Below are 140,720 nucleotides of genomic sequence, written 5' to 3'. Positions count from 1 at the left end.
TACTGGCCATTGGAGGAGCGCCCGGGTGGCTCAGTAGGTTAAACCTTTGACTCTTGATTTCGGCTCAGGTCACGATCTCACAGTTTGTGAGATTGAGCCCCGCGTCAGGGTCTGCACTGACAGCACAGAAACTGGGATTTTCTCTCTCCCTCTCTGTTTACTCCTCTCTCTCTCTCTCTCTCTCTCAAGAAATAAATAAATTTAAAAAATTTTATTCTTAAATTACTGACCACTGGAGATTGATTCAATCTGCAAGGCTCTGGTCACATGGCTGGTTCCCCAGGTAACCAGCCCCCATCCTTAAGTTCTCTCCTGAAGACACCTTGTTAATATAACCAAAGATACTGCTGTCACTCTCATTAGCTAGGAAATTCCAAGGGTTTTAGAAGCTCTGTGCCAGAAATGGGGACAAAGACAAAATATATATTATTACAAATCACAGTATCCCAGCTAACATTAAGTGGGTGATTGCTGTCTCATTTCCAGGATATTGGTGACATACAGTAGAACTGGTCTAAAGGACTCAGTTTGACCCAATAATCTTTATATCTATCTTCTCTTCCCCAGGGCCACCAAAAATCACTGGTGCCATGTAGAAAGGGACAAATAAGCATTCGCTTTTCTCTTCTCTGCTTTCGCTCTCACCCTCCTGCTGTCTCTCCTCTTTCCCTTTTTTTTTCTTAATGTTTATTTTTGAGAGAGAGACAGAGTGCAAGCAGGAGAGCGGCAGAGAGAGAGGAAGACACAGAATCTGAAGCTGTCAGCACAGAGCCTGATGTGGGGCTAGAACTCACAAACTGTGAGATCATGACCTGAGCCAAAGTCATGCACTTAACTGACTGAGCCACCCAGGTGCCTGGTGTTCTCTTTTCAACATAGCAGCTAGAGTGACCTGTCATGTAAAATATAAGTCAGATCATGATACTGCCCTTCTGAAAAGCCTCCTTCCAGTGGCTTCCCATGATTCTTAGAGACAATCCAAAGCCCCTTCTGTGTCCTCCAAGCCTTTACATGGTTTGACTCCAGGACACCTCCTAGACTTGGCTCCACTGTCTCCCTTGTTCACCTCCCTCCAACAACAGTGGCCTCCTAGCTGTTCCTAACACATGGAGCACATTCCTTCTTCAGGGCTTTTGCATTTCCTGTGCTGTTTTCCTGGAAAACTCTTTCCCCAGATGCTTGCATGCCTCGCTCCTTCATTCCATTCTGGCATCTGTTCAAGCGTCTTTCTCAGCCAAGTCTTCCCTCACTCTCCTCTGTCCTAAAACCTTCCCATTGCTCTTTCTATCTCTCTTTCTGGCACTTACTGCATTGTGACATTATATCACGTAATTGTTTGTTTACTTGTTTATTGTCTTCCTCCCGCCATCGCCAGAGGAAAGTGAGTTCCACGTGGCAGGCACTTTGTCTGTTTTGTTCCTTGTTCTGTGTCTAGCTCCTGGAACAAGGCCTGGTGTATAGTGGAAACTCAATATAGATTTGTTGGATAAATAAATGCATGCTCAGTTGTCTTTCTTTCTTTTTCTTTGTAAGGAATTATGGACTCTTGTCCTTACTTCACCGCTTGGGACGGGGGTGAATGATTTATTCTGAAAGGCATTGTTTTAACTCGAAGTATTAACCAGAAAAATATACTAGCCTCCATGCCCTTCCTTCCTACTTCTAAGTGCCTGTTCGCTTCAGCTACATTCAGGGCAGCAAGATCCCCTGTGTCAAATAGAAATATAAGGGCTTGGTCTCTAAAGCTTTTATGGTCAGTTCTGCCTGTCACTGCCAGGTCCAGTCATCTCTTGCTACAGGTTAGCTTGGGAGTTCTTAACATGGACTTGATGAACCTCAGTGAAGTTAGTGGATAGGATTCTGGAGGCTCAACAGTCTCCTGGAATTGAGCCAGAATTGGGTATACATTTTTCTGGATTTTGCAGGGGCCCCAACTTCTCCTCCAGAGGTTAAGAATTCCTCAGATAGTGGTGATTATTGCTCTTTACCAGGCCTTCATCTACTCTTTGTTGCTAATAGAGGGCTATCGATTGGGCAGAGATTGGAGGAGTAGCAGAGGCCTGAACTTCTCCTTTCTCTTTCTTAAGAGAGTGTAATAACTTGAAATATGTACAGTTACTGTGAAAGTTGAGTGTAAATACTAAAGGAGGAAAACCTAGGATCAATCTAGCAGACCATCTCTCCAGCCACCTCAGATTCTTTATGGGATGGTAGGTCATACATATTCACACATACTTAAGTCCATCTGTCCATCCATCCACCCACCCACCCATCCATCCACCCACCCAACCATCCATCCATCCACCCATCCATCCACTCATGTAGGCATACATGCATCCATCTATCCATCTCCTACCCATCTGTCCATCCATCTGTCCTTCCAACCATCCTTCCACCTATCCATACAAAAAATTTCCCACAAATGCTATTCTCAAATGAATGAGCTATACCCTGTTTTCTTTTTCAGATTCTTTTTTTTTTTAATGTTTATTTATTTATTTTGAGAGAGAGATGTGCAGAGCCATCGGCACAGGGCCCAATGCAGGCTCAGTCTCACTAACCACAAGATCATGACTTGAGCCGAAATCAAGAGTCAAACACCTAACCGACTGAGCCCCCTAGGCACCCTCTTTTCGGATTCTAACCCCAGTGACATAATTCCACTTTCAAACACACTGTTGGTATGGCTTTCTTCCCTGTATCTTTAGTGAAATTCTGATCTTGGGTATTATGAATAATGTCTCCAATAACAATTTCATAACATTGTTCCACACACTTTTGGCAGTGGTTAATATTCACTGGTAGAAGTGAGAATGAAAAGAAGATATTTGCTTCTTCTTGCAATAAAATAACTATTTTTCCTGTTTAATGAAGTAATAATTGATATAAAAATTCACAATTTTAGTCTTTCCTGGAGGCCATCCATCACTAGTGATATTTCAGTATATTTATTTTTCAGAGTTTTTCTACTTCCACACACACCTATATGCATTTATTTAAAAAGGGAAGGATTATAGGAGTGCCTTGGTGGCTCAGTCAGTTAAGCATCTGACTTCAGCTCAGGTCATGATCTCATGGCTCATGAGTTCAAGCCACATATCAGGCTCTCTGCTGTCAGCACAAAAGCTGGCTTGGGATCCTCTGTCCCTTTCTCTTTCTGTCCCTTCCCTGCTCTATCTCTAACTCTGTTTCTCAAATATAAATAAACATTAAAAAAAAAGGGAGCATTATACTATACAAGATATTTTAGAGTTTGCTTTGCCATTTCATATATGATGGGCATGTTTCATTAAATATACATTTGTGTTATTTAATGGGTACAGAGAATCTAATATATTGACAATTTTTAAAAACCTCTCATAATAAAAATTATTTTTATTTATTAATTAAAAAATATTTTTAAAGTAAGCTCCATGCCAACATGGGGCTTGAACCCATGACCCTGAGATCAAGAGTCACATGCCTGGGCCAGCTAGGTGCTGTTTTTTAAAGTAGAAAAAAAAATTAATTAAAAGAAAATTAACCCAAACTTAGAGAATCAGTAGAGATTCTCTTAGAGCTATGTTTTGATGGCAAATTAATACAGTCATGAGTTCTCTTTTTGCCTAGCTCAAACCTGATACTGTCATGTGAATTCATTCAACTAATTTCATTCACCAGCGAGACCTCTCTCAATCTTCTCTGAGAGATTAATGTTCTTTATATACACTTTCAAGGTTTAACCGTTCAATTTTTCTCTTCTCCTATCAATGTAATTCTAGTTCTTGAAGACAAGAGAGATTGAACTGGTAAAATCCTTGGAACTGTAGTTGAAGAATGTTATTAGCTTTTCTGCCTAAATTAAGGGAAATTATACACAACTGGACTGAGAGACAGAAAGGCTAACAGCCTGTTCCAGATTAAGAGGAGCTGAAGAGAGGCACCTACCAGATGCAATGCATGATGGTAGGTTTGGTCCTGAATTCTGGGTTGGGGTCAAATACCATAAAGGACATTGTTGGGCCAATTGGCAAAGTTTGAATAGGGACCATATATGTTAAAATTTCTGAATCTGATAGTAATTATGCTGTTATATATTTTAAAAAATCCCCATTCCCATGAGATTCACACTGAAGTATTTAGGGGTAAAAGGGAATGATGTCTGCCATTTATTTTCAAGTGGTTCAGAAAAAATACATATAACTGTATAGATAGAGAGTTAAGGAAACATGGCAAAGTGTTAACCATTGTTGAATCTGGGTGAAGGATACATAGGAGTTCTCATACCATTCTTGCAACTCCTGTAAGTTTGACATGATTTCCAAATGAAAACAAAAAGGAAGAAAAAAAAAGCATCCTTCAGAGCACCATTTTCTTTTCTGGGGAATTTTTTTCACTTTCTATGTATTGGATCCCATTTGTAATCTGCAGGGTGTGATCGAAGACAGTTATAGCTGTAAGATTGCAGTCAGATGAGGCCTTTTCCTCCATTTATGTTTGAGACCAAATTTTCCTAAAAAAAAAAAAAAAGTTTATTTATTTAAGTAATCTCTACCCCCAAAGTGGGGCTCATAACCCTGAGATCAAGGGTCACACACTCCTCCCACTGAGCCAGCCAGGCGCCCCACACACCAAATTTTCTATATGCTGAAAGGGAGTCAAGGGAAATGTCAAAATACAAAAAAACTTTAAAAAGACAAAGACGTTTAACTGTAAAAGGAAGAATGAGTCACTTTTTCTCAACAGTGTTTTTCAACTTATGAAAAATTTAAACCTCAAGAAAAATAGGATAGTAAACACCTGTATGTGTATCCATAACTTTGAGTTAACAATTGTCGATGTATTGTCACATATGCTCCATTATTATTTTTGGCTGACATGTTTTATTTATTATTGATTTATTTTTTTGTTAACATATTTTAAAGATGTCACAAAACCCTTCAGCGGAAAGCTCTAAAACAAGAACATTTTTTTTTAAATTAGGACAACAGCATCATCATACCTGCCAAGATCGGAAATGATTCTTAACGCTGCCTAATTCCCAGTCTGTATTCAAAATTTCCCATTTGATCCCAAACGTGGCTTTCACCCACTCATTCAAATCAGGGTCCGATCAGGGACCACACATTGCACTTAGTGTGTATTTTAGGTCTCTTTTCACCTTGAACCGTCTTCTTCCTTGCTCTGGGCTATAACATTTTCCCCCTGTGACCAGCATGTATAATGGGAGAGGGGAGAGTGTGATGATGAGCAAAGGATTTGAACAAAGATGAGTCTTTATATCTAATGGAGGCTAATCATACAAAAGTATTTAATTTAAAAAACAAGGATGTTTTAACTTTTCCAGGCAAAGCGAATACCGTCTGAGTACTGTTTGCCACCTTCTCAAACCTCACTGTTCTCATTTATATAATGGGGATGATAATCCTTGTCCGGTCTATTCCATAGGCATGTTAGGAGGACCCACCAAGACAGTGTGTGAATGCATTCTGTTCGCTAGTATGCACTTCTGTTTTATGATTTTCTCTAGCAGACTGAGCAGGAGACATCAAATCGCAATGCAGTTAAAGGCAGAGGGGAACAAAGGAAGAAAAGTTCTGTTATGACCGGTTAATCCTCTGTTCCCCTCTTCCCCTCAAAGTCCAAACCCCAAACCTAAATCCACGGTACTAACTTTGCAAAGCAAAGTTTGAACTGCGTGCTGTGGGTTTCCCGCGCACCGCACCCCCCTCCCGGAACAGCGCGAGCCTTGTCCGCGCAGCTGCGGGGCAAGTAAGCGAGGGGCGGCGGGCGGCGCGGGGCTGCGGGGCGCGGGCGCACACAGCCGGGCCCTCGCACCCACGCCCTTTCCGCCCTCCGTGCGTCAGCGGCCCGGCTCCGCGCTGCCTGCGCTGTTATTTCCTGTGCCGCCCGAGTGCCGGACGGACGGAAGGCTGGCTGTGCCGTCACGCTGGTGACACCTAGGGTCTGGCTGGCGGAAACGCCTTCCATTCTCGCCCGCCTGGTCCTGCCCGTGGTTCTGAGCAGTGATCTCGGCGTGGGGCTCTCCCCAGCGTGGGAGTTGCTGCGCCTCTGGCCGCCCCACGTGTGCACATCTATTGCTCCTCCTTTAAAAATGTTTTTCATGTTTATTTATTTTAAGAGATAGAGAAAGTGAACGGGGGAGGGGCAGAGAGAGAGAGGGAGACACAGAATCTGAAGCAGGGTGCAGGCTCTGAGCTGTCAGCAAGGAGCCCAATGCGGGGCTGGAACCCATGAACCGCCTGACCTGAGCAGAAATCAAGAGTCAGATGCTTAAGCACTGAGCCACCCAGGTGCCACTTGCTTCTCATTTTAAACTGACGTCTTCTGTCTGTTGTGGTCCAAGCCCTTTAGCTGTCCGCTCTAGACAGAGCTTGTGGACTTATGGGATCTCTGCGCTGGAAGGTCATGGACTCCATCCAGCACTCAGCCAGTAATAGCGAAAGGTCCTTCACACTGTTGCTTATATGCAGTTAGGGAAGTGGTTAAGAGCAAGACTTTGGGGTTCAAATTTCTGGCACCTGCTAGAGGTGTAAATCTCACTCACACTACTTAGCTCCCTCATCTGTAAAGTGTGCATAACAGTAGTGTCTTCCTCATAAGGTTGAGGGGATTCGCAGATTAATATATATCTATACCCGTGAAGCACACTCTGCAGTTCCTGTCACATAGGAAGCATTATGTAAGTGTTGCTATTTGCATGAAGCTGCGTAGCCCCTGTCTAAACGCCTCTAGAGATGGAGGTCTCCTTAGCTCATGAAGCAAGCCATTGAAACTCTGGTCAGTTTCAGCTATTGCAGGCCGTTCCTTATATTGTGCGGATTGGGGGGGGGGAGGGGTGGGTTAAGGCAGTGTCAAAATATATGGAGTCCTCTGTGAGATTTTTTTTTTTTTTTTTGCATACAGTGTGTTGTAACCTCGTGAACTGATTTATCCCCAATTTTGTTGATTTACATGTGACAAGACTGAAGACTAAAGGATTTGGGAAGCTTGCCCAGCGTCCAACAATGATTAAATATTCCAGTCCGAATTTGAACTTGGTCCTCTCAGGCTTCGATAGCTTCAAAAATTGGAAGATAACTCATTTTTCTGTTGAGACTTTGGTTTCTCATGGTTGTCGGCAAACTGTGAGTCCTCAAATGGTAGGAATTATTATTAATTTCTTTTTTCTTTTAAAGATTTTATGTTTGAGTCATCTCCACATCCGAGATGGGGTTCTACCTCCCAATCCTGAGATCAAGAGTCACATGCTCCATTTCCTGAGCCAGCCAGGTGCCCCGGAATTATTAATTTCTATTAATACTTTATATGTTGCCAATGCTCTTTTGAACCATCCCTTCTCCTTTTTTGTTTTTGTTTTTTTCTTGCCAAGGCAGGCTGCTTACAACCTTCTTCCTTTACTTGATTTTACTTGTATAAAATACCAGTAGATTGGTCTTGTCTCTGGACACCTGTGTCCCACAAAAAGAATGAGAAGAATTTGACAAGTGTTCCCTTTGAAGTTACTTTCACCTATAATACAGAAACTTTTTTTTTAACGTTTGTTCAATTTTTGAGAGACAGAGAGTGAGCGAGGCAGAGAGGGAGGGAGACACAGAGTCCGAAGCAGACGCAGGGCTCGAACTCACAAACCATGAGATCATGACCTGAGCCAAAGTCACATGCTTAACGGACTGAGCCACCCAGGCGCCTCTACTACAGACACTTTTAAAGCCAGAAATCAGTCAGTCCTTTAGTGGTTCTGGGAGGCACTTCTCTTACTGCATATCCTCTAGGATCATTTTTCTTCCTGAAGACTCAGATAGAAGAATTATATGTCAATAGCATTTATTCTGACCCTCCATCAGGGGCTTAGCTGTAGCCTCTCACACATGCCAGATGGAGTGCTCCTGAGGCAGCCTGTGCCATTTTGGAAAGCTCTTATTATTCATTCATTCAACAAGTATTTATTGAGAGCTGTTGCCAAGCACTGAGCTAGGAAGGAGAGATTCACTGGAAAGTAAAAACAGCAACTTCTTCATAAGCTGAATCAAATTCTACCTCCCTTGATTTTCTACCTATTGATAGCACTTCTGCCCCCTGCGGCAACAGAACAGCATTAATTTCTGGTCCTCACTATTTCAAGGTGTTTCCAGTTGCCTGGATAACTTAGATGTTTTTTCTCTTTAAGTTTTCCTTGTAAAGATCTCACTTTTTTTTTTTTTTTTTAATATTGGGAGATGACGTAAAGGGTATAAAAAACCGTGGATCTTATTTAGTTTCTTTGAGCCTCAGTTTCCTTGCTGTGAAATGAGGATAATTATACACAACAAGTGGTTGAGAATTTTGAGATATTGTATTACTTGTCTGAAACAGATGAAGTATGCGTGTGTATTTAGAACATTAACTGCATGCAGATATGTGCCAGGTTCTCTTCTAAATGCTTCACGTTTATTAACTCATTTACTGTCATAACAACTCTGTGGGGTGGCTACTATGATTAGTCCCACTTTAAAGATAAGGAAATGGAGGCACAGAGAACTGAAGGACCTCCCCCAAAGTCACAGAGCTAGTAGGTGGTATTGCTGAGATGTGATCTGAAAGAGTGTGGCTCCAGAACCCTTGCTTATGGGTCTCTGGCTGGTCACCATTTTTATATCAGAGAGACTGAGAGAGGGGACAAGACTCAAAAGGTTCAGTAGGCGAAGAGGAGCTTAAATGCTGAACTTGGAGCCTGATCCTTGACCTGTGGTGTCTACTGCTTTAAATAATTTCCTACAGTTTGAAATTCAGTCTCTCAGGTTCACAGTCTGGCCTCAGAGGGGGCTTCCTCTTCTCCGACAGCGGCTTCCCAGTCCATTCTGCCCCCAACTCACACGTGCTGCTTCTCTCTAGCCTTTACTGGGCGATTCTTGGCAACAGATATTAGTTTTCTTTCCTCAGCACATCACTTGTTAGTTTCTTACACTGATTCAACTTGTAGCTTACAAATATGTTGTTTTTTTACCACCCTAAGTCTGCTAAACTGGGAAGTCATACTTTCAACTCAAATAAAAAACAAAGGAGGTAATTTCCTTAACACGTACAGAGATGTTACAAATCAATAAGGAATAAGGACAAGAGCCTGGTGGAAAAACGAGCAAAGGATATAAATAGACAAATCACAGAAGAGGAACTACATAAACGGCTCCTGTGTATGTGAAAAGACACGCATCCTCGATTATGATTAGAGAAATACATGCTAAAGCGATGGTATTTTTTTTTCCCATGGCAAAGACAGGCGCATACCTGTATCTATGTCTATATTTTTATCTACGAATCTATGTAGATGGTGATATATGCTGCTGGTGAGACATATTCTCATATGTTGCTTTTGGGAAAATACATGGGCATAGCCTCCATGAAAGACTGTTTGACAATCACTTATCAAAATCGTAAAAACAGGGCGCCTGGGTGGCTCAGTTGGTTAAGCATCTGACTTCGGCTCAGTTTGTGATCTCACGGTTCATGAGTTCAAGCCCTGCGTCGGGCTCTGTGCTGACAGCTCAGAGCCTGGAGCCTGCTTTGGATTCTGTGTCTCCCTCTCTCTCTGCCCCTCCCCTACTCACACTCTGTCTCTCTCTCAACAATAAGTAAACATTAAAATAAAATTTTTAAAAAATCGTAAAAATTTACACCCTTTGTGCAGGTCAGAGTTTCTCACTGCCCCCGTCTAGAACCACTGGTTGAGGTGTTTTCTTGCTGCATAGCATCCACCCCAAACTTAGTGGCTTAAAATGAAAACTATTTCATTGGCTCATGATTCTGAAATCTGGTTTGGGCTCAGCTGGGCAGTTGCTCTGCTGTTCTTGCCAGGGGTCCCTCGTATGCCTGCATTTATTGGGTGGGGCAGGTGGGGCTGAACTCAGCTGGGATACTGAGATGGCTGCGTCTTCTTTCTCACTGCATCTTGGGTCCTCTTTCCCCACACACAGTCTCTCAGTTTAGAGAGAGTGAAGGCACAACTCTCTCTACATGTGGTTTCTCCAGCAGGGTAGCCAGATTTTAACATGGTAACTCAAGGCTTCCAAAGACATAAAAGTGAAAGTTGCCTGGCCTTCTTAAAACTGTTGCTTATTTTCAGCTATGCAACTTTTTAATATTTCTATGTAAAGCAAGGAATCTGCCCAGAAAGTTCTTGAACCTTAATGACTTCTTTTGATTTATTTAGTATCTGGATAAGACCAGTCCAAGCCAAAATTATGCACAAAGTTCACCATTGGCCTCTCCTGGGTCCACAGTATTCCCAGCCTGGATTCCCAGTCCTCGGCTTCACCTACCTTGGTCCTTCCTTTTTTACCATCATAATTTATTTTCCTTTTCAAACTTTTGTTCTTAGGATTAACATCCTTTAGATCTTAACTACCACTGTCTTTATATTCCCTGACCATATTATCTTAAATTCCCCATCTTCCACCTCAACCCAACAACTTGTGCAAGCACTTTTGAAGCCTCTGCTTACAACACCCCACCATTGTCGCATTGGGCAAAGCAAGTCACATGGCCATGTCCAGAGTCAGTGTGGGAGGGGACCTCACAGGAGCATGAATGCTGGGAATGTGGTTCATTGAGGGCCATCAATGCCTTCTGCCCTACTCATTATTCATAATTTTATGTCCTTTAAAGAGTTTATCACAATCTGTTTTTATTTTATTTTTGAGAGAGAGAGAGAGAGAGAGAGAGAGAGAGAGACAAAGTGCGAGTGGGGGAGGGGCAGAGAGCGAGGAAGACAGAATCTGAAGCAGGCTCCAGGCTCCAAGCTGTCAGTACAGAGCCCGACAGGGGACTCAAACTCACAGACTGTGAGATTGTGACCTATGACACGAGACAAAGTCAGATGCTTAACCAACTGAGCCACCCAGGTGCCCCCTATCATTTGCATACTGGTTAACTTGTCAATTTCCTTCTGTGAGAGAGAGGAACTCCTACCAAGTACATTGGCTGTGCTGTCTCACCTCCAATATCTGTCGGTGTTTGGCACACTGGCCAACAATTAATATTTGTTAAATAAATAACTGAGCTTTGAGTTTCCTTAGCTGTGTTCAGCTGATTTACAAAAGAAAATTTGCATTGATGGGAATGCAAGCTGGTGCAGCCACTCTGGAAAACAGTATGGAGGTTCCTCAAAAAACTAAAAATAGAACCACCCTATGACCCAGCAATTGATCCACAGGATACAGGTGTGCTGTTTCGAAGGGACACACGCACCCCCATGTTTATAGCAGCACTATTGACAATAGCCAAAGTATGGAAAGAGCCCAGATGTCCATCGACGGATGAATGGATAAAGAAGATGTGGTATTTATATAAAATGGAGTGTTATTTGGCAATCAAAAAGAATGAAATCTTGCCATTTGCAACTACGTGGATGGAACTGGAGGGTATTATGTTAAGTGAAATTAGTCAGAGAAAGACAAAAATCATATGACTTCACTCATATAAGGACTTTAAGAGACAGAACAGATGAACATAAGGGAAGGGAAACAAAATATAAAAACAGGGAGGGGGACAATACAGAAGAGACTCATAAATATGGAGAACAAACTGAGGGTTACTGGAGGGGTTGTGTGGGGGGTGGTGGCTAAATGGGTAAGAGGCACTAAGGAATCTACTCCTGAAATCATTGTTGCACTATATGCTAACTAATTTGGGTGTAAATTTTAAAAAATAGAAAACATAATTAAAAATAAATAAATAAATAAAATGCATGTTGAAGAAAATACAAAAGAAAGAAAGAAAGAAAGAAAGAGAACTTGCATTGAGGTGATCATGGAAAGGGTTGAAATTTCTCCCTCCATTTTTAAGCACCTTGTAGTACATTATTCATTCATTCATTCATTCATTCATTCATGTTTGAAATAATCTCTACACCCAGTGTGGGGCTCAAACTCATGACCCTGACTGAGATCAAGAGCCACAGGCACCACCCGTCCAGCCTGCCAGGCAGCCCCACCTTGTAGTGCATTTGAACAGTAGTTTTCTGAAAACAATGTTCAGTTTAAAGGTGCGATAAATTCTTACATCCAAATGGAACATAAAATCGGGTTTTTCTACTTTTGTCATTTTTCCATTATACTGTTGCAAACTTGGGAAATATTGATGATTTTGTTAGTCTACAATATTTCAAGTAATTTTTTTTTCCTGTGGCAACATAAAATTTACCATCTTAGTCATTTTAAAGTGTGTGGTTCAGTGGCTTTAAGTACATTTGCATTGTTGTACAACCACCACCACTGTCCGTCTTTACAACTTTTTCATCTTCCCAAACTGAAACTCTGCATCTGTTAAACAGCAACATGGTCCCTCTTCTCCCGCCCCTGGCAACCACCATTCTACTTTCTGTCTCTATGGATTTGATATTTGATTATTCTGGGCACTTCATATAAGTGGAATCATACAGTATTTGTCCTTTGTCTCAAGAACCTTTTTCTTTTCTTTTTTTTTTTTTCTTTTTTTAAGCGCTTTTGAAATGCCTGGAGTTTAGCAATGTGCATCTAGAGATTTTTTTTTCTTAACTTCATTTATTTTAAGAGAGGTGGGGGGAGTGAGACAGAATCTCAAGCAGGCTCCGCACTGTCAGCAGCATGGAGCCTGATGTGGGTCTTGAACCCACACACCGGGAGATCATGATCTGAGCCTAAGAGTCAGATGCTTAACTGAATGAGCCACCCAGGTGCCCCTGCCTCAAGTAATCTTGATTATCTTTCAAAATAGTTTCATGTTCATTTCTTTAGAAAGGAATGTGGAAATGTCACAAAAGAGATTTGTGGAATTGGGGTAGGCTGATAGTAACTTCTGACAAGTTGTTAACTGTGGATATTCAAATCACTGGTGACTTCAAGATTCCTGAAGAGCTGTTTTGTCACCCAAATGGCCCCCGAGACTGCAGGGATCTATTATTTTTTTTTCTCGTATGTTAGTTTTTATTTGTAACTATGGAAAATGCAGGGGAGCTTTTATACAGTATATTTTGGGGAATTTGACAGCTATGAATTTTTGCAAGTAAAGTGTTCCTAATCTTGCTTCTCCTTTCTAATTATGCTTCTTTGAAGAATACACAGGATTCTTAATCTTTCAGGGTGCAGTGGGCTTATATTTCTGACTGCCTGGAAGGGAAGAACAGGAAGGAAGGGATAAAACCCAGGAGATAATGCATGATTTCGGGATGCTGGTATTATTTATTTTGTTTTTTAAAGACAATTTTAAGTTTTTACTTTTAGTTTTTAGTAGGCTCTATGCCCAACATGGGGCTTCAATTCACAATTCCTAGATCAAGAGTCAGATGTTCTGACTGAGCCAGTCAGGTGCCCCTGGTTGTTGGTATTATTTTAAATAGCTTACTGTATACATAATCAGCTTTCTCAGTTCTTATACTAATTGGCTATTTAAATCCTTTCAGTACACATCCATTTGTGTATATGATAAAAAGGTGGTACATTTCTCGTGTGTATTTCTTCCATTTACATTTATCATGTAAATCTTCATACAGCAAATTTATAAGACAGTGATGGCAATACTTCATATATCTTAGACCTGGTAGAAGAAAATCTTGACACCAAATACATTACAGTAGCAACTTTATTCTAGCTGACTGATATCAGGTAACTCATTTCTCTTTTCAAGGATGGGGTCTTCACCTGTGAAGTGAGATGTCTCACAGCAAAGCAAAACCACTTACATAGAGATGGTATATAACTTAAAAGGATTTTGTGCACATTTTGAACATATGGCATGGGAATCAGGATGGAATATCACTTTTTTCAGAGGGGAAGATTGTGTTTTCAAATAACAAAAAGAAAAGAGGCGGTGCGCCTGGGTGGCTCAGTCGGTTGAGCGTCCGACTTCGGCTCAGGTCATGATCTCGCGGTCCGTGAGTTCGAGCCCCGCGTCAGGCTCTGTGCTGATAGCTCAGAGCCTGGAGCCTGCTTCACATTCTGTGTCTCCCTCTCTCTCTGCCCTTCCCTGCTCATGCTCTGTCTCTGTCTCAAAAATAAATAAACATTAAAAAATTTTTTTTAAAAAAATTTAAAAAAAGAAAACAGGTCTCATTCCTACTTACCTGATAGATTGCAGAGGCTGAAAATTAAGTAAATAAGTGTTTCTCCTCTCTCTGAAAAAACCGTGTCAGAGTTTTAGCTATATCAGAATTGCTTACATCATACTTTAAAGCAAGTATCCAGAGAGTTTAACTGGAAGCATACTGTCTTCATGACAAGCTGATGAAATGTGAGAATGAGCTTAGTTGGATGCAAGGACATAAAGAAAGAAAAGATGGTTTTGTAGACACTCAGCTGTAGCCCAGCGGAGAAAGGTCACACTAACATTCCGTAATGTTATTGCACTCGGTCAGCGGGGGAAAAATCTTCTAAGACTTTTAATTAAGGTGAGGATGGCAAACAGCGTATCAACACCTTTCTGGAGAAGCATTAGTCACCTGGAGAATAATTTCCAAGGCTGTACACTAAATGTAGCAGGGAACAAGTATGAACAGAAAAGTGAGATTTAAAGACGATCTGTTCAGACCCTCACAGAATGAAACACTGTTTGTGGGAATTAATTTCTAACAGCCTGGGGGGAAACAGAAAGGGGAAGAGTGGCTGGTAGTTAAGCGAGGTTCTGCCTTAAAAGGGTTTGGAGCTGAAAAATACAAACCACGCAGAGGCACTGAAATGCTGAACGCAGAGGTGTACAGGTTATTTCCAGATCGTGGTGTTTGATCCTCTCCCCTCTCCTGAAGGGCTCTGTGGACTCCTTTGTCATCCATACAGCAGGCAGCATCACTCTGCAAACACCGCTAGACTCTTAGGATTGAAAAACAAATGAGGTTTGGGGTGCCTGGCTGTCTCAGTCAGAATAACGTGTGGCTCTTGATCTCGGGGACGGTGAGTTAGAGCCCCATGTTGGGTGTAGAGATTACTAAAAAAGATAGATAGATAGATAGATAGATAGATAAATAAAGGTGAGCCTCCATCTTGAATTTCTGAACCTTCAGAGCAGAACGGAATGTTTGGAGCCAAGCGTAGACACGAGGCCCACGGAAGAGGGTAGGAAGGGCGGAGAGGTGGTGCGTGCTGAATCTTCAGGTGCCCAGTTTACCAGCTGCAGGGAAGGGGGCAGGATGGGGATGGCTGGGGGTAGGACATACTTAATAATCAGGATGCAGGGCTGCTAGAGTTGTAGCAGGTGTGGATAGAGCCCTCGGAGCTGAGTGGAGGTCCTGACTGATCCTAGAGTGGTTCAGGAAGAGGGTCACATTTGATCTAGTTTGCAAAATGAAAAGGACAGTGGTGCATGTGATAAGGATGGGCCAGCCAGGGTACAGAGTGGGAGAACTGGCATTTCAGAGAGATGGGGAAAGGAAAGTGCATACGGGGCCGGAGAGGTTGAAAGAATGAGGCATGTTTGAAGTGTGGTCGTTGTTTCTCGCCATTAAAACGAAAGCTCCAGCTTCCTTTAGGTAATGATCCAGGTATGTTTCTCATGATCTTCACCTCTGGCCTGGATCTTAGAGCACTCACTTTCCAATCCCCATGGAGGAAGTCGTAGTGAGTGTATGATAGAAGATTCTAATTTAGCCAGTCGTGGAAGGCTAAAGAAGAGATGGCCAGAGGCACCGATGGCACAGTGCACTGAGGACTTATGGGGTGTGCAGCTAAACCCCCTATAACATTATCATAATAAATTCTCATAACACCTGCATGGGCTCAGTAGTATTCATTCATCCATCCATCCATCCATCCATCCATTCATTCAAAGTAAGTTCTGCACCCAATATGGGTCTCAAACTTAACAACCCCAAGATCAAGAGTCACATGCTCTATTAACTGAGCCAGCCAGGTGCCCCTATTCCCATTTTTAAATGAAGACACAGGCACAGAGAGGCTTGGCTACTTGTCCGAAGTTATACTGCCACTGAGCCATGGACCATGGTTCTAACCCAGGCCGCCTGACTGAAGGCCCCTCACTCTTGGCCAATGCGCTATCCTGCCTCAACACAGTGAGCACCACCATCATGAAGAGCACAAATGAAAAGGCATCAAAGGAGCATCTCACTCATCCTGGGGCTTTCCCCCCGTCATATGGAAATGACAGAACAACAGTGAGGGTGTCACATCCTGAGGGAGTACGTGACATAGAGATATGACCACCCGATCTGCCTTCAAGGGAGGATGTGCTGCCCCGTAATGAGGGTTATTGGCAGTGATCCTTCTCCAGGACTGCCTCAGCTGCTGAGCTGCCTTGCCCAAGGTCTTGCAACTTCCCAGGATGCACCACATCCAGTGACTAATTCAGGAGGCTATATAAAGGTCCGGCCATCCGGGTGCAGTAATTCAGAAGGGCCATGCGGGCTCCAGGGCCCCCAGGGGAGGTTGGCCGAGCCTGTTGCTGGGTTCACATTGCAGCTCAACTTTTCCCTCTGTCCCATCCTGCTTCCTGTCCCTCCCTCCAAAGGTGTTGACCTCATGGACGTTTTTAAACGAACATCTTGCTCCTCTGTCTCAGAGCCTGCTTCCTTGGGAACCCGATCCAGGACAACATCAATTCCATTGACCAGAGAAGTCTGTGGCCTCTCACTTTGTTTGGTCTCCAGTGTGACTTCCTTTCACATTACAGATCTCCCTCAACTCACGATGGGGTTACGTCTGGACAAACCTCCCGTAGGTTGAAAATATCTCCAGTCAAAAGTGCATTTAGTACACCTCAACTACCCAAGAGCACGGCTTAGCCTAGCCCACCTTAAACGGGCTCAGAACACCCACATTAGTCTATAGTTGGGCAAAATCATCTCACACAAAGCCTACTTTATACTAAAGTGTTGAATATCTCATGTAACGTGTTGAGTAGCGTACTGAAAGTGAAAAGCAGAAAGGCTGTCTGGGTACAGGATGGTTTGAGTGTATCAGTTGTTGACCCTCATGATGGCCGGGCTGACACAGAGCTACAGCTTCCTGTCACTGCCTGGCATCTTGGAAGAGGCTCATACCGCTTATGGCTGGACCAGGAACAGATCCAAACTGGAAATCTGAAGCATATTTTCTGAGTGCGTTGCACATTCACATCATTGTCAAGTTAAACAATTAAGTCCAACCACTGTAAGCTGGGGACTATCTGTAGTTTCAAAACCATCTGCTTTATTTCAAGAACCTTTGATTTTTCATGTTCCTGATAAATATCCAAGAACAAAAGTTTGTAAAATTCTCAATGGTCAGCTACACAAAGATTCAGTGCCCTCTTTTTTTTTTTTTTTTTTTGGTCAGTAGACTTTATTTTTTAATTTTTATCATGAAAAAAATGTATTTTTAAGTAATCTCTACACCCAACATGGGGCTCGAACTTAGAACCTTGAGGTCAAGAGTCGTGTGCTCTACTGACTGCACCAGCCAGGTGCCCCCCAATAGGCTTTATTTAGAGCAGTTTTATTTATTTTTAATTTGTAAAAGTTTTAAATGTTTATTCAGTTTTTGAGAGAGAGTGTGTGAGCAGGGGAGGGGCAAAGGAAAGGGCAGAGAGAACGGTGGACAGAGGATGCAAAGCAGGTTCTGGGCTGCCATGACCACGAGATCATGACCTGAGCTGAAGTGTGGTGCTCAACCACTCAACAGATTGAGTCATCCAGGCTCCCGTAGAGCATTTTTAGGTTCGCAACAATATTGAGCAGAAGATACAGAATCCCCTACGATCACCGCCACCAGCCCGCCTCTTTCCCGCACAGCTTTCCTGGATATTGACGTCCATTTCCTTTGGTTTTGACAACAGGTATAGGTTATGGAAGTAAAACCTCTTTAAAACCAAACCTTCCATGAAAACAGTTTATGTGATTTTTTAATTGCTATTTTTAATGCTTGAGTGCTTGGCAGGCCTGATTCCAATGGGCTCTTGCTGTGCGGCAGGTTCCCTTAACTTTGAGTCCTAGTATCCTCGTGTCTAAAACTGGAATAACAATTTGGGAGAGGATTAAATTGAGTAACATATTCAGACTGCAAGCAAAGCGCCTGGCACTTAATAAACATTCAGAGAATGGGCATTAAAAAAAAATTTTTTTTAATGTTTATTTCTGAGACGGAGACAGAGTGAGAGCGGGGCAGGGGCAGGGAGAGAGGGAGACACAGAATCGGAAGCAGGCTCCAGGCTCTGAGCTGTCAGCACAGAGCCTAGTGTGGGGCTCAAACTCAGGAACTGTGAGATCACGACCTGAGCAGAGTCAGACACTTAACCGACTGAGCCACCCAGGCGCCCCAGAAAATGGGCATTATAATATAAAGTTGGCCCTGTGCAGGTCGTAGGATACATTTGTTTCCTGTGGCTCCTATAACACATTACCACACACTCGGTGGCCTAAAACAACAGAAATTTATTCTCTCATGCTCCTGGAGGCTGGAAGTCTGAAATCAAGGAGTGGGCAAGACTCCCTTCCCCGAGGAGGCTCCAGGGGAGAACGCTTCCTTGCCTCTTTCTGCTTCTGGTGGCTGCTGGTGCTCCTTGACTGTGGTTGCATCTGCTTACATGCTCACATCATCTCCTGTCTGCCTTCCTTTCATAAGGATACATGTGATTGCACTGAGGGCTCACCCTGAGAACCCAGGATAACCCCCCGACTCAAGATCTTTAATTTAATCCCATCTGCAGAGACCCTGTTTCCATATAAAGGAACACTTCCAGGTTCTGGTGATTAGGGTCTGAAATCTCTGAGTGGGGGGAGGGGGGTATTTTTCAGTTTACAGCACAGGGTGACACATTTCCTATCCTGTCTTCATAAGGCATAGTCCCAAACATTTCACCTTTGATCACGAAAACAGCCCTTCCTCCCTTCCAGTTTGTCACTCAAAATCATCTGCCTTATTTCAAGAACCTTCCTCCCTCTCCCAGAAGGAACAGTGGCATCCAAAGTTGGGTAGTTTCATTAAGATCTTAGCACTGGACCGTGTTGGATTGGACCGTGTTGCTGTTTTGGAGGCATCCTTCCAAAGTTTTAATTAATGTTTATTTATTTTAGAGACAGAGAGACAGAGCACAAGCGGGGGAGGGGCAGAGAGAGCCGGAGACAGAATCCGAAGCAGGCTCTAGGGTCTACACTGTCAGCACAGAGCCTGACGCGGGGGGGGGGGGGGGGGGGGGGGGGGGGGGGGGAGGGGGCGAACTCACGAACCGTGAGATGGTGACCTGAGCTGAAGTCGGACACTTAACCGACTGAGCCATCCAGGCGCCCCCGCGTCCCGCAAAGTCTGAAGTCATTCGCGGATGCTCTGTAGCGCTGTTTCTCAAACTCGAGTCTTCCAGGCACCTCTGATTCAGTAGGTGGCGGCAAGTTTGGCAATCCTGATTTTTCAAAGTGCCGCAGGAGAATGTTATCAGCCGAAATTTGGAAACTTTCATTTCTACAAATTCCTGAACCTAACTCATGGAAATGGGGAAATTCCCTTTCCCGCCCGCTGGGTGTATCACGGTTACATGACTGAGGTGTCATTAAAACGGCGGGGCGGGGGGTGGGGGGCGGCGGGGAAGGGCAACCCTGAAATCCGAACACCCCTATCTGTCCGGGACTCGCTGAAAGAGTTCCCCGTCGGGACAACCGCCAGTTCCGAATTAAACAGAGGATGACGACTGCCTGGATTGGGGAGGGCCACTGCTGTCACCAGCTGGGGACCTCGTGGGTCTGACTGACCAAGCCCCGGAGGCGCCCTCCCCCGGAGACCAGACTTGTGCTCGGTGGGAGCAGCTCCAGCGAGGGGCGGGGAGGTGGCAGCTGGAGCTCCTCCAGCTCCGGAGCAGGAGTCCATACATAGAGAGGTCCAGGGGCGTTGGGGTGGGCGGGGGAGTGGCTTGTAGAGCGCCACTCCCGCAAGCCGCAGCCACTCCAGAGTGGCGCGGGCAGGGGGCGTGGGGAGACGTCGTTCTATTTATTCTGGCTGGAGAGCCGGTGGCCCCGGCCGCTCCGAGCTGCCGGAGGAGCTGTCCTGAGGCAGAGAGCGGGCGGTGTCTTCGGAAAGGGCTAAGAACCCGGCGCGCGTGGCTGGCCAGGTGGGGGCGGCCGCGCTGCGCCGGCGGAACGCGCAGAAATTTTTCGGGAGTTCTGGAAGTCCCTTTGGGGATGATGAGGTTCCGAGTGTGGCTCAGCCGGGAGCGATGAGGGCGCTCGGAGTCCAGCTCAGCCGAGGGGTGTTGGGGCGCAGCCAGGGCTCAGCCGCGAGGCGATGGGGGTGCAGTGTCCAGCTTAGCCGCGGAGTGATGGGGGCGCAGTGTCAGGCTCGGCCAGGACCAGATGCTCGAGCAGGTTCCGCCAGGGGCGGGGGGGGGGTGGTGATGGGAGCCCATTGTCAGGTCCAGCCGCGGGTGAGAGGGGCTCGCGGTCGGGCTCAGCCGCGAGGTGGCGGGGGCGCCGGCTCAGGGTCCGCCGAGCCCAGCAGGAGCTTGCAGCCGCGTCCGGACGCGCTCAGCGCCGGGTCCCGAGCTCCCGCGGAGCCGGGCGGCGGGAGGAGCCCAGCGCGGCCACCGCCTCCTCCGGCCGCAGGCCCCTCCTCTGCCCCCGCCTCCTGCGTCCCGTCCGCCCGCCCGCCCAATCCGCAGCCCTCGGCCCAGCAGAGCCGGGCGGCTTGTCTGGCCGGCGGAGGCTGAGCGCGACCCTCGCGAGCCGCGGCGCCCGCCGACCAGGGACAAGCGCGACTCCCGGGACCCCGCTCTGCCCCGCGCTGCCGCCTCCTCCCGTCGTCGCGGGGACGCTCCGGCCCGCGCCGCCAGGGCCGAGCTTCTCTTCCTCCCCGCGGAGAAGGAGCGGAGAAAGCCGAGCGGCTGCTCCGGGAGCGAGCGAGCGAGCGAGCCGAGGCCCCTGCCCCCGAGTGTCGGGGCTGGAGGAGGAGGAGGCGGAGGCGGAGGGAAGTGCGCGTCATTCCCGGGAGGAGAGTGTTTCACCTCCAGGCTGAGGCTGCGGCTGCCAGTTGCATAAAAGCAGCGGTGGCGGCGGCGGCGGGCGCGGGCGCGGGGCTACCCGGGCTCTCTGGCCATGGAGAGAAGATCCGGACCCGGGGACGCTAGGAGCTCGGCTCCGTCTCTTTGGACCGCGGTGTAGGCACCTGAAGTAGCCGACGCTAAGCGGGGGAGGGGAAGGTAAGAAGCAAAGGGTCCCCCGCCCCCCGCCCCGCCTCCCCAGCTGCCTGCTGGGGCCACCGCGAGGTCGCCGATGGCGGCCCCGCGCACCACCGCGGCTCCCGGCGGCCTGGCATTTAGGCATCTGCTGCTGCCGAAATGGAAAACATCCTCCCGCCCCCCGAAGCACCCTCCCGCCCTCCCCCCTCGCACCGCCTCTCCCGGTCTCCCTCCTCTCGGGTTCGGGAGTAACCGGACTCCCCGGAGTAAATCCTCTCCGTAAGAAAGGGTCTGGGAACCACGTCTAGATTTTCTTTCTTTCCGTCTCTCTTTTCATTACGTTTACGGGGGAGGAAACAATGGACCTTTGAAAGTCGGTGTGAACAGCCGCAAACTTTCCGGAGAGGGTGGGAGTGGGGGTGGGGGTGGGGGATAAACCCCACAGGAAGCTGACCACTATGAAAGGTTGATAGAATGTGCATTGCAGAGTCTGGGCTTCAGCGCGCGCGCGGACGCGTTTGGGGTGAACTTTGTCTCTTTACTGTTCCCCTGGGTTGGTGCACCCCACACCCCTTACCCCGCTTTGTGTTGGTTCAAGTCAGGGGAGGCTTTAAAAATCGCTTGCAGCTTTCTTTACAGCTGGGGAATATAGCCTAAGCCCTGGACCCCACGCCCAGCTTTCCTCTGCAGAGTTGCGAGGTCTTGGCAAAGGAGGGGGGTCCCGCTCTGTGAGGATCCCAGAATTCAGTAGTTAGTGCCAGTTTCTACATCCTTTGCAATAAAACCGAGGTCCTGATGTCCCTGGATGCTCTCTGCTGAGGGTTGTCTCCAGACCTCGCTGTTGAGCAGAAACCACTCAACTTAAATTCTCTGGGTAAGGTTAGGAAAACAGACTTTGATATATGTCTCCTTTCATCAGGAGTTGGGGTTAAGGATGGAGTGCTTAATAATTTTAAGAACTTTCATTCCACACAGGAGCCACTCACCGGCTTATGTCCACTCTCCTGGTTTCATTTCAACGATGCGATGCCCTGTTGCATAATTGCAGGGTGTGCAGATGTTTTCAGGAGCAAAATAAGAATTTAGAGGAAATGGGATGGAAGGAAGTTTCACCTGAGCTGAGGGAGGCCTCAAGCCTCAGGGCAGCCAGACATACCTGTTGGAAACGGGTGTGTTAGAAGCGCATGTAGTTAGCCTTATGGTTCTTTGGTTTGGCAAAAATGGAGCTATTAATCTTTGACCCTTGAAGGAAGCTTGCTATTTTCAAAATTGGTCTGGGCATCATGCTCTAGTTGTGTGCCTTTGATTAGCTATTCAAAGGGCTCTTTGGGGTTTGCCTTTCTGGGCAAAGGAGAAGACAGTGGACTAGCCCTTCTGCTTAGTCAACACTGGGTAGTACCTTATGGTGTTGTATTCTCAACACTAAAGTTCCTCCCGTCAGCTTTGTGTGAACCTGCACTGCAGGGTCAGAGTCTGTGTGGGTGGAAGTCTGCTTTTGGCTTTCTATTCAATCTTCCTGAAACTGGTTTATCTGATGAATGTGTGTTTACAGACTCAGAAAATTAAGGTTAGAAGTGAATTTTGAATCATCACCTACCTGTTCTGCTTCAACAGCCAGTGACAGAAGCCACGGGCTGTGTGGACAGGGAGGTGGAATCAGTATATCCTTACCCCTTGCTTGTTTAGATTTCTTTTGTCACAGCGGAATTGTTTGAGTAAAGTCTCCTTTGTTGATGTAACCTGTAACCTGCAGATTTTCAGGAGTCTCAGATTTCATGTCAGGAAACCAGGGGACAGCACCTCATTCCTGTTCCAACAGACCTCATCTAGCTTGTTTCCAAGCTCTCTTGGGAATGGTGAGAAGACCAACTAGAAAGTAAAGTAGTTGTGGGCCGTTTCCGAAGTTGAAAGGCTACTGTTTACCAGCTCTGTCCCTCTGGGCAGGGTTCTGAAATTGCAAATGATGATACGATGAACCACAGTGCAGAAAGAGAGCATTTAGAGGATTATCATCAAATACACAGTCTTAGACTCACATGGGATACCGTATGTAAACGTGTACCTTGTAAAGTTTTAAACGTGTACCTTGTAAAGTGCTGTAAAAGAGGAGTATTGCATCACCCACCCACCATGCATTCAACTAACAATTCTCGTTCACCCATTGTGTGTCAGGCCCTCTGGAAACAGTCTGAGTGCCCACCTTGTCAGTAGGCAGGCAGAGGGAGGTGGATGGAGTGGTTAAAGCTTGGGAAGTCCAAGGGAGCCGAGATCACCTGTGTGTGGCTTCCATCTGTAAAGAAAGATGAGCCAGTCTCTGCGTTGGAAGGAAAGAGCCTAGGCTGAGAGGAAAGGAAACAGGTGCAGGAAGTGTGTAAGTGTGGGGACCGTTATGCATAGAATCCTTTAAGAATCCAGAGGAGGACCAGATTGGGAGCAGTGGGCGGAAGGAAGCAATTTGGTGAAAACTAAACTTTTCAAAATTCAGACAGAAATAGTAGGCACAGAACACTGGTGTCAGTGGTACCATTTTGAAATGTAAAGATGGGAGTACTTGAAGGCAGAGTTCAGTCTGAAGCGAAGCTCTGACATTTGCTAACCCTTTGGTGCTGCCCAAATCCCCCGATTCTTCACACTTTGTTCATCTGTAGAATGAGTTTAATCATATTTTATTGAATTCTTTCAGGTTTAACTTTGATTTAATTTGCTGTGCAGATACTAAAGTTCCATACAAGTTAGTGCTGTTTGCTCTCGCAAGGTACTTTCAAAGTACGTTCTTTTTAGGGTACGTTCTTTTAGCCTGGGTGGCTTGAAAAGCCAAAAGTTGGTTGAGCATTCAGCTCTTGAGTTCGGCTCAGGTCACGATACCACGTTCGTGGGACTGAGCTCCTCATCGGGCTCTACTGTGACGGCACAGAGCCTACTTGGGATTCTCTCTTCTGCTCTCTCTGCCCCTCCCTCTCTCTCTGTCTTTCTCAAAAACAAACAAACAAACAAAAACCCCAAAACAAAACAACCAAAAAACAAAAGACAAAAAGCTTTAAAACAAACAAACAAACAAAAATATTTTCTTTTTAGAGAAATGAAGAGATCCAAATCATAACTCAGTCCAGCTGGCTCCAGTGACAGATTTCTATTTTGTTGACCCTTTCCAGAGTGTTCCGAATCCCATCTTGAGTGCAATTCTTCAGACTTTATGCTGGTTATTGTCATATGGCATTCCTCAACTTGTCCAGGCAGCTTCCCATGCCAGCCACAGGAAATCTTCTCATTGCATTCGGGTGGTGAGCACTAATTAGAAGGATGGGCTGGTGCATACAGCACCTCGATTGAGAGGGGCTTGTCTGGGGCTGTTCTGTAACTGCCGTGTTCCTCCCCCGTCTCCCAAGGCAAGCTAACCCCTCTGCTTTCCTCTATCCTAACAAGATAAATATGGAAAAGGAAGGAAAAGCCATGCATCTGCATTTTCGAGATCCTGAAAATGACCCTTACTAGTTTTCTCCATGTATAAAGAGGTGTAATTTTCAACGATGCTGTTAAAGAAAAGGCTGTTCTCACAGTCAGAACAGTCGCTGTCTAGGTGAAACTTGAATCTGTAAGCACGTCTTGCTTTAATGTACTTGCCTTACTCCCCACTTGAAATGAACTTAAGCTCATCTGACAGTGTAATAAATTGCCTTTGATAGAAATCCATACTTACATATTTCAAACTATCAGTTCAGTGTGATTTTCTTGGGGCGGGAAGCAGTACAAATGTAAATCAATTTTCAGGGACATATTGGATCTTAGCCTGTAGTTTGAAAGGGCCTTAAAAATAATATTAAAATGAGGAAATTGAGGCTCAGAGAGGCTAATTAGATAAGGTCATATAGTAAATTAATGGCTGAGCAAGGGACAAGAACCCCTTTGTCCCTATTTCCGGTCAGCATTTTTTTCCCCCTCTAATGTACTCTAATTAGTTCCTGTTTGCTTTTGTTAGCAACTTAGTTATTTTAATGTTTTAATGGTGAAATGATTTGCATTCGGGCTGAGAAACCCATTGCACCCAGCTTTAAAGCAGATACCTCTTTTTTGTTAGGGAGGACCTACACATGACATGATGCACACAGTGGGGGTGATGTTACTCGTAATACATTTCTGGCAAATAGGGAACTAAATGTAACCATAATGTTAGCTTTACTTGCATTTTCCATTAATAGTACACAAATTTAAAATATTGTAGAAGTGCACATTTTTGAAAAGAAGTAAGTTCCTGGAAACATTATTCAGATTTGTGTTGTGAATCATAGGTTAAAAGTATATTAGAAATATGTTGGCATGTTCTTTTGTTTTCCCTGTGTTTGCTTTGGGAAGCCATTAATGTTGGTTGTCAGGAACTATGTTCAGCAAATATTTTATTGCATTCCTAAGATGTACAAGGCTCTGTGCTGGTTGCTGTGAGCAGTGCAAAGACGAATGAAGCGTAGGGTCTTTACTAAAATGTCTCTTTAAAAAAAAAAAAAATGGCCCAGACTGGGACATTGTGTATGACTTAAAAGACACGGAATTGTTGTCTCCCACCAAAATCCGTCCTTTGATCTGTTAGGCAAATCTGCATTGAAATTGTTATTAGTTAGTCTAACCTTGTAGCCAGATTTGTAACATGACACTTATTTTCATTACGTTGTAACAAGTGATAAACCTTTTATATTTATTTTATCAGGGCTCCATCTCAGTTTGGACAATAAGTAAAAATTTGGCAACATTTGGGGATTTTATATTATGAAAAGTTTGCCTCAGGGATCTTGTAGCAGTCTTAGCTTTAATAAAGTTTTTAAAATGGTGTTAACACTGCATAGAAGTGTGATTGGAACGTTTTTGCCCGAAAGGATTGCAATTTAAGATGATCCATACTGAGCCACCGAGAAAAAAGAATTGTCCCTATTGACTCTGAATTTGATGTAAGTATCTTAAAACACATGAACATCCACCACAAGCCAGATGTCTTGGTCACGTCTAGTTATGAAGTCTGTCCAAAGAGTAAGAAATTGTTATTGATTTGAGGGCTCTTGCCTAATTATTGGCTTGTACTTGGAGACGGCCAACCTTCTGTTGTTACAGTGGCCCTCACTAACGGTGACTCACTTCCCTCCAGAATGAGTCGTTTTTTTCACATACGGTGGGGTTGGGGTTGGAAAATTAATTATTAACATTTTAGGGAGTGGAAAGATTAAGTTTAGCACAAGGACAAATGCCTGATTCCTGTTTCAGAAGGAATGAGGAAAATGAGTCTTTTTTTTTTTTATTGTGGTAAAAAAACACACTTCTTATTGTTTATTCATATCACCAGCGCCACCTCTATAAAACCAACTTCATATGAGGATTTAAAAAAATATATTTCATTAGTGCAAAAGACACCTTTAATTGTTCAGTGGGCACTTGGTGACAGTCATTCGCCAGCCCCTGAGGACATGCTGAGATAGAAACGAAGGGCTGGTGATGTTGAGAAGCTAGCAGTTGGGAGCAAGTAGGGTGTGTGTGAAGGTATAGCTGGAAAGGCCAAATGGAAGATGAATCGTCTTTTCCGCATGTTAATAATGTCTTTTGATTAATGTTAATAGCTGCTTTCCCAAGTGCTTGGACTGATTTAGATACTGCCTGTCCTCTCCACATGGTCGTGCTTCACAATGTACAGTCAGCTCACGGATAACTTTCCCCCGCTGCCTACTTACCATGTGGTCTGAGCTTGGCTTTAACCTTAAAGTGTTTCTTCTTGCTCCCTGCTTGTGTTTGCAGCCGTTGAGTTGATCACGTAGCCTCTGTTTGCCTGTCCCACTGCTGCTGGCTGTGTTCTGTTCCTGCTCTGCTGTGCAAAGTCTAAACACTGCTCTAGTGCTGAGTAATTGCTCATTCACTGGTCCTCCTTGCTGACGCTCTGGCACCGTTGAGTTTTGATGAACATCGAGACTGGAGGAGGTGTGATATGGTCCCTTTGGCAGGCCTAGATTTCACATGCCCCGGGAGACCGGGCACTGTGACTGTTTTTATTTCGGCCGGGCACTCATCTGCAGGTAACACTCTGCCTGCAAGCCTTCCAGACACTACGAAAGACTTCTGTTGGTTTCCCCACATAGTGGTCATTGTTGGACAGTGTGTTGTCATTTCAGTGGCAGAGTTCAGTGGTAGGTTTCACTTTGCACATCCAAAAAGAAGCTATTAGTAGTAGTCTGGTGATACGCATTTGGGTAAGTCAGTTCGCCAGGGCTTTTAAAAATATACCTCTGTTCCATTCGTTGAGATCTAATAAACTCAGGCGATCACCTCTTTAGAACCCCCCAGCCCAGTGTCTGCTTCATGTGCATTGTAATGACTTCTTTACTTGGCTCATCTCCTGACACCCTCCACCCCAACACTGAGCTCTGAGCTCGTTGAAGGTAGAGAATTTGTTTGTTTGTGCACCACTGGGTCCCTGTCATCTAGCAGAGTCCTTGTCTCATAAGAGATGCTCAAGCCTGAATGTTTTTCCTCTTGGGCAAGCCTTTACTCTCAGTGGGGAAAATTGTATTAAAAATAGGCTCGAGGTTGTCGGTGAAAGAAATAGGACATTTGGATTCTGGTCCTGGTCCTGCCATTGGTAGGAACTTTGCTTTGATGCTGGATTGAGGGGCCCCAGATCACTTCACTCTGGGCATCTCATTATTCATCTGGGATATTTCGTAGTTTGAAAGGCATGTCCAAACATACCCGTTATATGCTTCCTATGGTCCCTGTATCTTGATGTCTGTGTATCAGGGGATCATGGACTTTTGGTGTATCTGTGCTTGTTTATCAAACCTATCTCTGTTGCCTTTACTTTTTTCTTCCCTTTCAACATTTAAGCCAACATAACTTTCTTGGCTCTTTCTTCCTGAGAAGTATTTTCAAGCTTTGTCTCCAGCGCTCGCGGAGAATGCAGCCTGCAGACAGTTCTGCCCTTTGCCGTAACCTTAATTAAATCAGCCTCCCTCAGGTCAGACGTTGGCTTCTGTTCTTTCTTTCGAAGGCCAGCTGCAAGGCTGATGACACGCCTTCATCTGCCATTGTGTGCCTCTGGCAGCCATCCGTCACTGTCAGCAGGGTGGAAGCCTCTGCTGTGTCCTCCCAGCCTGTGGGGAACAAGGGCGAAGGGGGGTGGTCCAAGGAGCATTGGGAAGGAGGGTAGAAAGGGGGCAGCTTTTCAACAGAAAGGATTAAGGAGAAAAAGGAATCTGAGGAATAATCATCAGGAAAAAGAAACAGACGTGAAGAGCAGAGGACTGGGAGGTAAACTGACCCTCTCCTTTCTCCAGCTTCCCAAGTGGAAGCCTTGTTCTTTCTCCTGTTGTGTTTACCCTTAGTTCTTTCCTTCCAGCCAGGGCCTACATACTTTGCTCTTTTAAGATTTATTTTCGACGGGGTAAGGAGTGTGAGATATTCTTCACTATCAGCCTTTCTCCCCTGTTGGTCTGAAGGTCTGTCTTTTCTCTTTTGCTTCCCTTTTGTTGCCCACGGTAATGTTCTTCAGCCTTTTCACTCTGTCAGCCATCTTGGCTTTGGGGTCAAGCCTTGCTTTTCATGGAGATGCTTAACAGATTTGGAAAAGACGGGATTAATGAGCGTGTGTGGTGTCAGGAAAATCAGACATCTGCCTCCTGTATCTTGCGTAAATGGGAGGACTATAAGAATATAATTAAAGATATGTCTTAAAGGTCACCTCTATAACTTTAAGATGCGAAAGTGTTCACTTGGTTCGCTTTTGGGTGTTAGATATCATAAATAAGACTCTTTGTTTTGAGGGATCTATATTTAACAGGAGAGTCCAGTGTAATTTGCCGAGGATATCTCCACTTTAGTGAAATTGTAGCTGGCTTGCTAATCTGAATTTCCTCCATGCAGGCCCATAAACTCAGTATTTATTGTTTTGTTGTTTTTAACATAAGCCACCTCTTTGTATTTTGGTTAATTTTTGTTTTCTGGGGGTCTACTATTCCCTGACTGTAGTATTCCAGCAAAGAGAGCAGAGCTTAACTGAAAAGTGAATTTCTTTTTTTTTTTTTTTTCTGAAAAGTGAATTTCTGAGCAGATACAAATGTCTCCTAGCTTTTATTTTTTCCCATTTTTATAAAACTTGATAAAAAAATAGGATTTTAAACTATACAGTCACCAGAAGTACACAGTTATTAAAAATGCACGCATTTTACTTGGTATCTCCTCTTTTTGCTTTAAAGAATACTTATTCTGACTCAATATTTAGTGACCAAAAATGATTTTTAGTCAACATAGGTCTTTTGAGGAGATTTATAGTTTTAAGATATTCATTTTTAAAAAAATTTTTTTTAATGTTTATTTCTGAGAGAGAGACAGAGCATGAGTGGGGGAGGGGCGGGGGTGGGGGGGAGACACAGAATCCAAAGCAGGCTCCAGGCTCTGAGCTGTCAGCACAGAGCCTGATGCAGGGCTCAAACTCATGGACCATGAGATCATGACCTGAGCCGAAGCTGGACGCCCAACCAACTGAGCCACCCAGGAGCCCCTAAAAGATTCTTTATAATTTCTCTGTATTGTATTCAAAAAAAATTTTATGTTTACTTATTTTTGAGAGAGAGAGAGAGACAGAGAGAGAGGACAGGGGAGGGACAGAGAGAGAGGGTGATATAGAATCTGAAGCAGGCTCCGGGCTCTGACCTGTCAGCACAGAGCCTGACTCAGGGCTGGAACTCACGAACTGGAGATCATGACCTAAGCTGAAGTCAGATGCTTAACCTACTGAGCTACCCAGGCTCCCCTGTATTATATATTTTTTTAATGTTTATTTATTTTTGACAGAGAGAGAGAGAGACAGAGCATGAGCGGGGGAGGGGCAGAGAGAGAGGGAGACAGAATCCGAAGCAGGCTCCAGGCTCTGAGCTGTCAGCACAGAGCCCGACGCGGGGCTCTAACCCACAGACCACGAGATCATGACCTGAGCTGAAGTCGGACGCTCAACCGATTGAGCCACCCAGGTGCCCCCCAAGTATTATATTTTAATAGAGTTAGTCTGTACTGGGAGAGTGATTTCCTTGTGAGGGAGGAGATAATGTGAACACTTCTTGATTCCAGACTAGAAAAATCGGGGTCTATATGTAATAGTAGTAGCTCAGCTTTGGGAGTATCATTCATCATATTTGTCTAAATTGACCAACTGGAAAAAGAAGGTAGAGGAATAAAAATTAAGATTTCTTGGCCTCTTATCCCTTCACTGCTTAGGGAAAGGTTTATAATGAAGGGCCAATTCTTCCCCTCTTCCTGGAAACACTGGCCTGGGTACGATCAGCTTAGTAAAAGTGAACCAGAGTTAATGTGAAGAAACTGTGCAAAGTGTCTTATTCCTTGGGAACATACCAGACATTTGCAGGTGATAGTGACTCGTCTTGGTTTGGAGAGTTGAAAGAAAAGCCAAAAAGGCTACCCTTTTGTGTGAGTGTGTCTTGTGTGAAGTCACCGTCCCGTTTGGAGGTCTCTGGGTATTGGATTCTCTGGGAGTATGCTTACACAAATGAAGCAGATCTCTGAGGGAAAGTGAACTTAATCTTTCCCCACCATCTGTCTGTATTCTCCCAAATAGCTCTATGTATAGACCTAGCATTTATATTGAATTCTTTTGCGGGGAGCACTGTTTAAAAATGTACTTTATCCTGTGTGCTCTGGGAATATGATATGCACTAAAAAATATTCCTGGTAACTGTCTGTAGAAGGATATTTTCCCCCCAGAAACTTTTTCAACCATTGTTTTTTTGAAAATCTTTATAATATCTGTTTAAATACACAATCTTCACAAACATGTGGATCAGACTTAAGTATTTATTTGACAGCTTGAGAAACTAAAGGAGCTACAAGCCGGTTGTGCTAAGCTTATTTCTTACTGAACAGTTTTATATGATTGAAGTATTGAGCTCATTGTTTAGCAACTGTAGACGTAGTCCGAATCTACCACAAAACTAAAGAAACCCCCGACCGCCCTCCCAAATCCTAAACCTGGTTCCTTGATGTTATTCTGTGTTATCTTTTTCCTAAACATGAGAGATTGGAAGTTGAAACCATTAATTGGAAGTTCAAAGCCGTTAGGAGCTGGTTAAAATTTTAACTAGGTCATAATTACTAATAATTATCAACATCTATCATTTATTTTCAAGGTAATTCACAAATGACCACTCGTTCCTGGCATGGTTTACTTTTTATTGTGACTTAGGCATACCAGTGAGTGTGTTATGAAGAGCTACCAAGATCTTAATAAAAGGAAGTTTCCTCGGCCAGAGTTTGGCCGGTTGTACCGAAACTCTTAGAAAATGAAGACCGTAACTTGCAGAAGTGACCTTTAGATTGGACACTGTTTCCAAAATTATGTCCTTGATCAAAGAAGAATAAGCTTGAGATCATGCCAGCTTCTTGACTATTCCTATAAGCCTAAATTTTCCATTCAAAAATAAGTTCTCGAAACAAGTGCAGGCGGGATTTAAAAATGGTTAAATGAATCAAAAGCAGTGAGTTTTCGTTAAGTGTTCACTATGATGGGGTCAGTATGCAGGGCATAGCATGGGCTATGAGAGCCCCTCCCCACGGGGTTGGAGGGGCTGGGCGATTGGGGGGACTGAATATACAGCTTCTGGCACTAAGTGCCCTCAAGCACCATGTAAGTGATAAGCATATGTAGGAAGCAGTTTTTGTCTTCTATATTAATGTCTCCGCAGTAGAAAGCACGTGAAAACTCGGTCCTTTTAAATTTTTTTTTTTTTTTTAATGTTTATTTACTTTTGAGAGAAACAGAGACAGAATGAGAGTGGGTTAGGGGCAGAGAGAGAGGGAGACGCAGAAGCGGAAGCAGGCTCCAGACTGCGAGCTGTCAGCCACAGACCCCGACGCGGGGCTCGAACTCACGAGCTGTGAGATCATGACCTGAGCTGAAGTCAGACCTCAACTGACTGAGCCACCCAGGCGCCTCAAAACTTGGTCCTTTTAAAGAGCTCTTATTAATTTTGAATTACTGCTGCTATGTCTGTATTGAGAAGACTCCTTCAATAAATTTTTTTTTTCAAAAATTTTTCGATATTCCCCCCCCCCCGCCTTTTTTTTTTTTTCTCTTCCAAATTAAGCTCTGTGTCCAACGTAGGGCTTGAACTCACCACCCTGGGGCACAAACTCATAACCCAGAGATCAAAAGTCACATGCTCTACTGCCTGAGCCAGCCAAGTGACCCAGATCACAGCATTTATTGGCCGTCAGCATAACAACATAAAGCGGAATGGAGCACTTTCTTTTTTCCTGTGTGCCTACTGCATTTCATACTGTATTGCTAAAACTATTACAAAATATTGTGAAAGGTTGGGCTTGTCTAGGGTGCTGCTCTTTATCTTTAGAATTCCTGTTTGCAGCTGGTAATTATACCTTTAGTCACCTGCTAGATTGCACACTAGGACTGCATTTTGTAAAAATTAATGCTTTGACCTTTTTGCTTGAAGTTGTAAACATTCTCAGTTTTTCCTAAATCAGGGCAATAGATACAGATAGATTAGACAAATTTCCCAGAGCCTCAAGGATGTTAAAGAAAGATTAAGTGGGAAATTCCAGTCTGTGTATATGTGTATGTGTGGTCTATAGAGGGATATTGATCAAAGTTCCACAAGCCCCTAGTGAGTACCTACTATGTGTAAGATCCTGTGAGAATATGAAGATGAGTAAGACATAGTCCCTGTTCTCAAGAGGCTTATTATAGTTGACTGAAGGACGGACAAGTCTACACGTTAACTGGAACATAAGGCAGAGAGCAAGATGATCCAACAAGAGATTTATCTATCTATCTATTTATTTATTTATTTTTTAGTAATCTCCACACCCAATGTGGGGCTCGAACTCATGACCCTGAGATCAAGAGTCTTACATTCTACCGACTCAGCCAGCCAGGAGCACCCTAACAAGAGTTTTACACAGAGTACAGGGCAGAACAGACAGAACTTCTTGCAGAATCCTGAGGTGGAAGGGTTTCTTGGATGGGATAGCACAGTGTTTGCTGACTTTAAATGAGAATATCTCAGTTTTCTTAAAATCATGCTCTCTCTCTTTTTCTTAATATTTATTTTTGAGAGAGAGAGTGCACGAGTGGGGAGGGGCAGAGAGAGAAGGAGACAGAATCCCAAGCAGACTCTGTGCTAGCAGCACTGATGCAGGGCTCGAACTTACGAACCATGAGACCAGGACCTGAGCCGAAGTCAAGAGTCTGACAGTCATCTGACTAAGCCACCCAGGTGCCCCATGCTCTTTTATTTTTATAGGCCCAAGAAACCCTTACCAACCTGATCTCCTGTAATGTTATTGAAATTTCAAAACAAATTATTTTCTGTGATTACTTCTTGTAATTGAGTGTTCTTATCAAATGTACAGGCCCCCTCCCACCTTGAGTTGCTGTTGAAGGTTATGCATTCTTTTTATGCAAGAGAAGAATTTTGTTTCAAAGTAACAGGAAGTTTTAAAGGTTTCTTTTTGGCGAATTTTTTTTGACAAAATTAGTAGTTCTATTTAAAAAATTTTTTTAATGTTTACTTATTTTTGAGAGAGAGAGACAGAGTGTGAGCAGGGGAGGGGCAGAGAGAGAGAGAGGGAGACACAGAATCTGAAGCAGACTCCAGGCTCTGAGCCACCCATGTGCCCCCAAAATGGTAGGTTTTGAATGCTTCCCCCTTTTTCAGCATTTGCATTTTTATCTTTTAAGTTGATAGTTTCATAGTTTTAGTAATTTCTTGTATTACTTATTTTAGAGGTAAGAGGGGGAAGAATCAGCCCTTCGTTATAAACTTTTCCCTAAGCAGTGAAGGGATAAGGGGCCAAGAAATCTTAATTTTTATTCCTCTACCTTCTTTTCCCAGTTGGTCAATGTAGACAAATATGATGAATGATACTCCCAAAGCTGAGCTACTGCTATGATATATAAACCCCGATACCCACCAGACTTCTAGTCTGGCACCATGAACTGTTCTATTTTAAATATTTGCCCAAATTCCCTGTGAATATCTTTAACGGCATGATTTTATTTATTTATTTATTTATTTATTTATTTATTTATTTATTTATATTTAGTGATTTAACTTTTTAATTAATTAGTGCTGGCTTCGGCAGCACCTATACTAACATTTTAATTAATTAATTATTACTAAGCCTTTCGGGCTGTCATCCAGTAAATAAATACGAGATAATTCAAATACCAAAAGTTATGCTTCAAAACTTGCATGGAGTGCATTTCCCAACTCAATACGAATGACTTTTTTCCCCCCACTTTGGATTATCTATCTGTGTTTAGGGATTTAGCTCTTCAAATACATCATAAAATGCGAACGTGTTCCTTCTGTATAGTACTGTGTGCTTTCCACTAGAAAGACCGTCGTCTTAAAAACGACATGTAACGGGAACAGATTAGTAGCGTATGAAGTAAAAACACTGGTCTGTCGTCAAAACTTCACAATGACAGCTAATACTCACCTTGAAGTCTTGAAAGCCCAGAGGGACCTCTTCATCCTCTTTCTTCTGTTAGGTGCCTCTTTGTTCTCAGAACGCCAGACTCACTAATGCTGCAGGGGCTGTACTAACAATCTCGTGGATGAAACGGCCATGGGTCAGAGAGCTTGGGAACTTGACCACTGTTCTCACGGTGCTGCTCGGATCCACTAATATGTGGATCTTCCCCCATAAACACAGTCCAGTGCTGTCAACGTATTTTGTCTTCCTTAGGATTTTCGTAATGGCATTTTCTTTTCTCTGGTTTACTTTGTTGTAAGAATACAGTATATAATACATATTACATACAAAATGTGTGTTAATCAACTATTTGGTTATCCATAAGGCTTCTAGTCAACAGTAGGCTGTTATTAGTTGTTAAGTTTTGGGGGAGTCAAAAGTTATACATGGATTTTTGACTGCGTGGCAGGGGATAAGTGCCCCCACTTCAAGGGTCAGCTGTATTTCCCTGGTCAATTTAACTCTGCCTTCAAGTGAGTGATTAAAGTTGAATTTAGGAATTGTGTTTTTTGGGGATGCCGTAAATCTTTTCTCTATCCTCAGTAGTTCTTACCACAATCCTCTAATGACCTTAGGATCTCACTATTGCTTATTGAATGAGTGAAATGTCAATTTTTCCCACAAATAGTTTAAATCTATAACTAGCAATAATTATATTTTTAAGTAACTGATTCATAATACTACTTGTAAAATAAACTCATAAATGTAAAGTGATATCCTAAATTTATCTTGTGTCTTTACAGATTATAATAAATTGAAAGGGAAATCTGCATAAAGTGATTTTTTTTATTGTAATTTTTTAAAAGTTTATTTATTTAGGTAATGTCTACACCCAACATGGGCTTGAACTCATGACCCCGAGGTTAAGAGTTGCACGCTCTTCTGACTGAGCTAGGCAGGTGCCCCTGATTGTAATTTTAAGATGGTTTCAACAGTATGTTACTTCTTAGGAAGAAAATGATTGTATTTGCTGCTTATGCATTTACATGTCTTTCAATAGAGTGGAGCTAATGGGCTCAAAATATATGAATAGAAATATATTTAGTTTTGGGGTGCCTGGCTGACTTAATTTGGTAGAGCATGGAACCCTTGGTCTCCGGAGTCATGAGTTCAAGCCCATGTTGGGCATCGAGTTTACTTAAGAAAATAATAAAAATTAATATTTTGCATATAGTTTTACAAAAGAGTTCTGGGGCAAACACAACCACAGTTACTTTCATTTCTTGACCATTTTAGTTTATGGCAGACACCATCTGAATTTTCCATGTGAGTCTATCATTTTATGACTGTGAAGACAAATTATTCCCAGTGGCTTGGTGGCTTCATTTAGCCTCTTACTGCCTGTTATTATACTGTGGATACATCTGGAGACACATCATCTCCCACAAAAGGGCCCTCCAGCCTGTTAAGTAATAACAACCTTTCTCACCCTGAAACAATGAAGTATCAGTTGATTGCAGCCTCAAACAAAAGATCCCCACTCCCTTTCAGAGCAGATTATACTCATGACTCCCCTCCCGCCCTGGTGAGCCTGGCACTCAAGAATATCTAGTTTAGCCTTTTCTTTGTTAATAGAGGATCAGAAAGGGCTCTTTGTTATACTCTCTCATTTGTTCCAGCAGGATGTCTCTATTATCTCGTTCTGCTGTTTGGCACATGCGGTAATGTCTTCAATAGCACCTTGAATCATGTTCTCTTTCCTTTGTCATGGAGCTTAAGCTTCATCTAAATAATTACTTTTGTTCAGAAATCAAACCCCGCTAACCAAGTGTTTTTGACAGACACACTGACTCAGAATGTTCTTTGCCCCGTGTAAAATCAGCATCAATTCCTGATTAGATTCCCTTTCTGTCCCCATGAATTTGCAGGTCGTTTGGGTCCTGGGAATGCTTATTGATGGCTTCTCTAATGACAGCATTTTATGTTTAATGGGTTTGGTGTAGTTTAGAGCAATTTGGGGGTACCCTTATGACTGGGATCTCATTCATTGTTTTGGCAAAACATGAGGGGAATTAATTACAAGGCTATTGAGTGAAATCAGGTGACTCTGAGATGCTCTAGTTATTACGGAATGGGAGAGGTTGAACACCATCTTTCTGAAACCATTCAGCACATCTTATTTATCCAGAGTCATTGCAATAAGAACATTATATAGTAGCATAGGATTTCTTTTCTTTCTTCCTTCCTTCCTTTCTTCCTTCCTTCCTTTCTTCCTTTCTTTCTTTTTTCTTTCTTCTTTCTTTCTTTCTTTCTTTCTTCCCTCCCCTCCCCTCCCCTCCCCTCCCTCCCTTCCCTTCCCTTCCCTTCCCTCCCCTCCCCTCCCCTCCCCTCCCCTCCCCTTCCTTCCCTTCCCTTCCCTTCCCTTCCCTTCCCTTCCCTTCCCTTCCCTTCCCTTCCCTTCCCTTCCCTTCGCAAAGTAACAGAATAGGGTTGCATTTAAAACTTACTCTTTCAAAAACTTACAAGTGCTTACTATAAAAAATAAAAACGACTGACATGTGTGTGTGTGTGTGTGTGTGTGTGTGTGTGAGAGAGAGAGAGAGAGAGAGAGAGAGAGAGAGAGAGCTTCTCTTAGATAAGAATCATTTGTAGTGAACTTCTGCTTGAAGAATTCCTGAAAATATTAATGTGCTGTATTCTTTTAGACTCAGCTCAGTTCGAGTTACACCCTTGCAAATCAGAAAACTGATTTCTTTGGAATTCTTGCTTCTCAATTGTTTTGAAAGACACATTAGTGTAACGGTTAAGAGCCAGAACTCTAGCGTCCTGTTTTTTCCATATAATAGCTAATTAACCTTTCTCAGGTGCAAAATAAGGATAATGGGAGATACACAGATTTGTTGTATTAAATGCATTAGATGAGTGTGGCGCCTGAGTGGCTCAGTTGGTTGAGCATCCAACTTTTTTTTTAATGTTTATTTAGTTTTGAGAGAGACACACACACACACAGAGCATGAGTGAGGGAGGGGCAGAGACAGAGGGAGACACAGAATCCGAAGCAGGCTCCAGGCTCTAGGCTCTGAGCTGTTAGTGCAGAGCCTGACGCGGGGCTTGGACTCACGAGCCATGAGATGATAACCTGAGCCAAAGTCGGACGCTTCACCAACTGAGCCACCCAGGCGCCCAAGCATCCAACTCTTGATTGTGGCTCAGGTCATGATCTCATGGTTCATGAGATCGAGCCCTGTGTCAGCTTCCACATTGATGGCTTGCTTGGGATTGTCTTTCTCCCTTTCTCCGCTCCTCGGTGGTGCGCTTTCTTTCTCAAAATAAATAAATAGACATTTAAAACAAATGTATTAGATGAGTAGTACATGTAAGATGTTTAGAATAGTGCCTGGCGTAAGTACTCTGAGCCAGATTTTTTTTTTTTTAGTTATCCTAACCATAATATTTGAGTGCCTATTTTTTAAACAAATTTTGAGGATTTAAAGAGATTGTTTAAAAATGACATTCAGTTGAGTGAGTTTGAAGATCTAATTGGCTTTACTTAATGATTGATGAATCAGGCAGCATCTCATGTTAGCAGGTAGAGAGGGGCTTCGAGGAGCTGTACCAAATGGAAGGCTTTTACAGGCAGAGGGGGCAGAAAAAGTTTTTGGCAAAGAGTGTATTGTTTCAGGCAAGGTATCTTCCTTTGGGGGAAGGCAGTGCTTTGTCAGGCAGATTACCTTGCCAGTGCTGACCAGGTTGGTTAAAGGTTGGTTAAAGGTTGGTTAAAGGTTATATTCCTGAGAGAAGCTGAACTGCAATTGGGTTCGTTGTTAAGTCTCGGTTTGCTGACGTGGCCTTAGCATAAGTGACTCCATTTTGGGCCTGTTGTCTCTCTCTCTTTTTAAAAATGTTTAATGTTTATTTATTTATTTTAATGTTGATAAAGAAAGAGAAAGAGAGAGAGCAGGGGAGGTGCAGAGACAGGGGAGGACAGAGGATCTGAAGCAGGCTCCAAGTTGACAGTGGAGAGCCTGATATGGGACTCGAACTCTTGAACCATGAGATCATGACGTTAGCTGAAGTCGGACACTTAACTGACTGAGCCACCCAGGTGCCCCAAAGAGCCCGTTGTCTCTTTTTAAACCAGCTAATGTAGACATTAGGTTTTCTCACTAAATGAACTCATAGCCTATAGTTAAGTAATAACAGGTAGAAATACTTAAGTTGCTTCACTGAAAGAAAAATCTGTGGGGAAATCGAACACCTAAACATGAAAGCTTGTCTATTGGAACTTGTTAGGGCCAACTTACGGTCTTCATATGATGCATGGACTTTAAGTTCAGTTTGAAGGGCTTATGGTAATGCTCCTCAAAAAGTGTGACCACTTGCTTTAGTGTCACCAGGGTGTGTTTTAAAAATGTAAAATCCACGGCCCTCTGCACCAGTTGAGCTGGAATCACTGGAGTGGAGAACCGAGGAATCTACGTTGTTAACAAACATCCCTGGTGATTCTTTTTTGTACAATGAAAACTGAAAACAGTTGCCTCTGAAGAGCGGCTCTCAACCAAGTTCTTGCTAGAATTACTCAGGTGACATTTAAAAGATAGAGATGCTTGGATCCTGACTTGATTGTTTGGGGTGTGGCACTGGGCATTAATGTTAGAGGGTGATTATAAGGTGCCACCAGGGTCAAGAAGCAGGAGCATTACGGGGCGCCTGGGTGGCTCAGTTGGTTGAGTGTCTGACTCTGGCTCAGGTCATGATCTCAGGGTTCACGAGTGCCAGCCCCACGTCGGGCTCTGTGCTGACAGCTCAGAGCTTGGAACCTGCTTCGGATTCTGTTCTCCCTCTCTCCGCCTCTCCCCCTTTCGTGCCCTCTCTCTCAAAAATAAATAAAACATTACACATTTTTTTTAAAAAGCAGGAGCATTAGAAAACAATTGGTGGTTATATCAGGGATGTAGGCTGACTTGGTATTTTCAAATTCATTACAGTGGTTACCAGGGAGGAATGGGCAATTCTTGCTTAATGGCTGCAGAGTTTCTGTGTGGGATGATGAAAAAGTCCTGGAAATGGATGGTGATAACGGTCGTACAACCGCTGAAGGCACTTGATGCCCCTGAACTGTGCACTGAAACGTGGTTAAGATAGCACGTTTTATGTTACGCGATTTGGCCACCACCAAAGACGCTTAATAAAACCATCACAATTCTCACATTTCTGAACCGTAATTTTCTTCTTTTCGCAGTGACAGTGTATCATGCATGCCACTGATTCCAGGGGACACCCCCCTGCTTTCCTGCAACCTCAGAACGGAAACGGCCATCGCTCGTCTGGCTATGTTCCCGGGAAGGTTGTGCCGCTGCGTCCCCCTCCTCCTCCAAAGAGCCAAGCTTCAGCCAAATTGACCTCCGTCAGACAGGAAGCCCGGGCCACCTTCGCTTTCTCACCTGAAGAGCAGCAGGCCCAGCGAGAGAGCCGAAAGCAGAAGAGGCACAAAAATACTTTCATTTGCTTCGCCGTCACTAGTTTCTCATTTTTCGTTGCACTCGCGGTCATTTTAGGCATATCCTCAAAATACGCCCCAGATGGTAAGTGTGCACGCGTGGACACGCACGTGTACAGATGACCCAGTGCAGGAGAAGGAAGAGGGAAGGAAATAGCGGAATGAAATTAAAAAGAAAGCCTTGTGATATCTTCACTTGGCTCTAGCGAATGAAAGTATAATTAGAGAACAGGAGTTGTAGCTGCTTATGGAAGCAATTGTTAAAGGAATCCGTGGACATGACACAGTTAAAGGATTGCCCTTCCTGCCCATTCTGCCACTTTGGCAGAATTCTTCCTGCGACTTCATCCTTTGTGGTGGGTATGATTGTCTGACTGCCAGAGGTTTTTAGTGATAAAAATGACTAAGTGTAATGGTAAAACTACATTTGTTCTTTTTTCTTTTAAGGTTTCGTTTTTTTTCTCTTTTTATTTATTTATTTTTTTAACGTTTATTTATTTTTGAGACAGAGAGAGACAGAGCACGAACAGGGGAGGGTCAGAGAGAGGCAGACACAGAATCCGAAACAGGCTCCAGGCTCCGAGCAGTCAGCAAAGAGCCCGACGCGGGGCTCGAACCCACGGACCGCGAGATCATGACCTGAGCCAAAGTCGGCCGCTTAACCGACTGAGCCACCCAGGCGCCCCTAAGATTTCATTTTTTTTAAATGTTTATTTATTTTGAGAGAGAGAGCTCACACGTGTGAGTGGGGGAGGGGCAGAAAGAGAGGGAGAGAGAGAATCCCAAGCAGGCTCCGTGCTGTGAGTGCCAAGCCTGACATAGGGCTTGATCCCATTAACTGTGAGACCATGACCTGAGCCAAAATTAAGAGTCAGACACTTAGCCGACTGAGTCACCCAGGCGCCCCTAAGATTTCTTTTTTTTTTTATTTAAAAAAAAATTTTTTTTTAATGTTTATTTATTTTTGAGAGAGACAGAGACAGAATGCGAGTGGGGGAGGGGCAGAGAGAGAGGGAGAAGCAGAAGCAGGTTCCAGGCTCCAAGCTGTCAGCACAGAACCCGACGCGGGGCTTAAACCCACGAGCTATGAGATCATGACCTGAGCCAAAATTAAGAGTCAGACACTTAGCCGACTGAGCCACCCAGGCGCCCCTAAGATTTCATTTTTAAGTAATCTCTATACCTAGTGTGGGGCTTAAACTCACAACCCTGGGATCGAGTAACACTCTCTTCCAACTGAGCCAGCCAGGAGCCCCTACGTTTTACTAAAAAAAAAAAAAAAAAAAAAAAAGAGTGAAAATACTAAGATTTGTGTTCTGTGGTTTGAAACCAGCTGGGAGACAGAGAGACAAAAAGAAGCTTCAAATATTTTTGAGGAACAATGTTTTTCCCCAAAGGAAAACATCCATTAGGAGTTTTAAGTTCCAATACATTTATCTAAAAATCACTCATTACTTCATAGTTAAATATCATGTGGGAGGTTTTAATTTTTTATATGGTCTTTGCTTTTCAAGTTGGTAATATATCAATACTTTGAATGGTTTTGAAGAAATTCATTGCCCAGTCGGCCTCAATATAGTACCAAGAATCTCATGATAGAATCCTCATGATAGAACCTCATGATAGAATCTCATCCATCAGTCCAAAAATCAGAGGGCTCAGGACTGTCTCAGGAGAAGCAGACCATAACAATGGATTGGGCACCATTTTTGCCTGTTTAAAAATTTTTTTTTTTACTATCTACAACAGATTTTTGTCAAATTAGGTGCCTCCTTAAATGAATGTAACATTTGAGAAACACTTCATCACTTATAAAACTTACAAATACTATTTTATTTAGTTTCCATGGGTGCTTTAGGGGTTTTATAGGCTTGAAAGTCCTGGGAAAGATTGTGTCAATGCTTCTAAGAAAATAGACCTGAAGTAAAGGAGATGTTCAGGGGCGCCTTGGTGTCTTGGTCGATTAAGTATCTGACTTTGGCTCACATCATGATCTCATGGTTCGTGGGTTTGAGCTCCGCACTGGGCTCTGTGCTGACAGCTCAGAGCCAGGAGCCTGCTTTGGATTCTGTGTCTCCCTCGCTCTCTGCCCTCTCCTGCTTATGTTCTGTCTCTCTCTTTCTCAAAAATAAATAAGCGTTTAAAGAGAGAGAGAGAGACAGAGGGGTGTTCATAGCAATGTCTTTGCTAACCAGACCAGTAGATCACATAATGAATTTGTGACACTGCTCTCTATTGATTGGCTCTTAGCATTGACTTTCTCTCCCCTTTTCTCCAGCAGAATAACCAAGTTCACTGCCATTGATTCATTCTTCCCAAGTAATCTGCAGTAAGGAGATGCTAGATTCAGGGAAAATCAGAGGTGAAACCTCTGGCTTTAATTGACCTTTTAATATTCCATCTAAGACATTGAATTACTGATGTGGTTCCTTTGAATCAACATTCCTCAGCTTCACATTTTGGCAGTAAAAGTGCAGAACTTCAGTGGAAATATGTGGTATGCTGACATCTTCCAGGGTCCGCCTCGCTGTGGTTATTGCTGTTCCAGAACCTTGATAATGCACCCACAGCTCAACAGTGGGCAGCCAGAAAGGCAGGGCCGCTGAGCTATTTGTCAGTCCTTTCTGCAGACCACGTATTTTCTCATTAAGTGTACTTTACTAGAGGGAAATAGACTAGGGTTTCTGGTGATGGTTCCTGAGGAAGCGTGCTTCCTGGGGAATAATTTTAAAAGATGAAGAGAAGTTATATAACCATTTAGTGGGCCCTACATGTCAACAGACCAGATTTCCTTCTCAGTAGCTGGGTACAGGCCTGTTGTCTGGGGCATACATTTGCTTGTGATATATCATCATGGGGAGTTCCAGCTAGATGTTTTATGGGAAGACAGAAGTTTAAGGAACCCTTAAAGTCAGAACACATTCAAGAGAGTTCTTGTTTTCTTTTTTTCTTTGAATCTTGATTTTTTTTAATTTTATTTTTTATTTTTTAAAATTTACATCCAAATTAGTTAGCATATAGTGCAACAATGATTTCAGGAGTGGATTCCTTAGCTCCCCTTACCCATTTAGCGCATCCCCCCCCCCACAACCCCTCCTGTAACCCTCAGTTTGTTCTCCACATTTATGAGTCTCTTCTGTTTTGTCTCCCTCCCTGTTTTTATGTTATTTTTCTTTCCCTTCCCTTATGTTCATCTGTTTTGTCTCTTAAAGTCCTCATATGAGTGAAGTCATATGATTTTTGTCTTTCTCTGACTGACTAATTTCACTTAGCATAATACCTTCCAGTTCCATTCTACGTAGCTGCAAATGGCAAAATTTCATTCTTTTTGATTGCCGAGTAATACTCCATTGTATATATATATACCACATTTTCTTTATCCATTCATCCATCGATGGACATTTGGGCTCTTTCCATACTTTGGCTATTGTCGATAGTGCTGCTATAAACATCGGGGTGCATGTGTCCCTTCGAAATAGCACACCTGTATTCCATGGATAAATGCCTAGTAGTGCAATTGCTGGGTCGTAGGGTAGTTCTATTTTTAGTTTTTTGAGGAACCTCCATACTGTTTTCCAGAGTGGCTGCACCAGTTTGCATTCCCAAGAGAGTTCTTGTTTTCTTAATGGAAAGAGACATTTAAGGATTATTTCTAGTATAATAGTGATGATGACTGATTTATCTGAATTAAATATTGGTGATTATGAAACTTCTCTGAGAAAAATTCCATGAGAAATTGCCAAGGACTTAATGGTTAATTGCCAAGGTCTTAACCAGCGAGGCTAATTGTAACTGCAGGAGTTACTGTCAAAGAGAAAGCGTAAGCCTAGGTCAACCCCAGTGCTTAGAAATAAGATGTTTGCCCTGAGTGTTGTGTAATTCAAAAACGAGGAATCAGAATTTTCTTTCTATAAAAAATAATGTCTTCATGCTGCACTCAGCCTGTCTACTTTTCCTCATGCTTCCTCAGGCTTTTCTCATGTTATTTCCCAACATGCACCTTCCACTTTCATACGATTCCCAAGTACACCTTCCTTGCCTGTCTCTACTTTGAGTTTAAACGTGGGCTCTTTTAACTGAGCAGCCAATGGACTTGGACAGCAAGGGGTGCTTGCTTCTCCCACCTTCGTGCTCCTCTTATTTAAGTACTGTCTGCCCTTTGGGGGTCCAGGTCTAGTGTCCCTGTGTTCCATTGGAATAACTGCCTCAGTTATTCCAGCCGACCCCTCTGAGCTCATTGGCACATCAAGTGAGTACCACATTGTTCAATATGGAGTTATTTCCTACCTGGTGACTTTTCTCCTAGTAGAGTATAACCTTTGCAGTTCATTCTATGCTTAATAGAGTTCATTCTATGCTTTATAAATTTTACAATAGCTAGTACAAAGTGAACACGTTGATCCTCAGTAAATATGTGGTCATTAGTTGATCGAAACCAGTGTGATTCCTGCCCCTCCCTCCCCCTTCTTCCAAATTATAGCAGCAGCTGAAGGTCTCTTGCATTAAATAGCTGTTGCAATGCTTTCATGTTTTCCTCGTCGCCGATTCAAGAGTCACATTCTAATTTAGTAAAGAAACACAGCATGTCCAGTAAACCTCATTTCTTTCTTAAGGGGGAACTTGAATATCACTCAACTTGCTGAGTCATCTTGGATTTGACTTCTCTGATCTGTAGTTTCCTCATCTCTGAAAATGAGAAGTCATGTCTTTGGCCGTCTGCCTCTGGCAGTTTCATTGGGAAAGCGCACATGTCTGAAGATAGCTGGTATTAGCTGCTGCCTCTGGGGTGATAGAGGTGCTTTTATCGCCTATGCTATGCTTCACTGTGCACAGGGAACTTGGGAGGACCTGGTAGACGTATTAGCAGTTTCCAATTTTTACTTACCAGTATGTTGTGAATACTGGTTTTCTAAAACACCTTCCTAGTGTAGGTCTGAGAGCAATTCACAGTTTTGTTTTGTATTGTTCATTTATTTCCAGAGTCGATGATTCAAGGAACTCCTTGTTTACCTTGTAGAGTTTGACCCAAACCAGATGATAGTGACTTAGTTTCATGGTGAAACTTTTTGAAGGTGTTGAAGTAGAGGCTTTGACATATCTGCTGGGTGAAACGGGATGGGATTTCCATCCTTACAGCAGGAAGTTAAAACAGGTCCGCCCATCCCTTGCAAATTGCCGTAAATGATAGTAGAACTTGGATCTGGCTAAAAGCATTCGTGAATTTTGTTCCATTGATGGCTACTGATGTTGCATTGCTTGTAGAGAATTGCCCAGATCAAAACCCACGTCTCAGGAACTGGGATCCAGGACAAGACTCTGCCAAGCAAGTTGTTATCAAGGAGGGAGATATGTTCCGTCTGACGTCAGATGCCACGGTGAATTCTGTAGTCATTCAGGATGGAGGTAAAGAAAGGTCCCTGCCTATGGTAGCCGTGAGGTTACCCCTTCCTTTGATGTTTTTAAATTTTTTTTTAAATGTTTATTTTTGACACAGAGAGAGAGACAGAGCATGAGCTGGGGGGGGGGGGGGGGGGCAGGGGGACGACAGAGAGAGAGGGAGACACAGAATCGGAAGCAGGCTCCAGGCTCTGAGCTGTCAGCAGAGAGCCCGATGCGGGGCTCAAACTCACAGACCGCGAGATCATGACCTGAGCCGAAGTCGGACGCTCAGCTGACTGAGCCACCCGGGTACCCCAAAACAGGCTTAATTTTCTAAACAGACTCGTAATGAATTTTTTTCCCCAACTCAATTGCAGAAGAGTTTTCCTAATCCTGCAGTAACTGCCTTAAAGTAAACTCTATTTCTCTGTATCCCAGAGAGATGTTTCAGAGGTTGGCTTACACTAGTGTTGTTCCTTGCAGGATTGCTTGTATTTGGGGATGATAAAGATGGATCCAGAAATATTACTTTGAGGACTCGTTACATCCTGATCAAGGATGGTGGGGCGCTTCATATTGGAGCAGAAAAATGCCGCTATAAATCCAAAGCGACAATTGCCTTGTATGGCAAGTCAGATGAAGGTGAAAGTATGCCAACATTTGGCAAAAAATTTATTGGTGTGGAAGCTGGCGGGACACTGGAGATCCACGGGGCGCAGACAGTATCGTGGACGTTGTTGGCGAGAACTCTGCATTCCTCGGGCTTGACCTTTGGGTCGTATGCCTTTGAAAAGGACTTTTCTAGAGGCCTCAATGTGAGGATCATCGACCAAGACACGGCCAAAATTTTGGAAAGTGAGAAGTTTGATACCCACGAATACCACAATGAGAGTAGACGGCTTCAGGAACTTCTGAGAATCCAGGATCCAGGCCGGATTGTTGCTATCGCCGTTGGAGATTCGGCAGCCAAGAGCCTCTTACAAGGAACCATACAAATGATCCAGGACCGGCTGGGAAGTAAGCTCATCCAGGGACTGGGCTACAGGTGGGCATACCTTTTACTTTCCCTCCCAGCTATGCGTTTGAGTCTGTTATCTGTGTGACAGGAGAGGGGGCTGGAGAAAGGGACACATCGCTCCATAGACTGTCTCCAGTCGTCAGAATGGCAGCTACCGTTTCCAGGTCTGGTTACCTCGTGCTGTGAAACGACGGGATGGAGGACGGGACGCTGGTTAGCAAAGCTCTCTTCTTGGCTTTGGTTTACGAAGCACTTTGTGAACTGTAGCACTAGGCTTGTGAAAAGTTAGGTACGGAAATGTGGTACTGAGAACTTGGCAGGCAGTTCAAGGCCAGTTTACTTCCCTCTTTCGTTACCTTTTGAAAACCACATGAAACAGGCTCGTTGGGGCCCCGATCCCACGCTGAGGTGTGAAAGTTATCTGAAAAGCCTGTGGAACACGCACGGTTTTCTGTTTCTTTTTCTGGACTCCTCTGCACGCTGGTTTGAGTCCGTCGGCTTGATTGGCGCAGGCCTGTGGAGCCCTGGCACGTGTGAGGGAGCGACAAGCTGGAGGGGCCTGGAAGCCCATCCGTGAGCAGGATTCATTTCTCCTGCCGATGGCTCTCGTGCCGTGCTCTGGTTACCGTGACTTCCTAACGCAGCCCTGAGTCTGGGGGAAGTAGCTGGCTCCGCTTTCAATTCAAAAAACGGAAGTTTTAATCCTGCTTACTGTTCTTAGTGAAGTTGGAGAGTATCTGCTGTGAAAAGTTAAGAAGACTTTAAAACTCACATGTTGACATGATCTGGTTATTTTTTCCTTGGATGGTTGAGTGATACAGTTATTATTTTCCTTTGATTGGGTGTTGGAATGGGATATTATCTGTAGAATTTCTAGAGAAAGTTAAAGAAGACGAAATTAAAGAAGAAAAGTGTGTGTAATGCTTTTTAAAAACAACTTAATGCTTATTTATTTATTTAAATATGAATTTTATTGTCAAATTGGTTTCCATACGACACCCAGTGCTCATCCCCACAGGTGCCCTCCTCAATACCCATCACCCACTTTCCCCTCCCTTCCACCCCCCCATCAACCGTCAGTTTATTTTTGAGAGAGAGAAAGTGAGCGTGCGTGAGCGGGATAGGGGCAGAGAGAATCCCAAGCAGACTCCGTGCCCAGAGCAGTGCCTGGTGTGGGGCTTGATCCTGTGACCCTGGGATCATGACCTGAGCCGATATGAAGAGTCGAATGCTCAACCCCAGCATCCCTGGTGCCCCTGTAATGCTTTTTAAATCCCTTTTATTCACCCAGGGAATATTGAGATGCCGAGTACTGGGTACCCACAGGTGCTTAGATGAAAGAACACAGCCTCAGAGCCCTTGTTCAATCCGGTGGAGAAACACACCAAACTAGACAGTGAGACCCTTGCTGACAGGCTGTAACGGGAGCGTAAAATAGAGGGAGCCCCCAGATCGGCCTGGGGAATCTGGGGAGGCTTCCCAAAGGTGAGACACCTGAGAGGAGTGTAGGAGGATGCTGTGTAGGCAGTGGGAGGTGGAGAAGAGCAGGAGACAGGTTTTTTAAAAAATTATGATTTTAAATATAATACACATGCAGAAAAGTGCCAAAAAACAGGAATGCAGAGTTTAATGACTTATCACAATGTGATACCTGGATAGCCACCCACCAGGTCAGAAATAGAACAACTGCCAGTGGCCTGGCAGTGCCCTTGCTGTTTCCTCCTTTTCACCAATCACTCTCTCTGTTCACCAAAGGTCACCATGCATCTGAATTTGTGGAGAATATGAAAGTTTAGGTTTGCCTCTTTCTGGGCTTCATATAATATATATTAAAAAAAATTTTTTTAATGCTTATTTATTTCTGAGAGAGAGAGAGACACAGAGCATGAGCAGGGGAGGGGCAGAGAGAGGAGACACAGAATCGGAAGCAGGCTCCAGGCTCTGAGCTGTCAGCACAGAGCCCAGCCTGGGCCTCGGACCCACAAACCATGAGATCATGACCCAAGCTGAAGTCGTATGCCCAATTGACTGAGCCACCCAAATGCCCCAATATATATATTTTTAAATTTGTTTATTTATTTTGAGAGATGGAGAGAAAGAGAGAGAGCAGGGGAGGGCAGAGAGAAGAGACAGAGAATCCCAAGCAGGTTCCGAGATGTTAGTGCAGAGCCCGATGCTGGGCTCAATCCGACGAACCGTGAGATCGTGACCTGAGCCAAAGTCAAGAGTCAGACACTCAACGGACTGAGCCACCTAGGTGCCCCTGGACTTCATACAAATGCAAGCAGACAATGTATCATCTTCTGCATCTGGCTTCTTTGCTCAACTCTATGTTCCTGAGTGTTATGTATGCCTGTACTACAGTGTATTCACTGCTGGACATCTGGGAGGTTTTCCACTTTGAACCTCTGCGATAAAAAGTGCTTCTCCAAATGTTCTTTTATCCATCTCTTGAAACCCATGTGTATATATTTCTGTAACTTCTAGACCTAGCAGTGGAAACATGATCTTTTGCAAAGTTAGACACCTGCTTGTTTCATTACCCATTAATGCCAGGATGACGACTTCTGTTTCTTTACTCCATTGTTTCTCTGGATTTGTGTGGTCATTAGCTATGAATATTGCATTTGACCTTTTTTTGTTTCCTTTCCCTCCTGGTTTCTAAATTCCCCTTAAAATAGTGCTGCTGATTTGACAGAGGGATTTGGGTTGTGATCCTTTGCCAGTGTTCCATTGCTTTGACATTATCTCCAATGCACATAAGCATACGCCTTTGAAGATAATGTTCTGGTGCGCTGAAATTTTCCTCAAGTGGAGGAGGGAAGTAGGAGTGTTTTGGAGATAATGTCAGTAGAATAGAGCATTGTTTTATAGTTGCTGAGGCAGTTCTGGTGAATAAAGGGAGTCTCTGATATTTCTTCTCCTTTCCTCTCACATAGGAGATAATAAATTGAAACATTCTGCATTTGATTCCTTGTGCAGTGTCAAGGAATATAAATAGAGCTATAAAGCATAGTCAGCTGAAAAGTAGCTAATCCATGCCAGGGCAGGTGTGGAATTTATAAGGATGTAGGCATGCTTTGGTTGACTTTTATCTGTGAGTATCCAGCCATCTGTCTGACATAGATTACATTCCACACACACACACACACACACACACACGCACACACACACACACACAATTTTCACCCCCCGGCCCCCAGAGTAGGAAATTGACATTTTTCTTTCTGTGTTTTAAACCTGGAGTCTTAAGGCACATTTTTTGGCTTTTTGTCTTTGTTCTTTTTTTATTTTGGCCACAAGTCTGAGCAAGTCCCTGGAATGTTTATTACAGAAACAAAATGAAATTAAATGGAATTTTCAAACACAGTTGCTTTCAACAAAGAGATGTAAAAATGTAAATCTGTTGGAGAGTGATTATACAACTTGGATTTAAGCCTATTAAGACACCAGTAACCTATTGGTTCTCAGTTTTGCACTCCTGAGATTTTTATTTTTAATTTTTAAATGTTTAAGGGGCACCTGGGTGGCTCATCAATTAAACATCCGACTTCGGCTCAGGTCATGATCTCAAGGTTTGTGACTTTGAGCCCTGCATCGGGCTCTGTGCTGACAGCTCAAGGGCCTGGAGCCTGCTTCGGATTCTGTGTCTCCCTCTCTCTCTGGTTCTCTCCTGCTCATGCTCTGTGTCTTTGTCTCTCAAAAATAATAAATAAACATTAAAAAAATTTGAAATGTTTATTCATTTTTAAAGGAGAGAGAGACAAGTGTGAGTAGGGGAGGGGCAGAGAGATTGGGAGACAGAATCCGGAGCAGGCTCCAGGCTCTGAGCTGTGAGCACAGAGCCCATCGCGGGGCTTGAACCCACAAGCTGTGAGATCATGACCTGAGCCAAAGTCGGACGCCCAACTCACTGAGCCACCCAGGGGCCCCTGCACTCCTGAAATTTTTAAAAATCCCATGCCCAGGGCCCACCTAGAAATTTTTACATCAGAATCTCTGAAGGATGGGCCCCCCCACCCCCTACTCCCCGCCAGGCATTTGATGTGCAGTCAGGGTTGGTGACTAACTCAGGGGTTCCCAATGTGGTCCCCAGACCAGCAGCTTTAACATCACCTTGGCACTTGATAGAAATGCAAATTCTTGAGGGATGCCCGGGTGGCTCAGTCAGTAGAGCTTCTGGCTTTGGCTCAGGTCATGATCTCATGGTTCATGAATTTGAGCCCTCCATCAGGCTCCCTGCTGTCAGCTCAGAGCCTGCTTCCATGCAAATGCTCTGGCCCAACCCCAAGCAATCTGAGAGTGGGGCCTGGCAATCTGGTTTGACACACTCTGGGTGTTCTGATGCACATCAAAGTGTGAGAACCACTCTCCAACTTAGTGTTTCTCAAGTCTGGTTGCACATCCCAGTCGCCTGGGAAACTTTAACAAACCTAATAAGGCCACGCCCCACCTGGAGAGATGATGATGTCATCAGTCTGGGCTGGGTCTGAGCACGGATGGACTCCTAAATCTCCCAGGTGCCTCTATTATGCAGCCAGATTTGAGAACATTGCCGAGAGTTCAAAAGACAGCAGGCGATACTCATTTTATTGTTCATTTTTCTTTTCTGTCTTTTTGAAGTTTTCATTTAAATTCCAGTTAGTTAACATTCAGTGTAATATTAGCTTCAGGTGCACAATATAGTGATTCTGCACTTCCATACATTACCCAGCAGCGCTCATCACCGTAAGTGTGCTGTTTAACCCCAATCATTGATTTCACTCATCCCCCCACCCACCTCCCTCTGGTAATCATCAGTTCATTCTCGGTAGTTAAGAGTCTGTCTCTTGGCGTGCCTCTCTCTAGTTTTTCCCCTATGTTCGTTTTGTTTTTCAAATTCCACATATGAGTGAAATCATATGATATTTGTCTTTCTTTAACTGACTTATTTCACTTAGCGTAATACTCTCTAGGGGCATCTAGAGTTCAATTGGTTGAGTGTCCCACTTTTGATTTTGGCCCAGATCATGGTCCCAAGGTTGTCCAATTGAGCCCAGTGTTGGGCTCTGCGCTGAGTGCGGAGCCTACTTAAGATTCTGTCTCTCCTTCTGCCCCTCTCCCCTGCTCACGCGTGTGCACACTCTCTCTCTAAAAAATAAAAATAAATAAATAAGCAAACAAAACTCTTTAAAAAATACTCTCTAGCTCCATCCGTGTCATTGCAAATGCCAAAATTTCATTCTTTTTAATGACTGAGTAATATTCCATTGTGTGTTTGTGTGTGTGTGTGTGTGTACATATATATATATACCAAATCTTTATCCATTCATCAGTCATTAGACAGCTGGTCTGTTTCTGTAATATGGCTGTCGTAGATAATGCTGCGATAAATATCAGGGTGCCTGCAATACACATTTTAAAAGAAGGGAAATACATGGGTTTGTGCCCAGAATGATGTGTCAAATGGGTGTGTATTGAGGAGGGAAGACAGTGATTAATCTTAGTGCCAGTCGTTGGTATTTCACCTGTTACAGAGCTAGACAAACAAGGATTTAAAGTCCAGGTGCATTTCCTTCTGTGAAGTCGGTTACTTCAGTCAAGGTTTAGACTTACAACCTCATGGTAAAAGAAGTAGAGGGATTGATACAAATGAAATACAAGCATTTAGCAGCACCTGACATAACACGTGTGTCAGGGATCTGGACTGGTACCATGACAAATAAGGCTCATGGTGTTTTTCCTTCTAGGCAAGCATGGGCTTTGGTTGGTGTCATTGATGGTGGAAGTGCTTCTTGCAATGAATCTGTGAGGAACTATGAAAATCACAGCAGTGGAGGGAAGGCTCTTGCCCAAAGAGAATTTTATACTGTGGATGGTCAGAAGTTCACTGTGACGGCTTACAGTGAATGGATCGAAGGTAAGCAAGTACAGTTTAGACTAAGACATTGGTAAGTATTGTGAAAGACTGTTTGGGTTTGGTTTTTGGGTGGTATTGTATTCGAAGGACAGTCTGATTAGGTTTCTCAACTGACTGAAGATGAAACCTATGGTTTCCCTACTGTGTTTGATCAAGAACTCAAGAGTTCTCGCTGGATGGGAGAACGCCCTGTTCTAGTGCTCCACTCCCACCTGGACTTTGTTCTTGATTCTTGAGTCATAAGGTGTGGTTAACCATTGGAAATGGATTTGTTGGGGCGCCTGGGTGACTCAGTCAGTTAGCGTCCAAAGTCTTGATTTCAGCTCAAGTCATGATCCCACGGTTTATGAGATCGAGCCCCATGTTGGGCTCTGCACTGACAGTGCGGAGCCTGCTTGGGATTCTCTCTCTTCTTCGCTCTCTGCCTCTCCCTCTCTCTCTCTCTCTCTCTCTCTCTCTCTCAAAATAAATAAATAAGTATAAATAAGTAAACATTAAAAACAAACAAACAAAAAGAAATGGATTTGTCTCCTGGATTTGGTACCAGTTGGACCAATCTAAATGTGACAGGGTGAGCTGCCTTCGGTTGTGCTCTGTGACAGTGAATGTGATTTTGTACTTTGGATCTTCTCTTCATGTAGACATGTCAACAAATATTACTTTTAGACACAGGCTGTACAAACAAACCTCCCGTTTCCTTAGCAGTTATTCCTTGATCCAACTAATACGTATGTCTTACAAATAGATCAGAAAACACAGAAAAGTACAAAGTAAAAATTAAGCTTTAATTCTGTCATTCAGAGATGATTATTTTTGTGCACATAATCTAGTAATTTTTATCTTGTATACATTTTCTTCTCTAGTGTTCATTTTGTTTTAACCTGTTTCCCTCTCTTTAAATAACATTTTATTCAGTTATCTTAAGTCTTTACATTTTCTTTAACATGATTTATATTTGAATCCACCTTTTAGAAGAAGTATAATTTATTAAATAATGCCTAGCACTGGGTGTTTTGGGTACTCCTGACTTGTTTCTTTAAGGATGTTTATTTACTGGGGCTCCTGGGTGGCTCAGTCGGTTGAGTGTTTGACTTTGGCCCAGGTCATGATCTCCCGGTTTGCGAGTTCAAGCCCTGTGTCCGACTCTGTGCTGACAGCTCAGAGCCTGGAGCCTGCTTCGGATTCAGTGTCTCCCCTCCCCCCCGTCTGTCCCTCAAAAGTAAACATTAAAAAAAAAAAGGGTGTTTACTTACCTATGTCGCTGCCAGATTTTTTGGCGCCCAGTATGGATTGGCAGCCTCTTGTACTTGCCCTCCGCCTTTCTTTTCCAACCAAATAGTATGCCGAAATTAACATGACATGAGTAATTCAGAAGTGCATTATTACCCATAAAGGTTTATTTTAGGGCTCACGCCTCTGTTTCAAGCAGCAATGTAGCAAAATGTTTACTTAGATGGATTTCTGCAGACAGAATGCCTGGGTTCATCATCCAGCTCTTTCCCTTATTGTGTGACTTTAACTTCCTAATCTTCGGTTTCCTCATCTCAAAAGTGGGGATAATAAGAGAAACGACCACATAGGGCCGCTGTGAATATCACGATGTGAAGGATGTGAAGTTCTTCGCACAGCGTGCATAGTTAGCATACGGTTTTAGCTCTTTTAACGGCAATCCATACATGACTTGGGTTATAACCATGTATCTTGTATCTTTGTAATTAAAGGGAGAAAGTCTTTTGCTCTAAAATAAACAGGTAAATAGAGTTCCTGGTATGTAACAGAGACTTTGACTGTTGCTTCTAAGCGGCCTTCCGGGTCTGGGGTGAGGAAATGGTAGCTGTTACGGATGATGATGCAAGAATCGAGCCTCAGCTTTCTGCCTCCAAGACTACTTTTCTTTTTCTTTTTTAAGCTTATTTATTTATTTCAAGACAGAGAGAGAGAGTGGGGAGGGGCAGAGAGAGGGAGAGAGGGAGAGAGGGATCCCAAGCGGGCTCCCCACTGTCAGCATGGAGCCCGATGTGGGGCTTGATTCCACAAACCATGAGATCATGACCTGAGCTCAAACCAAGAGTCAGATGCTTAACCGACTGAGCCACCCAGGTTCCCCAAGACTACTGCTTTCTACCCCATCATGGTTGCCTCCGGCAAAAAGCATAGGTGGATGAGAAGCATTTCTTAGCAAGAATTTGAACCTGCATGAAGGGTTTAGTGGAAACGCTTCCAGTGAGAGTTCATGCAGAGGATAATTACTGACAAACCTCGAGTCAACATTTCCTCTGTGGAAAATTTTGTTTTCGTTTCCACATTCTCAGTGACTACTCATTTCTGGAAGAGGGTACATTCTAGCTATCGTAGGATATTGAGGCCCGTGTTTGCAATGACTCTTACTTTCTGGAAGAGGTGGAAATTCTCTCCAGGAAGCAAGAAGGATGAGCATATTTCCTCCCTTATTTCCAATTCACTCGTGTTAATGGGAGGAAATCTTAGGCAGGATTTTCATCTAAAGCTAGGAAAAAGTGAGAAATTATTGAATAATGCAGATCTTTCCCATCTAACTTTCTGACTTTTTTCTTTAAAAACAAATTCTAATGATCTTTTAAGTTGAAATGGATTTGTCTAACAGGCCTCTTTTTTAGAAAGCATTTTTTAAAATTTTGTGTGAAAAAAGTTAATGTTTCTTAGTTGTTTTTTAGGTAAATTTTTGGGGGTAAAATCTGAAAATTTGGTCAGTGATAATCATTGTTGTTGAGCTTCTTGATTGTCTTTGTGTTTACCCTGCCTGTTGGGATTCTTGGAAAGGCAGAATAATAAAGAAGTTAGGAAACTGGACTCTGGAGTTAAATGAGCATTCATTTGTGGGCTGTACCATTTTTTTTAGCTGTTCTCCAGACTCCCTGACTTCTTTCAGATTTCTTCATCTTTAGTACACAAAATGGTTTCTGCCTCTCAAAGTTGTTTATTTTTATTTTTAATTTTTTTCAAGTAGGCTCTATGCCCAATGTGGGCTTGAACTCATGACTCTGATCAGGAGTTACATGCTGTATTGACTGAGTCAGCCAGCTACCCCTCTCAAAGTTGTTTTGATGAAAGGTTTTTTTTTTAATAATTTTTTAAATGTTTACTTATTTTTGAGAGAGAGAAACAGAGTGTGATGGGGGAGGGTCAGAGAGAGGGAGACACAGAATCCTAAGCAGGCTCCAGGCTCTGAGCTGTCAGCACAGAGCATGATCCAGGGCTCGAACTCACAGACCACGAGATCTTGACCCAAGCTAAAGTCAGATGCTTAACCAACTGAGCCACCCAGGCGCCCCAATAAAAGGTTATTTATTATGCGAGTGAAGTCCCAGCGACTATCGGCTGTTGTTATTAGAGTCATTATTACTATTTTTATTTAGACCAAATTACTTTATAGGCTTTAGTATCTGGATGCAAGAAACACATAAAAAAGAAAGCCACTTTACATTTTTTAAGGTACTTTTCTTTTGGTACTTTGCAAAAACAAATGCATGGTATGTTGGCATCTCAAGGAACAGAATCTAAGACTTGTTACGGCCAGGTTCTATCAGGAGAGCTGGCTCAAGATTGTAAGGATGTCTGTAGTATTCCTTGTGCCCTGCCCGAATGTCCCTCTTTTTGATTCCTCTAACTTGAGTAAATAAATGTGTTTCTTCACTCCTGTCATTGACCCATGGTGTCAGTATCTTAAAGTAGCCCCCGAATAGTGTTGTGGTTAACTGGAAGGATGGTTGTGGAGTACAGATACGAGTGCACAGATACCTTTGCGATGCGCTGTTTTTCCTTCTCCACCAGTCGCATGAAGTGGCTTGCATCTAGTGTGTATACATTTGCATTAAATCGACCTTTGGTTTGTGGCAGATTTTATCACAGATGCTTTAGAGCCAGGAAATGCTTCTACACTTGGTTGCATGTAAAAGAGTAAGTTAAGATGTTGGATCAACTTTTCAGGTTTTGTCTGCGTAATTGGGAATCAAGTTTGAGTTTTAAAAGGAGGTATTAGGAGAGATCAGTGATTAGTAGTCCCTGGGTTGTGTAGACTGCATAGTTGATATAGTCACAGGGAAGGAGCCAAGTTGGACAGGGGATCTATCATGTGACCTCTGGGGGACATTGCAGGTCATAGTGGGAATGTTCATCCCTTCAGCAAAAATCTTTGAGTTTGCAAGAGGAGTGAATACACAGGTGGACGGACTCTGCTGCCTTCACAGATGTAGCTTCCAAAGAAGGGAGCTATTCTTCCATTGGAAAGGTATGGATAACACCAGAGGGAGCACTAGAATAAGGATACTGGAGAAAGAGGTTGCTTCCAGCAAGGATGTTTGGGAAGTCTTTAAAGATTAGTCTGATCTCGGGGCACCTGACTGGCTCAGTCGGTTGAGCTTGTGGCTCTTGATCTTGGGCTTGTGAGTTCGAGCCCCACGTTGGGTGGAGGTTACTTAAACTTAAAGAAAAAAAAAAAAGAAAAAGATTTGCATGACTTTTGTAAGATGGATAGTATCTTGGTTGGTGAATTAAGAGTGGAAGGACGCTGTAACTGAAGAATGAAGCTTGAGCAAAGGCACAGAAAAGAGAGATTGCCAGAGGCAAGCTTTTATTCTTTTTTTTTAATGTTTATTTTTTGGGAGAGAGAGAGAGAGAGTGTGTGAGCAGGAGAGGAGCAGAGAGAGAGGGAGACACTGAATCCGAAGCAGGCTCCAGGCTCTGAGCTGTCAGCACAAAGCCCGATGCTGGGCTCGAACTCGTGAACTGCGAGATCATGACCTGAGCTGAAACCAAGAGTTGGGCGCTTAACCGACTGAGCCACCCAGACACCCCAGTTTTAGCACTGAGTTGAAGTATAGCAAAAGATCTGGGGATCGAGAGGCTTCTTCAAAATTATAAAAGAAATGGTACCGAAACGTGACATTTTCTGTCTCATCATGGTTCGGGGTGCTGGGGCTCTCTACCCTGGAAGTCAGGGATGTACATGTTCATCTTTTTATTAGTAGTATCTGCGGAATGACTGGCACATGGTTAGCACTGGTGAAATCATACTGACTTGTGTCTGTCTTAACTTTTGATGTGAATCAGTGAGAAAATTGATTTTAGGGGAAAAAATGCCTATGATGTATCATTTTCTTCCTTGCTTTTTCCTTTAGGTGTTTCTCTTTCAGGTTTCCGGGTGGAGGTTGTGGATGGAGTGAAGCTTCATCTGCTGGATGATGTTAGTAGCTGGAAACCTGGAGACCAGATTGTGGTTGCAAGCACAGACTATTCTATGTACCAAGCAGAGGAGTTCACTCTTCTCCCCTGTCCAGAGTGCAGCCGTTTCCAGGTCAAAGTCAAAGGTATCCGACTGCTTAGAATGCTTCTTGGCAAACGCTCTTCTCTTGGCTTTGCATTCCCGGGTCCCCTTCCACCACTCCCATCCCAAGGCATTATCACCATCACCATCATCATCTTGATATCGAAGATCTTAACAGTGGGGTGCTTTGAACACTAGATCCCAGAGGATGTTAGATAAAAAGTATAGTACTCATTGAACAGTAGTGTTGCAGGCAAATTAGTATTTTGTGCTATTTCTTTGTTAAAAAAAAATTATAGATATATTTATATTTATATGTATATGTATATATATAGCAACTACATGGATTGTTTTTTTTTTCTCCGAGATCATATCCAACTTCTTGTTAATTTTCTGCTATCAAATAATAATAATAATGCCAATTATCAACTGATTCATATTTAAATAGAAGTCTTTCTCTTCTTAATTAAAAAAACTAATCTCATGGGGCACCTGAGTGGCTCAGTTGGTTGAACTTTGGACTTCGGCTCAGGTCATGATCTCGCAGTTCGTGGGTTGGAGCCCCACGTCGGGCTCTGTGCTGACAGCTCAGAGCCTGGAGCCTGCTTCACATTCTGTTATCTCCCTCTCTCTTTGCCCCTCCCCTGCTTGTGCTCTGTCTCTCTCTAAAATAAACATTAAAAGAAAATTTTTTAAAAAATCTCATGATTTTTGAGTGCCTACTTCCTTGGCAAAACAAAAACAAAAACATTTCACTAATACTTAAAATAGAACCAAAAAGGTATTTTCGTACACTACATTTTTTAAATCACAGTCTTGACTAATGTTTTTTGAATGAAAGGAATATGCAGTGAGATCCGTATTGTAAGCCATATTTAGGAAGAGGGGCTGACATTTACCAGCCACTTATCCTGAGGCAGGTAATAGGCAAAGCTTGTTCGTGTGTTTCCTTAATTATGGAATTTATTATTCATTTCACTTATTTACATCATTTTCCTTCTGTACTCAAGATTATATACAATTATGATATAAAACAAGAGAGCTTACAGTACCTATTTAATAGGCACACACTCATGGGTAATTTAGAGCTTTGTGGTTTGCTTTAAAAAAAAATAGGATGATTGGCTCGCTTGGGACTTGGTCTCTGCTTCACTCAGTGTTGTACTTTTCCTTCTTGACACTATAGAGCATAAGCGGAAAACAAAACCCAAAAAACTATGATACCATCTGGCATTAATTTTGTTTGGAAATTCCCACTCTTGTTAACAAGTCTACATGATAATGAATCTCCCACGATCTTAACTGCTTGATTTATTTGTATTTTTCCTTCCTGAGTTTATGTAATAAAAACATCAGAGAAAAGCTCATTATTAAAGGGTTTCTAGACTTCCAATAAAGGTGGACATTTAAAAGAATGCTTATCAATATTAAAATAAGATATTTTATTTTATGAAATGTTATAAAATCTTGGTAATGTTTGTACTGCTAATGTTTAAATGGATGTTACTTTAGCTTTGAAGTAAAAGCAAAAACAACTTGAGACCCCATTATCAACATCTACAAAACCATTCCTTTTAATCTGGATTCACTATGCATTTCATTCTTCATGTGTCCTCAAGGGATTAGAACTAGAGCATATGGGCAGGAACCAGAGAGAATGAAAGAAAGAGAGAGGGGGTGGATACTTAGGTAGATTCCAGAATATTGGTGCCATCCAGGAGAGGATTAAGCTCCTTGTCTGTGTGTGGTTTTGACACTGAGGATCTTTAAAAGCCTTGCTTCCTTATATTCTGTGGTTAGAGGACTGTCTTTTTGATATGTTTCCTGTTTTCTTTTTTTTTTTTTTAATATTTTTTGTCTCTTGTCCACATCAATCAGAAGCCCCTCAGTTCCTGCACATGGGTGAGATCACTGATGGTGTAGACATGAGAGCAGAGGTCGGAATTCTCACCCGGAATGTTGTGATCCGAGGAGAAATGGAAGACTCATGCTACGCTGGAAACCAGTGCCAGTTCTTTGATTATGACACCTTTGGGGGACATGTCATGGTAGGCAAAAAGATTTAAGGAGCTCCTTGCTTGCTAAATACATGTTTGAAAAAACTTCCAAGTTTTGAATTTTTTTGAATTTTTTTTTTTTTTTTTTTTTTAGAGAGAGAAAGACAGAGACAGCATGAGTTGGGGAGGGGCAGAGAGAGGGGGAGACACAGAATCCGAAGCCAGCTCCAGGCTCTGAGCTGTCAGCACAGAGTCCGACGTGGGGCTTAAATTCACAAACCGCGAGATCATGACCTGAGCCCAAGTCAGACACTTCACCAACTGACCCACCCAAGCACCCCGAAAGTTTCAAGTTTGGGGATGAGATCTATATGGATATTAAAAAGGAATTGTGTTTTCTTTATTTAGTGACAGTGAGGAGATTTTTCAGAATTGAAAGAGAAAGTTATATCTTCATTTAGTTGATCTGGAGCCATAAACCATTTTGTCCCATGAAGAATTAAATCCATTTACACTGAGAAGAACCACATAGAGATAAAAAAAACAAAGAGTCTTGGTATCCATGCATGCAATCTCCATGTATGAGGGCGTCTGGGTGGCTCAGTCGGTCAAGCATCCAACTCTTGATTTCAGCTTGTCACAATCACACAGTTTGTGGGTTTAAGCCACACATTGGGTCTGCGATGATAGCATGGAGCCTGCTTGGGATATTCTCTCTCTCTCTCTCTCTCTCTCCCTCCCTCTCTCCCCCCCTCCCCCCCTCTCTCCCCCTCCCCCACTCATGCTCTCTCTCCCTCAAAATAAATAAATAAACTTAAAAAAAATACCTTGATATTATGAAAAGGTAAGCAATAGTAATCTACACATACTTTTATATGTAGATTTTTATTTATATAGAAGTATTGAGCACTCACTATATGATAAGCATTGCACTGTGTACTAGCTGATTGGCCTTCTGGGCTGCATTTTGGCTACATGTGTTTTAAAATCTGTCTTTTGTACACTCAGTAGGTTATGGTTGTTAGCAACATTTCTGTCACACTGTTTTAGGAAATGTTGGTCAGTGTTATTTTTTTATTTTTAACAGTATGATTAAAAATCCGGTGTTTAAAAATTTATGCTCTGGGGTGCCTGGGTGGCTCAGTTGGATGAGCTCAGGTCATGATCTGACCTGAGTTCGAAGTCCGAGTAGGGCTCTGTGCTGACAGCTTGGAACCTGGAGCCTGCTTCAGATTCTGTGTCTTCCTCTCTGCCCCTCCCTGGCTTGTGCTCTTTCTCTCTCTCTCTCTCTCTCTCTCTCTCTCTCTCTCTCTTTCTCTCTCTCTCTCAAAAATAAACATACATTAAAAAATTTTTTTTTAATTTATGCTCAAATTGTGGGTCCCAGAGAAAGTTTTAAAAAGAATCGAAGTAAATAATATTATGTGCTAAAACATTGAGAAGGATTTACAAATAACTATCAAACTATGGTGGAGTTTATAGAAATCAAAGAACAAGATAAGACTGGAAATGACCAAAATATTTGAAGAAATCAATACATATTATATAGACAAATCATTTCTGTGGCTTTCCTGGTTACCTGTCTTTGTATTCTTATGAGAGGCCATTTTTATGGCTCTTGAAAGTATTCACTTGGTTAAGAAGCATTTGCTGGCACTTGTGTCTGGCTTAGTCAGTAGAGCATGTGACTCCAGATCCTTAGGGTCAAGAGTTCGAGTTCCACTTTGGGTATAGAGATTACTTAAAACAAACAAACAAACAAAAAACAAAACCAAAAAAAGAAGCAGCAGCACTTGCTAACTTAGTAACTGGAGATCCTAGAAAGCAAGGTGCCAAAGAAAGAAAAGTTTTAATATGTGTTCTCCTTCAGACATTTTCTATTAGAACTATATATATATATATATATATATTTTTTTTTTTTTTTTTTTTTTTTTTTTTTTTTTTTCTACCTTAATATTACAAAGCCTAGGGGCGCCTGGGTGGCTCAGTCGGTTGAGCGTCCGACTTTGGCTCAGGTCATGATCTCACAGTTTGTGGGTCCGAGCCCCGCATCAGGCTCTGTGCTGACCGCTTGCTCAGAGCCTGGAGCCTGCTTCGGATTCTGTGTCTCCTTCTCTCTCTGCCCCTCCCCCGCTCACGCTTTGCCTCAGGCTGTTTCTCAAAGATAAATAAATGTAAAAAACAATTTTTTAAAAAAATATTCCAAAGCCTATCAGTGTGATTCCAGTTATCTTGTCTTATAGATAAGGAAAAATTTTACTTCAGTGCATCTGTCCTATGTGGAGCTGAGACACATGGGTCAGCAGCATCTGGGGCGGTATCCTGTTCATTTTCACCTGTGTGGGGACGTGGATCACAAGGGAGGGTACAGACACGCGACATTTGTGGATGGCTTGTCTATTCATCACAGCTTCTCAAGGTGCATCACTGTGCACGGAACAAATGGCCTGCTGGTACGTAGCCTCTCATCACGTCGATGCGTGTTGTCAGAAGCGTTAACTGTCTTCCATTGTCCCAACTTCTCAGTTTGAGAGAAGTCGGCTCTTGTCCCGCATCCCTTACTCTATCCTGCTTGTACTGAGAATTCCGGTGTTTTCCTCTATTCTCTTAAGAGATCAATAAAGCCTGACAGTTGACTTCGCCCCTCCGGTGAAGATTAAAACGTCTCTTTGCGTTTGTACTGAGCATGCTACGTAGATAGCCTCGTCACTAACACCGCAGTCGTTCATGTTACCAGTGACATGATACGCTTGTGTTTCTGCAGATAAAAGACACAATTGGATTTGACACACTGGGTCATTGTTTCTTTTTGGAAGATGGTATTGAACAGAGAAATACTTTGTTCCACAATCTGGGACTCCTCACCAAACCCGGCACCCTCCTCCCCACTGATAGGAATAATTCCATGTGCACTGCCATGCGAGACAAAGTGTTTGGAAATTATGTCCCTGTGCCCGCCACGGACTGCATGTGAGTATCTGGCAGAGAGAAAACCTCAAGTGTGGTGCTCAAGGCCTTTGACTCTGGGGAGAAGATGTTTTGGAGGACATTTTTAGTGGGCAGGATTTTTTCATTGACTGATGTTTAAATCACTTTAAAAAATGCCTTGCAGGGCTGTTTCGACTTTCTGGATTGCTCATCCCAACAATAACCTGATTAGTAATGCGGCTGCAGGCTCACAGGTAAGTAATATTAGATGCTTTCAGCTGTTTTGTATTCGTGTTTATAAGTATTTTGGATATTATATGGATGTAATGTAACGTGTGACTGTCTAACTCAAGCATGGCTTTGTTTTCTGCTACTGCCTGTTTTGTTGAAAGGAGAATACAGTTGATGGTTCTTCTGTTTCTTCCAAATCATTCATGCCAGTTAGTATTTATGAGTGGGGTAAGACAGATGCCAAATGGAAGAAAAGAGGCGGGCTGATATGTGGGTTTATTGTACCTTCAGAGTGTATTTTTAGTGTATCATTTGTAATCTTTCTGACTTCTATTTAAGTCATGTGTGTCCGAGTAACTGATCGTTTCAGTTTCTTTTTTTTTTATGTTTATTTATTATTGAGAGAGAGTCACACAGAGTACCAGTGGGGGAGGGGCAGAGAGAGAGGGAGACCCAGAATCCGAAAGCAGGATCCAGGCTCTGAGGTGTCAGCACAGAGCCCGATGTGAGGCTCAAACTCACAAATGGTGAGATCAGATGAAGTGAGAAGCTTAACTGACTGTGCCACCCAGGCGCCCCTGATCATTTCAGTTTTTAATTCTGATGAACAAAGAAAGCCTTAGCTTTTCTTTATAGGAATGGATTATTATGTAGAACATTATGACAGCAGTCATTCTGGTGAAAGGATATGTCTTTTTGTTAAATGCAGGGATCATCCACACTTAGGGGTTTTATCTCCTTGGCAAAGCAGGTCAACCCAACTCTGTACTTTATATTACTATGTGCCTTGAATTATTTCAGAGACACGCACACACACGAGTATAACTCAAGACAATAAGTGAACTATTTTTGGATGGCAGAAATAATTCCTGAAGAAAGCTGGAGAAATTTACATTCATAATTGAGTGTGATTTAAAACTGTTAGCTTATAATATAAAAGTGAATCCTGAAGACATTATACTATCATGATTATATCTGTGCTGAAAACCACAGTAGAGAAATAGCTTTACACCAACACCTAAATATTCATATTTATATATCGTGACTATTAAAATTAAATAATTAAATGTAAAGACATACCTAGCATTGTTTCCCAGGACCAAGTGAAAGATAAGTTGAAGGAAGTATTTCTTCCCGGTAACTAAAACACGGGCGTCTCTGGGTGATGGTGGAATTGACCTCTGCGATTTTCCTTAAAAACATAAAATGTAAAATTCTTACTTGACAGGGTAGAGACCCGGGCATTTAATCGTTTCAGGTTTCATTCATTCATTCATTCATTTTTCATCCGATGTTTGCTGAGCAATCTATCGGGGTTTGTGTTGAGAGTTCCTAATTAGAAGGGGGAGTTCTAGGGGTAAAGATGCGAGTTTGATATGCAGCCTCAACCCCGGATCATCTTCTGACCTGTGGTACGTTTCAAGTGAACAGTGAAGATGAAAACAAGTTGCAAATAGTTGATGAAAAAGCATAAGGTGAGGCTGCCAGAAGCCCTTCCTGGGGCTCGTGTGAGAAACGAAGAAGCGGGTCTCTTGTTTTCCACCCCGTGTTCGTTCTTCTTCCTTTTCGTTCTGTGAGTTCTTTCTTTTCTTTCTAGAAAAACTGTCCCGGCGAAGCTCATGTTTTGGCAAGGGTTTTCCTCCCAAAATAAATCAAACTCTTTCTTCTTGTACGTTTCCACTGCCTTTTTACAGAGCTCCCTTTACCTGTTTTGACACCACAGTGTTTAACAGGAAACAGCAGCTACCCCCCATGTTGCCCCTTCCCCAGACTCCCGTTGCATCCTGGGAGGGTTCGCTTCTACCCTCCGCTTTTAAGGCCATGGTATAGAGCCTCCAGATCTTCTTCTGTGGTCTGTTTTGTGCCCCCAAAAGTAGAGGTGGCAAACACATTTTTTCAGGGTAGTTCCTCTATCGTGGAAAAATGTTAAATGTTACCTTCATTTTTGTGTGTAGGTATATATGCTTTCCACAGTGCATCTCTCTGTGCTCCTGCAGAGCTTTGTAATTAATTGTAATGTAGTACCTAGTATGTATATTTTTGTTCTCTCTTTCCACTTACACTCTGAATTCTTTGAGAATAGTCTTACTGTACACCTGGCACACAGTGGGCTCTAAACAAATATTTGCCGAATTTGAATCTGTAGCATACTTTGGGACTGTATGTTTACGTTGGAACATCCCATTCAATCCACATTCTTCTACGTGAAGCTGTTTTTAGCATTGGGCTGGTTTTTAATTAAAATGTAAAATAAAAGCACCTGGGTGGCTCAGTCAGTTAAGCTTCCGACTTAGGCTCAGGTCATGATCTCACAGTTCCCTGAATTTGAGCCTTTCCTCGGGCTCTGTGCTGACAGCTCAGAGCCTGGAGCCGGCTTCAGATTCTGTGTCTCCCTCCCTCTCTCTCTCTGCCCCTCCCCTGCTCATATTCTCTGTCTCTCAAAAATAAATCTTAAAAAAAATTTTTTAATGTAAAATAAAAAAAATGGTCATGGAGATTAAGATCATTTCATTTTGACTTTTATAGCTCATTTTGAGTATCAAAGATGTTTAAACTGTTCTGCTGCTCCTGTTGAGGTCAGGAATACTGAAATTGAACAGACAGGATCCAGACTGAGACAGCATCCTGATTCATGCGTGTGGTGGTTTTTTTTTTTCTTTGGCAAAAATTTGCCTCGGGACAGGAAGGGCATTGGAGTTGTTTGAAAGAAGTCAGTGAGCTCTGCGTGTTGGCGGATAGTTGTTTAATGAATATGACTCATCTATTGATCAGGTTTGGAGGTAAACAGAAAAACCCTCATATTGCTAAAAGGCCGTGCTGTCCTGGTCACATGGAAGGCAGGCAGCCTTGTTTGGTTCTAACTCTGCATAACTTATTAAAGTAGATAACGATGGGAGAGTTATGTTTTGAAAATGAGTTTTGGCCTCAGCCAGTTATTTCTATCGAACACTGCAAGCAGAAGTAAATTTGTTTTTTAAAAACATGATTATAATGGCTCTGAAAGTGCTAGGTGAGTGCACAAGTTTTTATAGTCCATTCTGAGCCTGAGACAATGAAAAATTAGTGTTAAAAAGTCTCATTTTTGGGGCGCCTGGGTGGCTCAGTCAGTTAAGTGTCTAACTTTTGGTTTTGGCTCAGGTCATGATCTCATGGTTTTGTGGGTTTGAGCCCCATGTCAGGCTCTGCACTGACAGTGTGGAGCCTGCTTGGGATTCTCTCTCTCTCTCTCTCTCTCTCTCTTTCTCTTTCTCTTTCTCTTTCTCTTTCTCTTTCTCTTTCTTTCTCTCTCTGCCTTCCCCTGCTCACGCTGCCTCTGTCTCTCTCACTCTCAAAATAAATAAATAAACTCAAGAAAATTTTTTTAAAAAAGATCCATTTTTGTTTCTGAAGCACTTAGTCTATTGAAGCCATTTCATAGGGTGGCTTTATAAAATAAGGCTTTTAATGATCTCACCCTTTTAATTACAGGATGCTGGAATATGGTATTTATTCCACAAGGAACCTACTGGAGAATCCAGTGGATTGCAGCTCTTAGCAAAACCAGAACTCACTCCGTTGGGTATATTTTATAACAACAGGGTCCATTCAAGTTTCAAGGTAGGTTCCTAGGCCTTAACAAAATCAGTTCATGTGATTTACAGGGTGAAGGATGGAATGCTGAGAAATACAAGTGAGAAATGTCAGTTTTAGGTAAAACCTGTCATCACAAAAAGTAATTTGTGATTAAAAAAGCAGACACAGGGGCGCCTGGGTGGCTCAGTCAGTTGAGTGTCTGACTTTAGCTCAGGTCATGATCTTGTGGTTGCTGGGTTCAAGCCCCACGTCTGGCTTTGCACTGGCAGTGCAGAGCCTGCTTCAGATTCTCTGTCTCCCTCTCTGTTCCTCCCCCTTTCACCCTTGCTGTCTCAAAAATAAACATTAAAGAAAAATTCTTAAAAAGGAAAGCAGACACATTCAGGATTACATACCGGATCTCATTTATACACACCCAGGCATATATACCAACACATGCATGTGCATACAATCTGAGTAATTACAATGATGGACTTGATCCCTGTGTCCTTGTCCCTTCCCTCACTCCTACCTTCCCCTCTTCACTCCTTCCCTCCCTCTTTCCCTCTCACCTTCTTTCCAATCGTTAGTACCTATTAGGGATGTACACATTAGATGATATGCTTCTGTGGGTTAAGAAGCATACTTCCTTTCTTCTCTCAGTTCACAGTGCTGGTAGAATGTCCTGTTGGGCATTTCATACGAATTATGTGGTAAAATACTGTTTATGATATTTGGCCCAATTTAAAATGATACAGATCAACTAAAGCAAAAGCCATTTAGGAACACCGGTTTTCATGATATTTAGTATTTATTCCCACCCTCAAGTAATAAATGTATTTGCCTCATGTTGTGCTTACAAGGCACTTGGGTATTTTCACTATGTAATATAGTGCCCAGATTCTTTACCCTGATATGATCCACGTCAAAGTTCAACAAATACTTCCCATTTACGATGCTGAGAGGATCCTGTAAAGACCTAAGTGTGCTATAATTTAAAGAGCTTAGCATCACTTAAACACTTGAGAGAGCAAAAAACCTTGGTCAGAAGCCGAGTAGTTGATTAAGCCCAGTAATTATTGAGAGTACCATTTCAAAGTGGAAATCCTCAAAATTTTCTAATGGTAGTGATATAAAAAAACATCCTATTCTAATTAACTTTTAATGTCATATACCAGAAGTACATGTAGTAATCTATTCTATTGATTAGAAGAATATCATATCTAAATAATGAGCGGATGATTAGGTTTTAAATTGTTTAATTTGGGACTGACTGTCCAGAATGATACTTTACAGCCAAGGGAAACAGAACCCTTGGGGTCCTCAGACAGTAACCTGTCATCTTTGGATAAGCTGTAAATATACCAACACTGACCTTTTTGCTTTGGTTGCTCATGACACCCGAATCTGCATCTGGCACAGGTCAGTCATGTCTGATTTCCAACTGACATTTGGCTGTCTCAGGGACACATCACTAAAATGTGTTCAAAACTAAAATCCTTATGTGTATCCCTAGACCCATTCCCATATCTCTGTCTCACTGAATGAAACCACCAGCCACCTGATTGCCCAGACAGAAAGATATGAACCTTTATCGCTCCCTCTCCCTCACCCTTAGACGTTTTGTTCATTGCTAAGCAGTATCTACCTCATAAAGAATTCTCACCGTATCCATTTTCCCCCATTACTACTGCCCAAGTCTCTGTCATCTTTGTTTTTCTTCTGGATTACCAGGGTCATGTCCTACCTTATCTCTTATCTCTCATCTCTCTTTTTGCCCCTTTCCCTTTCTGATCCATTATCCATCCTGTGGGTAGAGCATTCATTCTTAACGTGCGGTTAATTACATTGCCTTTATTAAAAGTCTCGTTAAATGGACTCCAGCACATTGACTCTATGTTGTCCACCATTTGTTTCTCTTCAGCCTTCTTCCTTGCTTTCCCCTCCTCCATACATTTCCTGTTCATCCATCTAAGTCTCTTCTCAGATGTGCCCTGCTCTCCCTCATTTCCAGACTTTTTGTACCAACGGTTTCCTTGAGTACTTTGCTCCGGGTTTTTCAGCTGCTTCCCACCCATGCCCCGCCACCCTTCATCCCAACCCATTCTTTTGTGTGGTTCGGTCCTCCCCATCCCTCATCGTTCAGCTTTAGGAGGTCACTGCTTTGAGGAGACCTTCCCTGAATCCTCTGTCTCCCATCTATGAGGAAGGTCTCATTTGGTGCCTCTTCTTACATGCTGCTAAAGCATCATCTACTCACTTCATCACTGCTTATCATACAGGATGGTAATTGTTTCTTTAATTGCGTGTCTTCCTGCTACTGGATATGCCAACAACAGCAAAGACCACGGTTTCCTTGTTAATGCATCACGCTTGGTGCCTCCCACAAGGTAGGCACCAAGTAAATATTTGTTGAATGACTGAATACATAAAATTATAAAAATATCCAGAAAGGTAGTTGTTTTCATAAAACCTTTGCCTTGCTCTTCGCTCCTCTCCCTTCTCTTTGGTGGATGTGATAAGCTACAAGTAATTTTCATGAGTCATGAGAAGTATATAGATATAACTTAGGACTCATGTTCACTTCAGTCCCTTATTATATTTTCCAGGCTGGCTTATTTATTGACAAAGGTGTCAAAACAACCAATGCTAGTGCGGCAGACCCAAGAGAATACCTCTGTTTGGATAACAGCGCAAGGTAGAGTCCATCCTTTTACATCACATTCTGGCCCTATCTTGCCAAAACAAAACTTCCTGAGTTGTAAGTCATTGTGCTCTGTTCTCCAGTAACACATTTAAACTAAAGTTTTCAAAGCTTGTAGGAAGGCTTTGGGGAAACTTTTTTTTTCTCCCCCTGCTGTTCTAGGTCCTGTGGCTGGTTTGTTTGTTTTAAAATATTATTGAGATGCCAGAGAAGTTGATACTTTCCCCTTTTTTCACCATTGTAAATTGATGTTAGAGAGATATTCAGAAAGAGAAAGAAAAAGGAGAGAGAGGTGTTGAAAACAGGGTCTACATTTGGCCTAACATAGAACATGATTCATTGAAAAACAAGCTAAGACATTTTGGTGTAATTCCTGAAAACCAAGGCCTATCGAATTTATTGTTAGTGGTCAAAATGGAACATTGCATTGAAATGTATTTCGCAGAGAAAGGTCTTGAACTTGATGAGCAAGCTAGTTTGGTTCAGTTGTTTGTAGTCTCAGAGTCCCATCGTCTCTGGGCTCTATGTTGCCCCCCTTTGTAACCGCAAAATGTGGTTGGGATAGGGAGAACATTTCAACAGAGTTCTTCTATGTGCTCTATAAGAGCCAAAATAAATAACATGTCTCCAATGGAAATAAAAGTTTTTGGAAAAGATGGCAACTTAAAGTCCTATTCAGCAGAAACTGCGTACGTGTTTTTTTCCTATACTTCAAGTTGATTGACCAACTTAGTTTCTTTATTATTATTATTATTATTATTTTAATTTAATGTTTGTTTATTTTTGAGAAAGACAGAGTGCAAGTGGGGAAGGGGCAGAGAGAGAGAGAGACAGACAGACAGAGACGGAATCTGAAGCAGGCTCCAGGCTCTGAGCTGTCAGCACAGAGAATGACACAGGGCTCAAACTCACAGACTGCAAGATCATGACCTGAGCTAAAGTTGGACACTTGGCAGACTGGTCCACCCAGGCGCCCCACCAACTTATAGTTTCTAAAGGGTGCTAGGTTTAATAGGCTCTTTTGATAGATATTTAAGAAAAAGACACCAGGCCCTACTGTTCACAAGGGAATAAGATAGGATCCTCACTGTAGGTTGGTAAGTCCACTTAAGTGTGAGGCAAGATCTTTGCGACACAGTAATAAGGCACGAGGCCAAGAGAAAACTGGAGAAAGTACAGTTAGTAAAATTACTCATCAGGACTACTTAAAGGTCAAGTTGAGCCTGAAATATTTTAAAGCAATGATCAGATGACATTTGAGAAACCAGGAAACTCTGGACGTTATTTAAATAAAACACAAGTTACTGGACACCTAATAGCTAAGCAAGATATGAAATGGGAAGATAGGAGATAAACTTTAAAAGAAAAAGAAGCATAGAGATGACAGTCGACTATGAACCAAGAAGAGGATATTAACTTGCAAAACAAAGAAATCTTTGCTGACAGGACACGGCTGCTTTTTAAGAGTTTATTTTAACTGGTAGAACTAGTAATGTGTACTTTGCTTAGTATTAACAGAAAAATGCTTAAACACAACACAATTGATTTTCTCTTCCCTGCCTTAAAAAATTGTGTGTGTGTATGAATGGATGAATGAGAAAATATATTTCAGAAATTCATTGGTGCTTTAATCAGGCTTGACAGTAAAACAATTTATCCATAATGGCCTGAGAAGTTCTTTACTGGGTATGTGTGTATATTATGATAATGGTAATTTTTCCTCTGCTCTTCATTATTTGTCTTACCAGTTTATAAATGCATACATAGTGAGAATTAGACTCCATTTAGAAGTTGTTACTGGAAAGAACTGATTATGGAAGATGAATAAGACATTTGGCAGTTGGTGTATATATTTAATTTTGTATAAACTCATGTGTAGAATATGCCCACGTACATTCGTACAGTCCAGACATGAGTAAGAATGATAAAACAACTAACACAATGAGTAATAAGCCCATGAATTAAACATAAGGCTCATGGGATCCAGAAGATATTTAGTCTGTACAACAAAGGGAAAGTTGACTCAACAGTTAATCAGATGAGCCTTTTCGTGTGTCTTCAAGATGTGAAATTATAGGCATCCAAAGAAGGGAAATTGTAACCCAAGAAAGCTCTTGGTGTCAGATTGGGACGTTTCGTCTAAGGGAATGAAAGAGCACAGAAACCAGGTAGTATTTAAGGCCAAGGCCAATTAAGGGAGGTTGGAAAGTGTGCTGAAAGCTCGTGAATGAGGATGGTGAAAAATTGGGAAAGTTAGCTATCGCCTACAGATCAAGTGGGAAAGAGGTTAGAAATAAAGGGTATCCAAGCAAGCAGTCAACAATTGATGTATATGGATTGGAATTTCAGAAAAGGTGAGATGGCTACAGCAGAGAATCAGTGTTACTTTAGGATCCTTTTTTTTCTTTTTTTAACTTTCTTGTAGAACATTGTGTAGTCTTCTTTCCAGAACTCTTCCATCTGCTTGATACTGCGTAATGACTGCAAAGCTGTTTGGCAGCAACCGCAATTACCAGAGAGTGGGTGATGGCCCAGAGTCAGACATTTCACCTATTAGGTCAGAGCTCTTTAGTGTAAGGGGTCATGTACACAATCTAAGGACAGGTATAAAGCTTCCAGACTGGTCTCCTATGGTCCATTCTCTACAGTCCTTTCACCAAGTAGCAGTGAGTACCAGTTTATAAGAAAAAAGTGAAATCAGTTGTATCACTTCCTTGATTCCATGTTTCTGAAGACTGTCCATCTCCCTCCCTCTCTCTCCCTCTCTCTCTCTCTCTCTCTCTCTCTCCCTCCCTCTCCCTCTCCACCTGCTTTATTGAGGTATGACTACCGTCTAAAAACCTGTGTCTATTTAATGTATACATCTCAGGGAGTTTGGGGATAGGTATACACCCACGAAACCATCACCACCATCAAGGTCATATACATAGCCATCATCTCCCAAAGTTTTCTCAACTTCCTTTATTGTTATCATTAAAAAAATTTAAGAATATTTTTTATGTTTTTGTGATAAGAACATTTACCCTAAGATCTATTGGCTTAGCAAATTTTAAGTGCACAATAGAGTATTATTAGCTAAGGCACTGTGCTGTATGATAGACCTCTAGAATTTATTTATATTGTATAACTAAAACTTTGTACTCTTTGACCATCACCTGCCTTGTGTCCTGCTCTCCCTAGGCCCTCACATTGCCTGGCATATGCTCACTTCTCTGTCCTCTGCCCCATGCTTCTTACTCTCCAGCCAATTTGTTTGTTCCTTGGCCGAGCTCACTCATGCCTAAGGACCTTCTCACTTGCTGTTTTCTGTGCATGTCGTCTTCTCCCATGATAGCATCTACCGTGCCAGCAACTATGGTAATGGCATTTGTACAAATGGTATTTCCTGACTGCATGGTTTGAAAATCTCAGCCTGCTGAATTGGTTTTTGGAAAATTATCTAGTTGTTTCTCCCCCATCCCCACCCCCCAGCTTTGTAAAAATTAAGATAGAAATGATCTTTTTTAAAAAATAGGTGGCCTTGGGACGCCTGGGTGGCTCCGTCACTTGAGTGTCCTACTCTTGATTTCAGCTTAGGTCATGATCTCATGGTTCATGAGTTTGAGCCCCTTGTTGGCCTCTGTGCTGACAGCATGGAGTCTGCTTAGGATTCTCTCTCTCTCTCTCTCTCTCTCTCTCTCTGTCTCTCTCTCTCTTTCAATAAACAAACATTTAAAAACCAGGTGGCTTTATAGAATTATTTATTTGATTTATATAGTGGTTTGACACCAATTTTTTTGACCTTTTCATTAAGGTCCTTGTAAGTGTTGTAGAAGGAAGAGAAAGAAGAAGTAAAATTCAGTCTTTGTAATTAACAAGTTAATTAAATACACTCTGTTTTAAATTTAGGCATTTTAAATATTGAACTAGTTTTATCTCTGTATCTAAAACATCTCACTAGCACACAACTCAAATAATACTCTAGTTTGCATATATGTATGTTAAAATACCTGATGAATTTATTCAGTGTGTTTATATTAGTGCCATGTAGTTAAGAATTTGTGAAAACATACCAGATTTCCTAGTCTGAGGTTTTTGTTTATTTATTTGTTTTGAAATGGTTTTAGTGCTTAGAATGTTCTGTAGTGTCCTCTTCTATAATGTAAGTTGCTTTAAAACAATAAGAAAATATGAAAGCAGTTCTTGGGAAACTTCTATAAATAAATGTAATTTTTTTTCAGTATCTGAAATACAAATAATTAAGTTGTAAAGTGTGCATTAAGATTTTGTTTGTCTTGGTCATATGTAAATCCTGCCTTCTGACACTTAAGCTTACAATTGTAAAATAAATGATTTCCAATGCTTGTTTAAAAAGTCCTTTTTCTTCTTCTTTTTTTTAAACTCCAAGGTTTAGGCCTCATCAGGATGCGGACCCTGAAAAGCCACGTGTTGCTGCTTTAATTGACAGGCTCATTTCTTTTAAAAATAATGACAATGGAGCTTGGGTCAGAGGGGGAGACATTGTCGTTCAGAATTCAGCGTAGGTATTCTCTACAAAGTCATTATCTGATGGCACCTATGTGTTTATTTTTTTAAGGCAATTTTAAACAACCCAGTATGCTGAAAATACAGTGATAGTTTCTGGAATTATATTATTATTATTTTTAAAAATTTATTTATGTTTAGTAATCTCTACACTCAATGTGGGGCTGGACCTCACGACCCCGAGATCAAGAGTCACCCGCTCTCCTACCTGAGCCAGCGGGCACCCCTGGAATCATATTACTATTATTACTAACAGACGGGGTGAGCTCTGAGGAAGTGTTTGCTCGCGCTCATAGGCAGCAAATGTTTGGAATCATTCTTTCTGTTGCTTTTATTGGAATTGAACTCATCTGGTGACACGAGAGTTTTTTGATGAGATTGAACAGGAGTTGCGGATTTAACTTTATATAACAAGTATCGTCTATGTCAGAGAGCTAAATAAAGATTTTGAAACTACCTGGATTTTTTTCCCTTCCTTTTGGAAACTCAGAAGTTTTTCTGTTGCTCTCCCACTGCCATTACAAATACAAGTCGTGAATTCCACCTTACTAAGTCTGTTGACTTATGGCTTAATACGACTTGAGGCAGTAAGCATCTTAATTTTTTCCCGTTTGCATAATTTTAGAAGTCTGATGTATGTTGAGCTAAGATTTGGTGTTCAAGAGTCTAGAAAAACATGTTTTTTTTCCGACTGGCACTGACATTAGCTTCTTGGCATTTTACTGTCACCTCTGACTTTCATCATGCAAAAAATTAGTTTTGTATTAAATCTGTAGAAATAGCTTGGGTATTAATGTTGAAAAATTGGAAGAGAATCCCATGACCTAATTGTTTTCAAAAATAGTCATAAAAATAATAGAGCTCACACTTGTGTGCTGGTTACTGTGTACAGGCACTGTCCTAAAGGGTTGGCATTAATTAGTATGTTCAATGCCCTCAAGTATCCATTGAGGAAGGTTATGTTCTCGGTTCAACTTCTAGGTGAGAAAACTGAGAGAGAGTCAAGGCGAATGCCTTACCCAAGGTCATGTGGCCGGTAATCAGCAACGCTACCTTCACTGTGGAGTGTGTGCTTTAAGTTATTGGGAAGTGAAACATTTTCTTGTGGTCTTGGGGAGTAAACATTATTGGAACCTCCTGGATTTTCCCAAAAATTAAATATTGAGAGAAATTATCTCTTACATGAGGTGATAAATTAAATGTTCTTTTATTCTCTTTTCTCATAGATTTGCAGATAATGGAATAGGACTGACCTTTGCCAGGTTTGTAATTGTTTTTAAAATACTTATCTGATTATTTCAAAGCTGTAAGGTAAAACGGCCCTGGTTTTGTGTGTGTGTGTGTGTGTGTGTGTGTGTGTTTCGGGGGAGGGGTGGGTTTGATCACACATGGATTGTTCTATCATTACGTTGGCAGTTGAAAAAACAAAACAGCACCCACTTCCTGATACCACTAGAGGGCCAAAATACATTTTTCTTAATTAATTGAATTCGCACCAAAGTCATAGGTTAATATAGCTGGAATTCTGTAGAAGGATTGGCCTGTCATATTTTTTTGCTTAGGAGAAAACACTTGAGAGGAAGGGAAGAAAAGTTGGGAGCATATTAAATATCTTCTTTCTTAGGGGCACCTGGGTGGCTCAGTCGGTTAAGTTAAGTGTCCGACTTCAGCTCAGTCATGATCTCACAGCCGGTGAGTTTGAGCCCCGCATCGGGCTCTGCACTGACAGCTCAGAGCCTGGAGCCTGCTTGAGATTCTGTATCTCCCCACCCCACCTCCTCTCAAACATAAATAAACATTAAAAAAATATTTAAATATTTTCTTTCTTAGAACCTGGTCTAATTTTGCAGTGATCTTTAAGAACCGAACTTTTAATGTTACATATTTTTCTCCAGACAAGAGTTATTTGGGTACTGTCTTAAATATGACTGTGATCTAAGTGTTAAACTCAGGGCAAGTTCATCCCCCATGTACAATACGGTTGTTGCAGACTAAAATAATCAATTGTTGCTGTTAAATGAAATGTCACCTGTTTCATGTGCAAACCATGTATTAATTTATACGAAGTATGTTCACAGCTTAGAAGGACTTTTTGATGACTTGATAATATGCATTAGAAAAAGCTCCTATCTGTTTTGCAAATTTTTAGCTTTTAAGTTATGGCGTGTCTGGATTTGAGGGCCAATTTAAATTTCCTGGAGGTGGGAGGTAACGGTTATTCTCATTTTAACAGTGATGGAAGCTTCCCCAGTGATGAAGGTTCCAGCCAGGAGGTATCCGAATCTCTCTTTGTTGGGGAGAGCAGGAATTATGGCTTTCAGGGTGGTCAGAACAAATATGTAGGCACTGGAGGAATAGACCAGAAGCCTCGGACCCTACCTAGGAACAGGTAAGCATTGCTTTAGCAGTAGACTGTTAAATTTGAACAATAAATGAAAACCTAACCCTTATCGGAAGTTTCTGCAATAATCCTGGGTGCATTGGTTCCCTCTGTGATGGTTTTCCCCACCTTATCTTATTATTATTACTATTATTATTATTATTATTATATCATTACTATTACAGCTGGGTAGACTCTGGAATTTTGGAGCATTAACTATCAAGCACTTTAGATTTCATTATTAATTAACGAAGGAAACTATCTTGTTTTTCATTTCTTGCTTAAGGCCTTATATAAGCTGCTGACTTTTTTGTTTTCTTCTTTCTTGAGCCACAGAAAGTGGCCAAACTGTAAACTATGACGTTAGGTCACTCTTGCCTCAATTTGTGAGGTGGGTTTGCAGAAATAGCCACTGGAAAAAGGAAATAACTTATTGAAAAAAGTCCTAGAAAATAAGAGTTGATAGATGCCAAAGCTGACTCAAAACCGAACCACGGCTGTGTAATTACCAGTGTTTCAGCTGTACAGAGCAGACTTTTGGCATGTTTTCTGTCAAAATAATCACAGAGTCATTAAAATAGTACTTAGCACCAGAAAGATACTTTAGAGCTTTTAGGGAACTAGTAAGTAATTAACCCATACCTCGGTTCTGAGACCCAGTTTGGAATTGTCCTCATTTTACTTGTGAGAAAAACAAAGAACAACTCATGTTCTGAAGGTCTTATGTTGGACCCGCTGCCAGAATTCATCAAGCATCAGTTCCCTTAAAGTTATACACTGTAGGCATTGGGCTAGGATGGGTCAGGGGGATGGGCCACACAGACTGCTCACTTTGAGGGGCAGCGCGGTGAGTGTTGGCAAAAGGGCTTTTACTAGCCTCTGGCAAAGAGTGAGCTTGGTTCCACTCCCCCTTTGCTTGTTGTTGGGAAATCCTGAATGCCCTTATAAGCTACGCTCTGTGTAGCCCTCCTGTTAGTCAGACTGTGGAAGCCATGAGGGAAGAAACTTCGTGGATTTTTAATAGCTAACGTTTATTAAGTGCTTGCCATGTGTCAGGCCCCGTTCTAAATACTTTATTCTTCACTTAATCCTCGCAAAGCCCAGTGAGGTAGGTACTATCATTATCCTGCTTTATAAATGAGGAGCTTACTAAAAGTAGCTGAGGTGGGAATCAAACCCTGTTAGTCTGCCTTCATCGCTGTGATGTGCCTGTCAAGATTGGGCTGTAGCTGTCTCTTCTAATGTGTAATGAAAAATAGCTGTATATTGGCTAGCGTTTGGCTACAGTATGATGGTGCCCAGTTCCATTCTTTTCACTTGACATTGGCCTCTAGTGTTTTTCTTTTTCTTTTTTCTCTCTCTCTCTTTTTCTTTTTTCTTTTTCTTTTTTGAGAGAGAGCGCACACTCATGAGTGGGGGAGGGGGCAAAGGAAGGAGAGGGGCAGAGAGAATCTTAAGCAGGCCCTACCACCAGCGTGGAGCCCGCCATGGAACTCGATCTCACAACTGTGAGATCATGAGCGAAGCCAAAATCAAGAGTTGGACGCTCAATCGACTGAGCCACCCAGGTGCCACCCCCTCCATTTTTCTTTTTTAATTGAAGTATAGTTGACATACAATATTATGTTAGTTTCAGGTGTACAAAATTTTGATTCGATGTGGCCTTCAGATTTGTTTCAAAATTCTTATCGCTTCTTCATGAAGGAAGATTTTCTACAACAAAGAGTCCTCCTTGGTCAGTGGATCCAGTGTTTATTTTACTGTCTCTTTACAACTTTTTCTATGAGAGAGAGCCATTTTGGGATATATCCTTAGACGTTCATCAAGGTGCATAGATTTTTAAGCAGGCTACTTCATTTTCTTGCTGGCATGTATGTTTTTACTGTAAAACACTGCCAAGTTGTAAACTGATGTTGCTGTAGGAATCCTCTGCAGTGCCGTTAAAGAATTTAACAGGGGGAGAAACCTAAGGGATCCAGAATATTATGGGTTTTGTACCTTAATTATAATTAATGATATATGATTAGTAGGTTAAGGAGTTTGTGTTTGAACAGAAAGGAGGAGAATGAATAAACCAAATTTCTCAATCCAGCCAACCCCTTTGACATAGTAAGCCTTGAGGATTTACACTTTTATGCTTTTAAGTGTATCATTTCATCTTATTACTATCATTTAGTGGCTTGAAAGGAGGTTCTCTCTGTGAAAGCACAGATTGGTCTTTTATTCTCCTGCCAGAGATTTTGGAACCAAAACCGAAGTATAGGAGTTCCCAAACAAAAGGTCTTGACTGAGTTGATTCAAGGAAGCAAAAATCACCTCTTCAGAGAGGCCTCCGTTCTGTCCAAAACAGCGTCTCTCTTCTACCCAACCTATTGTATTACCGTGTCTCTGCCTGCACAACACTCACTGCCTGAAATTATCCTTGTTTTTCTGTTTGCCTTTTTCCACCGTTTTGCTCGGGGATTTTGTCATGGTACCGCTGTATCCTAGAATTGTGCTTAGCGTGTATGAGATATTCAACAGTGTTTATAAAACAAACTTGTAAGTGACGTGCCGGTGCAGGGATGGGCCCATGCACATTAAACACAATCTTGTATTTCAACAGGACGTTCCCAATTAGAGGCTTTCAGATTTATGACGGGCCCATTCATCTAACCAGGTGCACTTTCAAAAAATATGTGCCAACTCCAGATAGGTACACCAGTGCTATCGGCTTCCTTGTGAAGAATCCCTGGCAGATAACTCCCAGGAATAACATCTCCCTCGTGAAGTTTGGTCCACACGTAAGTATGTTCTTACGGTACCTATGTGGTGACCACGACAGGAGCAAGAGGGGTAGCGCATCCCCAGAGACAAACACACGAACCAAGTGTTCGTACGAGTCTTTACAGCTGGGAGGAGAAATACATGCAAAAGAGACTCCTCATTCCATGCACGCTGTCCCGTTGAGTTCAAGGTGAGAACAGAGATCCCATGTGACCAGGGGTATTTTTGACATTCAAGTGATATCTCGAAAGGGACAGTGTCTTAAAATGATAGCGCGGGACTGAGGATGGTAGAGTTTCATAGGAACCAGAGGATTTGGGGAAGTTCATTGTGATAATCTATGAAGTGATTTGAGTTCTGCCTGGTATTCTACTTGTCTGGGGCTTATTCTTTTGGGGAAACAGGATAAAAGGATGGGGAAGAAGAGGAGTCCTGGGGTGGTATAAAGCAAATATGGATAAAAACTGTCGGAAAGTTTTTATGAAGACTGCAAAGAAGACTGAGAAATCATTGTTTGCAGTACAGTGGCCCACAGGAATCGTTTGTTTTCTTAGTAGTTTCATCGGTGACCCCTGTACCGTTAGTACACAGGACAGTAAGGTTACGTACCTCTCCCTCCACCATCTTGCCAGTTCCAAAATGACCTTGGTACGTGGAGATTGAGTCTCAGACCATCTCGCTCGCCGCTTCCACAGGCGGCCACGACTGGGAAGTGGCTCATGCCTCTCTCATTCACGTCCGTGGGCTGACTCTGTGGTAGCCTAGTTTAAAATAGAACATGAGATAGTTTACCAAAGCCTGTATCTGGTTTTCCAGAATGGCTGAGGCAGGAAACAGAGGCACAGGTGCAAATTGGGATGCCAGCTTGGTTGGCTGGCTCTCTTTTCGACCGCATGACTGCAGGGGAAGAGGGAGGGCGACACTAGCAGGTAGCTTCCCACATGAATAAATAGGACGGTCTTTGGAGCAGCTCTCCAGTGTGGAGGCCGGGTGTTCACCTGCTGTGCACACAGACCTCCGTACATGGAGCTGCAGTGACGATGACACAGTCGTTCTGAGAAACAGTTCATCAGGTGTTGTGTTGGTTGTGGAGTTCCGACTTCTAACATCCCTGCCGTGCAAACGCGGTGGTCATCATCCAGGAGGTCTGATGGTGCTCACACCCTGGGAACAGCTTGTAAAGGGAATGGTTTGCCACATTTGTGCTCCCTGAAAAGTGGGAAACATGCCCAAACTTCTCTTAGGTTTAACAACAGGATGTACAAGGGAAATGAGAAAAAAAGCGTACGACTAAGAACCTAGAGCCAGCCATGTGTCCCAGACGTCAATGATTTTTCATTGAATTGCTTATCATTTAGACGTTCAGTTTGACTTTAAATCATCTGAGCATGATGGGGCACCTGGGTGACTCAGTCAGTTAAGTGTCTGACTTTGGCTCAGGTCATGATCTCAGGGTTGGTGAATTTGAGCCCCCCTATCGGCCTTGCTGCTGTCAGTGTAGAGCCTGCTTTGGATCCTCTCTCTCTACTCCTACCCTGCTTGTGCTCTCTCTGTCAAAAAAAAAAAAAAAAGGTGTGTCTGCACCCCTTGAATAGTATGAATAATTTACCACTAATAAGAAACAGCTAAAGACTATAAAACATGTAATCTGCAGCCTGCTTTGCAGTTGTGTACTACATGTTTAATAAAAGCTTTAAATTAACTCTACCTGATCTAAAAATTACTGAGCTGGGTTTGGTCTATGTTGATGAGAAAGTAACATACACTTTCTAGCAGATTTGAGTGAGTTCATTGGTCACCCAGCATACCAAGGCAACACTTGGCCTGTGTTTTGATTTGAAACTGTACATGTTTTTTGGTGGTGGGGGGGGGGGGGTGTAAGGAGTCAAATGAACAAGAACTAAAGCATTTGGAGTGAAATAAAATGACGAACTAACTCAGAAGATAGAATTTATAACAGACTTTATTTAATCGAGGTATAATTTGCATACAGGGACATGCTCACATCCTAAGTGTCAGGTTTATAATTTTTAACAAATATGCATGGCTCCATATTTCCCTTCCCCACAACTGTTCTGATTCTCTTACCATAGGTTAGTTTTGTCTGGAGAGCAGGTCATAGTTTTTAAATGGAAGATAAAGGGAAACACCAGCTATATTTTTAACATTTGCCACTTGAACTCCACAAGGCTTTGTAATTTCCACCACCACCCCCCCCGCCCCCAACGAACCATGTCATAATTAAGTGAAAACTTTGGGTCCTGTGGTTGACAACTATGAACTGTGACTCAGAACTTCTCTGACCTCAAAGCAGTTGTAAGGGATATGCAGTTGGATCCTTGCAGGGGACGCTGGCCAGGAATGCAGAAGCCTTCATTTTGTGATGTCCTTGTCTTTCACTGCTGGCAGGTCTCTCTGAATGTCTTCTTTGGGAAGCCTGGCCCCTGGTTTGAAGATTGTGAGCTGGATGGTGATAAGAACTCCATATTCCACGACATCGACGGCTCTGTGACAGGATACAAGGATGCGTATGTGGGAAGAATCGACAATTACCTGATCCGCCACCCAAGCTGCGTGAATATTACCAAATGGAATGCAGTGGTCTGCAGCGGGAACTATGCCCAGGTAGGCCAGAATGCTCTCTGGTGCCTGATTCCTACCCAGCTCCTAACAGCACCACTTCCACAAGGAGTACTCCTCTGCTCCTCAGCATGGTCGATACTTTCCAAGGCATGAGCTTCCTTTAGGAAAAAAGAAAAATAAAATCATTAGGAGTCATGGACTCAGACAAACTTTTTTAAGTTTATTTATTTGGAGAGAGAGAAAAAGAGCGTATGTGAGCAAGCCCGGGAGAGGGGCAGAGAGAGAGGGAGAGAGAATCCCATGCAGGCTCTGCACTGTTAACACGGAGCCTGACATAGAGCTCGAACTCACAAACAGTGAGGTCACGACCTGAACAGAGATCAGAGTCAGACGCTTGATGGACTGAGCCACTTTGGTGCCCCATGGACTCGTACAGTTTTATTTAAGGTTCCACTGCTCCAAATTAATTAAACAGGTGGAAAAGTGGGTCCAACAGAAATAGTACGACTCGCCCTTGGTTAAATATAGTTGGGATATGGTTGGCGTGAGAACCCATATTTCCTGAGTCTTAGGCCAGGTTTCCTTGTCATGCGACAGCTGTGCCCCCTGAGAGGGGGATTTATTCTTTGCTCTCAGGGTCATTATCTCTACTAAATTAGGGAATCTGGCAGAGGGATGAAGATGGGAAGGAGTCTCCTGACTTACTTTAAAGGATTATTAGCTTCTTTGTTGTGGGATTTCTCATTCCAATATGGAAAAAAAAAATGTTATTCTTGCCTAAGTCCTGGGAAGGACAAGGAAAAAATGGAGAATTAACTCTAGTAAAGAAGAAAACATGGTTTAAAATGTAATTTCTTTTTTCCTTTCATTTTATTCTTTTTAAAAAATTTTTTTTAAATGTTTATTTTTGAGAGAAACAGAGTCTGAGTGGGAGAGGGACAGAGAGAGAGAGGGAGACACAGAATCTGAAGCAGGCTCCAGGCTGTCAGCACAGAGCCCAACATGGAGCTCGAACCCACGAACCCTGGGATCATGACCTGAGCTGAAGTCGGAAGCTCAACCAACTGAGCCACCCGGGTGCCCCCCTTTCATTTTATTCCTAATCAGAATTGCCTGCTAAAACTAAGTAACCTATCAATACCTAGGAAGCTATAGACATTCTAGAATTACAAGGTGCTTTGGTGACTCTGTCGTTTAAGCATCCAACTCTTGAACTCAGCTCAGGTCTTGATCTCAGGGTTGTGAGTTCAAGTCTCACACTGGGCTCCACACTGAGCACGAAGCCTACTTAAAAAAAAAAAAAAGAAGAAGAAATTTTAGAATTAAAACAAAAAGCTTTCAGCTCCTTTTTGTAGCTATAGTTTTAGTTAAGTTTCGTGTGTATGTGTCTGTCTGAAAGTGGTGTGTACTCACCAAGGAAATAAAAAATTATTATAAATGCATCTGTCAACCCTTTGGATTTCAAGCGTATTTGAGAATGTGAACCTGATCCTTCTATCTGATAAAGCAGAGTAGTAATTCACTTTTTACTGAAGGATGAAGAAAGAAATAAGTCATCTAATACTTCCTAGGAGGCTCTGGGAATGGTAGGACCACAGGTCAGAAATTTTTTCCTGAGAATTTTGGATTTGGGCTGGGGGCCCAGATCTGCAGACATTTGTAGAAGACTTTATGTCTTTAAGCAAAGGGTAGAACACCTGGATCTCAAGATAGAATAACAATTACTTAGCTATTTGTAAATATATTTTAATGGGATGCTTGTTTTTTGCTAACCCAAGGGTTAAAGGGGCTCAGGAAAAAAGGTGGCAACATAGGAGAATTAAGGTAATATGTGCTACCTCATATCTTCCCGGATTTGGAAGAAGGGAGGAGATCTATCTGTCTATCTATCTATCTCCCATTATATATTATATATAACCTGTTATATATAACTTGTTTTTTATGTAGTTTTAATATTTTATTATTTTAACTTATATTTTGTAATATATACATGTATATATATGATATTTATATAACCTATAAATAAATACAGGTTAAATATAAACATTTTTAAAAACAATATGTATTATATATAACCTACAGGTTAAATATAATCCTGTGTTTAAAAATAAGTATGTTATGGGGTGCCTGGGTGGCTCAGTCAGTTAAGCGTCCGACTTCAGCTCAGGTCATGATCTCACAGTTCCGTGGTTTCAAGTCCCACGTCGGGCTCTGTGCTGGCAGCTCAGAGCCTGGAGCCTGATTCAGATTCTGTGTCTCCCTCTCTCTCTGCCCCTCCCCTGTTCACACTCTGTCTCTGTCTCAAGAATTAATAAACATTAAAATAATAATAATTAAAAAAATAAGTATGTTATTTGTAGTAACTATAATATATAGTACATACTAAATAAATATATTTAAATGAAGACAGTCAGTAATCTCAAAATATATATTTCCCATCTATTTTAAATCTTTAAGTGGTATCAGAAAGGAGAGTATTGTGTTGAAACACAAATAAGACTTAAGCTTTCCTGGCTCAATATGTACAAAACTGTAGAAATGACAGGAAGAAAAATAGAGAAATATTGTGGATTAAATACAGTATTCTGCAAATGTTTTAAGACTTCTGGGGAATTCTGTTACAGGATACTGATTTGCTTTAGGAAATTGTTCTGAGGTTTGTTCTTTAGAGGATGCATTTGGGGAAGGTTTTGTTTTGGCAGAGCAAGGGCTCAAATACCACTGGAATAAATTCAGAATTCTCAAAGTTGTCTCTGTTTAATATATTTTTCCAGTTTTTGTAAAGTGCTTTATAAAGCCTTTTTTTTTTTTTTTTTTTTTTTGAATGGGTGAAAAATGACTTCTTGGGCTGATGTAGGTCATGGAAAATGAAAAGCCGAAGCTCTAAGATATTTCAATTTTCCATCTCTTGTTTTAGAGAAAAGGCTTTCAGATTTGACTGGAGGGTATCAGGTTTCACGTTAATTTACGGGTTTTTTTTGGATGTGTGTTCTTCAGACTGAGAGGTATTTCTTTGACAAGCTGTGTAAGCCGCAAAGGCTTTATATTCTGATGAATAAGCTGGCCCGTTGTGGCGGAGGAGATGATGAAGATCTTGGCTAGCAGAATGCTTGGTCTGGTTTTACCATTTCAGTTTAAGTGGGGCTTCATTTTAAGTATAACTTACGATGAAGTTGGCTTCTACTCGTTTAGTCTGGCTCAGATCACAGAACCTCTGTTCTGAAAGTAGAGACACTGGACTTTGTGCTGGAAATGTTTGTTTAGCTATTTAAGCTTTTGCTCTCTCCTCCTTAATTCTTTTTAAAAGTTTGTATCAAGCTTTTAGTTTTAATTCCAGTAGACTTAACATACAGTGTTAGTGTCAGGTGTATAATATAGTGATTCAGCAATTCTATGTATCACTCAGTGCTCACCATGGTAAGTGTGCTTTAAAAAAAGTTTTTTTAAGTGTTTATTTATTTTTGAGAGGGAAGGGAGGGGCAGAGAGAGAGGGAGACACAAAATCTGAAGCAGGCTCTAGGCTCTGGGCTGTCAGCACGGAGCCTGACGCAGGGCTTGAACCCACGAACCTCGAGATCATGAACTGAAGTTGGACGCTCAACCGACTGAGCCACCCAGGTGCCCTGATAAGTGTATTAATCCCCATCACCTATTTCACCCATCCCCTCACCCACCTCCCCCTCTGGGAATCACCAGTTTGTTCTCTGTAATTAAGAGTCTTCTTCCCTTTCATTCTTTTTTTTTTTTTTTTTTAATGTTTATTTATTTTATTTTTGAGACAGAGAGAGACAGAGCATGAACGGGGGAGGGTCAGAGAGAGGGAGACACAGAATCCGAAACAGGCTCCAGGCTCTAAGCCATCAGCACAGAGCCCAAGGCGGGGCTCGAACTCACGGACCGCGAGATCATGACCTGAGCCGAAGCTGGCTGCTCAACCGACTGAGCCACCCAGGCGCCCCCTTCCCTTTCATTCTTAATTGTTTTTTGAAGGTTTATGTCCAGACATGGAGCACTCAGAATCTGACGATGACCATCGCACGAGATGAGTATCCCTCCTATCCGATGGTGCTCCGAGGCATTAACCAGAAGGCCACCTTTCCACAGTACCAGCCTGTGATCATGCTGGAGAAGGGCTATACCATCCACTGGAATGGACCTGCCCCACGGACTGCTTTTCTATACCTCATAAACTTCAACAGGTATGTCTCTCTTACGGTTACTTCAAGTAGCTGAGCAAGTTGTAATTTAGTGGAGAAAAATTATCACTTTTCTGTAGCGAGTAAAGAATGCCAGTTTTCATGTACTTTGTTCTTCTCATGTGGAGGCTGTATGTATTTTATGCTGATGAGATTAAGCAATTGAATCCTGTCATTTTAAAAACATTTCTTATTGTCTATGGTCAAGGTATTGTGTGCAGAAAGCCATTAGGTTATAATATAGTCTGCTGAATACTTTAATGCCCCATAGCTGAGATGGAAAGAAGTTTTATCTGGTATTCCAACTGAGCACTTGGTAATCAAGAACATGAAAAGACTTTTGAGGCCAAGTTCAGACTTGGCAGAAGAGAGTCGTGTGATTTTGTTTTTAAGTGTTTATTTATTTTTTTTAAAGATTATTTATTTGTTTCAAGAGAGAGAGAGAGAGAAAGCATGAGCAAACAGGGTAGGGGCAGAGAGAGAGAGAGAGGGCGAGAGAGAGAATCCTAGGCAGGCTCCATGCTGTCAGCACAGAGCCCAACGTGGGGCTGGAGCCCATGAACCGTTAGATCACAATCTGAGCCAGAATCAAGAGACAGACATTTAACTGTCTGAGCCACCAGGTGCCCCTGAGGAAGGGATACTAAGTGTTTTGTCTTGTTATAAAAACAATACCTTTGAGAAAAAGCTGGTTCTGCTCAGGGACTGATGGATTCAGCGTGTTAAGAGCATAGGGTGCCTCAGGGGAGGTGACAGAGGATGCTGGAAGGGAGGGATGGGATTATTTTGAAAGGTAGAGGTAACCAATCTATTTATATGTGATGGTTAACCTATGAGACTCCATGCAACTGCTCAGATATGTACTGGAAAAAATCAAAATGGCTTGTTCACCTGGCTGGTCATAAAGCTCTGACTTGTTAGAACTCTCTTAAAACGCTCACTTGAAATGAACAGAGGGAGGCATAGAACATGTAGGAATTCAGCTCTGAATAGGTCACTTCCAAGGATCGGTGAATATCAGTGGGTTCTGAGCTGTTAGATCTCGCACATCCTCTAAACTGGACCATTGCTGCTTTCCTATAATACTTGCTGTGCTTTCTCTGTTCCTTTGCTGGAGAATCACAGCCCTGCCTACTGAGTCAACCAAGGCAAAAATCCCAGGAGTCATCACCGACTCTTCTTTTGCTTCATCCCTTCCCATCAGTGACCAAACCCTGTTAGCTCTGTCTCCTTAATGTTGTTTGCATCTCTCCTCTTCTTTCCACCTCTGATGCTTGTGGCTGAGTTCAGGTCATTATCATCTGTTGCCTGGATCCTGTTCTATCTCCTCGTCTCTAATCCTTAGTTCACAGTGTGTCTGGGGGGCAGTTTCCCAAAAGCCAGTATGATATTATCGCTCCCATGAGTGAGCAGCGGAGAAGGCAATGAAAGAAACAAATGATAGCTACAGAGGCTCAAGGAGAAATGTCAGCGATCAGTAGTCCGAAGAATTATATCTGGCAGGTTACGAACTTGAGGTGAGGTATTACAACCACATGGTATGCAGGATTCTATAAGTATCACATGTAACTTTTGAACAAATACTGAGCAAGTAAAAATATTTTGAAGTGAAAAAAGGCTGAGCCCAGAAGTTTCAAAAATCTGCATGGGCTTTTGAAGTTCAGTCAGACTTTCCTTGCTTAAGTAGCTCAGAGTTTGTAAAAATTACATCATGGGCAGAGGCAAGAGGAGGAGACAGATAATTTTTTTCTTCTCAAATTTAATATGATCATGGAGCGGTCATAGGTTTTGTCACAGTGCCTCTTCTGCAAATAACACTTTAAACATGATAAAAGCTGTACATATTCCTTAAACAAAATAAAGAAAATAGAGAAAAACATGAGGAAAATGGAAAAAAAAAACCCTAGAATTCTTCTAATCGAAGTGAGACATTATAAACGTATTGTTCTCTCTCTCTACCCTCACGTGTTTTCTGAGCATATAGATAAACCAAGATTTATTTAACTACTGTCTTCCTCCATGAACATTTAGTGTTTCTTCTGCCAGCCTCTCCATATCCCCCTTTTGCTATTATAAATGATATTACACAGAACATCTTTTCTTAGACATTTTTGGTCTGCATTTCTAATTATTCTTTAGCGAAAGTACTGGTAAAATCTGCATGAATAATTTTAAGGCCTTGTTACATATTGTTTCAATTCTTAAAGTGTTTTTTGGTTTTTTTTTTTTTTTTTTTTTTTTTTTGAGAGAGAGAGAACAAGCAGGGTGGGGCAGAGAGAGAGGGAAAGAGAGAATCCCAAGCGGGCTCAGCGCAGAGCCTGATGCAGGGCTCAGACTCACAAACGGCTCACGTATCGGCTCACGACCAGAGCCGATACCATTAGTTGGACCGTTAACTGACTGAGCCACCAGGTGCCCTTAAAAATTCTTTAGAAGAGGGGGCATCCGGGTGGCTAAGTTGGTTAAGCAGGCAATCTTGGCTTAGGTCATGATCTCACAGTTCGTGGGTTCAAGCCCAGCATTGGGCTCTCTGCTGTTAGCGGGAATGCGGTTTAGATCCTCTCTCCCCTTCTCTCTCTGCCCTTCCCCTGCGTGTTGTCTCTCTTTCTCCAAATAAATAAATAAACTTAAAAAAAATTCTTTAGAATAGTAGTGATTTATATAACCTTGCCAATGTACTTAATGCCATGGAACTGTGGAATTAAAATGGATAAAAAGATGATATTTTTTGTTACATATATTTTACCACAACTTAAAAAATGCCTGAAGGGGCGCCTGGTGGCTCAGTTATTTAGGCATCTGACCTTGACTCAGGTCATGATCTCGCCATTCCTGAGTTTGAGCCCCACATGGGGCTCTGTGCTGACAGCTCAGAGCCTGGAGCTTGCTTCAGATTCTATGTCTCCCTCTCTCTCTGCCCCTCCCCTCTTACACTGTCTCTCTCTCTCTCTCTCTCTCTCTCTGTCAAAAAAAAAAAACAAACAAAACATTAAATCACTTAAAAAAAATTCCCCCAAACAGCAAATGATTTAAAAAAGGGAAATATTTTTAATTGTTTTCGGAAAGTATTGATTTTATATCTAAAGATAGGACATCAGATAAGGAAAAAACACCATGGTAATTTGGTAATATGCATCAAAAACTTTAAAAATACATATGCCTTTATATTCAGCAATTTTACCACTAGGTATTTATCCTAAATGCAATAACAAAAGACAAAACACATTTATAAACAAAATAATTCTTTGAAGGGGCACCTGGCTGGCTCTTGTCAGTGGAGCATGCAACTCTTGATCTCAGGGTTGTGAGTTTGAGCCTCACGTTGGACGCAGAGATTACTTTAAAGAAGATTCTCTTTAGGGACGCCTGGGTGGCTCTGTTGGTTAGCGTCAGACTTCGGCTGTGGTCATGATCTCATAGTTTGTGAGTTTGAACCCCACGTCGGGCTCTGTGCTGACAGCCTGGAGCCTGCTTTGGATTCCGTGTGTGTCTGTCTCTCTCTCTGCCCCTCTCCCTGCTCATGCTCTGCCTCTCTGTCTCTCTCTCTCTCCCTCAAAAATAAGTAGCCATTAAAAAATTTAAAAAAGTTCTGTTCAAAGATTTTACCGGTGTATGCTCCCGCTATCAGGTTCTTAGTGTCTCCTCCATCTTCGTGTACCCCATACCCAGCCATGTCACTTAACTTTATTCTCTTCTTGCAGTGCCTAAGTACATTTTATCCAACTTCTATTCACATTCCCTGAAGTCCTGTTGAAACTAAGACATTTTTTATAAGCCAGACAATTGTTGTATATATATATATTGAGAAGTGTGGGGAACATACAAAGATAGGGTATTTGCTGGTATGTTGGGGTACAGGACTTCCCTGTTAGTGGCTCAGTACACAGGAGAAATTTAAGGAGGAGAAAAATCATGGCTGAAATTTACATATGCTATAATACTCAAAATTATATAGGCCTAAGTGTGAATTCATTGTTTTATTGTCTCTCCTTTACAGGAATGACTGGATTCGAGTTGGCCTCTGCTATCCATCAAACACAAGTTTTCAGGTTACCTTTGGCTTTTTACAGCGCCATAATGGCTCATTATCCAAAATGGAAGAGTATGAGCCTGTGCATTCACTGGAGGAATTGCAGAGAAAGCAGTCGGAGAGGAAATTCTATTTTGACTCCAGCGCGGGGTAATGAAGCACAACCAGTGAATGAGAATTATTGCTATTTTTCTTTAATGGTGAAATGACTAGTTCTTCACCCTAACTAAGAATAGGTTGTGATGTGACAGCTGTTTAGAAAAGCAGCTGATGTGGGTAATTCTCTGCTCATCACTATTAGAGGTTTAGAGACAGAATGCCTCGTAATTATAGTTGGCAGCAGGAATGAAATGAAGATGTTTGCCATATACCTATTAAGGCAATTTAGAGAGAGAAATTATCCTTGTCAGTAAAGAACCAGTAGACCCAATGGAAAATCAAAATAATTTTTTTCTATCACAACCCTTAAGATGATTATTTACATGTGATATAGTTCATATTTCAGCAAAAGCTCTCTTTTTTTTCTTCCTTTAAGGTGATCTTTCAAGTTGACCTTGAGTTTACAAAAAACAAAAACAAACCACTGTATAACCATGGCATATTTGCTTTCAACTCTCTCTAGGCTACATCTTTCCACTTTTTAATTCTAATCCTGTTCACCTGGGGTCCTGTTGGCTTTGTCTGCTTTTATCCAGTTACAGTCTCTCAGCCTTTGGGTTATGGTAGGCTCGATCTCCTGTACTCTTCCAACAAGTAGCATGCTCCTTTAGTATCCATTCCTTGAGCTGACATTCCTATCACGTGCCATCGTCTAGGTGCTGTAAAGATACTGATGTAAATAAGGCTCATTTCTTCCACAAATTCACAGTCCATTGAAGGATGTGGGCATGCCAAGCAAGTAATTAGAGAGCTAGAGGATTATATGCTGTAAATCCCGTAGCAGGATGTTCAGTAGGCCTTTTGCGGTAACCCAGAAGCTCGGTCTAGGATGCCCAGTCATGGGGCTAACTCCTGAGGAACCAGTAGGAGGAGATGGAAAAAGAGAGGGGTAAGGTGTCCCTAGGAGCAGTGTGGATAGATGCATGGAGGCATGGAAGAACGTGGCATGGCATGTTTGGGGAAAGACAAGTTCAGAATGGGGAGAAGGGTGGCGAGTCTGATGGGGGAATGAGGTCGGGTTTTAGTCGAGTGCCTTATTAGTTTTTGAGTAAGATGCAGCTCTTTTGCCCTCCAGGACCCCTCCAGCAGCCAGTGTGGCCAGCTTAAGTCTTCTCTTACCATAATTGTCTCTGATTTTCAATTTCTAATTAGACTTAAAACACCCTACTTGGACTTTAGTTCTACAGATGACAGAAATTCCACATTCCCTATTGATTTTCCACAAAAATAAATGCAACACCTAAATTTGTGAGGATGGTCTGGGGATCACAAATTCATGATTAGCTGGGAAATATTTTGTTCAGCCGGGTATTTTTATTTACTTATTTATTTGTTTGTTTGTTTGTTTATTTAAATTTTTTTAATCTTTATTTATTTTTGAGAGAAAGACAGAGCATGAGCAGGGGAGGAGCAGAGAGAGAGGGAGACACAGAATCGGAAGCAGGCTCCAGGCCCTGAGCTGTCAGCACAGAGCCTGAATTGGGGTCGAACCCATGAACCGCGAAATCATGACCTGAGCCAAAGTCGGACGCTCAACCGACTCAGCCACCCAGGCGCCCTTTTTGTTTATTTTTAATTTACATCCAAGTTAGTTAGCATGTAATGCAACAATGATTTCAGGAGTAGATTCCTTAATGCCCCTTTCCCATTTAGCCCATTCCTCCCTCCCACAACGCCTCCAGCAACCTTCTGTTTGTTTTCTATATTTGAGAGTCTCCTATGTTTTATCCCCCTCCCTATTTTGATATCATTTTTACTTACCTTCCCTTATATTCATCTGTTTTGTATCTTTAAATTCCTCATGTGAGTGAAGTCATAAGATATTTGTCTTTCTCTGACGGACTAGTTTCACTTAGCATAATACCCTCCAGCTCCATCCACATAGTTGCAAGTGGCAAGATTTCATTCTTTTTGAGTGCCGAGCAATACTCTATTGTATATATATACCACATCTTCTTTATCCATTCATCCATCGATGGACATTGGCGCTCTTTCCATACTTTGGCTATTGTTGATAGTGCTGCTATAAACATGGGGGTGCATGTGCCCCTTTGAAACAGCACACCTGTATCCCGTGGATAAATACCTAGTAGTGCAATTGCTGGGTCGTAGGGCAGTTGTATTTTTAATTTTTTGAGAAACCTCCATAGTGTTTTCCAGAGTGGCTGCACCAGCTTGCATTCCCACCAGCAGTGAAAAGAGATCCTCTTTCTATACATCCTCGCTGACATCTTTTGTTGCCTGAGTTATTAATGTTAGCCATTATGACAAGTGTGAGGTGGTATCTCATTGTGGTTTTGATTTGTATTTCCCTGATGATGAGTGATGTTGAGCATTTTTTCATGTGTCGGTTGGCCATCTGGATGTCTTCTTTGGAGAAGTGTCTATTCATGTCTTTTGCCCATTTCTTCACTGGATTGTTTGTTTTTTGGGTGTTGAGTTTTATAAGTTTTTTATAGATTTTGGATACTAACCCTCTATCTGATATGTCATTTGCAAATATCTTCTCCCATTCCATTGGTTGCTTTTTAGTTTTGCTGATTGTTTTCTTTGCTGTGCAAAAGCTTTTTATTTTGATGAAGTCCCAATAGTTCATTTTTGCTTTTGTTTCCCTTGCCTCTGGAGACGTGTTAAGTAAGAAGTTGCTGCAGCCAAGGTCAAAGAGGTTTTTGCCTGCCTTCTCCTCTAGGATTTTGATGGCTTCCTATCTTATGTTTAAGTCTTTCATCCATTTTAAGTTTATTTTTGTGTATGGTGTAAGAAAGTGGTCCAGGTTCATTTTTCTGCATGTCGCTGTCCAGTTTTCCCAGCACCACTTGCTGAAGAGACTATCTGTATACCATTGGATATTCTTTCCTGCTTTGTCAAAGATTGGTTGGCCAAACATTTGTGGGTCCATTTCTGGGTTCTCTATTCTGTTCCATTGATCTGAGTGTCTGTTTTTGTGCCAGTACCAGATTGTCTTGATGATTACAGCTTTGTAATACAGCTTGAAGTCCAGGATTATGATGCCTCCAGCTTTGGTTTTGTTTTTCAAGATTGCTTTGGCTATGTGAGTTCTTCTCTGGTTCCATACAAATTTTAGGATTGTTTGTTCTAGCTCTGTGAAGAATGCTGCTGTTATTTTGATAGGGATTGCTCAGCCAGGTATTTTTATAATCCCTCAGTCTCCAAGGTTCTCATTCTTTTTAATTCTATTCATTTTGACAATTTTTAATTATATCTCAAAAAGCCCAGACCTAATTAGGTCCCTTTCATTCCTTCTGCATATATGTTAAAAGTATCGATGTTAGGACAATGGCTGATTTTTTCCTCAGTATCACAACTTTTCATTGTTCACTGACTTCCTATTTAAATTTGAGTTCTTAATCTCTAGTAATCAATCACATTTGATCAAATGCTTTACAGTCTCCCCTTGGTTCAGAAACACCAGTTCCGCTGACAGACATTGGACTGTTGCCTGGAAGTGACTTTTCCATTCATCTTGGCAGCTGGAGGATCATTCAGAGTGGGCGTGACTATTCATTTCACTTGATTTTGGCCAAAGTACAGACAGAAGGACCTCAGGCCCATCTGCTCTTAGTAAACATCACAGGAACTGATGTGAGACCATATCTTGGCCTTAGCCAAGCAAGTCACAGTTGCTATTTTTATTATTTCAATTTTATGCCTTAAACCAAAATGATTTATAAACCAAAAAAAAAAAAAAAAAAAAAAAAAAGAATAAACCACACTAATTTACAAAATCCTAAAACTCAATACAAGTCTAAAATTTTCCAAAGAATTTTTGAACCAAACCAAAGGCCATCCTCCCAAATTACCCATTGAACTAATTTAATCCAGAAATTAGCTTTGATATGTTCCAGAATGACTGAATTGGGTTATCAAAATATTTTCTGAACATAGTCTTTACATTTGACTTAGGACCCTAGGAGGATAGAAAGGAATGAGAAACAACTTTATTACTTTTGTAATTTATTTTCTTTTAAGGAAAAGTTACTTTATTAAAGGAATGTCCCTTTAGGCCATGAGCTGATCTGAGGAATTTTTGTTAGTTTGTGAGTGTCAGTCTAACACCCTATGGATTGGTTTGTGTTCTATACAGGTTACTATTTTTGTATCTCAAAGCCAAAAGCCACAGGGATGGCCACAGTTACTGTTCATCTCAGGGATGCGAAAGAGTCAAGATCCAGGCAGCAACAGACTCAAAAGACATCAGTAACTGCATGGCCAAAGCTTATCCTCAGTATTACAGGAAGCCATCAGCACTCAAGCGCATGCCATCCATGCTCACCGGGCTTTGTCAAGGCTGCGGGACCCAACAGGTAAACAAGGAAGAAAAGTGGACTGTGGGTTGAGAGAAAGAATGAAAAGTTTTTTTTTGTTTTTGGAGGTTTTTTTTTTTTTGTTTTTTGGGTTTTTGTTTTTGTTTTTGTTTTTTTTTTTTTGCAATAGGCACATTTTTCTTTGAAACATCTGTATTGCCAAGTTAGAAATATTGCATGGTTTCTCCTGAATTGTGGCCCATTGTAGAATGTGATGCTTATAAGAAGCAAACTAGTCCAAATTCATAATAAAAATATCTTACCCCTGTGATATGTCAGTTTATCCTGGATGACTATAGACGTTTTGGTCCTCATCTTTTTTCCCCCCTCAGGTGTGATTCTGTTACAATATTGCTATTGGGTTTACATTTCAATGATGTAGAAAAATACGTTGTTTTATTGATGACTGTAAAATTTCTCTTCCAAAAATGCACTTGATATGAAAATTATTTCCTTTTTTTTCAAGGTTGGAAGTGATTAATTTTGAAGCATGTGCTATTATATTTGTCTGTAGTTAAAAGTACAAACTAACTTGGGCTAGAAGTGAAATGCTTCACCTAACATATTCTTAATTATAAAGTTTCTCTCTGGATCTTAAGAAAACATGACATTGAAAGTCCAAAATATGAGCTCAAATTGGGCATGGGGTTTCTAAAGGAAGTCAGACCAATTCTAAGTGAAAAAGAAGTGTGGAATTAATATTTAACCTTTACAGAAACAAATATGGGTTAAGGGAAACAGTTCTCAAAGTGGGGTCTCCAGACTGACAGCATCAGCATCACCTGGGAACTTGTGAAATATTAGAATTCTTGGTCCTATGCCAATCCTACTGAATCAGAAATGTTTCTCGTTTGTTTTTGCCTATCGGTGATAGTAAGGGCAGGGATTTTTTTTCCTTCCTATTATGATATATGGTAAGTATATTTTCAATGGCAGTTCACTATCACAGTTTCAGTGTTTCATATCCCTGTGCCACCTCTATTCTTCAACTCAACTAAAACTCTACCACCAACCCACCTACCAACCCACCAACCCACCAACCCACCAGCCATGTACCTGAAGAAGTTTATATAGATCCTTGCCTGTCCCATGTAATGTCTTAACTGCTAAAGTGGCATTTTTAGATAATCTTTGTGGAAAAGTAAATTCTCCAGCCCAATTTTCAAGTTGAATTTGTTAAGAAAGTTCTTCATTACTGACAAGATTATATAATTTATAGTTACGACTCCAACATTATAATTTTTAAAAATAATCATCATTGGAAATAGCCTGTCTTGTTAATGGTTCCATACCTTAATGTTTAGCATTCTTTGTTGTGTGTGTGTGTGTGTGTGTGTGTGCATGCTCTTGAAACATTGGTTAGAATTTATTTTTTTGAAAATACCGATGATATATATTGGTGCAATTGCATGGTACTTGAAGTGTTTGAAAACATCGCTTTTACTTGGAGATTTGAGGGAATGAGTTTGTTTTGAATATTAAAAACAGGCACATGTACCTTAGGAGTAAATAGGAAAATTCACATGAATTTTTGACTCCAAACCGGAGACTCAAAGAAATGTGGAGCTTCTGAATGTTTAGCATCATGATGTCTCATGACTATTTGCCCTTGTGAGGAAGTTGTTGACATCCATTCCGAAAGATATATACTTTAGGTGCTCAGTTGTGTGAGAAGCTTGCTTTAGAATGAGAAGAAAGCCTTTAGGGAGGAGGGAGGAGGTGGGATTTGGAGGCTGGGAGTGATTTTGAGGAGTAGAAGGAAACAAGGACACTCTTGGGAGGGAACAGCATCTGCAAAGGCAGAATTTTGGCAGGAAAGGAGATGAAGCACTGTGGGAAAGCAAAGTTGCTGCACTGTGTGTGGAATGTGCTAGAACAGTGGGGTTAGGGGCCCGTACATAAGGCGTGGCTTGATTTATGGGACACATTGCAAGTCTGGTAGAAGAATTTAGCCTGGTGATGCACAGCCTGCTAAAAGGTTTTGAACAGGGTAATCCTTGTCATCTATACTTCTTAGTTCGGGAGTGACTCAGTCCCTATTTAAGATAACTGGTCTGAAAAGGACCTTTAAAAACATTTGTGACTATTGTTTGTATAAAGTGTTTATAAGTGTAAAGCACACTTACTTAGCCTTTTGCAGAATTGGTTTTATTAATAAGAGTACAATTATTTGAGACTGGGATTATACCAGAAAGTGAGGAACAATCACTTCTTGTGTTACATCTGTATCAACACATGGAATTCTAGGCCATGCAATATGTACAAAGGGGGAAAAAACACCATTGGGTTTGATATAATTGGGTTTAATTTGAGGCCCTTTTGAAGGAAGATGCAGTTGACGTTAATATGGAATTTCCTCCCCGTTTAGGTGGTGTTTACTAGTGATCCTCATAAAAGCTACCTCCCCGTGCAATTCCAGTCACCCAGTAAAGCAGAGACTCAGCGTGGAGACCTGTCTGTGATCTCCGTAAGTACCATCTGACATGTACCCTGCCTCAGTTTCTCACTTTGATATTTCATCCCGGTGACATGAATCATCTCTGGCAACAGTCCCTTGGTGGCAAGCAATGTAATAAAGTTATAAGTACCTCCTAAACATTTGCAGTTTTAAATAAGTTCAAACTTACTAAAAAATCTTTTTTTTTCCTCAGTAGATTGTCTTTACTGATAACTTTGAGGTGAATGTCAAAACTTGTTCACAAAGTGTTAGTTGTCTGTTCTAGGCAAGTTTATGGAAGTAAAGGCCTAAACCTCATCGCCAACACTTAGAATTGGGGTTAAGAGCCAAGCTCGCCAGTGGTAACCAGCTGTTGGCATGAGATCTGTCCAAAATCAGATTGACCCAAGTGCCACTGTGTTAGGAACTCTTGTGGTGGCAGGTATGTAGCCATCTAAGTGACGTCCAGCCTGGGCCTGGTCCCAGTCTCGCGTGGTCTCTTTAAAGGCCCCTCTTTTTTAACTTTCATAATTGAAATATAGCTGACATACAATGTTATATTAGTTCCAGGCACAGCAGGTTTGACAGCTGTATACATTATGAAATGCTCACCATGGTAAGTGTAGTTACCACCTGACACCATATGAAGTTATTACAATATTATTGACTCTATTCCCTATGCTGTACTTTTCTTCCCTGTGATTTATTTATTTTATAACTGGAGGTCTGCACCTCTTAATCCCCTTCACCTGCTTGACCCATCCTCTAACCATACGAGCCCAGTGTTTTAAAGTGGTGGGCAACACAATCACAAATCCACATGTTGTATGTTGACAAAATTCTACCTTACTCTTGTTTTCCTTCCCAATTTTTTACTTGTGTTAAAGTATTTATAACATAACATTCATCATCTTAACCATTTTTTAGGGTTTTCTTTTTTAAGTTTATTTATTTATTTTGAGAGAGAGAATCCCAAGCTCTCAGTGCAGAGACCAACACGGGGCTCGATCCTACAAACCGTAAAATCATGACTTGAGCTGAAATCAAGAGTCAGACACTTAACCTACTGAGCTACCCAGGCGCCCCAATCATCTTAATCGTTTTTAAGTGTGCAACTCAGTGGCATGAAGTCCATTGATATTTTTGTGCAGGTATCCCCACCATCCATTTCCAGGGCTGAACTCTGAATTAAGAGCTTTGTAGCAACTCTGAATTAAGTGTATCCCTACTGGGGCACTTGGGTGGCTTAGTCGGTAAAGTGTCCGACTTCGGCTCAGGTCATGATCTCGCGGTTCGTGAGTTCGAGCCCCGCGTCGGGCTCTGTGCTGACAGCTCAGGGCCTGGAGCCTGCTTCAGATTCTGTGTCTCCCTCTCCCTCTGCCTCTCCCCAGCTCACGCTCTCTCTCTCTCTCTCTCTCTCTCTGTCTCTGTCTCTGTCTCAAAAATAAACGTTAAAACAAGTTAAGACAAGAATATCCCTACTTAAGGTGGGAGGGTGAAATGAGGCATTCCTGATCAGCAGGCATGTAGTTTCAATTGAGTAAGATACATAAACTCTCAAGAGCTGCTGTACAACGTTGTCCCTGCAGTCCACAATTATGTATTGCACACTTAAAATTTGTTAAGCGGTTGGATCAAATGACCACACACAAATATTAAAAATAAATAGAGAAGATTCCTATTTAAAGGTAGCCCAAAGATTTCCCAACTGTATATTTATGCCTACTATCCTGTGTTAGCAACTGCTCGTTTTGTACTATGTTTGAGATGTGATTTTTTTTGGCATGAAATTTGTTAACTCAGTATCTCAATGCCGTCGGCTACCTGGAGAGCCTGATCCTAGCCGGTTGGCATGGTATCTGGGTGGGAGTCAGTTGTGTAATGGAAGCAAGTGGGTGCCGAGTCTTTCTGCTCTATTAACTTCACTAAATAATTTAAGAAGATACTGCTTTGCTCAAAAAAATCTCAGACAGGCTCTGCTCCAGGGTCGGAAGACTTTGTTTTGTTTTGTTCTGGTAAGTTTTATTTTTATTTTGAAAGAGAGAACGTGAGCATGGCAGGGGCAGGGAGAAAGGGAGAGAGAGAGAGAATCCCAAGCAGGCTCCACACTGTCAGTGCAGAGCCTGACACAGGGCTTGCACTCATGCATGCACTGTGAGATCATGACCTGAACCAAAACCAAGAGTCAGACGCTTAACCGACTGAACCACCCAGGTGCCCTGTGAAGACATTTTTTTAAACCTCCATTGCTGCATACTGAGTGCTCGGGACCCCAAAAAAGTCACAGAACATTGTATTTTGTCACATTTGTCTCCAGTGCTTTCCCCTTGCAGTACCTGAAGAGTCTTTGCTAGGACATGGCGTTGCTTTGGTCTGTGTGGAAACTGCTGTGTTTCTTTAAGCAGTAGGTCTTAGAGGATTCTTTGCAAAAGGACAGTTTAAGCGTGTTGGGTATCATTATATATTTTTTCTCAGATGTATCTTAATTTTATGTATTCTGAGTTTTAAAAACAAGTGTCTTAAAAACACTGCAGTCTTTCCAAATATAAAAGGCTACTTTACCTCAAGGATTTCCAGAATTGTTCTCTAGATTAGAGCAATATAAACATAGCGAAAAAGTCATTTTGATTCCTGTGAGACCAGTAGTGGTTAGAAATAAAATTTCAATGTAATTTCCCCAAACAAGTACAGGTGCAGTGGTGATAGCATTTCTCCTTTGTTAGCCTTTAGTATAGTTTATAATTTTACACAATTTCTTTCTTTATTTTTTAAGGTAAACTTTTTTCTTAAGTTTTTATTGATTTATTTAAGTAATCTCTGCACTCGATTTGGGGCTTGAACTCACAACCCTGAGGTCAGGAGCCACACGCTCATCCGACTGAGCCAGCCAAATGCCCCAATTTTGCACATTTTAGGTAGGAACAGTGCCTGTGGCTTAAATTGGTGTTGAATCATTTTTTAGTCTGGTGAGGGGTTTTTTTTCCTTCTTTTTTGGCTGATGAATTAATGATATTCGGATGTGTCTGGCGTTCCTTTTTCTTCAAGAAGTCTCAAACTGCTAATTTAGTTTAAAGAGGACTACTGGAAACTTCAGCTCACAATAATTGTGAACCAAATCTATTACTACCTTGTGGCTTAAATCCTGGTGAAATTACCACTTTTCCACTTTGATTTTACAGGAGAGCTGTGGATGGAAAAAAGGAGATGAAGCCATCTGGCTCCTCTCCTGTTCCAAACCTAAACTCTAACGGGGGGCTTACGTGTGGGGGGAGGTGTGGTATTTTTTTTCTGAACCAATGTGACATTAAGTGAGCTATCGGAGCTGCAGTACAAGGCTATCAACTGATCTTTCACTGAGTTTGCAAGCATTGGCCCCAGTGAGAGAGTGTGTGCAAAAATTAATCCCGTACACGTGCAGAGTCACGCTGCTCAACTGAGTGCCTCCATCGAGATGCCTTTCTCGAGCATCTATCCCAACAGTAAAGACCAATCGAGGCGCGGCCTAGAGAACACTGGCTTAGTTTCAGATGTTGGTGGAGAAAGAATAAATGGATCATGCAGCTTGAATCCTGGAACTATAATTTGAATCATGGGTTTAGAAGACAGAGGGACGGACTAGAAAAATGAGCCATCCTGGAGATATGAAATGGTGGTGACGGCGGAAGGCGTTTCTCTCTTCTCAGGTCAATGGCACCGACTTTACCATCCAAAATCCGGGTGTTCTTCTCCTCGTTGTGGATGCCTGCAGCGTTCCTTTCCGCTTAATGGCAAAGAAGGTTTTCTCTCTTGCTGATATCAGTCGCTTGGAAGAGTATTTGAGAACAGGCATCCCTCCAAGGTAGGTGAAGCTTGCTCTGTAAGAGGGACAAGTCACCTTGAGCAAGTGACACCTGGTTAACTCTGAGCTTTGGTTTGTCTTTCCACCCTTTTCCTCGGTGGGCACTTACGGCTGTTGAAAGGTATCCATTCCTTCCTCTTCTCAGATGGACACCCCTGTGGTCTAAAGTACCTATCATTGATAAGTGAAAGCTGGGCTATTAGAAGAGTTTACAAATAGTGTAAAGGCTCTTTGAAGGGGTATTGTTCTGTATTTTGGAGCTTTACTGTCCCACATTTTAGCATTTGGTTGATCTGCTTTGCACCTAACTCACTCAGAAGGTTCATTACTGATGTAAGCAATTTTATACACAATTTTGCCTTTGTGGCCATCTGTCCCACTGATAAGCCCCCAGATGGCATTGTGCTGTGAATTCATCTCCTGGCTCACATGGAAGGGACTGGAAAGGAGTCAACTGATTTTTAAGCAGTTGAGTATCTGGTCTCTCTTTTCAGAGCCCTGGTCTGATTGGTTTTGTTTTGTTGGTCTCTGAAGAAGCAGGCACATGAACAAAACCTTTCTTTTTGGGGATTGGTTAGACCCTGCCTAGAGGCAAGGCGATGAATTCAGGCTCCTTTCTGCCTTCCTTGGTTGTGCTACAGACATTGATTTACATGCAGATTTTCAGTTAGTGAAGTAACTAAGGGAGGGACATAAGCTTCCTGGGGAGTAAAGTCCTGTCTAGTTTTTGAACACATCTTCGGTTATCTGATGACTTACGCTCATTACGCTTTACAGAACCAGGTCTCAGGAAGTCCCCTAAAGTCATCGGATTATTTGAGTGTAATATACAATGTGCATGTGTAGCCCTGTCTTCTGCTTTAAGATACTTGTAGGGAATTCCAAGGCCTCAGTTTTCTTTCAGGATTTAAAACTTTTCCCAGTGGTGGAAACACAGGTACTCAGTCCACCTAAAACAATCCAGAGTGTACCTCTCACCACCAATATTTAGGATAACTTGGTGTCCTTCACGGTACCCTATAGATTTAAGAGTTAAAACCAAGTCATTAAAAAGTCACAAGGTTGTTTCTAGAAAGGAGACCGAAGGAAGACTTTTAAAATATGGGTAGTGCTGTGCTTCTTCATCTGGGCTGGTGACATAAGTATGTTTAGTGGGCAGAAATTTGGTGTGCTAAACACTTAGTAATACTTTACTGTCTGTGTGTTGTGTCTTAACAAAGTGTTAAGAGGTTATGGCGCAATTGGGAGTGACTTCTGGAGAGACTGTGCACGTATTGGGTGGGGGGGGAGTGGGGACCTGTAAGTGATCTCATGGGACTAGCCTGAAGGGAGTCAGGCCTGTAGGGTTGCTATGGTCAGACCTCTGTTCTGAGTCTGAATGGTCACCACTGCTTTAGAATGACTTCAAAGAATCCATACCAACCTAAAACTTCTGGATCTTAATAAAACATGTCAGGACCCTCATTAAGAAAATGAATACTGATGGATATAAGCAAGTTGAAGAAAAGGATAGATTTTCCCTGTTTCTAGAGGGAAAATTAATATTGTAAAGATGTCACTCTACCTACATAAATATAAATTTAACACATTTCCATCAGTGTCCTAATAGGTTAGTTTTCTATTGTCCTTGACAGTTGGTACTGAAATTCATCTGGAAGAATAAATGTGGGAGAGTAATAAAATATTTGTAGACAACTTAATACAGGGGGCTTGTTTTATAAGATATTAAAATAAATCATGAGGCCATAGTAATTTAGCCAGCATAGCATTGGCAGAGGAGAGAGGAGAGAGGAGAGGTCAGGAGAAGAGAAAATCCACAAACAGATCTAAGTATATATGTTGCTATGCTACATAGCAAACAGGGCAATTTCAACCAAACCATGGGGCACAGATTTTATTTCTTTTTAGAATTGATGTTTATTAATTTATTTGATAAATAGATAATAGGACTTAAATAGATAAGTAGAGTATCTGAAACAAACAAAACTAACCTCCTCTGTTAGTTTATTCCATAAAAGAGCAGAGTCCCGATTTGTTCACTGGGTCAACTGACCTAAATGACCTTTGCCTTCCCTACTCTTGGAGACACCTTGGAATAGCAACACAGTTCTGGGTGGGTCAGGGGAGCCAAACTTGGAACAGCAGGAAGGTGAAAAGCATCTGGTTTTTTTGTTTTGAGTTCTGCTTTTGTCTAGCATATCTATGGTGTACTCAGTTCAGAAAGGTACTCAATTAACACATGCTGATTTACTGAAATTCCCTCCAACTTTCTAACTTTTACATACAGGTCAATTGTTTTGTTGAGCACAAGAGGAGAAATAAAGCATTTGAATATTTCAGAATCGTTAGTACCTCTGGGATTAGCCAAACCAGCTCATCTTTATAAAAAAGGTTTGTATTTGTATTATTCTATGGAGTTCTTTTGAGTCCAGCCACATGAGCATTTTTATGGTGGACTATGGCCCCCAGATCGTTTTCATGAGCTTATTTTGCTGAAGCGGGCATCATTAAGATCATCTTTAAATAAGGAAACATTATTAGAGGAAGCGTTTGGGGATGTGGTTTGTTATTTGGGGCAAGAGGTGGGTGGTAAGAGTTCAATGGCTGACGTAAGGAAGGATAGTTTTTTTGTGTTTATAACTGTCTTTGTTTTGCTCACCTCCGACTCACCTCCTGCATTATCTTGCCTGAAACTAGTAGATGTACGAATTACCCTTTTTTTTTTGTTATTGTTTGTTTTTAAAGGGAGTACCATATTTTTGGGATTCAGCGGAAACTTTAAACCATCATGGGCTAAGCTATTCACCAGTCCTGCTGGCCAGGGCCTTGGGCTGCTTGAACAATTCATACCTTTGCAGCTGGATGAATATGGTTGTCACAGAACCAGCGCTGTCCGCAGAAGAGATCTGGAACTGTTGATGCAGACTTCAAAAGCACATTAGAGACTCTCTGTAACTTAAGTGCTGGGGGAAAAAAATGTGAACTAACTTATTTAATTTATGGCATTTTTAAAGTGACACTGTTAACCCAACGGAACCATTTTCCTATTTGATCCAGACAGGGGAAAAGAGAGCTTCAAGTGATCGCTTAAATACCAGCTCACGCACCTTCTAGTTGTACAAAGTGTTGAAGAATTTATTTGTATTTGTTAGGCTGGTATATTCAGAGAGCGGTTCGATTCCCCACCTTCCACTCTGTGTGTTTTAGTGACTGTAAGCAGTGCTTTCCTTTTTGCATCACAGGATGTCATGGGACAAGGCGGGGGCCTCCGAGGGTCAGCCCAAGTCCTTGAGCAAACCAGCTCTTGTAGCACCTCATATACTTGAAGGCTGATGCCCAGTTGTGTCATTGGCTTTGGGTCCACAGTTGACCTGGGTGGCTGGCAAGTTCACCGATGCCTTGGGCTCTGGATCTGGGCTGGCAGCTTTTGCCGATTGTATAGGATACTCAATGGCAGAGTTTTCCATATGGCAGCTCAGGCCCAGCTCATGCCCTTTTTTGCCTGGGCATGTGCTATTTTTATTCGTTTGTCCATTGATTCCTTCCAAGGGTTTAACTTTCAAACAGAAAGGATACTGGGACAAAAGGGCTTTAGGGATTTGATGTCCCTCATAAATCTGCGCCCATGGGCAAAAATTTGATCTGCACCAAGGTCTGAAGTTGTTGGGACCATATTTGCAGCTTTAATTCTTAACCTGTTTCAACTGTATATTCGTGTTTAAAACGCAGAGCTGAGCTGAATATTTACTTTTTTCTTTTCTTTTTTTTTTTTTTTTTAGAGAAGGCCGTTTTCCTGAACTGTAAACTTGGGTTGTTTCAACTTGCACAAAGGAAGTCTGTTCTTGGGGTTGCTCCTGCACCTGGTTTTTGTTGTTGTTTTTATGTGTGGATTTTTTTAAAGCTTTTCTGCTCCCCATCCTGCCAGGAAAATTGCAGAAAGCTTAAGGATACCCCAAAATGTTACACTCAGGGGGAGAAAAAAGGGAGAGCCTTTTAAGGGTCAGAATCATGGAGGAGATCTTCAGAAACAGTACTCTGTATAGCCTTAGAGGAGTTAGTCACTCTTAATTAATTAAATCGTTAGAGCCAATTTTTTAAAAAAAGTGCCATGATGCCCTATTTCCCTTCCCCCCGAGTGTTCTGTCAGCGAGAATTGCATGTGTAGAAAGATTGGCCCCACAGCCGGGGCGGTGACCACACCAAGAGGAGAGAAGGATCAAAATGCCTTTACCTTTTCCGAAGCCTGTAATACATGAAGTGTATGAAGACACGGCCGTGGCCAGATGGTAGGAAGTGTGTTCAGGCTCACTTGGTCCTGAATACAGACACACTCGTTTTCCTCCACTGAGAGCAAAGGCTGAGGGCCTGTCCCTTTGTGTCCATGAGAAACTGCAGAGCAGCTCTGTGACTTCTGTTGACTTTACAAAATATGCTACCTCAAAATGCTGCCGATAAACCATTCTAACTCTAAGTGCTCTTGCTAAGGGCACATGTCTTAAAGTTTAAGGCTGTTTTTGTTTTTTTTTCTTTTGTATCTTGATGAACAAGATCTTACCTATGAAATATATTATTGGATCATGGTTCCTGAAGGTGATTAAAGTCTGTTTGTGTGTGTGTTTTTTACGACTTAAGTATCTCTTGTGTGTGTTTTTTAGAGTTTGGTTCTTTAAAGATTTGGAGAGGCTATGTAAGTTCCAAGGCACTCGTTTTTTTCTGATTTATATGCTAATAATCAGGGCCTAAGTTAAATAAATAAAAATGTGTGTGCATGTATTTTTTATATATTGTGTGTGACTCAATCAATCAATCATTTTTTTATTCCAGATTGCAGCTGTAAAGAAGCTATCGGCAGAGATGAGGAAGGGAAGCCGTCTGCCAAGTAGATTTTGAAAGACTAAGCCGCAGAGGGACAGGGATCACATTCTCAACCTTGCCTGCACATTGGAATTGCCTGGCAGCTTTAAAAAATACAAAGGCCTGGGCCCCACCCCCCACCCCTACTTTCAGGTTTAATTGGTGTGGGATGCAGCCTGGGCATTGGAATTTTTTTAAAGCTCCCTGGGTGATTCTAACATGCAGCCAGGTTTAGGACCCACCGCACTAATATAATAGGTCCACTGTTTAACTTCGGTCTGTAATTTTTGACTAAAACAAAATTACATTTGTCTATTATTTTTATTTGCTATTCCTATACTACAGAACTCCCGGACCTAAATAGCATTTCACTATTGTCTTCTTTGAATAGAATTTTAGATACAGTTTGTAGTCCTTAATCGTCTCAAATTGTTGAATCGGTCATCTAAACTGACAAATACATTTCCGGCAATGGGGAGCTAGCAATCGGTTCTAATTTCTTTGGAGAAAATATATCCTATTTAAAGGTGATTTCAAAGCTCATAAGCATTTTCCATCAGGTGAGGCAGCTGGCTGAGCTCCAGTGATGCGACCGTCCACAAATCAGCCAGCTGATGAGAAACCCAGGGCCTTCTCATATGTCGGCCGACTTGGGTTTTAAGTCTTCACTCTAAGGTGCCTGCCTTTCCACCTGAGCCAGCATGCCACATATTCTCACAAGCTGGAGGAGAACTAGCTGGGAGATGAAAGGCAGATGCAAGGTCTTTACAATGTGACTCCAAAGCAGCCTAAGCTGATGTTCAGATGCCGGATGGGGAGGGGGGCGGTTATGACTTCTCTGTTCTCCAGCTTCATCAGAGGAGAACACATCCTCCTGCCATTAAACAGATCACTTTGCTTTGAGAAGGGCGGGGCAATGAGGTGGTAGAGGCTTGAATGCTTCAGATAACTAGGTGTTCATTCCCTAGGAGATGAGGTAATGTTTGGATAAGTCCAGTTGAAAGGCATTTTAATAAGCAGGAATGCACTTAGTGAACTCAAGTGTTCCCCCCACCCTCAACCCCCCCCCGCTGTCTTGGCCTTCATGGGTAAATACATAGATCCCTTTGTGACCATGTTTGCTGATTTTGTGATGCTGAGTTGGACCTTACCCTCCAGAATTCTTGATGACTATGAATGGAAGTAATTGGTTAACAGATTTTCATCATTACTGTTGTCTTAACTCGGTAATAACCCAGTGTTGCTACAAATGTGAGCACACATTCTGGGTTGGGGCAAATTTTCAGCCAAAGGTCAGGGAGGAGAAAAATCGAGGAAAGGTATCCCCAGCCCCTTGCTCACAAATAACAAATTGGAGCCATTTGGAGCATAGAGGGTTTGTTTTTGTTTCTGGTTTTTTTTGTTTTTTTTTTTTAACATTTATTTATTTTTGAGACAGAGAGAGACAGAGCATGAACGGGGGAGGGGCAGAGAGAGAGGGAGACACAGAATCCGAAGCAGGCTCCAGGCTCTGAGCCATCAGCCCAGAGCCCGACGCGGGGCTCGAACTCACGGACCGCGAGATCGTGACCTGAGTTGAAGTCAGACGCTTAACCGACTGAGCCACCCAGGCGCCCCATCTGTTTTTGTCTTTTTACCCATATTTGTCCTCAGTATGAGAGAGAAGCTAAAAAAGATGCTAATCGGGTCCTGGTGTTGTGGGGAAGGGCACACACACTTTATTTTTATGTGGTAAAATTAGACAATGACTAACTATCAAGATTTTAAAGGAGGAACTGTACCCCACAGGGCATCCAAAAATATCAGCCATAGGAAGCTGTGAAATGTTCTATCTGAAAATACAGCAGAGAGTCAGAAAACAACCTCATTGATTAACTTTTTCAATTTTCCTAAGATGGACAGTGTGTTGAGTCTGCATGAAGAGTGATCAGTTTAAGGTTCATCTTCAGAAGGGGTGCCTGGGTGGCTCAGCTGGTGAAGTGTCCAACTCTTGATTTTGGCTCAGGTCATGATCTCATGGGTTTGTGAGTTCGAGCCCTGTGTTGGACTCTGTGTCAACAGCATGGAGCCTGCTTGGGATTCTCTCTCTCCCTCTCTTCCTGCCCCTCCCCTGCTCATGCACATGCCTGCTCTCTCTCTCAAAATAAGTAAACATTTGGAATAAACAAAGTTCATCCTCAGAAAAGCTTAGACTTACAATCACAGGTGGATTCCTCAGGGGTTGGCAAAGGACGTGTAGGCCAAACTTGCCCTGACTGGTTTTGTACCAATTCTGAGCTAAGCATGGCTTTTACCTCTTTAACCCACTGGACAAAGTCGAAAGAAGAGTATTATTTTGTGATGTGAAAATTAGGTGAAATTTAAATTTCAGTGTTCATAAATGTAGTCTTCTTAGAAGACAGCCACACTCACTTGCTTACGTGATGGTTTACATATTCGGTGGCACATCTAAGTAGCTGTCACGGAGACTGATTGAGAAGCTGAAAATATTTACTGTGTTCCTTTAAAGAAAAAGTTTGCCGACCCTTGATCTTGGCAAAGGGCATACTGGTGTTCATTATCCTGTTCTTGGAACGTTCACAAGGCTTGAGAATTTTTTAAATAGAACGTTAAGGAAAAAACTGGCATCAGAATCACCCGAGGTGCTTGATGAAAATGAAGAATCTCAAACCCCAACTCAGACTGGAGATTTGGCATCTCTGGGGGTTGGAGTTGGGAACATATTTTATAACAAGCTCCCCAGGTATTTCTTATAAAGAAAAGTCTGAGAACTTTTCTGAGAACCTCATAACATGTAGTGAACTCCTGTTAATTCTCTCCCTCCTTTCCTTCAGTAGAGAACACATCTGAACAAATCTGAATGTTGTGTTTTTTAACCCTGATCTACATTGTCTTCCCCAGAACTTTTTGTGACTAATGCAAGGCAGATCTGACGCACACAGCACAGTAGACAACTGTTTGCTGGGGCAAAGGCTTGGAGCCCACGATAAAATCCTCTCTCTCCATTGTCTGAAATTCTCACTGTTAGAATTATTCCTTTGGCTACAGTCATTCCTACGATTGTTCCTACAGTTATTCCTACAATTATTCCTATGGTTATCCCAGCCATCTTTTGGGGTTTTTTGCAAGTTCTTTTTGTTAATTTGAGGAGTTTAAATGAAAAATGTACATTTAGCCACAATGTACAGGTTGCACAAACAAAAGCATAGTTTCTTTGCTTTTATTTTTTCAATATATGAAATATATTGTCAAATTGGTTTCCATACAACACCCAGTGTTTCTTTGCTTTTAGATTGGAACTGTATCCACCCTAGTTAGTTCATATTTGTAGAAGCACTGTCAAGTGCAGATTTTTTTTTTTTTTTTTTTTTTTTTTTAAAGATAGGGGCAAATGGGTGGCTCAGTCAGTTAAGTATCCAACTCTTGGTTTTGACTCAGGTCATGATCTGGTGGTTGTGGGATCAAGCCTCCCATCAGACTCAGTGTGATGTGTGAAACGTGGAGCTCGGTTGAGATTCTCTCTCTCTCTCTCTCTCTCTCTTTCTCTTTCTCTCTCAAAATAAACTTAAAAAAATAAATAAATAAAAGAGGCACCTGGGTGGCTCAGTTGGTTGAATGTCTGAATGTCTGACTCTTGATTTTGGTTCAGGTCATGATCACAGTTTCTTGAGTTGGAGCCCCGAGTTGGACTCTGCATTGGCAGCTCGGAGCCTGCTTGGGATTGTCTCTCCCTCTCTGTCTGCCCCTCCCCCACTTGCATGTGCTTGTGTGCTCTCTCTCTCTCTCTCTCTCTGAAAATAAGCTTTAAATAAATGATAGAATGAATTACTTCATACAAGTAATTTGCTGTGTAAGTGAAAGCCTTTTAATACGTGAACTTTATGGAGGGGGTGAGAGGCAGTCCGATGGACTTGGGGGATTATGAAATTAGTCTTTGCTGAGAAACTGGATGGGACACTCTGTGGAAGAAGGTGGCAGGGTTTCCTTCTTCCACCTCCTCTCGCCAACCCATGTGGGTCTTAAACACCCAGTTCCTAAGAGTGGGAGGCATAGATCAGATAGGTCTCTGATGTGGGAGAAGGTAGGATCTACACATAGCTCAGGGCAAGAAGCATCGTTAGCTCCCAATATGGGAGAGAAGAAGAGAGTTCTGACAGGGGAGAGAAAGACCATCCAAAACCTGTTGCCTCCTTCAAAAATGTGCATGTGAACACTCTTCTAAGGAGAATGGCCCTTTGTGAATAGTTAGTGGGTATGAGACAGTGAAGTGCCTCATATACTTCACTGCTGTAGATACTGTGGATGTTCTGGTGACCACGCTAGGTTTGATGCCAGTTAGGGGTCTTTACTAGCGGTGTGACTTCAAGTGGGTTTCTAGTCCTGGTCCTCAGCTTTCTCATCTATAAAATGGGACTACCAATACTTGGGTAAAATTACAAAGGGGATTAAATGAAAGTAGCCATGGTTCCCAAACATGGTTAATCATCAACAGTAACAATAAACACCTGGGTGGATTCTTTACCAAAAAAATCGGATTTCCAGACACCTGTACATTCTTTCTGTTTTAAGTAATCTCTACACCATATATGGCACTTGAACTCACAATCCTGAGATCAAGAGTCACTGCACCACCTACTGGGCCAACCAGGTGCCCCCCAGACACCTGTGAATTCTCATTTTGTGGTTTTTCCAAGGCTAAGGATTAAGGAATCTGTATATATTAAACTTATCCATATACATTAAACCTCAGTGGCTCAGTCAGTTAAGCTTCTGACTCAGTTTCAGCTCAGGTCAACAATCTCACGCTTCATGGGTTTAAGCCCCATGTCAGGCTCCACACTGACAGTGCAGAGCCTGCTTGGGATTCTCTCTCCCTCCCTCTCTGCCCCTCCCCCATGCATTCTCTCTCCCTCCCTCCTTCTCTCTTTCTCTCAAAATAAATAAACTTAAAAAAAGACTTAAAAAAAAAACCAAACACCCTTTGGAGATAATGCCAGATTTGGGAAGCGCTGAGAGGCCCTATGAAAGCCCCTGGCCTAGTTCTAACCCACTTCCTGTACTCAGTTGTTTGTGTCTAGAAAACCGGACCTCGGGCCAGGCAGTTCAGCGACTTGGTTTGGGCGTTCTTGTGAAGTTTGCATTTCTGCCCTTGGTTGCGCCAGCTCGGTAAGACAGCAAACCAGCTGTGTACGGGCTAGAGCTACAAAATGTGGAAAGACAACCGTGAGATGAGAACATGTGGCTGCACCCTGTCCCACAGCTGTGTATGCAGCTTTCTGCTCTCCGTCCGCGTGAGGGAAAACTGCAGCTCAGCTAATACTTTGTCTCTTCCAGTCCCTTTTGCCATAAACTCACATGGAATAGAAACAGCTCATTTCTAATTTTCGCTCCATGCTTCAACCGCCCACATTTTCACTTTTGCTTCTTAGCAAGCAGGAAAAGTGCTAACACAGTGAAATATTCAGAGCTTGGGTTTATATGACAAGCTGAAGCTGAGCGAAGGGCTTGGAAAATGAACGCCTTTGGCCCCAAACCTTCCCATGTCTCTGCACCCCATTCCTTGTTACACCTCCTTCTCAATGCCCTGGGCCCACTGCTGCGGCACCGTGAGACTGGGCAAGACCACATTCCCAGACCTCTTTGTACCCATTCCTGCTCACATATCCCGTGTCCAGCCCTCAGGATCCTTACTCCTTGCTAAACTAATTCAAAACCAGATTAGATTAGTCCTCATGTCTAAAACTAATTCCTTCTTAGGCAATGATGCCATTTTAAAATCAGCCTGCAATTGCTTATAATGTTAAAAGTAATGTGTTGCTGGAAGTTTTGTTTATCTGATTTGGTTGGTTTTTAAAGCGATTTTGCCCTCCTGCATCCTTCACCTATAAATGGGGCTGGTGCCATCAAAGCCTAGAGAAAGTTACAAATCTGGAAAATCCACAAACCAGGTAATCAGTCACTGGGTAATGGGGTCAAAACCATCTATGGGATACCAGTATTTGTATTTGAATAGAATCCCTTCTGATCGTCTTGAAGAAGGTTATGGATACTCCTGTGATTTTCCTTCTACTTAAACAATGTTCTCAGAACACAGAGACTAGATGAGTAACCCTACCTGGCTCTGAAACATAATCCATTTGGATTCCAGGCCCAGGGGGCTTGGCCACAAGAAAGCATATTTATCATGACATGTTCCTGGAAGCTGTGCTCTGTGAACACTGGAAAATCCCCTTTGTTTGTACTGTCTTGCATTTCTGTAAATCGCATTATTTCAATAGCTGTAAGGAAGAGATTGGGTAATTACAGCTTTCCTTTGTTGCAGCCTTATATTGAAAACATGTGCCTGCAAGGTTAAGTGAGGATCCAAGTGGATAGATGATGTATAAAAAAAATTAGAGATCACAAGGATTAGGGTTTCCTGTACACTTTTATCCAGAGGAAGAAGGTCAATTACAAATGCAAAATTATTATTTTGGGGGGTGAAGGCAGGGTGATTTTATTATATTGGTGATCTATATTTTCTGGCTCTTGTTTCCAATTCCTTGAAATGGGATAATTTGTTTATTTCAGCTATAAATTCTTAATGTGATGTTATCTAAAATAATTGGATTCAGAAAAAAAAAAAAAAAAAAAAAAAAAAAATAAAATAATTGGATTCAGAAGCTACCGATAAGTATAATTATTGGATATTTTGGATAGTTGGCTTTGAAACTGTCAACTTAATACCTATGTTGTTGCTACATACTTGAAATAACGAGAGGATCTTTTAATAGTATTTCATTCTTTATTTGCTCACAGAAGACAAATGATTAAAATGAAGCATAAAGGTAACCAATGAAAGGCGTAAAGAATAGCAAATAGAAACATAGAATGAGATAGAGAAGAATGACTATCCTCTTTTTTTAAAGAAAAACTTTCCATTAACTATTTCTATACTTAAATTAGCAGGTCAGAACCAGTGGAATCTAGCCAGTGAATTTCTGAGTTTGCTATTTAAGTTAAAAAAATTTTTTTTAATGTTTTATTTATTTTTGAGAGAGAGAGAGATAGTGTGAGTGGGAGAGGTGGAGAGAGAGAGAGGAAGATCAATCCTAAGCAGGCTCGAGGTTCTGAGCTGTCAGCACAGAGCCTGACGTGGGGTTTGAACTCATAAACTACAAGATCATGACCTGAGCAGAAGTCAGTAGCTTAGCCGACTGAGCCACCCAGGCGCCCCTGACTTTGCTATTTTAAACAAATTCTGCCCTCTTTGTTACTGTGTGTGTGTGTGTGTGTGTGTGTGTGTGTGTGTGTGTATCTCATATGCCTGAGAATTTATAAGTTATTCTGATATCATCACTAAAATCGTGAATTTAAAGTCTTTATCACTCTGACCTTGACCTTGAATTTAGTTTTCAATGCTATCGTACTTGCATTTAATTAAAAGTCTTCAATATGATGGGGCATCTGGGTGGCTCAGTCAGTTAAGTGTCCAGTTAAGGTTTCCTCTCAGGTTGTGATCAAATAGCTTTGTGGCTTTGTGGGTTCGAGCCCTGCGTTGGACCCTGCACTGACAGTGCGGAGCCTGCTTGGGACTCTCTGTCTCCCTCTCTCTCTGCCCCTCCCCCACCTGTGCTGTCTCTGTCTCTCTCAAAATAAATAAACTTAAAAAAAAGTCTTCAATATGACAACCTTGAATTTAATTTAGTCTTTAACATTATAAACTTTATCATATTGTTCACAGATACATCATTTTGGTGTATAAAAAAGCATGTATTAGGTTGTTTACTAGCAGAACGTTCTTCACAATGTTTCATATAATCTAAATTTGTAAATACTGCTTCTGTTTTGTTTATCCTTAATACACTTGACTAACTTTGTGGTAAGTGACATGAATTTTATATTAGGATTAAGCACGTTTCTTTGAAACATGGATTTTTTTTTTTTGTAATTATATAATTGAGGATTTGGAAAGAGATCCTCCACATGTCAAAAACTCACATTTTAACGACAAAATTTGGTTCCTCCCCTGTTATAGAAGCTTATCTTGGTGAGGACTACAAAGAATATTTTACTGGTGTGTGCAGTGTTAAATACTGAGGACTCTTGTTAAAGATGGTAAAGTAGACTTTACTCCAGGGGTTATTCCAATGGAGTTTTGTACTAGGAGAGGATGGAGCTCAATTCTTGGAATACAACAAGGACAAAGCGACATTTATAGACAAGGAGCAGGGTAGGCATTGGTGGATGGGATATTACTAAAAGGAAACATCACTAGTAGGGGGATTCTAGTTTTATGGGATTTTTGCCTGGATGATGAGATACCAAGAGTGGGAATGAGGAATTTGATCAGATATCAAGAGTGGGGGATTTTCCCTAAACTGACACAGCAGGATTCTTGCTGAAACTGGACTAAATAGGCCAGAAGGTCCCCAAAACGCAAGGTCAGGGGCCTAGTCAGAAGAAGGACCCAGAGGAGCCTGACTCATTTTGGTCAAGGAGAGCGTCTTTATCAGTGGTAGGTAGAGTCTTGCTTTGTGGCTGAAGTTAAGTCTGTTAATTACCATGGGGAAGTTAGCTATTTAGATGTACCCATCTGCTTGGTATGAGTTTCTAAGTTTAGAGAGAAAAACAGTTTAGCCTTTCTGATTACACTTCTATGAGATTGCCTTGAAATGGGCTGTACTGGTGAATGTTAGGGTTTCAGGTACCACAGGGAAAAACAACGGTTATGAAGGAGAGACATCATATTCCATGTTGTGGGATATTATCTTCTGGGTTCTGCATTCTTGATTGTTTTCCAAAGCCCAGAATTATCCTTTTTAAAGTGATGTTTATGGGCTATTTCCATCAGAACCATGGGATTTACTGTTAACACTGCAGATTAATGAGCTCCGTTCTAGATGGATTGAGTTGGAATCTTTTGTTGAAACCCCAAAATCTGTATTTAAATAAGCAGCCTAAACAGTGGAATGAATCATAGCACCCAGAAGTAGACTGGTAACAAAAATGGCATTACAATCAGTGGGTAAGGGATAAACTAGTCAATAAATAAAGTGAGAATAAATGGTTTTCCATGGAAAAAGATATGGCTGGATTCCTACCAAACGCCATGAAGAACAAATTCCATATGAATTAAATACTTGTGTGAAAAGTAGAACTATAAAGCTTTTCGAGAAAATACAGGAGAATATAATGTTGACATTGGAAGAGAGATATAGATGTTAAACACACAAGCAACCCAAATCGTAAAAAAAAAGAAAAAGAAAAAAATTTACAATGTAATCATTTTGGATGACAACAGGTACCATAAGCAAAGCCAAGAGACACACCATCAACTTGGATAAGATATCTGTAATGAGCATAACCAAAAAAGAATTAGTATCAAAAACATATAAAGAACTTCTCTAAATCATTAATGAAAAAAAAAGCCAACCAAAGGAAAAATGGACAAACGTCAATCACATCCAGCACAGAACAGGAAACCTGAGAGGCAAATATATATATATGTAAAAAACGTATAACTATATTTGTATTTAGGGAGAGTGCAATTCAAAAGTGAGATACCAGGGGCACCTGGGTGGCTCAGTCAGTTAAGAGTCCGACTTCGGCTCAGGTCATGATCTTGTGGTGCGTGAGTTCGAGCCCCACGTGGGGCTCTGTGCAGACAGCTCAGAGCCTGGAGCCTATTTCAGATTCTGTGTCTCCCTCTCTCTCTGCCCCTCCCCTGCTCATGCTCTGTCTCTCTCTCTATCTTAGAAATAAATAAATGTTAAAAAATTTAAAAAAAAAGTGAGATACCATTCAAAGGGTTCATGATATGCAGAGGAAATGAAACTACGGATATACTGTTGTCTGGAAAGCGAGTACAAACACTTTGGAGGTCAAAATGGTAGTATCTAATAGCTTTGTATCTAAGCTACCCTAACTATATATGTTCCTATGAATTTTTTAGTGTGTGCAAGAAAACATGTGGAGATATTCATGGCTGTGTTTATATGAGTAAAAAATTGGAAAGAGCATGGATATTCATTATTGAGGGATTACATGAATACATTACAGTATAGTCATAGATTGGACACTATATTGCAGGTAAAATGAATAATGTTTAAGTATCAACATAAATACATCTAGAAAAGGTAATGCTGGCAGATTTGGGTGGGGGGAAGAATTTTTCTCTTCCTTTTAAAGCCCTTCAAGCTGGACTAAGAATCAAATTGACATGAGACAGATTAATAGGAGAAAATCAAATTTAATCATGTATATACAGGGAATCCGTACAGACATGGAAATTTCAAAGACAATGAGGGAACATGATGCTTACATCAGCTAAGGAGAGGGGTAGGAAGGGGTCTGAGGATACAAAGGGAGAAAGACTATTAAGAAGGTGAGAGGACATATTTGGAAAACAAAGATTTCTCTATTATGTAGATATGTTTCTTAGGTAAAGAGGAATCTCTGTTAATAGCTTTCTTCCTGGTGTAAGCAGGCAGTTGATGGGGAGATAAACAGCTTTTCTGGGTTCTACTGGGTTTTGATTTCTTTTAACTCAAAATAATGTTCCTTGCCAAAGTGGCCCGTCTTGGGGTGGCCTGCCCTTGGCCCCTACATAGACAAGGTACAAGTAAATACATAAGTAATGTAACATTTGTGGTTGCAAACATATTGTTGAAGCTGCATGATCCAATTTCCTTCTACTCTTGTTAACCTTGGAGATTCATTATTTTATATTTAGATATCAGAATGTTGAGGCTAAAAACTCTCTGAAAAATCATCTCATCCAATTTTTGAGAAGATCGTTTTAAATGAACTTTTAATTTTAGAATAGTTTTAGATAGGAAAATTGTGAAGATAGTACAGTACAGAGGGTTCTCATACATCCCCACACCTAGTTTTCTGTATCATTAATATCTTCCATTAGGTGGTGCATATGCTACAATTAATGAACTAATATTGATATGTTAAGTGAGGTTTATGTTTTATTCTATGGTAGTTTTTAACTAATGTCCTTTATCTGTTCTAGAATCCCATCTAGGATACTATGTAAATGTATTTGTCATGTCTCCTTAGGCTCCTCTTAATTGTAGCAGTTTCTCAGACTCCCCCCGCCTTTTTTTTTAAGTTTATTTATATTTTATTTTGAGGGAGAGAGAAAGAGAGGGCATGCAGGTGGGGGAGGGGCAGAGAGAGAGAGAGAGAGAGGGAGGGAGAGAGAATCCCAAGCAGGCTCTGCACTGTCAGCGCAGAGCCCGATATGGGGCTTGAACTCATGAACCACAAGATCATGACCTGAGCCAAAACCAAGAGTTGGACCCTTAACTGACTGATCCTCCCAGGCACTCCTCTTTTTTTTTTTTTTTTTAAGTTTTATTATTTCTTCAAGGAATCTCTACACCCAAAGTGGGTCTTGAGTAAAGAGTTGGGCAAAGAGTTGCATGCTTTTCCAGCTGAGTCAACCAGATGCCCCCCAGAGGGGTGTGTCTTTTTGGGCTCCTGGATTCCTTGATTCTTGTAGATGGAGGGCAAGAGAAACCCTCTGAAGTTCTGGGTCGCATGTCAGGGTCCCTGATACCCAGTTGTGAGGGGGGGGTGTGCTGTAAACAACCATGGGGACTATCCTTCAGGATGAAGAAAAATGATGAGTGAAGCTATGGGTTATAAGAAGCAATGATGAATAATGAAAGCAGTGAAAAATAGAGCATGGTTTTAAAAAGTACTTTCCATAAAATAACAAACATAACAATATTTATGTTTGTGTTTGGAAACAATCTGGAAGCAAAATACTTCATAACTTAGAAGTCATTTTTACTGAACTCAACTTGTCTGTGCACTTGATGTGCAGTAAGCCAATATTTAAGACACTAGTTTTGAAGCAAAGAAAGCTTCATTAGCAGAAGGGCAGCCCAAAGAGAAGGCAAGGGATTGTTCTCAAAGCTGTCTTGCCCTGGTGAGCCCAGGGACAGCTTATATACACTCACAGAAGGAGGTAGACACATGAGTGGAGAGTGAGGGATTTCTTGAAACTTTTAAGGTGGGGAGGAACTTGAAATAACCTAGAGGGATGCATTCTTCTGGACAATGAGACACCATTCAGGACCTGGTTCTATCTGGTACATCAGATAATTTCAAGACAAATGATACCATCCAGTCCCCATTAGGTTTATAAAAGCAGTGGGTAAACAGGGAATGGGGATGAAAAGGCAAAGCTAATGACTGTGTGTGAAGTTAAGAGGTGCATAAAACATACTTAAGAATGTGGAGCTAAGTTAATAATGCAATAACACAACTATAGTTCTGCTTACGCTTTCAAAACAGGTCCGGGAAGCAAGTGTCCAGCCTCATCATGAGGCAGAGGAAGTCACTGTGTGCCAAGGTCCTTGCCTTTTTCAGTAGAGAAAAGAGATACTGATTAACATTGACTTTGTCAGCATATTATAAATGTAAGAACGTATGCTAAAAACAAACACTCTTCCAAAGGCATAACTTCCAAACTGGAAAGTAAAAAGAAAGTTTAAAAAACTGATCTATTTAATGAAAGCAAAAAGAAGAAAAACAATTAAGAATGAATAGCAAAAAATGAAATATAAAGATGATAGAAATCAATCCAAATACATCAATAATTATAAGAGGTAGAGGCAGATTAAACTCACTTTTCTCACGTTGGATACAAAAATCTGTCAGTTTGGATCAAAAAGTGAAATTTGTAAGAGAGTAGATCTTAAAAGTTCTCATCATAAGAAAGAAAAGGTGTAATTATGTATGGTGACACATTAACTAGGCCTGTGGCCCTCATTTGCAGCATATACAAATATCGAATCATTATGTTGTACACCTGAAACTAATATGTTATATGCCAATTATACTTCAAATAACTAAAGAATGTAATAATTATGAGCTGTTTATAAATATACCTCAAACAAAATGAGATGGAGTGATCAAAATGAAAGGAGAGAAAATTATACATTGGCCAAGAAATTTGATATAACAATATTAATATTGAATAATGTTAATATTAACAGAATTCTAATAGGATATTTAGCAAGAAAATGCATAGAGAAGAAAAAGGGTAACATAGTGATAGGAGATGATATTATGAGACAAAGAGGAGGGGTGCCTGGCTGGCTCAGTTGGAAAAGAATGCGACTCTTGTTCTTGGGTGTCATGAGTTCGAGCCCCACATTGAGGGTAGAGTTTACTTAAAAAAAAAAAAAGTGAGAGGGGCGCCTGGGTGGCTTAGTCAGTTAAGTGACCACCTCATGATTTAGGCTCAGGCCATGGTCTCACAGTTGTGGCAGAGAGCCAGCCCCCCGTCAGGCTCCGCTCTGAGTGCAGAGCCTGCTTGGGGTTCTCTCTCTGTGTCCGTCTCCTGCTTGCACTCTCTGTCTCTCTCTCTCTCTTTCTCAAAATAAATTAATAAAATTTAAAAGAGAGAGACAGAGAGACAAAGAATATCTCTCTTCGAGACAGATCAAGGAGGCCAAATTAAGGAGTCACCCTGATGAATCATGAAAGTAGGAAATGGGTTCTCTCTTGTTCTCCTTCCTATTCAGGATCCACGGTTCAGTTTGCTTTACAGCGTAGGCCACATATTTCCCCTATATTTCTTAAGTACATATTTTCAGTTCTCCAAACTGCCGTACGTTCTCTCATCTTTGGGCTTCATACACGCTTTGTTCTCTACCCAGATCTCTCTCCTTCCCACTCCTGTTTTTGGCTAATGCCTGCTTTGATTTTTTTTTCCCTCCCAGACCTGCCATATCCTCAGGGAAATTGTCACTGTGCCAAGGGCTCCCATAGCACCTCATACTTCTTCCACAGTGGCGTGTATAATTTTGTATTGTAATTGCCTGTGGTTTTCCTTTCTCCCCCATGACACAAGCATTCAAGCACTGGGGCTGAGCTCTTTTTTCTTTTGCAAATAGTGCTCGGCACATGATTTGCTTCTTGAGTGCATAAATCAATGAAGAAATGAGATATGTAGGAATGAAAAGGGATCACAGATGGAGGGCTTAATTTTACCTAAGGAGATGACTTCAAAGAGGAAGTGCCCTTTAAGAAAAATTTTGGAGAATGAATAAGGGCAAAGGTTGTTTCCGGTGAAGGGAACAGCTTGAACAAATGCCCTGAGGCTAGAGAGAGCCTGGCTTGGTTGGGGATTTTGAGTCATCAAATTTAGTGTTGCTAGAGCATCTGTGGTCACGAAGGAGGGAGAAATGAGGGTGAAAATCAAGAGTGGGGTCACTGTACAGAGGCTGGAATGCCCTGCTAAGGAGTCTTCACTGCCACCTGCGGGTGATACATATCCACTGAAGATATTCAAACAGTACAATGATTGCAGTAGAGCTATTCACTGAATATTTCCAATTTTTCCCACTTCGATTGTACTTCTCTGCCTGCCTTAAAGTTAGGCATGGTCACGTAACTTACTTTGACCAACACCAATGAGTGAACGTTCTGGTTTGTCACTGAGCCTTTTCCTGCCTTAGCTTTTATGGCAGCATGAGCCTTTGTCCTCAGGTAAGAATGCCATAGAGGAGATCCTCAGCTATTTTGTCGTGGATGTGAATAAGACACAAACCATTGTCTAAAGACACGGAGACACAGTGGTGGTTACTGCAGTATAGCCTTGCCTGTTTGGGCTATTATAGGTTCTTTGTTTTGTTTCAGATGTAACACTTGTTAGACTTGAAGCCAGGAGAAAACATTAGGAGACCATTCTAGTGGGGCATTGGCAAGAGGGATGTTGAAGAGCAGTCAGTGAGCTTGAGGATAAGGACTGCATTGACTTTACTCATTTATGGGTTTCTGGTGGCTGGCTCAGTTCCCGGAATGAATGGGGTAGGGTGGTATTTTTGTTCTCATGCATCCATAAGGACTGTGAAGTGTCCCCCAAAAGATCTGTCCAAGTCTTAATCCTCAGTACCTGTGAATGTGACCTTATTTGGAAATTGGGTCTTTGCAGTTGTAAATAAAGTTAAGGATCTTGGGATGAGATTATCCTAGATTTAGGACGGGCTCTAAATACAATGACAGGTGTCCTTTGTCCTTTTTATTTTAAGTTTATTTATTTTGAGAAAGAGAGAGTGCAAGTGAGCACCAGAAGGGCAGAAAGAGAGGTATAGAGAGAATCCCAAGAAGGCTCTACACTCTAAGCATAAAGCCTGATGTGGGACTCAAACTCACAAACCGCCAGTACATGACCTGAGCAGAAACCAAGAGGTGGACACTTAAGCGACTGAGCCACCCAGGTGCCCCATGACAAGTGTCCTTCCAAGGAGAAAGGCAGGAAGATTTGGTACAGAGATACAGGGGAAAAGCCATGTGAAGATGGGGACAGGGACTAGAGTCATGTGATCACAAGCCAAGGACTGCCAGCAGCCACTAGAAAATAGGGAAGAGGTAAGAAAGAAATGGGTTCTCCCTCAGAGCCATAAGAAGGTACCAACACTAAATGACACCTTGATTTTGGACTCCTGGCCTCTAGAACTGGAGGGCTCAGGTACAGAGAAATAGCAAATGCTTCAATTCTGTTTACAAAAGTATACTTTACAAAATTGCCCATAGCTTAGGAGAAAGAAAAAAAGGCTTTCCTGAAATCTACAAAAATGAAACATTAAAGAACCACAATGTTTCAACTTGAATGATAGGTCCACCTACCCACCAATCACATTATTAATTTGCTTCTTTACATCAGGGAGAAGATCTTCAACTAAGACCTAAATCAAAACACTCCTGTGTTCTAGATTTAGAGCTGTTTGTCTTTGGAACGTTTTTCTTTCCCTCTGGGTACATAGTCTCATTTAGTTTAGGGAAGAACGTCTGAAAAAACTTTCCCACCAGGCTCTGAATATCAGCTTCCAATTTGGCCAATTTCTGCCAGTAGAGCTACTTAAAAAAAAAAAAAAAAAAAAAAAAAAAAAAAAAAAAAAAATCCTTCTGAATATCTTGTTAGTTTCAGCCGGGACAATCAATACATATTCTTGGCAGTACTGAACAATCCCCTGGGTGCAAGAGGCATCTCCAGGGAGGTGCCAAAGATATCATCCTCCCAAGATCTCTAGCTACTCCCAAGATAGCCAAAGAAAGACAGATGATAACCCTGAGAGCCGGCAAGAGTTGTTAGGACCTTAGCCACAAATGGAATGCGGCCCACATTTCTGTCCAGCCATATTTTGGGGGCTCCCAAAGTAACAGACACCTGGACACAAACCAAGATGAACAAGAAGGCAACAGCTGTCCCTGGGAGAGAAGGAATCTACAATGGGTACCCGAAAGCAAATTCACGAATCACAATTCAAAGATCTAATTTTTACAAATGTTTTTTTGCCTGTTGATCTGAATTTGAAAAGGAAGGGACACCAGGAAATTTTCTATTTCTCTCTCAACCATGCACCACAGACAGAGATCTGGGACAGCTGACTTTGGGAAGAATTTTTGCCCTTTGTCTGCTTCTGCCAGTTTTCCCATGATCCTGTCTGCAGGCTCTGGGGCAAGTGGGTGTCCCAGAAGGTCCCATCCTAGTTACCAGAAACTGGAGAGGAGGAAAAACATTTTTTTCCTTCCACCCTTTATGGTGAGTGCTTGGCTGAGCACCCCCCCCCCTTTTTTTTCCTTAGGGCACCTTCCCCCCCCCCCCCCCCTTTTTTTTTTCCTTAGGGCACCTCCTAAACGGATACACCTATCTAGATTAAGACTTCTCTACAGCAGCCACTGTAGTTTAAGATTTTTTGGTAAGGTTAACCCACTTAAACAAGCCTCAAGACAAAATTTTATTCACGCTGTGGCCTCGCAAAGGACCCAATCCAGCTTAAGTGAGATTCAGTCCCGGTTCTAAGTCTGACCCAGTCCGACCCCAATCTTGGTCCGTTTTGCAAGTTGCAAGCAGTTAGCCCCAGACCCACCCAGACCACGTTCGGTTTCCAAGTCAGATTCAGTTCCACTGAGACCCGGACCGGTTTCCGAGTGAGACCCAGACCCGTCTGGTTTCCAAGCGAGACCCAGATGCGGATAGGTTTCTGTTTTGGACCCAGAGCCAGCCCGGTTTCCATGTTGGACCCAAACCCGGACCGGTTTCCATGTTGGACCCAGACCCGGACCGGTTTCCAGGGGAGACCCAGACCCGGACCGGTTTCCAAATCAAACCCTGACCCGGACTGGTTTCCAGGTTGGACCCAGGCTGACTCCGGCCGGCTTGCAGACTCAGTCCTGGGGGAAAACACCCAAACCCCCCCCCCCCCCCCCCCCCCCCAAGTAGTCCGAAAGACTAACAATCTGCGAAGCTAGTATGGGAGAGGGGCCGCCGGAGCCAGCCAGAACACCGCGGGCTGACGCGCTTCAACAGGTAGCTACGCTGGGACACGTGGCGGCGGCGGGGGTTTGGCGAGGGAGGGGTCGGAAGGGTCTCCCTCAGTTCCCTCTTCTGACTTCAGAGCTGGTAAAAGACAAACTGAGGCACATTTAAAATCTTCAGAGTTTCTTTGAGCAAAAAGTGATTCAGATCCAGCAGCACCAAACCAGAAGCGGCTAAGAACGCTGTACGCACAGCGGCCGCGGAGAGATTCTTCCAGAGAAAAGGCGGAAGCAAAGTAAGGAAGTTCTTGATTGGCTGCAACTTAAAAGCTAGTTGGCTGTGATTGGTGTTGCGATATTGTCACCTCGAGGCAGAGACAGATCTTCCTCCACCTAGGTTGGGGTAACCTCTCAGTAAACTCGTTGTAAGTTGAAAATATCTTAAGTTGAAAATATGGGGCACCTGGGTGACTTAGTGGCTGACTCTTGTGGCTCAGGTCGGGATCCCAGTTTGTGAGTTCCAGTCTCCCGTGGGGCTCGCGCAGACAGTGCAGAGCATGCATGGGGTTCTCTCTCTCTCTCCCTCTCTGCCCCTCCCTCCTCCCTGAGATAAATAAATAAGCTGTAAAAGAATGCGTTTGGTACACCTAACGAACGCCATAGCTTAGGCTCACCTGCCTTAAATGTGCTCAGGACACACTAGCTTTTAGCTGGGCAAAATCATGTAACAAAGCCGATTTTATAACAAAGTGCTGAACATCTTATATAACTTATTGAATACGGCACTGAAAATGAAAACCAGAATGGCTGAAAGGGTACAGAATAGCTGTAAGCCTGTTGGGGATTTACCCTCATGGTTGTGGGAATGACTGGGGGCGGTCTCTCGCTGCCCCTGCTCAGCTCATGACAGGGTATCATCCTGCATATCGCTAGCCCGAGAAGAGATCCAAATTAAAAATGGGAAGTACAATTTCTACTGAATATGTATCGCTTTTGCACCATCCTAAACTTGAATCGTCTTAAGCCGTGAGAAGTCCGGGATAGTCTATATAAGCTTAGATTTTGGATTGCTTATGTCAGCTGCCCTAGCATTGGGGCCACATCGATCTAATGGCCTCCTTATTTAATTAATTTAACAGAAGCCAGGGTTCTAAATGCTGGGAGGGTGCTCTTCATTATCTGTTACACATTCCCAAGAACAAACCTCTCCTCAGTCCTCAGTCTATGTATTCTGTCTCCCAACAATCATACCTACCTCTTGTTATTTCATTTCGCTTTGCATTTTTTTTGTCCCTTGTTGGGTCTATGTTGGTTTGTTCTGCAGAAATAACACATGCCTGATTTCCCTTCGTTAGACCTCTGGGGTGAGTTAAATATACAGATGTTTATGAGTGGTGACAATCCCATTGGCGGATGTAAGACCAATACTTTTGTTTGGGAACGGGCTGTACTAAATAATGCCAGCCGAAGGGGAATTTCAGGAATTTGCTTTCATGTAGATCATTCATTTAAACACATAAAGAATGGCCCCCACTTCCTCTACCTTCTATAAGCCCTTATGAGGCCCAAATTTTCTTGTGCAGCCTGAGAACTTTTTTTTTTTTTTTTTTTGCTTTCATCTGATGTGGCTGAGATGGGGGAGTAGAAGACAGTTGTTCAAAGGGAAGCTCTTTGTTCATCTGTCAAATCTCTTTCATAGGAAATTTTCCATAGGAATCGTAGGAAGAGAAACAAATGGCTTCGGCAGAGAGCAACATTTGCTCTATTAAACATTCCAGTGGCTCTGTCAGTGGCCAGCAGGGCAGCCAAGCCTAAGGAATTTCAAGGAACGCAGCACTTTTTAAAATTGGAGCCCTATGTCTGGCCATAGTGCTACTTGTTTCACAAGAGCAACTTGGTATATAGTGTTATGGAGACTTCAGTGGTTTCTTTTGTCTGAAACAGGCTAAGCCCTAGTGCTTATTCCAAAAGTTTACAGTCAGAAAGGATGCTGGAACAGAGCTTGAGAAAGTAATCATGGGCACCAATATCCCTTTTCATTATCATTCGCTTCCTCTTCCCTGCTTCTGTAGTTGTCCGATGCTAAATGCTTGAATGCTGGGGTTGTCTTTTTCTAGGGAAGGACATGGTGTAACAGGGGGCAGCAGATATCTGAATGCTGTAGTCTAAACAACTGGCACGGGGAACAGACGTGTAAATGGAGGCTAGTGGTGATTTGAACAAAGCCCAAACGTGCCTGGGGTTAGCTTGATTTACCAGAATCAGCAGAACCTGGACAAAAACCAAGATGTGAAGACTTTGGAGAGATTTGCAGGATAAAGGCTAGCCAGACTTAAGTAAAGCTTTTCCATCCGGATTTCTAAACAAAACATTGAAGAAAAACCACCACCGCCACCAACAGAGGGTATCTCTATCTTTCCTTCCTACCTGCCAGGTATTGAGTTCAGTGAGAGGACTAGTGAGTTAGAAGAGATGTAATCAGTCTCTTTGAACAACCCGAGCATCCATCTATTCCACCCTGGAACATAAAACACTGTGGGCTTGGATTTATTTCCATTGCCTAAGGCAAAAGCTAAGTAGTTAATTTTTTGTGATGTTTTTGTTGCGGTTGAATATCTGAATAGAGGTTGGAGGCAATGTTGGGTTGACACAGAAAGAATAAGTGACCTAGAAATGCTGTACCAGAAGTGTGTCCACGCACCTTCCATTTCTAGCTGCCTTCCCCAGCACGGACACTGAAGAAAGTTTCGGTCTCGGTGTCCTTTTCTGCGCAATGGTGGTGCTTATAATACCAATTTTAAAACAAGTCAAGTGAAAAACTGCATGTAAATGTAAACTGTGAAGGCCTCACGACTTTGCATGTTTCTGTGCCCCAAATACTATGATCTCCCCCCTCCCCCCCAGCAGATTCATCTGTGTGGAGCCAGAAGACACATAGTAGGCACTCAATTAGTGTCTGTTGATTGAAAGAAATGTTTTGTGGCAAAGCCTCGTTGTTATTCTCTGTAGCAGGAGCTGGCAGACTACAGCTCACAGGCCTTTTTTCCTAAATAGTGTTATTGGAACACAGCTACATCCAGTGTTGACTACGACTGCTTTTTTTCTACCACAGCAGAGATTAGTAGTTGTGACAGAGACCTTCTGGCCTGTAAAATCCCGAATACCATCTGACCTTTTATGGAGAAAATTTGCTAACATCTGCTCTACCTGCAGACTTCTCTACCTTCCCATAAACGATGGATCCATGAATATTTCTAGAACCGTATTTCTTGAAGTCTACTCTAGGGAACACTCATTGTATAAGCTGCTCCCTCTGGTTTAGGAAGTTCAGAAAATAGAAACGTATAATGTACATTATGAAGTTTGACAGTTAAAAAACCTGTATAATTTTGATTCAGCGCTTTCAAATTTATTTGACATGCTAATAATAATTATTAATATTTTTACCACTTAATGTTTTAAAGAAGGAAGCTCCTCCAGACACAACTTAGGAAATACTGAGAACAGAATTAATTTTGCAGGCTAACTGCAGTAAATTGGAAGCGACCGTGCAGTGCATTGAGAAGGGTCGTGATGTAGTGCCAACGCAGTGTGGGAGGAATACGGCAGCTAATTACCTCCCTTGGCCATGGTATGTGTGCCAGTGTTTGCCAGGACTTGTTTCGACCTTAGTCAAACTACGTGACAGTGATGGTCTATATGGCTTCTGGGTCTATCCCTGTAGCACCTGACATGTGACCTCAAAGATGCATTTCTTTTTTTTTTAATAAAAAAATTTTTTTTAAGTTTATTTATTCATTTTGAGAGAGACAGAGAGAGTGAGCAGGGGAGGGGCAGAGAGAGAGGGAGAGAGAGAATCCCAAGCAGGCTCTGCACAGAGTGGAGTACAACGTGGGGCTTGAACTCACGAAATGTAAGATCATGACCCGAGTGGAAACCAAGAGTTGGACGCTTAACTGACTGAGCCACCCAGGTGCCCCATTAATTTTTTTTAATGTCTATTTATTTTTGAGAGAGAGACAGAGAAAGAGGGAGGGAGGAAGGGAGGGGCAGAGAGAGAGGGAGTCACAGAATCTGAAGTAGGCTCCAGGTTCTGAGCTATCAGCACAGAGCCTGATTTGAGGCTTGAACTCATGAGCCGTAAAATCATGACCTGAGCTGAAGTCAGATGCTCAACTGACTGAGTCACCCAGGCGCCCCTCAAAGATGCTTTTCATGTATGGCTTATGATCTAGTTATGAAGAAATTTCACAAAGAGTTACAGGGAGAGTACCTGTCTTCAAGAGAACTGCTTGGAAGTTGCAATTTAATTAGTTGTACAGATGCAGACTTGATTATTGTACATCATTCTGCTTCTGACATTCCCATTATGCTTATGTTATGCTGTTGTAATTGTTCCACAGTCCTTAATCTTTTTTTTTCTTCAATCTTTGTTTTCTTTTGATTTTGAAGTTCCCATTGACATATGCTCAAACGTAGAGATTCTTTCCTCAGCCATGTCCGCTCTACAAATAAGCTCATTGAAGGTATTTTTCATTTTGTTACAGTGGTCTTGATTGCCAGCATTTCTTTTTTATTATTTTTTAGAATTTCCATCTCTCTGACTACTTACCTATCCTTGCATGTTGTCAATGGTTTTCCATTAGAGCCCTGGGTGTATTAATCAGTTGTTTTAAATTCTCGGTCTTGTAGTAACAGACCTAATAATGGTTCTCATTCCTGGCATATCTGAGTCTCGTTCTGATGCTTGTTCTTCAAACTGTGTTTTGCTTTAGGATGCCTTGTGCTTTTTTGTTAAAAGCCAGTCATGATGTACTGGGTGAAAAAAACCTCTAGTAAATAGACCTATGGTAACGTGGTGGTAAGGTGTGGGGGTGGGGAAGTGTTCAGTAGTTTTCCAGTTAGGTCTTTTAGTGAGCCTGTGCCCCTGCACTGTCAACTTCACGTGCTTCTGCGTCCCCTACCACTCCCGCTTGGGTGGGGTAGGATGGCCAGAACGGGCTGCAGTTAGGTAGTTCCGTTCCCAGGAATTGGTTAGGCTCTGATAAAACGTCAGCAGGTTAGGCTCTCTTGAGAGCAAGCCTTGTGAAGGACAGAATTCTCTAGAGTATTTCAAGATGGATCCTTTTCCCCTGCTGGAAGCATGAAAGGACCTTTCTCTGATGTTCACTGTCTACTTGCCTGCCCCCAGCCTTCAGTGGTTTGTCGGGTACGTTTGAGGTTTTCCTACCCTGGTGTTATTTCTAAGAGAGGTTTCTGCTCTGGTAAGTTGTGAATCTCTGTATGCACCTGTCTGCGTCTCCAATATGGGGGGCAGGGTTTTGTCCTGTGACCGCACTTCTCTAATAACCCTAAGAAGAATTGTTGATCTTCAGTTTGTTCTGCTTTTAACTTGTTGTTAGAATGGAATGACAGCTTCCAAGCTCTTTACATGCCAGATTGGAATCCAGAAATCTACATCATTCTGGGTCTCTTCCTGGGTCCTAACAACACAATAAAGCAGATTCCTTGTCAGACCTTGAGAATCAAGGAGGCATTATAAATTTATTTTTTGAAGCTCCATCTTTGCTCCAAACATAGAACACTATAAAAAGAGAAAATTAAAGTAATAGATACATTAATAAAAAAGAATAACATTTCCCCATTCCAGAAACACGACAAAAAGACAAAGCTATAGTTGGGGTTAGTGTTGGACCCTGCTGGGCTGTATGTCTGAAAGCAGACAGGAGCTTCCTTTTTTTTTTTTTTAATATTTATTTTTGAGAGAGAGAGAGACAGACACACCGCGTGAGCAGGGGAGGGTCAGAGAGAGAGGGAGACACAGAATCAGAAGCAGGCTCCAGGCTCTAAGCTGTCAGCACAGAGCCTGACGCGGGGCTTGAACTCATGATCCGTGAGATCATGACCTGAGCTGAAGTCAGACACTTAACCAACTGACTCACCCAGGCGCCCCAGACAGGAGCTTCTTGAAACGAGGGTCTTGCGTGACACGCCCCTAGTTAAGAAAGGAAATTGAAAAGCTCCTTAAGGCTCCCACTTCTATGAAACTTTGTGTCCAGGAAGCAAAGACGCGTGCAAGTTCACAACCCCACAATGAGGCAAGCCCCAGGCAGTGTCAGATATTTAATATCTGCAATACCATCAAGGGCACGGAGGGCTTGAGGTGGTTGTAGGTCCACCACTAGAATTGTGAGGCTACCTTCAACCATTGGCTTATATGGTTTGGTATATAAATGCCTCAATTCTTCTTTCCATAGAGGGCACTAAATAAGATGTGTTTTTTTTTTTTTTTTAAGATGTGTTTTTTATACACCTTTTTTGAAAGTTTTCTGAGATAAACTCCCAATTGCTCACTGTAGCAGCTAGCTTAATAATGCACCCTTTCTTTTTGGCCATCTTTCCTGCCCAATATCATTTCTCTACTTCCTTCCCAATGTTCCTTTGTACCTCCAACCACCCCTCAATAAACTACTTGCACTGCCAAAAAAAAAAAAAAAAAAAAAAAGAAGGAAGAGGCTGACTGGCTGGAAGAGAAGAAAAGAAAAAGTTCAAAGGGAACTTGAAGTGAAGTGCAAATTCCAGAATATATTAAGAAATGTAGCCCGTGACTACCAGCAGTTGGAGACAAGTTCACTTTAGGTACAATTAAAATAATAGAGAAGTATGAAAAAAACTTCATTTAAAAAATTTTTAATTTTCTTCAGAATGTGCAATGAGTGGAGGGGAGGGGCAGAGAGAGAGAGGGAGAGAATCCTAAGCAGGCTCCACACTCAGTGCAGAGCCTGACGTGGGGCTCAATGAGCTGAAATCAAGAGTTGGACGTTTAACCAACTGACCCACCCGGGCGCCCCAAAAGGACTTAAAATACTTGTTTTTAGGATCCTCAGAGTGGTAAATGAAATAAAGACTTCCATAAAAAGAGCAAGGATTAATCAAACAAAAATAAGCAGAAATGAAATTAAAAAGTATGTATGAAATACAACCACTTAGATATCTTGTGTATGAAAAATGAGACTGAACTAAAACACACAGTATGTTGCATCAACTGTAGGTTGACACATGTGAAGAAAAATATTGTGCTCTCGATAATTGTATTAGAAATTCTCCAAGAATGCAGCACAGAGAGAAAAGGGGAAAAATACGGAGAAATAGGGAAAAGACGTGGAGGACAGACTGAGAAGCTTATATCCAACAGGAAGTCCAGAAGCAAGGAAGGAGGGTGAAAAACAATATTCAAAGAGAGAGTAACGGAAGACTTCTCAGAGTTAAAATCACAAACCCTCACATTTAAATGAACACAAAGAATAATGAAGAGGTTAAACAGAAGTAGATGTACACTTAGACACAAAGCAGGAATATTGTGGAACCCCAGGCACAGAGAGTAAAAGTCTTCAAAGCCTGAAGAGAGACGGAATTCCTGCTAATAAATACCTATTAGATGAACAACAGACTTCTTACCTGCAACTGATGCCAAATTAGAGCAAAGTAATATTTCAAGGTGATGGTAGCAAATAAGTGCAAACTTTGAATTCTAAATCCAAATAAAGTATGACTCAAAAAAAAGGACCATACAGTTTTGAAATGTATTAGGAAAATTTGATGCTTCAGATTCTCAGTGAAAGAGCTATTAACAGGTATGTAAGAATTGGGATGCAAAAACTGGAAAATAACATGCTATTGTTAGTGGCCGATGGTCATTGGCACTATTTGCCACACACACACACACACACACACACACACACACACACACTCGAAACTCTATGTAAGAATACCAAGGAAGAGGGAAAGGCAGAAATGGAGGTTGAGGTCTTTCTAGTGGGTAGGAAAAGACGACTTTGGTTGTTTAGCAGATGGGTAGAGATGTTAAGTAATTCTAGGCCAGTGTTTCTCAAACTTTGGCATGCATCAGAATCACTTGGAACACACCAGTGGTGGGCCCCACCCGGTTCCTTAGGTCTTTGGTGGGACCTGAGAATTTCCATTTCTAACGATTACCACGTGATGCTGATCCTACTGGTCTTGGGTCCACACTTTGGGAACCGCTCCTCCAGACTTCATCAGAAAAATATTGTAGCTAACTCTGTAAGTCTAAAAATTAAGAGGGATCATGAAAAGAGTAGAAACTATAGCTTCAAAGCCACAAAGGATAAAAAAAGCATGTACATAAAAATGTTGTAAGTACAGCAGAAGGCAAGAAAGGAGAAAACATAATGAGGAAAAGGAGAATAGTAAACACAAATTAAGCTGGTAAAACGAAATCTATAGGCCAAAAGACAGTTTTTGCAACACATAAAACTGAGAAAGAATTTGTATCTAGGATATATTAAGAACCCTTGCAAACCTTGAAAGAAAAAAAATCCTGAGAAAATTTGCAGACGGTATGATCAGGCAATTCACAAAAAAGGAAACCAGCATGGACAGTAAGCACAGAAAAGTGTTTTGTCTCATTAGCAACCAGAGAAATCCAGATTTAAAACATGGTTCATACCTAACAGATCAGTGAAAACTTACAAGTCTGATATTTCTAAATGTGAGTGAGGATGTGGGGAAATGAAACAGAAGTCTCACACACAGGTGGTGAGAGGGTGCACGGGTACAACTCCCTTGTGGACAATTTGATGATATCTAGTAAGGATATGTCCTCATATCATATCCAACCAAAGATGCATATTCTCTGGGACACAGCAGTTCTGCTCCTGAGGAACCTATTGAAACTCTTGCACGTGTGCACGCACAGGCATGGGCATGAGCGTTCTTGTAGCATTGCTTATGATAACGAAAAACTGGAAATAACCGAATTCTTTCACCAGCAAGTGGATGAAAAGGTAAGCTCTTCAGAAAATGGAATACTGCGAAGAATTAAAAAGAGTTAGTACTATGTGGAGGTAAATTCTACGTATAGATTCTTTAATGTTCTTTACAACATTATTGACCCCAAATACTTGGAAGCAGCCTCAGCTAAAATTATCATTGAAACTATAAACTATATGTTTCAGTGATAAGAAACTTCAGTGAAGTCATTGACATACGGGGCTTTTGAGAACCCAAAACACTGGCCTAGCCACTATTCTTTGTGTAGATTAGAAGGATAATGAAGGTTGGAGAATATTTATGTTCCAGTAACCACAAGTTTAAATTAATCTATGCTTCTTTTGTATTTTGTTATCATAAAATTATCTCTAAGTCTGTTTACTAAACAAAGAACTTTGTATAATTTGCAGAAGTTTGTTTAATAGTTATTGTCCAAAGACTGTTCACTTGTGAACTTGAAACAATGTCTGTTTATTTTATACTTGTCAAAGAATTTGTAATAGATAATTGTATTTTTCAGTTAAACTGTTATTGTGCCTTGTTTCAATGAATACAACCAGTATGTTAAAAAAAAGTTCATTAAAATGAAGAAAGCGTAATTAAAACCTTGCTCTCTGCAAAAGGATATTTTTTCAAATAAAATTAGTGTTTCTAACATTCACTTAAAACTATAATAGTAAATCTCATTTTCCAGTTATATATATTAATATGGTAAATCTCAAAAGTAAAGAGTGAAAAAAGCAGATTATTGAATAACTACATTGAGGTGACACTTAAACAACTTAAACATTCAAAACAATACTGTATATATTCTGTATTTTTTATATATGTATATATATATTATATACATATATAAAAAATATATATATATTTTACTGGAAACTGTAGGGCCAAGTAAGTATCACTATTGTTTGGGGAGCCTGGGTGGCTCAGTTGGATAGGTATCTGACTTTGGCTCAGGTCATGATCTCATGGTTCGTGGGTTCGAGCCTCACGTCGGGCTCTGTGTTGGCAGCTCAGAGCCTGGATCCTGCTTCCAATTCCGTGTATCCCTCTCTATCTCTCTGTCCCTCTCCTGCCCATACTGTGTCTCTGTCTCTCTCAAAAATAAATAAACATTAAAAAAATCACTATTGCTTATAGATAATACACCTTGGTGATAAATTATGAAAACGTGGAGGGTAGTGAAAGAATCTGGTGATTTCCTGAGAGAGAGGAAGCGAGAGGTGCTAAGAGGTTTCAGTGATACCTGCCATGTGTCTTTCTTTTTTTTTTTTCTAGGTTTATTGAGATATAATTGACATATAGCCTTGTGTAAGTTTAAGGAGTACGGCTGTTGATTTGATATACTTCTATATCGCAGCATGATTACCACCATAGCATAAGCTAACACGTTCATCTGGTCACATAATCATAATTTTGTGTGTTTGTGGTAAGAACATTTCAGTTCTACTCTTCAGCAAATTTCAAGTGTATAATAACAGCATTATTAGCTATAATCACCATGCTATGTATTAGATCCCAGAATCTGTTGATCTTTGTAATTGAAAGTTTGTGCCCTTTGACCAATATCTCCCCATTTTCCCTAGCCCCTGGTAACTACCACTGTCATGTTTATTTCTTAAGGCAAATGATGAAAATATGGCAGAAATAACTTTTGTTGAATGTAGGTGGTGAGAACTTAGATGTTTGGATACTTGGATTTTAAAAGGATAAGCCACCGTGTATTCTTACTTAGGTTACAGAACATGAATAAAAATAGGTAAGAAAATGTGTTCTTTCCCTCATCCACATAATTCTTATAAACCGGTAACACACAGCAGGGTCCCTTTCCATCGTCCTGCCCCAAATCATGTTTCTTATTCTTACAGATGCTGTGCAAACACGTGAACTCCCCCAGCAGGAGCCCTGTAGAGGCAGTCGTGGGCTGTTAGCAGCAGCAAGCCAGCAGCGTCTTTCACATTGCTCCGGTAATGTTCCCGTACGTTTCTTGTTAGAAGCTTCTCTTGTTTGTCCACAGCTACACACACCTTCACCCATCTCCTAGCGCTCCCTAACAGTGCCCCACACTCAGCAGTGTCACCATCCGGCATTTTCTGGAAGTTAGAGGTCAGAGGCGTTCCTTCCTGAGCTGCTCCTTGTCTTCCTGACCCATGGATCTGAATCTGGAGCCTTTTTTCCCTCCCTTCTCCTCAAGTTTCTATGAGAACCATGGTCTTCCTTCTACATCTATTTGCCAACCTGGGTTCTGGATCTCTCTCGTTTTACTTCTCAGAATATCGCTTTATCATTGGAGCCTCTGACTCCCATCATTCTTTCTTAGGTGTTTTTATTTCCCTCTGGTCTATAATTATGCTAAACTATCTTCCGACTTAAAAAAAAATCCCCCTTGATTTTTTTTAATCATCTTTCCATTTCTACTATGCCTATTTATTTCTCCTTTAATAATGTTAATTTTTGAAAACATTGTTGCTAAACGAAGAGCCATTAGGGTGAATATCCTTTCCTGACCAGCTATTACGTGCTGCAACATAACCCTTCGCTGTCAGATTCCTTGAAGGAGAAAGCTGCTTGTGCGTTCTCCACTGTCTCCATCCACTTCTGTGGTTGTTTGGTTTCTGCCTCTCTTAGTTCACTAAGTTCTCTTACCAGGAACGTTGTCGATTCAGTTTGTTTATAAGTACAATGTTTTGACTTGGCTTCTTGGAAGTAGTTCAAAAAAGTTGATTATTTCCTCTTATTCAATGCCTTTTCCCCTTTAATTTCAACTTCGTCAAATGAATATTTACTGATGGGACAGATATGATGTGCCCGAAGCCATCCTAGGTGCCAGAGATATGGAGATGAGTCAGACATGGCCCTTGCCCTTGAGAGCTTTAGAGGTTGGAGATTGGGGGTGTGGAGGAGACAGGTAAATACTGCTTACAGAATGTCATGGATACCGGGCTATCACTCTGCTTATGAGAAAAAGCAAAAGCAGTTAGTAGCGGGAGGTAGGCAGAGACCAAGAGAAGGCTTTTCTGGGGAATATGGTACCCAAACTGAGTCTTGAAACTTGAGTATTAATATGGTTTCCAACTCTTCTTATATTCTTTATATCTCTTTGGCTTTCTCTTTCCATGTCTCTTCTTTTTTGATATTTATGTTCCCCAGCCTTTCCTCCTTGACCCTCTATTCTCTACTCATTATACTCATCTGTGACCTTCGTTACCACTTATCTCCTCCCTAGATCTATCTCTTAAACTCCAAACTAGTTTTATTTCACCATCCCCCCCACCCCAGCTTTGTTGAGATATCATTGATATATAGCATTGTGTAAATTTATTTAAAAAAAATTTTTATTGTTTATTTATTTTTGAGAGAGAGAGAGAGAGAGAGAGACAGAGCACAAGTAGGGGAGGGGCAGAGAGAGGGGGAGCCACAGAATCCAAAGCAGGCTCCAGGCTCTGAGCTGTCAGCACAGAGCCTGACGTGGGGCTTGAACTTATGAGCTGTGAAATCACGACCTGAGCTGAAGTTGGATGCTTAACTGACCGAGGTACCCCGGCACCATGTAAATTTAAGATACAGTGTCATGATTTATACACATATGTATTGCAACCTGTTTACTGCACCACCGTCTCTATCTGGTCTGGATATTTTATGAGCAGTTCAATCTAAGATACCTAAAATGGATCAATATTTAACCCCTTAAATCCACCTTCCTCCTGTGCTTCCTGTCAGTGAATGCCACTGTAATCTATTGGTCTGGATGCCTAGGCCAGGCACTTAAGAATCAGCTTTGATCCTTTTGTCTCCCTTCCCTACCAAGACTTTGGTGAACAGGAATTATTGATTTTGTCACTTCATATCTCTTATAGCCCCTCTGCTTCTCTGCACTCCACTGCTATTGCTTTGGCTTAGACCCTCCTCATTTTCTGCCTGTTCTTTTCACCTGCTCAGGGGTCTCTCCATCTTCAAGCTTTCTCCCCTTTAAGTCTTTTCCATATTGCTACCACAGCGACCTCTCAAAGCACAGATCTGATCTCTTCATCCCCCTGATTAAGGTCCTTTGATTACTCCCCACTGATCTCAGGATGCAGTATAAGCTGGTTGAATGGAGCCTCACCTCTGGGACCTCCTTTCCCTGTTCCCAATTTCTAACAAATCAGACTGCATGTGGTTCTGTAAGCACACCAGTCTCGCTCATGTTTTTATAATTAGGAATCAGCTCTTCCCTCTTCCTCAGACTTCCTTGTCCCCTCTCTTAACTGACTATACCTCAGTCACTCAGTTGTCACTTCCAAACTACAAAGATACTGCCCTGTCTCTTCCTTTCCCAGTTTAGCTCACTCTCACCCACCGGGTCTGTAGCATCACAAGAATTTTTGTATCGAGCATTTATCACACCATACATTTATTACCAGTTGGCCTGTCTGTATCTCCTACTTACTCTCTAGGGTCCTTGAAGCTGGGGACTATGCTTTTGTTCTCTGGGGCTTTGGTTCCCACAGTGGTGCCTGGCACGTCGGCATGAGACATGGCCTCCACAGATGTATGTGAGTGAATGAATGGATCCAGCCCCCCACCCCTAAAACTTTCCCCATGGCCAGCAACGTGGCACTGGTTCCTTCTCCATCTGCATTATAAAAATAAAGAAAAAAAGGGAAGCGATAGAAGTAAGATAAAAAGAGTTTTCAAAAAATGTTGAACAAATGAATCTTGAATAAGGTTTTTATTTTTACAACAGTCCAAACTGACATCTACAGCAAAACCACACAAAACAATTCCTGTCAGGGAAAATGGCATGAAGGATCCGAAAAGATTTTTTGGGTAAATTAAAAAATAGTAACACAGTGAAACAAGTCCTGAACAGTAAGTTTGGGGTTTATTTAAAGGCACATGTTTTAAGAAAGTTATAGGTAAAGCTTCTCAAAGACTGGAAAGATATCCTTAATAATAAGCAGATGTACTTAACAATAATATTTGTGTTAACATTTATGAGCCTATCCTTTAAAAAAATTTTTTTTAGTGGTTATTTATTTTTTGAGGGAGAGAGAGTGTGAGTAGGGGAGGGGCAGAGACAGAAGGAGAGGCAGAATTGGAAACAGGCTCCAGGCGCTGAGCCGTCAGCACAGAGCCTGACCTGGGGCTTGAACTCACCAACCATGACATCATGACCTGAGCTGAAGTCAGACGCTCAACCATCTGAGGCACCCAAGTGCCCCCCCACTTAAAAAAGTTTTTTTTTAATGTTTATTTTTTGAGAGACAGAGTAGGGGAGTATGAGCCTATCCTTTGTGTGAGCCACTATATTGAATGTGTTACATACACATTCATACACAAATCACAATCTCAATTTGTGTTTACATAGCACTGTGAAGTGTGTATCATTATTATGCCCAGGTTACTGATGAGAAAACTGAGGCCTTTGTATAGGCCTGGTCAGCTGGATCCAAGCCTAGTGCTTTCTGCCTTGCCGTAAGGTTTTTTCTCAGGGGGCAGAGCTCACTATTCAGGGAATGTACAGGTGGGGCTTTGTCTAACATGGGGCCACATCAACCAAGGTATAATTCCACCCTGTTCTTCTGATTGCTTTTTGCTGATTTCCTTATTTAGGGGTCTTTGAGGAGAGGGATATACAGGGTTACTATAGTAATGGGCCAGAGGCTACGGAGGGACGTAAACATTCTTACTTAATCCTGCCTACTACAGAAAGCTTCCTTCTGAGGTCTCTAGGCCTGAGTGCTGAGAATGAGCTTCTTCTTCCTAATGAGAAAATGGCAGGGCCAAGAGCCAGAACACCTGGTCAGAAGTCCCTGTAAAATCAGGACTAGAGCAGGAGGCTGAGTTGTCACTCCTGGACATTCAGGTGGCTTAAACTGGACACATATATGTGGGAGACATAGGACCCAAGAGAAGGCAATGTACCTTCACAACCGAGTTATATAGAGACCATGTGCACAAACCTGTCTTCAGTTATTTTGAGGCTCTTCAGAAATCTCTGGTTCAGAGTTCAGCTCACAATAGACCCTCCATTGTATGTATTCTTGCCGAATTAGGAAGATTTTTAGACCAGTCATGATCTGATTTAACCTTCACACATTTCCTTCCGCTAGATGCCATTGATCCTCTTATAAAAATGAAAATCTAGAGACTAAGAGGGAAAAGAGCTTGTTCAAAGCCATTCTGAAAATGAGGACTGAAGCTTGGGTCCCAGGGCAGCAGCTATTGTGAAAGGCTTGCCTTCTGCTGTCTTGTCTTGGCTCACAGAGCCCACTGGTAAATATTCAGGACTTTTCAAGCTGGTTCTTAGATTGTTAGTAGCTTGAAATCACATGGTGTGAGCATACCACAGAAATTTGCAAACCCTACAAATCCGAGCTCCCCTCTATATGCTGCGAACCAGTTGACAGAACTGTTTTAGCGTGTCTCACCTGTGACTGCTCCCATGACTCTCCCAAGTAACAACTGTTGCTGTTAAATTTTACGTCACTCCCATTTAAAAAAAAAATTTTTTTTTTAACGTTTATTTATTTTTGAGACAGAGAGAGACAGAGCATGAATGGGGGAGGGTCAGAGAGAGAGGGAGACACAGAATCTGAAACAGGCTCCGGGCTCTGAGCTGTCAGCACAGAGCCCGACGCGGGGCTCGAACTCACGGACCGGACCGCGAGATCATGACCTGAGCCGAAGTCGGCCGCTTAACCGACTGAGCCACCCAGGCACCCCTACGTCACTCCCATTTAACATCAGCCCCACATAAAACTTCAGTGTGCCTAAGCAAAGGGCCTGCCTGTAGTGTCCTCTTTTGTGGGACTGGATTCCTAGGAGTAATTGATCCATGGAGTAACAGGTAAAATATATGAGACAATTCTAAAGAGGTACTTTTTCACCTGCATTTTATTTCTGTTGAAATACGTTGAAACTGTCTTGTCTGTCTGTGTTTGCAGGGTTGTTGGTTTGTTTATTTATTTTTTCCCCTCCACTAGAATAGAGCTCTCTGAGGGCAGATACTTCATTTCTGGTGCATCCGTTAGATGGTAGTGTGAAAGAGGATCATAAAAACCTCTGTTCCTGAAGCAACAAATCCAGTAGAAACCAGCAGTGAGTTCACCAGCAGCAATCACATAGGGAAAATGGTTACAATCTCACTCTTTAACTGTGAGAAGCTGGTAGCCAGAGAATCAGGAGATTCTACAGTGGCTGTGCTTAGCACAGCTTCTTGCCCACTCCCACCTTCCAGAAGAAGCAAAGGAAGTGAGTAGGCAGCAGAGAAAAAGTCCAGGCACCCTTGTCCCATGGGAATAGGTTTTTTGGGGGGGGGATAGCACTCACAATTAGGTGATGTGAATTCTTAGGATATTAAGAAAATCTCTGAAAGAAGAACTTGTGTCTTCAAGTTAAGGTTACGCAGAGCCCCAGCAGAGCTCTCCACTTTCCCCTGGCACCACAGACCATAGAAAAAAGAATCAGTCCAAAACAATATGCACTCTTTGACCTATATATAGCTCAGAGGAGAAAACAATGCAGTCTCAAATGAGCTGCAGACTGTGTCCGTGAACACTGACATGCATCCTCTCTGAGCAAAGAGATGTTTGGTTAGAGCTGTCAGCCTTAAGCTTGTGTCAAAACAAAACAAAACAAAACAAAACAAAACAAAACAAAACATGGTGTTAGATAGGTTGAGAAGAAGGAAGGAAGGAAGGAGAAAGGAAGAGAGAGTAGAAGAAAGGAACGGGAAGAAGGAAAGGAAAGAAGGACCAAGGGAGAAAGAAGGAAGGAAGGAAGGCAGGAAGGAAGACAGACTAGAAGGAACAAAGGAATGAAAGGGGAAAAGGAAAGAAGGAAGAGAAGAGAAGGAGAGGTAAAGGAGGGAAGGAGCTGGAATATACTGAGTAAAACACAGATGAATAGTTTGGTCCATAATTCCATGGGTGCTTTGGGTCATAAAAGAATTATGAACAGGAATTCCTTATTAAGAACAGGAATATAAAAAAGAATTCAAGGACAGAATGGTAAAAAAACAATAGCATGAAATGCAAAAGGAGATTTCAGAGCTAAGGGAACAAATTAAGGACCAAAACAACGTCATTACAAAACTTATGCATAAATTAGAGACAATAAAGAACAGAGTACACAACAGCTGAAAATCAAATTATTTCCATAGAGAAAAAGCTAACGATTTCAGAGTGCACACAGAAGGAAAATGCAAGAGTTGAAAGCAATTGGAACAAAGAGTGTCCCCACCACTGGTTCACTCTCATGTCCACATCCTACCAATTGTGCTTCATTGAGATTGTCAGTCCATTGATCCTACCGTGTTTTGTAATTCATCGAGCTTTCTCACTTCACTCCCTCTGTATTCAGCTTGGATTTATTTAAACATGCACTCCTTGAAAGTAGGAATAATATTTTTCTTGTTGTTTTATTTTATCTTTTTGGCAGATTCGCCCAGGGATGATAGCCTTTCTGGTATAGCTGGTGCCTGGTTTAGAGCAAGAGATACCCCATATTGATATCATATGGGCTGTCACTGCAATCAGCCCTTAAGAAACTAGGATGTAAGTTCACTCCTTTGCCTCCCTTTCTTCCTTTATTATATTCACTTGGCAAATCAAGCAAAAAATAAAACAAAACTCTAACCAAAAACCCTTCCATGATTAAACCCAGCCATCTGCTACTTTGAACACTTGAATGGGGTTAGAGTAACTAATCCAAATGGATTGACTAGTCCCACTGTAATCTTCTGCCCATAATTTTGAGAAGAATGGTTGATACTTCCTGGCTTTCTTTGTGTGTTCTTCTTGCTCTCTGACTCTTTAAAATGATCTTTATATACTTTCCTCACTCTCATACAACCTTTAGTATTACTCTTTTCCTATGCTATCTTACCTGATGGCTTCCCTTTACCTGACTGATGAAAGCAAACAGATGGTAACTTGACTTCGTCCTCCATATGTACGCGATTCTCATCTTTCTTAATGTCTTGGCAGAGTAACCTTTCCTTCCTTCATGAAACACTTTCTTTTCTTGGCTTCTAGGACAACACCTACTTCTCCTTTCTCTCTAGCTACTCCTTATTGGTTTTCTTTACTGGATTCTCCTCTTTCTGACCTCCAGATGTGAGTGTATCCAAAGGCTTAGTCCTGGTCCCACTTCTCTGTCTACACGATGCCGCATTCCATCCTCACATATGCTGTTTATTTGGGGGATAGAGAACAGGAAACAAGTATTTCTTAAAGCTCAGATGATTTGGGGGCACCTGGGTGGCTCAGTTGGTTAAGTGTCTGACTTTAGCTCAGGTCACGATCTCATGGTTTGTGAGTTCGAATCCGGCATCTGAAGTTCAGAGCCTGGAGCCTGCTTCCGATTCTGTGTCTCCCTCTCTGCCCTCTCTCCTCTCATTCTGTCTCTCTGTCTCTTTCAAAAATAAATAAACATTAAAAGAAATTTTAAAAAGTAAAAGCTCAGATGACTTTGTT

At 41.9% G+C, this 140,720-nt stretch overlaps 1 protein-coding gene across 2 annotated transcripts; it reads left to right on the top strand.

The window, feature by feature from the left end:
- Nucleotides 1-19,923: 19,923 nt before the first annotated feature.
- On the top strand, nucleotides 19,924-105,103 carry CEMIP2 (cell migration inducing hyaluronidase 2). Of its 2 annotated transcripts, none has more exons than XM_042914119.1 (24): nucleotides 19,924-20,037; nucleotides 39,818-40,160; nucleotides 45,338-45,478; nucleotides 45,938-46,499; nucleotides 52,202-52,371; nucleotides 57,528-57,716; nucleotides 59,552-59,721; nucleotides 61,914-62,123; nucleotides 62,435-62,640; nucleotides 62,783-62,852; nucleotides 66,298-66,426; nucleotides 68,991-69,079; nucleotides 73,473-73,604; nucleotides 74,836-74,871; nucleotides 75,843-75,998; nucleotides 78,595-78,772; nucleotides 81,165-81,380; nucleotides 85,329-85,537; nucleotides 89,532-89,714; nucleotides 93,829-94,048; nucleotides 96,417-96,515; nucleotides 100,169-100,323; nucleotides 102,611-102,714; nucleotides 103,069-105,103. In XM_042914119.1, the coding sequence occupies exons 2-24, from the start codon at nucleotides 39,830-39,832 to the stop codon at nucleotides 103,263-103,265; spliced, it is 4,152 nt and encodes a 1,383-aa protein (XP_042770053.1). In that variant the 5' UTR covers nucleotides 19,924-20,037; nucleotides 39,818-39,829; the 3' UTR covers nucleotides 103,266-105,103. The 2 variants fall into 2 exon arrangements, with proteins under 2 accessions (XP_042770053.1, XP_042770052.1); XM_042914118.1 differs by lacking the exon at nucleotides 19,924-20,037 and adding an exon at nucleotides 20,620-21,120.
- Nucleotides 105,104-140,720: the final 35,617 nt, after the last annotated feature.

Source organism: Panthera leo, chromosome D4, assembly GCF_018350215.1.
Source record: "Panthera leo isolate Ple1 chromosome D4, P.leo_Ple1_pat1.1, whole genome shotgun sequence".
Classification (NCBI taxonomy): Eukaryota; Metazoa; Chordata; class Mammalia; order Carnivora; family Felidae; genus Panthera; species Panthera leo.
This window is presented reverse-complemented; position numbering and strand designations above follow the sequence as displayed.

Coding starts and splice junctions, on each gene's coding strand:
- CEMIP2 (XM_042914119.1), top strand. CDS start 39,830: ATGCATGCCACTGATTCCAGGGGACACCCCCCTGCTTTCCTGCAACCT. Junction 52,372..57,527: donor TTACAGTGAATGGATCGAAG/GTAAGCAAGTAC, acceptor TTTTTCCTTTAG/GTGTTTCTCTTTCAGGTTTC. Junction 59,722..61,913: donor CCTTTGGGGGACATGTCATG/GTAGGCAAAAAG, acceptor CTTGTCTTATAG/ATAAGGAAAAATTTTACTTC.